The sequence below is a fragment of the Micrasema longulum genome, unplaced genomic scaffold (genome assembly GCF_059751315.1).
Source record: "Micrasema longulum isolate JH-2025_06_02 unplaced genomic scaffold, ASM5975131v1 h1tg000533l, whole genome shotgun sequence".
Taxonomy (NCBI): domain Eukaryota; kingdom Metazoa; phylum Arthropoda; class Insecta; order Trichoptera; family Brachycentridae; genus Micrasema; species Micrasema longulum.
This window is the reverse complement of record NW_028277729.1, coordinates 72,999-217,177: the sequence shown is the minus strand read 5'-3', so window position 1 is coordinate 217,177 and position 144,179 is coordinate 72,999. Positions and strand designations below refer to the sequence as shown.

The window sequence follows — 144,179 nt, the reverse complement described above, 5'->3', positions numbered from 1 at the left end:
TTAATACTGTCTTAGAACGGGGAAATAACCCTAGTTAGCCAGTCAAAGCAACTTTACATAAATTATAATTTTGTGTATGTAATATAATGATAATAAACAAATAAATATTAAATAAATTAGCAAAGTGGCGACTTTATCGAGTCTTTTTTTAAAAATCAAAAACTGTGTTCCAATAAAGGAAAGAAATTTAATGTATGAAGCCTATGTAAAAACTAAAATATGTTATATGCAACTACTATGGGGAACAGGAAATCAAAATGACATAAACAGACTACAAAGACAGCAAAATAAAATATTAAAGTTAGTATGCGACCTATCCTATCTAACAGCAACTAAAGAAGTTTTTAAACAAACTATACAATTAAATTATTTATATCACTACAGAGATGGGTAGAATTTTTGTTTCAAGATTATGGATATTCGAGCGTTTACAGGGCTTATGACCTGTCATAGGTTGGGTTCAAGTGGCCACTTTTATGTAGAATTCTACAACATTCCCCATTCCGCTTATTAGCGAATATCCATATCGGTGAAATTTTTGGTTTTAGTATATATGTTATGAAACAGAGAAAGCTTTCGCCTATGACAGGTCATAAGCCCTGTAAACGCTCGAATATCCATAATCTTGAAACAAAAATTCTACCCATCTCTGTAGTGATATAAATAATATACCTACTCCCCCTTGGGATAAAAAAACCCAGAATTGTGTGTGTATAAATATGTAAATATATATACATACCAAAATAATATTGTATACAATTAAATGTAACTAAACTCTTTAAACTAGAATCCTTAAAATTTATTCATAAATTAGCCACTGATGTAATTATAGACAAAGAATTAAAACTTTAAAAAAACTAGTTAACATGAACACAATACGAGAATATCAGAAAAATATCAAATACAACCTTTCAAAACGAGAAAAGGACAATCGAGACTAATAAACCATGGACTGAAATTATACAATAAACTACCAGACAAAACTAAACAAAAGACTCAGACAACCTTTACAAAAGATGTTAAAAATATTATTATTAACAGTAGAATGTGAATTTTAAATGTAAAAATATTTTTTTAAATGTATGTAACCCTAAGGGTTTATCAATGAAAAATTTAATGTAGATACCTATCTAGTGAAAAAAAACAAACATAAAAACGTCAATATCTCTGAATTAGGTTTTTGTAAATGTTGCCTTCTTAAACTCAGGTATCGACATATGCCTATTTCGTAAAAGATCTATTTCTGCACATTTGGGTTTTGGTCTGTTGGCTGAAAACGAACTGAGGTGACGAATTGACTACCAAATCATTTTTGTACGTTTTCACCACTTACAAGGACATATAATTGAGACATACCACCATGTCCTTATCCGGACCCTTTGGCTCATAGGGCACCACATTGGTACACCAAATGTAGCGTATATTGAGCATCTATTACATTAAGGAAAGGCGATCAGTCTTACGCTTCAGGTCCCAGTCCAGGAACAATGAAATATTGCAGTGTAAAACCACCTTTTATGTCAACTTTCCCATGAATCGAACCCGGGACCTCGAGTGTGGTAGGTGAATGTGCCAACAGCTACACTACTAGGCAGACTTCTGTCCACACGATTTAATTTTTCAGGATTTTTATCTGAGAGTAGCCATCGAGTCAAAAACGCTCGTCCGGTATTCTGATAAATTAATCCAGTAAACACTAATTAATCCAACTGACGACATGTTTGACCCCTATAAATTCTTCGACTTCCATATTCCTTTCTCTTAAATGTTCTCCATTTCTGTTGCAATATGTTAGGATGTAATTACTTTTAAATCATTGGCTTTTTAACATTATCTTTTAGATAAAATTTATTTAATATTCACGACGCGCATTCTTGTTCATTAAGACTCATTCAAATCGATTATTTAAATGGCAATCGACCATGTAAGTTCATGAGATCGCTTAATGAAATCGACCTTATATTGATACGAAAAAAACACGTAATATGTACATTTCATAAATTAAAATTAGCCACTAATTATTATTAGGAAAGATAGATAACTAACTCAACACATTCTAGGTATTTCTTCAAAATCAGATATATTATACACAATTCAATTGTGCAATCTGTGCGTTTTTCATCACGCGTTTAAAATATTTTTTAAAAACTTGCATAAAACTGGTCAAAGGGAAGACCTTCAGTTATATTTAATCATTCTTCTCAAGGGCATATCAACGGCATATTAGTTCTGCACCTGGGAATAACAAAAACTCGGTACTGTCTGCTGTCTGGCTCTAAACAGAGTTACTTAAAATTGATATTATAATTACAGCGCGAATTCATCAATAGTAAGGATGCATGTACTTGCGAACCAATATGCTAACATTGATGTCTTTCATGAGCCTTTTAAATTTTAACAAAAAATGTATATATATATATATATATATATACCTTTACCTTTATTAGCAAAAATAAACAATACATGCAGTAAAAACATGGAACACGTAAGGTCGAACTTGCCAAAAAAGAGTCTGGCTCTTGTGTTTACAAAAAAACATAAAAAAGAAACAAAAAATGCAAAACAAAATAACAAAATAAATAAAAAATTAAACAATTTAAAAAATTGATTTATAAACACTGGCACATATTAAACATACATCTTAATTTTCAAAATACAGTTAATGTTAATTATGTCAAGAAGCTTTTCTTTAATTGATCCTTAAATTTTCCGCAATTTATTTCTTGACGTAGATTTTGTGGTAAATTATTGAAAAGCTTCCGTCTTATATAAGTATAATGATGTTTGGCCGTGGTAGTTTTAATTCTCTGTAGAGCGAGGCATCCTGTTCTTAACCTTCCCGTAATCCGGTCCGATGGGAGGCTCTCCTTATGCACCTGGAGCATACCACACTTTCCGCAGATATCCTCCTATATGTTCTATATCCAAAATAAATTAATGTTCTGTTTATATTGAATTATAATATTATGTACCTCGTTGCTCTAAACTTTTAAATTGTTTTTCTTTATGTTACATACATTGGCATATTTTTTTACATTTTTATTTTACACGGCTTATCGCATTTTATTGTACACAGTAATACAAAATTAAATATACCTTACTTTTTACAAGCTTTTCGTATTTTAAATTATTGTTTACGGTTGCTGACACTACTTTACTATTTGAAGAGCACGCAAATTCCACGACCATTTCTAATGCCTTAGTATTATTATTATTGTGGATAACTTATATAGCGCCATTTTCGTAATAAAATACCTCAAGGGCGCTTTACATGGTGATTCTATTGTTAAGTTATGAAGAGTTATACTTGCGACATGTGCTGAGCAGAACTATCGAGCGGCGAGATCGCCTAATCGCATAATGATATCGATCAAAGGTTTATGGTGCTTGCTGTATATTATATAGACACGTTCGTGTGTGAGCATTCATCCATTGCATATTGGTACTTCTTGCTACCAAAGCCCGATACAATGCCGAAGCTTAAGGCGGCTCTTCACGCTGGCCAATACGCTCGCCAGTACGCTGATACGTATTGACGAACGCGTACAGAGTGGTATTTGTGGCCGGCAGGGCTCACACAAGCGCTGTCACATCCGCCGGCGCGTGCCCGATTATTGTTGGTTTTTAACACAGATCAAAGGGCGCAGACGGAACGGTGGTGAACGCGTCCATACGTTGGCCGAGCTTTTAGTACGCTACGAATACCGGAGACAACACACCTGATTTTTTGCGCGCTTTTGACGTTCACGTATTTTTATTTTTTTTATTTCACGTTTTACATTCTTTTCTCAAGTATGAATACCTCACTGGGCACAACCCGTGTGGAGGCATTCATTTACATGTATTAATATATATTTATGGCGTCTAAAAAATAAACATAAAATAATACATATTCATACTTAAATCCACACATAAATAATAGTAAGAAAAAAAAACTATACATACTTAATTACTTTGCAGACATTAGGTCAAGTAACAAGCTACTATCAGTTCCCGGTGGCCCAACATCCGCACAAATACCAAATATATATGACATACATTCATCGAGACACTGTGTGGATACAAATACAAAACATGAAATGCAAAAAAAAATAATTAAAAAAAGGCCACTGCGTTGGTGGGGTGACTATCTCATGGCAGTTCTCGAGACCCAAATCAAGCAGCCATTTTTTACAAATTATTTCAATTGCTCAAGATTTTTATCTACTTTTGTGGCAAATGGTAAATTGTTATCTATTCTTAGACCTTCTTCTTGATGGTATACTCGACTCCTTTGACCAAATGATGTTTTCATTTTAGGTGCCATGTAAAGTTGTTAGTTAACCTTAACGCTCACGGACAGATACTGAACGATTTTCTAACGTGTGGGCAATTTAGCGATGTCGTCGTTAATACGCGCGCCAGCGTACTGGTCGACGTATCGGCCAGCGTGCAGGGCCACCTATAGAGTCCCGCAAAGTGCATACTGCAACGGCTGCTCCAATCTCTCTCACTCACTCTTATTATTCACCGAATAGACGGGGTTGTCGAGAGGGAGAGAGGAGTCACGTCCTTGGGCAATGACCCTTCTTCCCTTCCCCGCCATTCTCCCCCCTTTCGTATTATTCAGTTTGTATGGAGAGTGCTCCACTCTCCGAACAACGAGACTAACCGACCGGGTATTTTGGTAACCCAATGAAAGTTTTATGATAGGAATTCGATAAAAAGTATCCCGGATTAGTTTAATATGCTAATGTGTTCGGTCATTGGTAACGTTTTACCTATGTTATTTATTGAAATTACGTTCGGATATAACACCCCACAGTTATAAACTCAATTTGTCAATAACGTTTCTACAGAGCAGCTCATGGCCGGTTAAAAACCAAACCCTTTAAATGTAGAATGTAGCAATTCCCCTCTATATTTTACATTTAAGTACTCCCTCTTCTCTTCCCTTCCTTCGCTGTCCCGTATTTGCTCCCATCCTTTCACGGCCATCCCGTTCCCTCCCCTGTGTCCCATTTTACCTCCCCAATCTACTTTACCTCCTGTTTTCCTAGGTTTTGCTCGACTATCGTGAGCTGACTAAGAAATTCTCGTACTTTAACTGCTTCACCCCTCGTCACTAAATTGTGGATGCAGAGCGAGCTTCCTCCGCGCTTTCTTTTGTGTAATGTTTAAGTAATGCGTGATGTTTCTTGGAATCAGTACGATCTTGTAAAGGACGAAACGTGTCGCCATATTCGGAACGTAATATGACGGCCACAAGTTCACGCTTGTTATTCCTGGTATTTTGGCCATAAAGCTTATGATTTCACATTCCTGAACAGCGGCACACCACGCCGTTGAACAACACGAACGGTATTTTCAGTCATTATATTATTAAAAACGATTCTCTTTTCCATAAGGCAAATCGTACCTAAATATCTGTCACTAAATTAAATATTACATTAAAAAGTTGTGGTCGGATTTAATTTAATGAACAATTCATTGTAGTTTTTCCGCTGAAATTTCTTGGTAGAACTGCTTTGTGATTGAAATCGGTTAACACTGTATTTTTAACTTTGACCACTCTTTGAATTTGATAAGTGACTTGGTATCGCGCACAAGTCTAATCTGACGATTATAATGAAAGAGGTTTCACTTGAAAACATGTTTTATCGAAACGTTTTCATTAAATTAATTGTGAACACGATTTATTGAGGCATTACTAAGTAAATATAAGATATGTACGTAATGTTTTAGTCATTCATGGTTCCCGGGCGTCTTTGTATTGTGGTGGTAACATTTTTATAATTTAATTAAATTCAAAAAAGTGCCCGACATAACCCCACCATTAAAATACCTCCCCGTGAGTTCGCAATTTCATCCCCTCTTGATATAGGTCGAGGGCGACACGAGATGGGGGGGTATTTATTGCTGCTCCCCGCTTCCGACTCGCGACACAGAAATCTCTGTCCATTAATCTCCTTGTCCTCCTAACAAACCATTTACTCTTTGCCTCCTCCAGCTACAAATTCACTGAGCAATTTTGAATGCGAGCCGAAGTCTTCCCCCTTTCATTCTGCCCGTAACGGGGTTATCGGCCTTATCCTGTTGTCATTGTTCAAAAAGCTAATTTTGACTCACCGTTATTTGCTCAAATACAAACGGAAACGTTCGAGTTCAAATATAGGTTGGCTACATATCAACAAATAGTGTCCTCATAGTTTTTTCTAGTATCTGAAATCAAGATCAAACCACAATTAAAAATTGAAGCGAATTAAAATTACTATTATATTTTGTGTTCTTAAATATATTTAATTTCGATTGTCCTAACACCTACGAGTAATAATGTGAATTTCATTTTTCAAATGAGCGTTTTCCATTTCTGGTTTATAACTGTTCCGTTTTGCTTGACTGAGTGATGCGGATTTTATGTAATGTAATGAAATTTGCGGTGTCCAATATCCATTTCCATCGTTTACCACTCATCACCGAGTACTGGGTACTAGGTACCCGTGACCTTCCAATTATACCTTGTGGAATGCTTTGAACTTCATTGTTTTCTCTTGAATGCACGGAAACTAATGCCGCCACCGGAACTGGCGTACAAAAAGTATGACAATTAATTAACGCAACAATGAGTTTGTTTTTAAATATTTGCAACGTTTGAACTGAGCTGTTCCATTCGAGATGTTTCTTGAGCCTTCGTCGGTTCATTAGCTGTAACGGTCTGATGCCTGAATCGTTCAACTTTTCGCAATACTTAACAGAGTCCGCGTTATTAATTGGTGTTTATTTTATTTTATGTTTCTGAGTAATCCGTTTTGATTTCCCTTTGTTATTGAAGAAGTTTGAAAAGTTTTTGTAAGGTACTTAGAACTTATCTTTTTTTATGATCATACTAAAATTAATTACACAAATACTAGCGATTGTATTTCTAATTAAATGCATCACCTTACCATAAATCTAAATTAACAGATTATGTTATCTGTAAATTGATTTTTGATCATGTTTCTTTGTTCATATAAGTTTTGAATAACAAAAGTGATCCGGCGAATTGAAATATGTATTTTTTTATCGTCTTACATAAATTTTACTGTTTATTTTTCTTCTTGTATGCGTGCCACGTAACACCTTTATTAAAATCTAAAGTAAAAAATACGGTTGTAAATTGTAACCTTTTTTACATAAAACTATGAATACTAAACAAAATCGTGAAGCACGAACCAGCTGATGAATTTATATTGAAACATTATTTATTCTCGTATGTACTATCTCTTATACAACGAGACTATTGTCTTATTGATTATTCAGTACTTTATTATTATAAAATTCTCCCTAGGCATTAAAGCGGAAGGAGTAGGAATATTTTTATCCTAAGGATTTGACCCTTTCTTTGTCCTAAAGTTGGATTAGGGTCACAGAAGCGGGTTTGATTAGCATAAAAATGCCGGTAGTCTGTAGGTGGCTGTGTATCCTCTATCGCACCTCATGCTATGTACAAATCATGTTCCTTTTGCATAACTTCATCTAACTCTGAGCATTTCATAATTTACTTGGTATGGCGTTCACGCTTCGCATAATTCGGCGCTTCCTTCCTCGCCGCGCCGCACACAATAGCAGTTTCTCCTTTCCTCTCACGTGCTCGCCATCCATTCTGGTCTTCCGTCTTCTTTCTTTTGGCTCTCCATCCTCCGTATCGCAGGTTCGAAGCCTTTGTTTACCGACGTCTGGCGGCTCTTTAAACTACGACGCGTGGTTGTATTTGATTTTAATAATATAATTATTCTTTTCTCAGCTGTTAGCTTTTGTACAAAGTACCCGAAAACATCAAATATAAATTAATTCTGAAAATCGATTAGTTGAATATTATTTAGCATGCAAATTAAACCTGACATAGTCTAACGCACGTTACACATTCATTGCTCTGGCTAATCTTTATAAGGAATAATTATGAATCAACTATCTAGGTATGTAATTAAAAAGGAATTCCTTCTTGATGTTTATTATATAGTATAAAAGTGATTAGACATATTGTTTGTATACTCGTATATATTACTTCATTATTATTACATCAGTTATCATGCATGCTTAATCCCCGTGCCTTACTTATAAATCTAGTACAACGTTATTCTTGGGCATAGTGGTACAAATTTCTACCACTTTGCCTAGGTATAACTTTATACCAGGTTCATAAGTATAGCCTAACTATGTATTACAGATATGGCGCCATGTTTCTGGTTTATATTTTTTCCACGCGGTTTTTAATGTGAGCAATTATATTCTTATAACATATAACAAAACTCTCAGTTTGTTTGATGAAAACCTTGTAATTCAGTTCTTCAAGTGTGTCCTAAATTCAATATGTTTTTGTTTCATTTATATTCAAACTGTTCAACGCTTCGCTACGTACTGTAAAGAATGCTACGTAATGTGAGTCTTGCTTACATTAAATTTATTTAGTAAATTATCTACCGAGACGTGAGATATAACATACATAAAGCCCAGAGGCAGCAGCTGAAATAATATGATACATATATTTTCGATTATTTATATCTGCCCAGCAGATTTACTTTTAATTTTAAAAGGTCACCTTTTTGCGAAATTCGTAAAGGCAAAAATCTCTAGCGTATTTTACAATCGCCGCATAGTTAAACCTTTTAAATTATCTTAAGTTCAAATGAAACGTATGACTCGGTGGAAATGTAAGGAACATAGAATGTTTGCGGGTTGGTGTTTTCATAATATAATAGTTTTTTTGTTATGATGATAGGCATACGGACATGCCTGATTTTTTATCCCCTTAAAAATCAAAGGTAACATCGAGAGAATGTTGAAACTGCCACGGTGAATGAGTCAAATTGTTTTTACGTCGTTGGAATAATGCGTTGCGAGTTACGAAATACAAGACATTAACGAGTCCATCATAATCTATCAAGGCGCTTATGTTAGGCGTCAGATAACGGGATTCTCGCTCCAGCACTAAATGCCAAGCCGATAAGTTGTTTCGAAAGTGGTCCGACGGCCGACGGTCGTGAATTAGACATTGCACTCGATACCATGATATTCCTTCCGAACTTTCCTTTCTTAACGTATCCACACAAATCTCATTAGCTCGCATAGTCTGCCATACTGTTGGGTCAGTCTTCTCTCTGCAGCTTTCTTCAATTACCATTCGTGAGAAACGGAGTTAATTTAATCGCGGATTTACAAGATGTCGTCGTGATCGAAGTATATCGTACCAGTTACTTGTCAGTCTTTCGTGTCGTCTTGATATTGAGTAATATGTCGAGATAATTTTCGTAGTAATATAATGTACTAACTGGTATTACGGGTAATGGTTTAGTAACTTTGACATTTACAAACAACGAACGCATTAAAAATATTTGTAAACGTGGTGGTAGGAAAATAAGCGAGAAATTCGGACTGCTATAATGAGGCCGAGCGATGCAAATATCAATTATATTTTTGTCTGATTTATTCACAGTAGTGTTAGTGTTTGTAATTTATGTATGTACATGCATACTTATCCGACACGTTGTGTAACTAACGCAGTACGTCTAAGCGCAGTTATTGACCTCCATTTCACGATATTAACGAGTGCTCGAGCTGCAAGCAGTAACGACCGACAAGAGCCGTGATCTAACAATGTATCTGTTGAAAGTTACGAGCAGTACTTGTAAAGCAACAAAGCAACCACTAACCACGTTATCACGTTACTTTACTCGATGTCAAAGAGAGCCCGAACGCCTATCTGCTTATTCTTTCCGAAGGATGACTCGGAACAGTCGGAACTCGGACCTGACAGCGCTGGAGTCGGTTGAGTAGCTGCCTAACTGGTATCTGGTATTACCGGCGAAGCTACTCTGTCGGGAACGCGAGTGACGAGTGTGGTGTGCGGTAAACGGAATACATGGCATTACGGTGACTGGATGTCAAGCGAGTTTGTGTAAGCGTTTAAATACAATATTGTGTATGTATGCCGTCTGACGCAAGTTTCTCCGCGAGAACAGAAATTTATAACTGGAGTGAGAGTACTATACATACATAGCACGCTTCGCTTACTCCAAATACACGGACGATAAGCCTGTGGTTTCTTTGGCTTGTGATTCACAGTCTGAAAGCTTAAAAAAATAATTAATCTAAAAACAGATGTATCCACGTTGAAATGTTAACGGCGTGGTAATCTTTTTGTCACGTTCCCGGATAGTAACAACCCAAAACTGTTTGTTGAAAATAAAAGACGGCCATTACTTGCACCGGTCTAGCTTCAGACTGAGTAAACCGACCAGAACGTTGTCGAATTAACTACGGTCATTCGAAGAATCATACTGAAAAACTATCTATTTTAAATTTTAGATTAGGTACCCGTCTTTTCTTTATTATATTATTGTTTTTTTACGGTCTATTGTGTATTATTTCACTGCTAAATACCAAATTCTGTCTTTTAAGCAGCTAGAATAGACGTACAAACAACCAACAACCAACACCTCGCTGGTAATTTGCGCTGACACGTTTTATGATAGCAGTTTCTAGTTCGTGATCTCACCATTGTGTAACTTGGAATGTTTTCTACTTCATATTTGCTCAATCCAATGGGAAAAACTCTCAAGATTAGGCATAATGATTCACGGACATGACTAATGGTACACACTCCACACTCGTACTTGTATAACGCCATTAATTTGTGCATGTTATTTTTCCTTCTCGACATTTTACGCTTTTTAATCACTGGGGTGTAATTTAAATAAAGATGATGCTTCATAGAACGATAAGTTCTAATTATGTTCTTAAAATGAGCGTTGTCTCGTCATGCCGCGTCTACATTGCCGTGCAAAACGCGCAGTAGAGTAAAAAAGACTAACTGTCTATGCCAGTATTGTCAGTTTACTGGGAATTCGAAGCTGTATGTCGCGCCTCTTTACGCTGCTTCACATTTACTGACTGATGCGCGTGCGCGTACAACACTATTTCCCATCAAATAAAAGATAAGTTCCGAAGCCTCAGTCGAATTACAACTCAAGAGGGTGCTTAATGCCGCATCTAGTGTAAACATAATATGTATGTACATCAGTGTTCTTAAGTTAGATTTTAATCCATCATCTTTACGAGTATGTCATTCAATAGCGTATAATTAGACACATTACAAGCGCGTAACAGGTGGCATTTCGATCCGTAGGTAGATTCTAATTCTTGTATATGGGAGTCAGTGCTAAATTAGCTCTTGACGTCACTGCTACCTGAGCAGATCTAATGTGACGGCTCCCCGTATGTTGGCTCTCGCCCCCCAACCCTAGGTCTATAAAGAGCCTGGTTGCCGAGTGTTCGTAAGTAGATTATTTTCTTCCTTGCATCTCTTGTATAAATATTTGCGTGTATATCGTAATTTGCTATCTCTTTTCTTCAAATTGTCGAGGGCTTCGCAATATTTGCTAAAACTGAAATGTATTTAGTAAGGAAATAAAGTGTCTATTTTTTATACGTCAGTCCGTCAGTGATGTAGCTATCGTATGTGGGGGAGTTTGAATTAGATTTTTTTTGTCGTTTATAAACTTATAAGCTTTTTTGAATGATTAATATTTGCGTTCTTATTGTTTACACAAATATTTAAATTACTGTTAATTTCCTATAAATCGTAAGTAATTTTTAGATGTATGTACAGGACTACCATCAATAAATTATCATTAATAAATTGTACATTTTTTTTATTTCAAATTACAAATTTTAATTATTTTATTTATTTGTAATTTTTTCTTACAACAACTTAGTGGCTGTTTTTAAAATGTCTTGGTGATAGTTTTCTATTAAAAAATATTATTCTTATTCTGTGTGTTCTCGGAACATAAATATTTATGTGTACAAAGTTTTAAAATAATTATTATACGAAATTACACATAGAGTACATTTAATTTAATCATTTAATGTACTTGAATAAAACTTTTTTATTCCTCATTCGAAATGATTGTGTTTATCTACGCGTGTTTTTAGGTAAAAGATCAAAGATTTATTTTTTAATTAATGATATAAGTTTTCCTTATTATGTTAGTATATTTATAAACGTTTCGTCGTATATCGTATACGATGTATAATTATCATAAAATCATTCGTAAGACATCATACTGTACATTTCCATAATAGGAAATAGTTTAATGACTCGCCTTTTCCTCTTCACATGCATACATAGTAAGTAGGTTCGTATGTGTTGTGTATGCTGTATGCATATTCGCCGTTTATATCATTCATTAATATTAATCACTTTTCGTCTGAATCTGTCGTTTATCCTAATCAGTATGATTTAATATTCGTATTTAAAAGTCCTCTATCAACAACGTAAACTGCCTAACATTGATAAACAATTAAATTACTTATCGCGCAATACCAATCAACGGAAAATTAACAGGTTAAGAATAATATGCATATATGCCACATACAAAATTATTAATTTATCCCGTATTCTATAAAAATCGACTTTCCCGCATAATTAGCACATTTATAAATAATATTTCGATTTATGATTTACATATTTTTTAGGAATTCGTGTAAGCAATAACATTTGATTAAACATCCATTTGCATATTTGGATTTTGCATACAATAATGCTTGCCATATTTCGTTGTTTATTAAGTGAGGTTATATTGCTACATATCGTGTACATACTGTAGGTATTCACACACCTATATGTCATTGTCGCATAATATTTATACACTTGTTCAATGAGTCGTATATCTACATAAACAAATATGTCAAACAACAATAAGAAACAAGCTAGGATAGTGTTGATTTACAGGAATTTTGCACGCAAATTGCCAGTCACTAAAAATGTATGTGTATATTTAAGTCAATGATTTTTAAATTTACCTTAGTGGTGATTGAATCTATGGTAGAAATAGAAACGGAGTATATATCGAAGCAGAACAATATAATCAATGCGTTATTTAAGATTTATATAATTAGAGAAGCCTAACAAGTTTTATATTTGGTAAGGTATCCAAAATAAAACACTTTTATTGGATTTCATTTTAATTATTTTTTAAAAATATATGTGACGCATTTGGTCTTGTAAGGACATTATCAATGATTTTTGATTACTATGATTTTTAATTATTTCATTTTTCTTGGTCTATAAAAATTCTAAATACTTGTTAAATACCCCCATGAACTATTCGCAATATTATGCACCTATTATATATTAAACAGCAATTATTGTTAGTATACAGGGTGTTTTTTAAACCCTGTCACATCCGAAACCACGATGATCAGTTTGAGCAAGAAGACATATTAGCCCATTAAAATATTTTTTTAGCACGAATAAAGTTTAAAAAAATAAAATATTTAAAAAAACAAATGGTTGCTAACTTCTGCAGGAGAGAAACGAGGAGGGGGGAGGGGGGAGTCTGACACACCATTAACCGCGCGTCCGCGCCCCCCTCGCTTCTCACCTGCAGAAGTTAGAAACCGTTTGTTCTTTTTAATATTTTTTTTTACAAATTTTCTTCGTTCTAAATATTTTTTTTAAATATGCCAATATGTCTTCTTGCCCATACTGATCATCGTGGTTTCGGATGTGACGTTTAAAGAACATCCTGTATAACCCAAACCCCTTAATTTAAGAAAATCAGTGGTATATAAACATGCTGTTGATTTATTAATTATTAAATTATAGAACAAAATATTGATAAAAATATTTTTTTAAGAAGTAAAAATTTACTAAATATCTACACTATTATATGAAAAGAGAAGAAAAGGAAAAATGTAAATATTCAGTAATAACATCAAACCATCACGCCGTTTCCCCGTAGGGGTAGGCAGAGAAGACAGAACGCCATATCACTCTGTCTTTGCATAGAGATCTCGCTTCCTCTACATACAACTTCTCATGCACGCACGCCGATTATTCCTACTCTTGACATGTCCATCTTCAAGTATTTGATGGACTTGATCGTCCCATGTCTTTCTCGCTCGTCCCCGTTTTCTGCATTAAGAAAGTATTATACATGTACATGTGACAGGTGTACAAATATCAAGATTCGTGCAGAATGCAAGACTGAAACAAGCATTATCGACAAAATAAAGGGCGGTTGCGATGGCGATGGTTTGGACATGTAGAGCGAATGGACGGAGAACGTGAGACCATAATCAAATTTAACAAATTAATTATTGATGATAGATGGCGTCAAGAGTCGGAATATTTGGCGAAGTAACGGGATTTTGTGTAAAGATAGAGTCGTGTGGCGTTCTACATTATATCATCTCTCTGCCTATCGGTTAAACTGCTGCTGACTCAAATATTTTTTTTCCTACTAAAATACAGCTTTCCTAAGGTTTTATGGGAGCCTTACTGCTTCACAACACGCTTCATTAGTTCAGTGGCCAGCGGGTTGCGCATGCGTTATTTCAATTCGTGTTGAGCTGTTCTTGTAGAGAACAAGATGGCGTTAGTATTTTTTTTATTATTACCCACCACCGCCACCGGTGCCTTATTGCGAATTGCACGACTGCTGAATTTATTTCCTTAACCTTTCCGAGCCTAATATCCGTATGCAGAGACAAAACTTAAGGTGAGGAAAGTACATTCTAATCTCAAACGCAGAGAATAACCCGAAGGTGAAGACAATATAATGTACTTTCCTCATCTTAAGTTTTGTCTCTGCATACGGGTATAAGCGTTGAAAAAATCCGCTAGTTCCTGAGGGGGGTAACTGGAATACCCCTGCTAAATATCAAAAAGGTTTCAGGTTTTTTTAAAGTTTTTTTTGTTTATTTTACAATATACAAAGGAGGTAAAACAGAGTATTCAAAAAATGAAGGATAATTACATAGCAATGAAATACATATTAATAGTAAAAATAATAATGAAAAAAAACCCTCAACGGCATGGCCTGTTCGTGGGTATACAAGAAAATGTTAATGAATTTTTGCTCCTATAATAAATAGACAGTTATAATATTTTTGTGTTACTTCACAAAAGTCAACAGATGGATGAGTTAAGGAAATGTGGATGTTCAAACATAGACAGAATGGTGAATATTACACAGTGTGAAAAGTAGCCACTTAAACCAGCCAATGGCAGGTCATAAGCCCTGTAAATGCCTAGACCTCCATATTCCTTTCTCCATTTCCTCCTCTCTGTTGTCACAAATTTAAATATGAATAGGGAGAAAATCCAGCCAGTCCGCAATTATTTGGACATACTCAAAACATTGTTAGATTATAAATACGACTTTTAAAAATAAAGTTATTATGATTGTCATGGTAAAGTTTATAAAACTGTTTCATAAGATTTCGAGTTTTCTTCGAAATTCGTACATTTTACATTCGCTGCTACACGTTGAATGACACTGATCTAAAGACGCGCAATCCGTTAGTGGGAAGGTATGAGGCGAGGAGTTGAAAGGTTGAATGCATGTAAAAACCTCACGTACGAAATTCGGGTTTTTGTGGTTATTGCTGGAAATAAGCGACCAAATAGCAAGAAGCACACGTTCGAACTGATCATCGTGTCAAAGATTATTAAACTATTGACCGAATTAATTGTAATGTTTGCCGTTTGTAGGGGGAAAAGCAAAAACAAAACTGAATTATTATTGAAAGGATTCCGCAGAAAAATATTTTTATAATTTTGATAAATTCTTAACATTATGAGCTAGGATTATGTAAAAAAAATCAATCAATATGATGATTAACAAAATAATTATTGAAAATAATATGCTCCTTGGCGACCCTAGATACCCTCCTTAGGCCCGAATGAGTTAATGTTATTTTAAGAGATTAACTTCTGACTTAGGTCAGTGACTATGGTCTGCTTTTAGAAGCAGTGAAAACTTTTTTCTTACCTAAACGATTTCTTTTACCGTAATGAATGTTTTGTTTATTATCACTTGATCGTTAGATATACTTTGACTCGTTCAGTTTTTCTTTTAAATTAACAGCAACAGCTAACATCGTGTTTTAAAATGTTTCGGATCAAAAAAAGGTAGTCGACAACGCAATTATTAGGTAACTCGTGCCCGGCAACAACTCCTTACTTCCTTATTAGCTACTCATTGGAACTTTTTTCTAAAAGTGCAATGTTACAAAAAATTAACGATGATTTTTCAAACTTTTACAAAAACCCTTTGGTGATCTAAAAAACTAACGTTTTTCTGTTATCATGGCCTTGACCGTAATTTTCTTACCAGCAAATTTGATAATAATCAACGTGTAAGTATAGGTATATTCACAAAAAAATGGCGCTATATAACTATCTAACTATGTATGTATACCTAGTGAATATTTAAAGATTTATTATTTATCCCAATTAATTGTGAAAACTTGGTGTATGTATAAAAGAGCATACCGACGTTAACATATTTGAGACATTTAATTCACGAACTACTTTCTTAATTATTATTTCTATAAAAAATCTTTTTTTGAAGATGCAAACAGATTCTCAGCTGAAGTTAAAGAGTGGCTTCTCAGAATCTGAAGCTGGATGAGGTTCTAAGAATAAGAATTTAATGCTGCCTTCAATCTTCAAAATTCAATGTCTATTTTTCATGCATTAGATTTATACAATATTTTTATATCTGTAATTTTCTTTACATATGTTTTTAGTTTTTGGAATTCGAACTGTAAGTTGCCAATTTAAAAAAAATAAATATTTTTTTAAAAAACTTTTTTGTCATATATTCTTTTATTTTTTTGTTGTCATTGTTTTAAATATTTTAACTTGTTCATAAATGTCTTTAGTATTTTTTTGTTATTTTATTTTTATTACAATGTAATACTATAATTGTTTTTATAATATATTATAGTGTATATATATTATAAACGTAGCTTTAGAACATGTATTTTTGTATCTAGTGAAGCTGCTATGATTATTTTCTTGCAATTCAATTCAATGCCAAATACTTAGTTTGTTTTATTTTGTATTGCATGTGTTTACTTTTATGTATAAAGGTTATTCATCTATTTAATTGCAGTTGATATCATATGTGTGAAGATTTTTACAAACTATTATGAATGTATTTCCTTAAAGTTGGTGGCCATTGTCTCTTTCACTATATTAATAAAATATTCGGTGTTTTAAAACCTTGAATAATTGTTTCTAAACGGATTCGCAATGCAAAACGATCAATTATGCGTTGTGTCCACGTTTACTGGTGGCATTGCATTCTGTGACCATTCTCTGGAATCAGCCGTAATGAGCGGGAGGCGTGGAATGGTTTATTATGTTGATGTGATTCACGGACGTTGGAGCATGGCTCATGCCTCACGCTGCATGCACCGCCAGATACCAGATACTGACTTTATATCGGGACTCCATATAAAGGAAACCGGTTCCCTCCATTGTCTGTGCCTGCAGCATATCGCATCATCGCATGTGAAACTCGAACGGGCATTTGATTCGAGGCTTGTTTTGAACTTTATGTCTTTTTTCTTCACCTTCGATCACGATTGTTTTTGGAGAAACCTCAGAGTTAGAGCTCTCAGACAACGTGAGGTTGTAAATAATTGATGCCTAATGATGACTCAATGATTGTGCGCTATTTATCTACTTGTAAAATATGTTCGTACCGTATCAAATCGTTCAAATAATTCTTTCCTATCACAGAAAATATTGATTAATAGATATCAATCTACTTATCTACCTGTTCTGAATTCAATAACTCTGTACCAGCGTATCTTTATTCTAAACCGTTTTACCAGAACCTTCTACATTGCTCCTATTTGCAAATTTAATTGATTTTTTTTCCTATTGATTCTTTGATATTTTTAGAGTCTGTATGAGAATTTTTGTACCTCCATAATATTTTGTTAGCCATCGTTACCATATATGCACTTTTATAAATTAATTAAATGAAAACAATGTAGGTAATCAAGCTCGACACTTGTTTTGCTTATTCAGTAATAAACGAACAATATTTTGGATTGAGGACGAGTCATCTACAGAGTTATTATTTACATATTATTTTTATTTCCGAACTAAGCAAATATAAGAATCAATGCTTGTAAATTTCTAATAAACTTTCATAGTTATCATTTTATCGATATATCCCGCACAAATGATTTAATGTTGTAATACATGGTATGTGAATGACGATTTAATCATCTCCCTACAAATTATTTGGCTTCATGCAACATGTGTACTTGTGTACACTTTCTCTCGCATTTTGAGTCAATTTGCAAAATGATTTCCTAGTTGGTTAATTTTTAATCCATCATCAAAATTGGTTGAACCATTGTAGATCCGAATAAGATACGGGTCAATGCATTAAAACCGTGATCAGATATTAAATAGATGGAAATGTCCATTATTATCTCGTCATTTGAGTATAACGATGAGATTATTCGCAGTCTACACTGTTCGCCAAGTAGTGCTGTGTAACGCCTGCCTCTGTTAATAATATGTTTTTCCTAATAATTTACCGTCTTATCAAAGGGCCTAGAAATTTCATTTGCTCGCTGAAAGCTGGTTCAGTACCCTAAGGTCATAAAGGTCGCCCATTGCAGATACCAGACAGACAGCTCATTCATCATACGGCCTACGCTCGTGGATATGTGGAAATATTACTAATACTAAACTCGCGTACATATTACCTACATAATATCTAGTATCTCCAGACTTGACGTTGGTTTGTTTCACCACACCTTTGATTCTTTACTCTCCATGGCGCTTATTGTTGGTAGCTGAGACTGTTTAGAAGCGCGTCTATTCGCTAGTACCCAATACATATACCGGTATTATTATTCCGAGAGATTTTTCTTTTACTTTCTTTAGCATTGTTACGTGGCCTGTCTCACACATTTCATTGTTTATGAAGCCCAGTGATTTATTTAACGGGAAAATAATATACGAGTGGTATAATGCGCTTCGCTAGGTGTGCATCATTTATCGTTTAACTGTTCGCGTTGAGAAATTATACATGTAGATTTATAGAGATACATTACGTATTACCGCCTACACAATCTTGTTATAACTGAGAAAAGTAGGTTGGATCGACCAAAATTGGAGTGGGGAGAATAAAAACATGCAAAAGTAATGAAGTAAGCTAAATGTACACATAAATCGTTTGCATAAATGTGTATTTACCTACGTAGGCAGATAATCTAACGGAGAAAATATGTATTTAACATTAATACTGACGTATCAGTCAAATATGATAAGCCTTAGCTAAGTAGAGTAGACCGAGGCGTGTCGAATATACACTTATACAGGCGTATTGCACCGCCTTAATATCTCTGAATACCGAGTAAAAAAAAAAATGGTGGTGGTTTCGGCCTTCACGATTAATAAACCGAGATAAAAGTTTTAAATAATTTTGGTGACACTTTATCAGTCTATTTTTTAGTTTAAGTGTTTAAATTTCTTTATGTAAAGTGGTTTAATAATAATTCAATTCTGGTTCATTGATTTGTTATAATGCTGCAAAAAAATTGTGTTTGATTTATCGGAATTTTTTAGTGGTATTTATTTATTCCTTTCCTGATTAATATGTTTTATCAAATAGGAGTTCAACTTACCGTTAAGAGATCGCTCTGTTAGCGTGTATTTAGTATGTAAATACCCGTTACAAATGCTTTTTCTACGCGCGCTTTTGCGTTCAGAATACCACCCCCAGTCTACCTTATGTTATTTATGTATCGATATCGGTAAATACTTGATAATATGTTTTTGCTGATTTGGTTTGCGATAACGACAGGCACTTAACATGGCCTGACCCAAATTCAATAATATGTTTCGTTAATAAAGCAGTCGCGCTGTAATCGTATGCATACCTACAGTGTGTTGATGTAATAGGAGCGCACGAGAAGAGAGATATAAATCGGCTCCAAGCGCACCTTCCCTGCTACCGCCATCCGCCATGCCACTACTCCGCGCCCTAACCCCGTGCCACTCTGCACTCAGGGCAATGTACCCGACGCGCTCGATATTCTCTTCCGCAACATGTGCCCCTGGTAATCACGGGGCGATTTAATAGGGAGCCGACGACTGAGGAATCTTCGTTCGCTTGCTGCGCTGTAGTCAAAAACAATAAATTGAAAAATAAACCCATGATTTGTGATTCTAGAATACGTGGTTAGGTTTATTTGAAATAACATTTAAAATGTAGACACCTTTATTTACATCTTATTTTTTGTAGTGAGTGCGTATCATATCATTCGTATCACATCATCAATAACATGTTTTATCGGTACATAATTTATTACCCTACAATCGTTATCTATGCGTGGTCATACTTTATGTGTACACGTATTTATGTGATTCTCTGTCAGGTTATAATTAATTTGATTTCACATCGAGTGGCAGATTAAATACAAATTTCACGAGTCCGATTGTTCTGCAGAGAACAATGCTCACCAGCGATTACGTGCTCATCTTGCATGTATAAATAACGCAAAATACACCATTCCCGTTGGTTGTTGTTTGCTTAGCCCGAAATACATTACCAACTGTGGATGCAATAAATACAGAGGCGTCATCGTTACATTAATGGCGTCGTAGATCGTAGCGCTTTCTACATACCCGCTATGAATTTGCTCTAGAAAATAGCGCTGATAATAAATAAGATAATTAAGTTATTCCCGCGAGCTATATTGGCAAACTGATAATGAATGGGTAAAATAAACCGTGCCTGCTGATATTATATCTTAAATAATAATTTATCCTTACGAAAGTACTATTAGTTAGGCAAACGAGGATCATTAAAATAGTAACGATCTATACACCCAGATACATGAATAGCCGAGTGATAGAATGGTGACCTAGAACTAGGAATACGCAAACTAATTGGTTGGAAACTTAATCGTCGAGTTGTTCGGTACATTAAATCAATTCCAATTTATTATTGACCCCGCGATATTTCTAAGCGATGACGTCCAGTAAGTAATGAATAAAATAAAAGTCATGACTGGAATAATTTAAGCAAAATGTTTGCCGATCTTCATTCCGGATTGACTCTCCCCCGAATGTCACAGAAGACACGCGATTCTCCCTTGTTCTCTCCCTAAACTTCGTTACTCATCAATTTTCCCCCATCGTTTTTTTTCTTTTGTCGCTGTGAAAATAATGTGGGTAGGTAAGCTGAAAGCCCATTTAATTTGCGCATTTTTAATAATGATTTATCGGCTGGAAATTACAGCTAAAATATTACATACTTTAATATTGTAGGATGTTCAGGGTACATCTTCATATCATATTCACGGAATTTAATACTTTTAATGTTGAATTTTCAATATGTTATATATCTATTACTGTTTTAAAAAACTTAACACCCCAAAAAATATGTAGATCTTTCGCTTTGTGAAAACTATTTCGTTTTGTAAAAAATCACGATATTTGAACCCGTTACAACTTCGCATTCATATCGTTTTGTTAAAGTTTTATTTAACCAATCGATTTGGCTCACATGGAAGAACCCATTTCAATAAAAAAACATATTTGTTTTTTTTTTAATAGAAATTTCACTTAGTGAAAACGGTCCTCAATTGGCCATGTATTTGCTAAATAGTAATTAGAATCCAAAGCTGTAGGGTATTTTCAATTTACGCTCTCTGAAAAGACCTGTTACCTGGCCACATAATTAGGCACTGAAACGTCTATCTATAGTCCTATAGGCAGTCTACACTTCTACACTTCTACACGGCAAAGCAGGTATACTATTACTATGCGGAACATCCGAAAGGTATACGGATGTACCGGCTGTTTTAATTTAAATAACATCAACAAAGGAATATTATTTACTGTTTGTTATTGATAAATCATCGCGTTTATTTTAAATCATTACTGATATTGAGCTAATGCAATATTATAAAAGTCGTGGGCCTTTTAATAACGCTATATTTCTATTTCTACCTGTCGTTATTTTATATCTATTTTTTTTAAAGAAATAAATTTCCCAATACCAGGATATCGTGCTTCCAAAGATCTATCTATCACTATAATGTTAGCCTTCAAATTTCCGCGTCCGTCAGAATTGTGTTCGTTTATCATTAATTAAACCATTACGTTATTTAAGTTTTTTATGTAAAGTGCTCCCAATCGCGTGAGTTAAACGAAATATATATGTATATATTTTTTTGTTTTTCGCAATAACACTTTATTACTTTTTTTATTTGCGGCAGTCTGGAGTCAACATGTGTTATTTGTGTAGGTGAATAAATCACTACATCTGAAGGAAGAAAAAAGTAAATGCTCAGAAAATGACTCAAAAAGTAGGTCTTGCAAAAAATATCGTACATATTTTACTTGTTCCGTTATTCGTGTGGTCGTTACTCGGCACGTCTCCGACTGTGTGGGAGATAAAAATAGACACATAATTATTATCGTTAGTGTAGGTACTGAAAACAGACACGTTATGCGAGTTCCACTCGCTTTCATTTTTTTAACCTAATTGGCTGTAAACCTGTTAGTTCTTTTTTAGTTACTAAAATATGCGTACATCCCTTAGAAATACTTTCTATGTTTTTATCAGTTTTACTTTAAAATTAGCTTAAAATTGTGATATAGTATTCTTTTACTTTTTCATAAATTTATTGTCGATAGCTTAAATAACACTAGTCCTTATTGTCACTGCCTTTTTACCTTGGCCGCGTAGCTCATTATTTTATAATCCTCCGCTTAATCTGGTTCTTTTCAGAAGTTTCAATTCAGCTTTACAGAAACAGGCGGCCGAATAAAACCGTTTTTACTTCAAAGTTGCTGAGAATAGCAATGTATCTCCCATTAAATTGTCGCGTGATAAATGTCTAGTCGTGAAAACACGACACGTAATTTCGGCTGAAAAATATCCAGACATTTTGGAACCGGTAAAAGTGACACAAGATCGGAAAATTCTTTTCCTCTGCTTGCTAACTTTAAAAGGTAGTAGGCACAATCGAATACGATGTAAGTAGGTGACTAGTTAACTACACAATACTATTTTAATTATTTAGTGTACAGCCGCCGATTTTCGTCTAAAATTCATAATGTTATTGCTACTCTATCTGCGAAAATCGAACGATATGTGTTCTTTCTATAATTCTCGATGTGCGAAAGTGATAAGTATGAGCCGAATAAGAATACAAAGCAATCTGTTTATAAAGAGACGAAACAAGTTCATGAGCTATTTATGTATTATACCTTCCGACGCCAACGCTCGTGTCGAGTATTAAGGTACTTCCAACGTTACAGACGTCGGCGTCGTTTTGCTCGGTATAAAAGAAAATAAACACAACCGTCTTTAACACGATCGGTTTTATTTGCGATTCTAATGCTCGTGTAAACCACCGCGTACTAAATAGAGAATAGACACACTCGGCACAATCGACTCGGATGAATACGGTCCAAAATGAACCACAAACACCGAATACCGTTTCACAAAATCCCTGTTGAAACACGCGGAAAGAATGCGAAAAGAATGCTCACGAGGATTTAGAAAGACATGGCACGTTAAAGGATTAAGACGGTACAATTAAAAGCGCTTCAGTTCCCAAGATGGTCTGGGCACATGTAAAGAGTGTTCGAGGTGAGAGAAAGTGTAAGTAACAAAAACTTATGCTACGATTGTTTAAACACGTGGAATAAATTTTAAACTTAATAGTTAGTAGATGCTTGAAATTCTCGAAGTAGAAATTATGGTAAAATCATGTATATTAAATATTTTAGATTGGACATGGGACATGGTTAATTGTCTGAAACAATAATGAATTGATATTGCTTATATGGTTTGAGTACGTGAAAATAATAAAATGGCGAATAACTAAATTCTCTCTAGAATTCGGGAATAAATAAACTATTGGGAACAAAATTAATTATTTTTCCAGTCATCTTAATTACCAGCAAGTATTACCCAATAACTTAAGCCGACTTCTAATAATGTAATGTACAATAATAATGTACATAATAATTTTGCTATTCCGGTATCGCGCATAATTTATAATACATTGTTTTCTGTATTTCGCTGCACCGTTTATTGAATAATTATTATTTCCGTTTATGTTTCACTTTGATAACCATGTGGAATAGTTCTCTGTTGACTTGTTTTAAGGCCCCGCGGCACTACGGCCAAATGGTAAATGCGAGCCTTATTTATTTACCACCTACACGTACTATTTGAAGCACGAATCCAACACAATCAATATTTCTACATCGATCAATCTCTAAATAGATAGTTACGTACGCGTCGCTTTAGAAGTTAATGTGCTGTACGTTGTGACCATAACAAAAGAAACGAAGAACCAATCTATTCCGTTTGCTTACTGTATTTTAATATCTCGCAGGTCTCATATAGCGTGAGATGTGAGAATATGAATTCGTAATATAATATACGCTTAAGTCAGTGGGAATGCATACATAATATTTTCCTTGCCAACAATCTCACCGACTCTGGCATATTGCCAAGATCGACTAAGACCTAAATAATTGTTCTCATTCAAGTATTCGTTTTGCACAGATCAATACGTAAGCTTTCTTATCAATGGTTGACCTCCAATCAAATAAGGTACAATGTAACACTATTAAATCACAATTCAAGTAGCATTTTTATAACCGAAGTTAATTTCTGAATTGGATATCAGATATCCGCTTGCAATTCGTAATTATTTAGTTGTGATTTTATTAGTAAAATGCAAAGCTCTTATAATGATCAGAACGAAATTATAATTTGCGGGTTCGATTCCCGCCAGTTGCGAGAAAAAAACTCAATATTTTTTTTTCTCAATTGACCTAGGTGTTGTGATGTATTATTCATTACTTTCTTTCATATCCTTTCTTTCCTACCTGCTGACAAGCCTCCAAGATAGAGGCTTAGCGGGTTATTCCTTAAAAAAATAAAAAGCTTAACACATGTACAATGTACATGGCGCAATCAATAGCATTTTGTTGTGTGCAATCGCAGATTTTTATTAGTACAATTTATATGCTGATTAAGTTTAATCAATTAGATTAGCGTTCATAGTTGGATATGTTTTATTATTTTTTAAAAAGTAATGATGACAGCAATAAAAAAAATACCGCTCAAAAACAATCTAAAAATATCCATGTCTTCATTTAAATCTTCAAATATGTTCTTGGAAATGAAATATAGGCCTAGTTATGTTAATGCTCCAAATAATATCGAATTCTTTGAAACTGTAAGCCTTGAAAAAAAATTTTTATCCCTATTTTTTTGCCGTTTACATGAGAATTTAAAGAATTTCACTATATCGCAACATGTGGGTAGAGCACATCAACACATTTTTTATTAAACCCCCATTTTTTTCTATAGTTTTACTCATTCTGATTACTTACGAAATTCCCACAGTAAAAGTTTTTTTCTTGTTGTAATAGTAGAAATAACGAAATGAGTGGCCAAAAGCCAAGTAGCGCCATGTTTTATTGGATGCGCGATGTGTCAACTTTTTTTGAAAAACAGAGAGTTGCGTAAGCCACGTGAAAAATTGGCACATTTGTGAGGAAAATTCCGATATGTTTACTAGAATTGAAACTAACCGAACGATCTATGTTTGTATAGCTGTTATCTTGTACGTGCCCCAATTCGCTAAGTAAATTCTTTGCACAAGTATTTAGTTTAGTCGCTGTTTGCTGAACGTTTCTGATAACACTCTCCCGCTTCGTATTACGCCCGACCTTTATTTGACCTTCAATGTTTTGTTCGAGTTCCTTTGTTTATCACGGACTCTGAGAAATATGGTATGTTTTTTCCTCCGCTACACGTAATTAATCCCGAATAAAAGTTGATATATAACGAGAATTTTGTCTAATGAAAGATTTTTCTATTTTTTGCAGGTTCGTGCATACATTTAATTTATGGCTGTGAAACAAAACATAAGTCACCAGTCGACAAAGGTTTGCTATATAATTTATTTTCTATCTACGCATCAAAAATAATGCTGAAAGAAGTTGAAATATTGCCAATAATGTATTCTATCAATTCTATCTAAATGAGCGCATTTTTCGTTGCAAATATTTACGTTTTTTTTCTGTAGAAAATAATGATTTGTTACGCTATTTTCGCACACTTGAGTATGTTTATTATATGAGTCAGCACTTCGTGTTTTTGCTGAGTGGAAAATATGTGGTTAAACGTTTAGTAATTTATTTAAATTACAACACATCGTTCTTTGTAAATTATTATTCACGCCATATTTGTGTTTGACTCTATAAAATAATTCTCTGTTCACCAATATTGCCACGCAATTTTTTTAAAATGATAATTCACTGTATTAAATAAATCACTTTTTTATTACAATTGTTTAAAGACGATGCACTCATGAACTCATTGAGTAGACATTTGACATAAAATATTTATTTATTCATATAAAGATACATATTATTATTGTTGATGAAATACTAATGATTTGTATAAATTATCGAATAGTTTCATGTATTTTGGTATTGTTGACGACGTTTTCCGTAAAAAACAAATCGCCGGTATACTTATAAAACCCTCGAAATGCATTATCGCATATACGCGTAGTAAGAAATATCTATTTGACTCAACAAAAGTCTTTTCCGGTCTTCCATATTCGTACTTTGGACAGGATACGTGTATACATGAAACCATCTTAGTTCCTTCAAATTGTTTCGATAGAATGAGATTTTCAAAAAAATCTGGAATCTGGAATTTCATGGAAAACATTTTACAAAAAAGTTCTTTTACTAGGATTTTATGGAGGGTTTACCAACAGGGACGATTTTTATAGCTCAAGGCGACCGTATTTAAATTTCCAAATTTTATATCTGCTGTCAGTTGCCATCAGTAAGGTTTGCCATTTCATGATGAATCGTTTCACGTTGCCCGAGCGTTTGTAAATTGTTCAAATATTCTATTAAAATTCGAGAAGTTTGGTTGCTACTTGAAGAGCATTTCGTGAAGGAAATGCCAATTTTCATAGAAAAATTGTCTTCTCAGAAGAGGCTCGTTTTTGTTTAAATGGCTAAAAGCAAATTGTCGCTATTGGTATGAGGCACACCCTCAAGTAATGGATGAGGCACCATTCCATCCGGATAAATTCACTGTCTGGCGTGGATTATGGTATGGTGGCATCATCGGGTCATATATTTTAAAAATGAGCAAAGACGTATAGTTACTGTGAATGGTGAGCGCTATCGTGCCATGCTGAATGCTTTTTGCTTTCCCAAAATTGAAGAAATTTATGAGGACGATATTTATTTATTTGACACTTTATATTTATATGCTATATTTATATACATATAAGGGCGGGCATATTGCCTTAAGGCAATTTCTTCCTACCTACCCAAACCGTTCAGTTTCATACCCAAAAGGACGACGCGGCGCACCTTGCCATACAGCGAGCGTTACGATATAGTTATTGCCTGAAAAATTTGGTGAATCGGTTATTTCACGAAATGGTCCTTACAACTGACCACCAAGATCTTGTGATTTAACACCACTAGACTATTTACTGTGAGACTACGTTAAATCGCAGGCTCACACTAGCAAATCCAGGACTCTTGATGAGCTCAAAGTCAATATTCGCCGCACCATAGTCGTCATACTATCCGAAATGCTGCAAAGTCATCGAAAATTGGCGTCACCGAATCAATCAGTGCAAGACTATCTGTGGTGGTCATTAAAAGATTCATTAAATCATAAATGGCATACACGCACCATCTAATGAAACCATCCCGCAACTTTTTTAATACAATTTACTGCGTTTTATTTCAATTTAAAATCCCATCATTCTTATTGGTAAACCCCATACATGCTAACTTTGAATCGAAATCCCAGAGGATTAAGAAAATTTTATCAGTTGGTAAACCTCAAAAAATGACATATTACTGCATTTTAAACTTGCTTTCTTAAATTTTGATATTTACGGGGAAATTCTCTTTGTTTTTGTCCGTCAGTTTGTCGACCTTACTAAGTCTGTACATTACATTAAAATTAAGGTGGTGTTATTATTGTACTGTTAAGTTATTACAAATCTACAACATTAAAATAATAACGTGGGTGACTGAAATTTAACGGAAGAGAAACGAAAACAGCTGACAGCGTGGAACTAAAAGCACATGGCCTCTTGACATGCACGGGTCTATTAATTTTGTACTGAATTTGTGTGTGGTTCTAAAGACTGCGCATATTAAAGCATTTATTTATAATTCAACATCTTATTTATTTATTTGACACTTTATATACATATACAATATATATATATAAAGGGCGGGCATATTGCCTTAAGGCAATTTCTTCCTACTTACCCAAACCGTTCAGTTTGAGAAAATTATAAATACATGGACATATTGAATCTTACAATTTTATACAAAAATTAAAAACAAAGATTAACAAAATAAAAATATATAAAAAAAATAACAACACTATACTATGAAGAGTGGAGAGGGGATGGGGAGGAAAGAATAAGGATAAAGAACAATTTAAATATTTAGATAGTGACATTTCAATCTTGACTTAAATGTAAATAAAGAAGGGGCGTCTTTAACATTAGTGGACAGATTATTCCACAATCGAGCGGCTACTACTGTAAAAGAGGAAACAAGAAAATTAGAGCGATGACAGGGTATTAAAAGAGTTCTCTCGTTATTAGAACGAATATATAGTCCGTGTTGTGAAAGAGGTTGGATGAGCTCTCTCAGATAAACAGGCGAAGTGGGATTATTTAAAATATTGTGAAGAAGTTATAGAATGTGAATGTTTCTTCTATGCCTGATACTGAGCCAGTGTAGTTGCGTGCGATACTCGGTTATGTGGTCGAATTTGCGAAGATCAAAGATATAACGAATACAAATATTCTGCAATCGTTCTAACTTATCAAGTAACTTATCATCTTCCCATTTTTCTTTAACAAACATATACTACCTTGTGGTACGTAGTCATTATTGCCTGATAACTAAAAGTAAAGAAAATAAAAATTACTTGTGGTTATCAGGAAAATTTAACGTTACACGGTTTAAGATATTTATTCCATACAGTCGTGTTACAATAATCGTGTGAGTATTAAAAACACCTTATGATCGGATTTTTTCGTAATTATTTTTATTATGGAAAACTTATATAACGCCATCTTCGTAATATAATACCTCAAGGGCGCTTTACAAACTAACTCTTAGAATATCAATTTAATTTTAACTTAAAATTTATAATTGAAGTAAAAATAAACATTTTGTCTTCACGTGCTACGGATTTATTTGAATGATTGAGAGAACAGGTAGGTTCTAAGTTTCTTTCGAAACACTCACTTTCACAGTTTCGCACTTCTGCTTTAAGAGCATTCCATGCCAATGGGTCTGCTACCGCAAATGCGCGTTCACCTAATTTAGTGCGCTGGTTGCGTACATGTATAATAGCTTTCTTATCGCCTTAGATGAACCTGATCTAAGCATAAGACGTCTATCGGCTACTTCACCTGGAATGGATAGTTATTTTAGATATTCCGGAGCAGATTTGTGCAGTAACATATACAAAACTCAACAGAGTTTGCATTTCACCCTCTGTGGGAAGCGTAGCCAGTGTAATTTCCGAAGCAGTAAAAGTGTTATGGCTGAACTTAGAGATTCTAAATATCATAAATTCCTTTTCGTTTCCCTAATGAGAAAGGTGACACACATAAACTACCTTTAAGCTTCTCTAAAATGATCTAGAATACGTTTTTTATTATTATGACTAAATTGAGTAAAAAATAAACATAAGCAAATACATTATTATATACCTTTTGTTTTATAGATTTGTCCTTGAAATTTTTCTCGTGAATCTTAATTTTTTAACAATTGGGCAGTGGGAAAAAGAAACGATTTTATAAATATGGTATTTTAATATATATTTTTTTTGTTTTAACCTGTTAAATATTTATTTTAAATATTCCACCCCATCCAATAAACCAATTTCATATATATATTTGAGCTATATGTACCAATAATTGTAGTTTTTGGCTTTGTTGGCTGTTGGATATAAAAAATCTAATATTTTAATAGCTATTAACACAAGCGAATAACAGTATTAATCTTTGTATCACTAAGTTTACATCACTGAATTGATTAATGTCTACAAATAAATATTTCAAAACGTTCTAGATGCAATAAATTAGGCACTATTTGAAACGTGACGGGGATTCTATATTTGGCTCTAGGCATTATTATTCCACTCCACCCGCACGATTACTAAACTCACGATTCTGTGACAGTCCTGACGATGACCTCTGATCGGAAGGTCGAAAGCTGATATAAAAACACAAATAAAACATAAACTTTAGCGGTAAATAAGTAAACTGATCTTGTAGTGATTATGGCAGAGGGAAAGTTGATGAGTTTAAAGGTTAAAAAGTTAGCAGTGTTGTCATTTAGATATAAAAACCGATGAACATGAACACTTTATTAAATCATTACAAGTTTAATGATTTATTATTGTAGCTTGTAGTTACAGAATTTTCCTCGAAGTGCATATATTATTTTTGTCTACCACATTACTGTAGAATAATCTACCTTCTTACCTGTAATTGTCGAACGGTTGACGTCGGATGATACTGATTTTAAACCGCCCAAGTTGTAAATTAGATATTTTATCATGTAAAACGAATATACACGTCTTCAACCCCATCAATGTGTACGTATTGCATTTACAAATTTATCAATGGTGTTGTTAAAGATTTTCTGTCGATATTGTAGCTTGACCACTTTTCTTGGCAGGTTTATGTCTTTCCAAAAAATATAATTTTTACTAAAATTCCGTCATTTTTTTCCGTCTATGTACATATGTATATTGCATGTTCCTCGCCCCCTGTGATTGAATTGCATAAATCTTTATTTCTACATTAGTCATTTGATTATTTGATATAATTTAATTTTTGACATTTTTAATCCCGGGACTACACCAGCTATAGGCGTTAGGTGAATTCATCATCTTCTTAATGCTCACATTGTCCGCACTACCACTATCAGATCTTTCCCGAAAACACCATATCCATACCAAAGAGCACCGAGAGTCAGTGACGTAAGCTTCGGTCTTGAATTATAATTCATAATGATATGTAATTTGCCAATCAATGGCGCAGTGGAAGAACTTCTTCCGTTGGAATCTACAGCAGTTTTCCCGCTTTGCTGAGCAGCGCTGTAGTTAGTAGTCTGTGGGCAGCTAGCTGCGATCTGGTGATCTTTATCTAAAGATGAATTATGCCGCTCTGTTGCAGTAGTTGTCCAGTTCTATCTCCGGATGTCGGCTATCTCCCTCGCCCGGGGATATTCACGCTCCCGCTCCACAAACCTTATTCGCGATCAAATCCTCTGTAATCTGGCAACGCAGGATGTTGCGGTCTCCTTTATCGGATTTCTGCCCCTCGTGTTATACGAACGCGTTTACGCCCTCAATCAATTGAACGTAGCTATGCAGAAAGCAGCCAGTTGGAATGTTTCAACAGTGAAAACATTAGTTTTTTTTAAATACGAACAAGAATCTAATTGTGTATTTGACCAGTTTTAATGATTTTAAAAGGACCGTAAGATTTTTCTAGTCCTGTGGGTGTTTTCTGCAATTTGAGAAATTCCGTTTTCGTGATCGACACTTTTTTCAGAAGGTAATTATTACAGTTTTTTGTTTGAAAGCGGTCTGACTGTTTTTAGCAAAACATAGAATTGACCTTACTGCACCTGATAACACTAATATCTATTTTTTTCAAAATTGTTTACTGGCTTCTTTCTGCATAACTACGTTCAATTCCGACTCGTTACTATGGCTATTTGTTCCGAGAGATGTGCTTTATCTCAATCAATACTCGGAATTTTTCTCATGTGGGAACTTTTATCGAAAAGTAGCACACTCGAGTGGTAATTTTTATTGTTTAATCAAAATATGTATTTATTGATACAAAGTTCCAAATTGAACGTTCAAAATATGACGTTATTTAAAAATAATTCTCACAATCATAAACAAAGTTTTTCCTCGGGTTTTTGATTATTTCTATTCTAACGTTATTGCTGTAATTATATTTCGATTGTTATGATTATGACCGCTCTATTTGTAGACTATTCCGTTGATGCATTTTAAAAAGTTTTTTTTAATGAAAAGCCCATTTTATTTTCAATGAGCGTGCTGTTGTCAAGATTAAACCTTAAAGAATCATCTTGCAACTCTCGCATAATTCGATATCGTGTTTTACTCCGCAACTTTCCAACCGTCTAGGTCTTAACTCTCAACCGGTGACCTATAGAAGCTACAACATGAATACTGATGACGTAGCACGGATTATCTTCTCCAAAACATAATCATTGTTTCCTATTTTGGTTACACAACGCACGGGCGCAAGATTGAACCTCGCTTGAGATTTCTATTTGCATTCCGCGCTTTGTCCTCTTTGGTTAAAGTTTCAAATTCCCTCAAATTTTATTTATTACGGAATCGTTCATGCGGAACTTCAAGCCATTGTTCATATTTTTCTTTTACTTGGAAAACAAATAAAAAATATCAAAACTCAAACAGAAGGTTAAGAAATATGTGTTAAATAACTTGTAAATTAAATAAATGCACATTGTTATTATTAGAGCACACATAAGAATATGTTTATGTGTGCCCTATCTCAATATTCAAAATAAATAAAATAAATACACTTTTTTTTAATTTTTTTTTATACTCCTCCACTCGTTTGCGAGTGATTTTGGCTCTTAGAAACAAGAATAAGAAATTCAAAGAATATACGCTTCAGTGAACGACAAAAAAAACCCATACCCACGAAAAAATATAATATAATGTGAGGTAGTTAAAATCAGTATGAAAGAGTTATGTGACAATAAATATTATTACCATCTAAATTAAACGTAAACATAACATGAAATTTTGGGCCAAAAGTAGAGGGACATTTAATTAGACTTATTATTTAAATTTGGCAAATAATATTAAACAAATTTAAATATTTTTATTATTTGTCCTTAAGAATTTACTCAGAAGTAAATAAGTATTCAAATCATTCTGGGCGAGTAAAAAATTTACGTTAAGAGGGAACGTATTATATTCTTCACAAATATTTTGAAGGAAAATAAATACACTTCGACACAACAAAAATGGCAACACCTTTATTACTTTGTATTTCAATAGCGCATGAATAACTTTGAGCTTTCAGTAAACATAAGGTTACTTGTTGCCTATTTAAATATCACTCGTATAAAGTTTTTTTTTTTTATATAATCTAATCAACGCTCGGCTATGTTTTGTTGTTTATTGACTCTCAGATCACTGCACAATCAGTTGTTGATCGTTATACTTATAACAGTTTCTGTAAACAGACACAGTCATACATTATTAGGTATACGTACTACGCACACAAAATTGTATGCATGTACAATTGTACAATGTAGAATAAAGAATACAGATACATCAACCAACACTCACAATTTATAAGGATGTGGCACAAAGTTACACGCTAATTGTTGACATCACGCTACGATGCATAATAATGTAATTACAAAATTATTCATTTTTGTTCATCATCAAGTTAATTTTACTGTTGCAATTTCTACTGCATTTATAGCACGATTTTGCTCGATTGTTTTGATTACATCTACATAATTAAAATTTAAGATTCAGCCGTCTTTTTGTCGAACTGTGGTTTTGTTGTTACCAAATGAAAAAATAGCGCAAAATCTCCCGACCTCCCTTTCTTGCACTCCGATCCGAACTTTCATACACACTCTAAATGTTAACTCCCACTTATTTACCCAACGTCCTCCGAATGTCCCAAGTTTTGGACGAAAGCCAAGTTTTTTCATTGTTCAACTGTATGAAGTTTCATTTAATATGATTTATTCGCCGGTAAACACTCGCACTTGTCTGTGTTGGAATTTATTCACCTTTTAACAACAGACCGCTGCGAGCTGCGACTCACACCTGTCCCAATAATGGCGTATTATAGCAATTGGTCGATAATTTATTATGCCGCATAGTTAAAAATAAATAACGCGTTTGTACTTTTTGCAAAAACGTTATTTTCTGCAGAAATGGAGTCTTTTTTAAAAAAGCATTTCTATAGGGGTGGCTAAAGCGGTACCTACTGCTGTCAACATCTAATAAAATTATGAAGAACCGTCTCGTTTTGTTGCGAATTCTGATCAACACTTCATATTAACCTAGGATCTGCTGCACGCTGCACAAACTCTTACAATTTCCAATATATACGTTTTATTATCATGCATCGTGAATTAAATAAACAAGATACGTTCGGTCGTTATTTCTGGGCCATTTCCTCCCGCGGCGCGCCAACTAATATTTATAGCCGCTGGGCGGCTTCATTTTATCGCCCTCAGAATACAAAGACATTGTGCAACATCACACTTTACCGCCAGCATGATGGAACTCTGGGGTGACTGGTGATTGGTGATGTTTGCCATTCCTATCCTCCGAAATGGCGGTCGTAAGATCCTAAAACTTGTGAGGTCACCCTAGACAAAAATGTCGGTAGCACCCATTTTTCTTATGTATTACGCGTATTTTTAATTCCAAGCCCCCGCGACTGCGTAAATGTTTACTGAATGAAATATTTACGCGCTTCGTTTCATTCATATTGAAATATTCCGCTGTATTTCTTCTTGGTTTTCTTCTAATAATTCGTCAAAAGTTTTTGCGTCTATAAATTCCAAGTTCTGGGATCAAATATGTAGAAAAACTATTTTTTAAGTATTTTTACAATGCTGCCATAAGTATGTAGATACGTAGTCCACATATTGGATAATTTTCTTAACAATATCACATACAATTTTGCTTTCGTATTAGTGAAATTTTCAAATATCAAAACACGCGTTAACTGGGATCATTTTAGAATTCTTATATTTTATTTCCCCAATTAAGCTTCTTTGAATTCTTCAAGCTTCTGAGAAGAATGGCCGATTCCAGACTCGCTCTCCGACAACACGTGTATACAGATGAACATATTTTTACCCAGCCACTTTCTGAAAGACAGATCCCAGATGTTAAAAAGCTAGCGAGAAATTCGAACGAACTAAAAATATCAGTCGTGTTTATTTATGTTTAGGTAAATAATTTGTGCCGGCCTTTCTTCGTATTAGAAATTATTTTCATTATTACAAATGTTTTTCGAGCGTCGATGGTTTCACAAAATGATAGTTCATTCATTATTTATACATTTATACTTTCATAATATGCAAGTAAAATTTCCCTTTTTTTTCTAATTTAATTTGCTGTTTTATTATTTCGTTAAAACTATTCGTGAACTTGAAATTTATAATTACACTTAATTTCGGTATCGCATTAATTATCAAAAAGTGTTTGCATGCCATAATATTAGCGCTTGTTATAACACCGATAAATTATGATGATTTGGTATGGAACATAATATATACGCACAAGCGACATTGATCTTCGTATAAAGCAATTTCTCAATCACAAGTTATAGGAGTCCACAGCGTCCATTTTATTAATAGAGAGAAACCACTTCTAACTAATTTGGCATTCGGTGAAACGAGTTCTGAACATGTATTATAAATTATACACAAGATATGCACATATATAATGTGTATTACGTTCTGTATTATTTTGTCCAAGGCAGTTATCGAGTATGAAATACATAAACATATAGAATATATAATTAAATGTTATGTATATAATTGATACAATGATGACTATTGCGCAATTTTTTATTACATTCCTCGGTTTTTGCCATTGTTCATTTTTATTCGTACATGATTACATGACGACTTTTATTTTGATCGAAGGACGTTAAAAAACACTACAATCAGTTGTGTAGTTCTCGGTTAAAATAATGGAATTTCTGTACGAACTATCGTCAATAAACCTATTCGTAAGATATTCTGTATCTTTTTCTAAAAAATTTTCTAACTTCATTATGTTGCAAATAACGTATAGTTTTGTGTGCCCTCTAAGCAATTTATAATAATATGCACTCGAGAAGTTCAACGCATTTATGTAGATTTACTGAAGGTTATTTTGATTAATCGCGTGCGATTTTGTCAACTGCTATAAATTGCCGCGCGACGCTTGCAAGGGAAATGGTAGATGGCTTAATTACTTTAATGGTTTAAGAAAATGTACACAATAATGTGATATGAAGATCTTGATAATACATTGTAGACGTTCGTCTTCAAGTTGATGTTATTATAATCGTATTACGTATATAATGCTACACTGTACCCAAACATCTTATGGCAAACGGCCATGACCCAATAAATCTCTTCCTTGTACTAAATAAATTGTGATAATCTCTCGAAAACAAACAAAAACAAAATAATAATGATTACAGAATATGAATAATCCCACGTTGTTATCATTTTTATTGCGCAGTACATGTTTCCTTTTCTCGGAAGGAATTTTAAGCGGATCTTAAACAATAGGTCTTATGTAAATGTTTCTCAGAGGATATATTTTACGAATTCCTCCCTCTTGACAATCTGGGCTATAAATCGGAGACAAAGTGTGGGCGAGCACGAAAACAACTTTTATATTATAAACTCAAGGCTTCGCAATCAATATTTGGATGGGAATCGTAACTTAAATTGCCATTCTAGTAATATGTGATACATTATGATTCATCTCAATCAATAATAGCGTCTGTCGGAAGAAATAACGAGGCTTATAAGAATCACGTTCGGTTGCCAACACTCACCACGAATGCTTGATTTATTTCTTAATCATGGCGAGAGTAAATGGTAAGGTAGGACGAGGACGACCAAGAAAAACGTAGCATGATCGAATAAGAAAAATATTAAATCTGTTCATTTCAAAAGCAGACACAACCGACGAGCAAGAAGCTAAGGATGCGTGACAGAATACGCATGTGTGGCGGTCCATCCTCTCTTCTTACGGAGAAATAGCGTGATGGTAGTAGGTGGTGGTAGTAGTATGTATTATATCATTAATTTTATTATGTAAAATTACAGTTATACCCATAAGAAGCTTCTATGTAGGCATGTAAAGTTGCTCGTTCAAAAGGAAGAAAGCCTGCTTTTCTAACTTATAAACGCGTTAAAATTGGGAATATTTTGCTAGCTAAAATTCTCAACATTAAGCTGCAAGTTACCTACCTAGATATGCTGAATGCCCATGATTGTTTTCCTTCTTCGCTCTATCGTTCGTTCATTTAAAATCATTTAACGACTGTTTTTGTGTAATGTTTTCGTAATTAGAATTAGCAAATAAACATTTTCTCGTACGTTATTTTCTTGTATGTATTTATTCTCATTTAAATTCAATTCATACACCTGAGCAATACCACCTTGACATCTTCTTTACCTTGCACGCGAGTATTATTTGTTTGTCTGTAAGCTCATTGCATTAATTGCCTTTTTACTGAGTACTATTTATCTGCAAGTCCTTCGCTATTTGTTATATAAGTGCCTTTAACAAGATATTTATAATATATTAAATATAATTTAACTAAGGTCAAACTACTCTAATCGACCCGGATTGGCCGATGCCATACTGCTAGTTTGTAAAGTAATTTGTTATTTGAATGAATACATTTATGTAATGGTTATGTAGTATGTAGTTAAGTAGTAACTTTTTTATCACTTGATAAAATTTTTGTTAGTGTCACCAACTGTCTCGGTAACTTTCTGAAGTTTAAAAAAAAAAGTAAACCGTATGTACATTAGTTATACATACATATGTTACATTTATTCCCGCGAAAGTAAAAGACGAAATATATTTTTTATTTGCGTGTTGAGGATCAACATTATAAACATGTATTCGTTATTACAAAGCATTTTCCCTTTTATCGATTGAAAACCTCTTAAGAGAATATTTGAAAATTTCAAAATAAATTTCTGCAATAATGATTTCCTGTACTTAAATATAATATGTAATTTGATAGTGATATAACATAGTAATTTTTATTTAACTCTAAGTAAGCGTATACTTTTGCACTGTCGGGTTTATTGTCAAATTAATGGAAATTTCTTCCAACCAACCAATAAAATATGAGTTGTTATTTATTTAATTTTAGATTCAAAACATTTCAAACATTTCTATATATACTCTACTAAATGAATAATCGTTAATTGATAAACATTGTATTTAATTACGATTCAGTGCATTTATATATAATCAGAATTTTATCTAGTAAAATGGCAAATGACGCAAAGCAGCACTTATTTTTGTTTACTAGTTAATAGATGAGGCAAATTAAGTTGATTCTTTCTCGATTACCGAGAAGCCTTGAATGGTGTTAAAAGTAAGTTAGTAAAAAATGTTACATTCGCTAATAATTTATTGTGTAGATGTGTCTATGAGTCATGAAACTGACCTTATAATGATTATGATTACTGTAACGTAACATGAAGTAGAAGTTTTCAATATAATCCACTATAATTATTCTTCCTGCTGTTCGTAAGTCCGTTGTTAATGACTTTAATTTACTGAATACTCTCGACCTCACTACTAAACTGTGTCTAGAGAAATACGCCTCATGTTGCGTGACGCGTGACGCGTTGTTCTTGTTTCTCGCTTGTCTCTTTTCGTGCTCTTGTTTGTAAATGCAGTTTTTTGTATACCCAGACTCTAGCCTCTAGCCTAGGTCGGCCACAGGTCTTAGTTCTTTACTATCTCCATGTTCAATGGCTTTGTTTGGTCGAATAAGTTACGACCGGTCTCGGGAACACGCTAATACAACTCGAATAACTTGTAATATAAACTCTAGACCCGTTGAATGATCTGCTCTGCCAGCGATCAAACGACTTTTATCAATTTAATCAGTTCGAAAAACGTAAAAGGCTCTTAGTTAACTGTTTTATTAGCCTCATAAAGTATTACGATATATTGATGTTAAAATCAACTGCATCTTGCTTTCTTTGTCTTCTACTATCACATCATTTTATTATTCGATACGCTCTGAAGTAATTATTGTTTCATAGTATGGCAAATCCTCTATGGAAGAAACTATATAAATAATAAGAACTATTTTATCCGTTTTGCTGCTAATTTCCGCTTGTACATATCTTAGGAGTTTCTCTCCAGCGCCCAACAATGACCGGCTAGCATATATTGGCTCCATTTTCCTCGGTATCGTTTCTCCATAACCGCAATATCCCGATGAGAGCGCTCCCCATGCTCCCCGCTAATATCGCCCAAATTTTCCGGGTAGAAATCTAGATCAAATTCACCAAACATTTTATCTCACCTGAACCGCTCTTAGCCATTTCTTCATACGCGCTTAGTAAAATAACTCATATTATATTTTGCTATGAATTATGTTGTGTTTATTTTACAACGATGCAGTAATTTCGATCAATGCATTATTTCATTCGCAATTCAGTGCTGCAAGCATGTTGCGTCAGATAGCCACATTCATTTGTTTAATTTATAACATGCACATATTGAAAATGCATTAACATTTTAATGGTGTCAACTTCGGTATCAGGTTCCCATATGGGCAAAAAGCACCCGGACAGACTGACAAGAACACTGCTCACTGATGCATATGTGCATGTATTATGTCCTTGAGTTGTAGGCTGTAGGCAGATGCAGATCCTATCCGTATCGCTTTCTGCGTTATGGTATGCAGTATGTACAATACATTCACTGCGTCTGCGTCTGTATTTTAGTAGGTAATGTACGTCCCTCCGATGCATGTTGCGCCAAGCCCGGTTCGTTTTGTACTTTTTGTTTGAGTAACGAGTAAAGACGCCACAGGTCTGTGCAGCGGTTTTTTTTAAACCGGTAGCGCTGTCCTATTGAACCTCGTGCCTCTTACCTTTGCTGCACTGCATCTCGCATCTCGCATCTTGTCATCATAATTCAAGAGCATCAGTGGAGGAAAATTTACTGAATCATTAAACGGTACATGGTACCTGTACAGTGTACAGTCTATACCGTGCCTGAAGTAGATGAATATACTGCGTATTGTGCATGTTTTAATAGATTTATTATGCATTCTTAAACAGTTAATCGGGTGAACTTTAATGGAGTCGACGCGTCATATTTTTTAGCTAATACTATTACTTCAGGTTATTTCTCCGAAGGTGTACGCAGAAAGGATTGAACGCCGTATATTCTTCGATCGTATTTTGTTTACGTTACTATTCTATCACGCAATGTATATTTGATTGATTTATTTATTTATTAATATACACGGCACGCGGTGCCTTTTACTTTGAAAAGATACTAATTGAAAATAATATTAACGCTTGAATATAATGTGAAAAACTTCAAAATTAAATTGAAAAGTATTATGTAACATAAATACTATATATAACACAGCAGTATTGTATAAAGAACATATTTAGATTTTTGTAAATAATTAAACAATGAGTGCAGATAAATTTTTTAAAAGAAAAGAATTTATACATTTTTTTATTTAAGATGTACAAAATATAAGTATATTAAATACAATAAAATTATTTTGTCTCAAAAAAAAAATAGTAATAATAATAACAATTTAAAAAAATTAATAAATAAGTATACACGTAAATATGGTACACTTACGTATGATTTGATTTATTTTTTGATTTGATTTATTTTTGCACCACAATAGGCAATTACAGTGGTGAATTACATCACAAAACACCCAGGCTTGAGAAAAATCACATTGTAATTTTTGTGTTCTCACCGGGAATCGAACCCGGAACCTTCCATACGTGAGTCAAGCGTCTTGACCACTACACTACGGAGGCCGCCAACATACATCTATCCATACATCTGTTTTACCATCATTTCGTCACCCATTCGTTCCACATGACCAAACTATCTTATTGATTTACATAAATATTCGTTGCAATCGTTTTTTATCGAATTGTGGCTTAATTCTTCTTCAGTTGCTTTGCCGAGGTTCTTTCTTGCCCTTCCTAATACTTTCATTGCGAATTGGATTTGTATATACATATATCGTCCTACGAATACAAGCGTGAAACGTTCATTTTGAAATTACATGTAATATTAACAATATTTTATTCGACCGACAACCGCTTTCTACTATTTTATTGAGGATTTGAACATGATAAAAATAGCACTGTATTATTATGGACTGTATTCTATTCGTTATTCTTAAAGACGCGGTATAATCGATGTTTCGTATATTATATTTACCCTCTGTAATCATTCAAGTAATCAATTATTGACCCAGGTGGAAGATGGCAATTGACCAGCTTTACACTCGTAATACCTATGCACATTCATTAATATACTTGAAAAATTAGTAAGTCCAATTGATAAAACATTCACATGATTAATGATTCATCTAAATCAGAAACTAATCTACGTTCTTTTGTTTAAGAAAGCTTTGATTACATACTGATAATCAAGATACTTGTATAGCAGTTTGTCTATTCATTTTTCACCTATACAAGTTCTAAGTTCAAAACATACATTTATTTGTTATAACAGCGATGTCAAAACTAGAACATTTTAATACCAAATTATTAATTAAATAAATAATCACTCTTTTTTCTGTCACTTAAGTGACATGTTGTTTAAGTGTTTGTGAATCATTATCAATAGGAGAATGGTCTCCTAATTATAATATTCATATAACGCGGATTGAATCGGTGCAACAATTTTTTTTTTTTAATCGTTAATATTTAGAATCGGTTCAAATACTTTCATAATCAACTATTATGATCGTCTCGAGTCTTCATATCTTTAGTTTAGAATTCAGAAGGATTTTGGCTGGTTTGATATTCTTGCACAAATTAATATCTAACTGTATAGATGCCCATGATATCCTTGCTCAGATAAACCTTAATGTACTTCGCCGTACGCCTTAATGTACCGCAAGGACAAGCATTTAAGAAGCAAGCGGTATTGTCCTCTTGACTCGCTATGTCACACTTGTCATTTCCGCCTAGATTATGCTATATACATACCTTTTGTTAATTATACACTTTGTTAATTTAAGTAGATTTTAAGAATGTTTAGATTAAGTATTACTCATTTATACCAATCTATTAGGGCTTAGTTAAGCCTGTTGATTGGCTTTAAAAAAAAGGAGAACAAAATATAAGGTATATATATACACGTATTAATTAAGCACATATTATGCTCGTATATGCACATTATCTGTATAATATAACCTATGAGTCAAAGGTACATATTTTGTCATTATCTTCGAATGATTATGCGATAAAAAATACAATTATTTGTAATAATTTCAAAATACAGTTATTATCGCCCATTTAAAAATGAACGCCGTTTCTTTTAATTTTGATTTACCTTTGATAGATAAAATTATATTACCTCTTAGTAAATGGTATTTCATCACCTACCTTCTCGATTAAATTTCAGAATGTATTTATCAAATGTTGAAAGTAAAATACATAATATTATACCTGGCTCTCGCACTCACCGGCGCAGTTTCTCGGAATTACGAACAACCGGATAGCGGTCGAATGCTGAATTTAAATTGATATGTTAATGACTGGACAGGTACGTTAAAACTGGTCAAAACATGATATCCCGTACTTATCTCTTCGCAAATGGTTCCTTGTGTTTGATGATCACACCTTTGCGAATTTTCTGTGCATAACCACCAGTATCTAGAGGCATAATTTACATTTCCTGGAGTGTTTTAAGGTACTAGGTAAAAGCTTTAAAGGGATCATATTATATTACTCTAAAAGTTTGGCCTTCAATCGAACCCAGCAAAAAATTTTTTTTAGTTCTAAATTGATGTTTCCTGTCTTCAGTTGTTTATTTGTTTTTTAAAACATAATTTGAATAGCGTTGTAAATTTAATTCAACCGCTGTAATTTTGTTTTAATTTGACGCTTGTTTCGTTTGCTTTTTATGTCAAACGATAACAGAAAGCCAGATTTACAGAAGTACTAATTCCAACTTTCTGAGCTTTGTATTTCTATGAAAATTGTTTATTCCTTAATTTAGTTAACTTTTTTCTTGAATTTTCCATTCAATCATTAAAATTTTAAGCGGTGAATTAAAATGTGTCAAATAAATGCGTTTATTGTCATATTTCTCCGCAGATAGTTAGATAATCCGTTTTCAGCATTCTTCATTTATCACATTATTTAGATTTATCGCAGTTATAATATATATTCGTTCAAAAGTTGTGCATAATAATACATTGTGTTCAGTTGTCAGTCGGCTGCAGTGTAGTCGATTGTTATACCGACGACCGACTTGTACTCTGAGTAGGTACCGAGTAGTTAATCGTCGGGAGAGGAAACGACGATAAATTGTCTTAGGCCAGTGACCTATTCGTGCAGTGTGCGTCAGGTCTAGTTAATAGCATTACTGAAAATATTATTTTAAAGGTCGGTAGGGACTTCTTTCTGTTTTTATATTTATGATTTTAAAAAATAAACATAGGTGTATCATTTTAAGGTGTAAGCTTTTCTATTTTGCTATTTAGTACAAATAAATATTTCAAATCGATAATCACATTTACATTTACAATGATGATACAAACAAAAACGGTTTCTTGAATGAAAAAATACTGTCTTGCGCATGAATATTGTCTTGGGAAAGCAGCGATTTCCAGATATACAGCTATACAAGATGTTCATAAATCTGTTTTCAGACAACACAATAATAATAATAATAATAATAATAATAATAATAATAATAATAATAATAATAATAATAATAATAATAATAATAATAATAATAATCATAATAATAATAATAATAATAATAATAATAATAATAATAATAATAATAATAATAATAATAATAATCATAATAATAATAATAATAATAATAATAATAATAATAATAATAATGGTTTATTAACAAAAAAATACAATTTCTTTATAGATTAGATTTCTCTGGATTGTGTCTAGTCTGCCTAACTAGGTACACCCTGTTTTAAGGCAGACATTTTTATGCAAAAAAAAAACAATAACATGACTAAAACAACAAACAAACCATCACGCCGTTTCCCCGTAAGGGTAGGCAGAGAGGATAGAACGCCACAACACTCTATCTTTGCATACAGATCTCGCTTCCTCTACATTCATACATCTTCTCATGCACGCGCGCCGATTATTCCGACTTTTGACATGTCCATCTTTAAGTATTTGTTGGATTTGGTCATGCCATGTCTTTCTCGGTCTTCCTCTATTTCTGCATCCATCAACATTCGCATTGTAAATATTCTTAGCCGTTCTCTCGCTGTCCATTCGTTCTACATGTCCAAACCAGCGCAGAGCTCCTTTCTTGATTTTGTCGATAATGCTTGTCTCAGCCTTACATAATGTACGGATCTCAACATTTGTGCATCTATCGTACATAGTTTTACCACACATTCGCCTGAGAGATCGCATTTCGACAGCATTCAGCTTACTTTCATCCCTGTTTTTCCAAGTTCATACTTCGCTCCCATACATCAGGGATGGGACCAGGACTCCGTTGTGAACTGCCAATTTTGCCTCTTGTGACAACCATTTATTTGCCAAGGTCGATTTAAGTGCACTCCTTTCAATATCTTTCTCAGTCATTCCATCCCTAGTGAACATACTTCCCAGATACACAAATTCCTCTACTTGTTTTAGTATAACTCCATTCACAGTGATTTCACATTTAGTCATACTTTCATTTCTTTCAAAAACCATCACATTCGATTTATCGACATTCATCAGCAAATCGCTTCTCTTGCATACATCGTAGACCTTTGTTACCAAGAATTGCAGTTCCTCTTTGTTATTAGCAAGGAGTACAGCATCGTCAGCATACAAAAGACAATTGACTTTTAAATCACCCATTTTTGCTCCCATTCTTAAGCCTTTCAGTTCTTTCATGCAGTTATCGATATACACGTTGAACAGCCATGGTGACATAACACATCCCTGCTTCACTCCTTTATGAATGTCAAACCACGATGTGTATGATCCATTTACCCTAACACATGCTGTGCTGTCTTTATACAGAGAAGCAATAGCACGTGTTAGATTTACGCTTACTCCGTACTCCGCGATAACACCTTCCATAATTTTTCTCTGTCAACTCTATCAAACGCTTTTTGCAGATCGACAAATGCGCAGAAAAGCTTTTGGTTTTTAGCAAGAAATTTTTCTGTCATGTCAATAACATGACTACCTACTAGTTAATTTATTAAATAGTCATACAATATTTAAATATACTTTTTATTATCTTAGAATATTTTTGAGTAAGTTTTCAGTTTTTCTTTACTTAAATCCAGCAACCATTTTTTAAATTGAATTAGGGTCACGATTTTGTAATGTTCGGGTAACATATTGAATATTTTGGGGCCCCGAAACCTGTAATTTCTTTGCCTAAATTCAGAGTTTGTGATAGACCCCATGACCCATCCTTTAGTTTGACTTCTGGTAGTGTGGGAGTGTTCCTTTCGAGATTTTTCAATAGGTGCGTGTTTGTATTTTTTTCAACTTCGCAATAAATTCCAAACAGAAAACCCAATTTTTATAAATGTATGCAGTGCAAATATTAACCCGTCAATTAAAAAACAACGAAAGGACGGATAAAAATACATCCGATGAGAAGTTGCTAAAAGCTGACATACCTAAGAAAGGTATGAAAGAATCGAGTGTAACAAAACATTGACCTTCAGTCTATTTGATTATTTATTTATTTTCAATTCACAAACAGTAAAAGATATCACAATATAAATAAAATTTATAAAATAAAAAATATTAACACTAAACATCTTTCACCAATTATATTATGTGAACACCAAAAGTCACAAAAGAAAAATTAAAAATTGTACATAGACCAAAATTTAGTTTTCATTATATGTTTAAACAGCAGTTTATTAGAATTTATATAAGATTAATTTTAATAAAATTTAATTTAAGATATGCAATTTATACAATCGAAAATAATTTTACTAGATTATTAATAAAGTCTCGTAGTAGTAATATTTTTTTAAATGTATATCACAAATTATAGTAATAATAGTCACTATAAAATAACATAAATAAAAAACAATGCATACTCTTATTTAGTGTATCCGTTTTATTATTCTTGTACATGTTAGTTAGGGTGAGTATATATATTTAGGGTGTGTGTATGTGTATGGGTGTTTGAGTATTGTGTGCATGCGAGTGTGTAGTGAATATAAGTGGACTTATTGATCAATGATTATAAAAAAAAATATCTGTTTTTTTTTTAAACCTTAATGAGGAAACGAAGAAAAAAACTTAATAAGTAAGTCGAATGAACAAACGGGTGTAATGCATATTAACTTCAAATTATTTAAATAACAGACCCTTTTAGCCACTTAAAATTTGTAATTGTCTTTTTCTCTTATTTTATTTTTTTTGTTTTAAATTATTCAGTAACTAATATAACAGCAAATATTACAATGTTTACAAAATTCACATTTAAACGGACGTATTTTTATTATTGTTTTTTATAGTTTTTTTTTTTAATTTTGTGGATGTAACCACTCCAATTAACCATGTAACCACGCCCTTATAGTGTATTCTTTTTTTAATAAAATGTTGAATATTTGCTGAATTAATATGTCTGGACGGGTTTGTGACTTTAGTTGCGGCTAAATAGTTCACTCAACGATAATTAATTCGAATTCATCACTGCAGAATAACCATTCATCAGAAACGCTAGCTGTAACATCCGCTATAAAAAGTGCTTGGCTTTCCAAACATCAGATAACAAATACATAATATTTCAAATATCTGCCTTCTAATACAAAATGATAAATCAAACCGCTCATACACGCGTTTGTGTTATATTCATGTAAAAAAGTGAATTGAACAGGAATGTTGCGTCTCATAAAACGAAATAATACGGACCAAAATGGACACCAAGTCGTTGGAACAAAAGGCATAATAGTACTACACACGTGCGTTTCCAGAAATAATCTAGCAGCCAATGGGCCACATGGCGACGGTATCTACCTACTGTCTACAAAAGCTTCTCTTCGGACATCTATCTCCCTTTGTTAACCATGGAGTTGAAACAGTGTTTGATTTATTTAGTTTTTCATTGCTTACATTTTGGCATGAACCCTTGACAAACTTACTACTATGCTCTATTTTTAATAAACTTATTGATATTGTTTTAACTTTGCTGGAATTCCACTCGTCCATGCGCTTTGTAGCTGCACGATGATTGGTTATCTAGCTTTCATATATCAACTTTAAAATACCTAAATTTTGTAAATGGGGTCTAGAATTCCAATCGTCTATGCGCTTAGTAGCTTCAAGACGTGTTGTTATCTTACTCCTTTTTATTATTCATATTTTTATTTTTTTAAATATCATTAATACACTAAATTTATTTGTCAATTTTTAAAATGTGTAAATGGGGGCTAAATTTCTAACTGTCTATGCGCTCTGTAGCTGCAAGACGTCCTGTAATCTAGCTCCTATCTGTTATAATTTTTGATTGATCTTAATTGAAAACGAGGAACTAGAATCCCAACCGTCCATGCTCTCTGTAGCTGCAAGACGTACTGGGATATTTATTTATTGTACAGCGCCCTTGAGGTGATTTTCACAAAAATGGCGCTAAATAAATTATCCAACTATATATATATTCAGAGCTAGTTTCGAGTTTCGAGAAAACTCACGACCCATAGATTGTTTATTATGCTAGCTACCTAGTACCTACGTAAACTTAGAGTATACACAGATGTATATGCTCTAAGTACGTAAAGATATCCCGGTCGCCATTATATTGGTATTGGTATGGTTCCAATGTTTCTTACTGGGTACGGAATTCCAAATTAAAATCGTCGTGCCCGATTCGTGATGTCAAGGCCAGTCTATGGATTAGGTACCTACCTACCTCCCTTTTTTCATTATGTTATTCCTTGTCCTCTAAATGTGTAGGGAAGTTTTTTTGCCAATATTCTGCCAATGGGTAATGGGTTCACTTGGCGCGTGTTTACGTGAGTATTTCGGTACTAAACACTACCAAAAATACGTATTGCTTTATGAAACGTGATTCAAAATCGTACGGTCGTGCATTATATTGCGATTTATTGGGCGTTACATGTGCATGCGCTAAAAACTTTTGTACAGGTTTATTTTTAGTATTAAATTAAAAGTTTACACGCCAACAGTTCAAGTTAGTTGCTATATTTTTTAAAGAATTTATAAATTCATTGCATATTCATATACATGGCATACATGTTTATTTCAAGAGAATCTATCAAACAATAGAGCATTTATATGGAGTACACTCTAGGTCCGTGATCTAATGGTTAGTTAAAATTTATCTTTAATTTTATCAACAAAGTGAAATTAAGTTTTCTGTATGAAAAATATCATATGTTTACATTTTTTTCTAAACCTGTTCAATTACAGGTTACTGACGAAGATACTTTGAATTTATACACAAATATACACACTTTCGTACATAAATATCGATGCTAATTTATACCGTCTCGACGTGTACCGAAAAAGATTGCGTTCATAATTGCGGCTCTGCTGGTTAGGTTAGGTTAGCTTTTATCTAACATGACTTGTTATTATCTAACTCCTATTATGATAACAAAAAAATCGTTTTATATAAGGTCTAAAACACTAAGCTTCATTGTCAAATTAAAACATAATGTAAATGAGAGCTAGATTGTTTACCTTCCATGCGCTCTGTAGCTGCGAGACGTGCTGTAATCTAGCTCCTACCTTTTATAATAAAAATATATCATAATTGGAAACGAGTAACTAGAATCCCAATCGTCCATGCGGTCTGTAGCTGCAAGACGTACTGGGATATTTATTTACTGTACAGCGCCGTTGAGATGATTTTCACAAAAATGGCGCTTTATAAATTATCCCTTTATAATAATAATAATAATGGCACGCTCAGCCTGTTTTAAGACAGAGAGTTTTAGTGAAATAATAATGTCTCGTTAATGTATATCTGCAAACAGTAGGTAGCCATATTATATCAACAAGAAATTAAATCAGAAACAACACGCCCACGTTAAATGCTAAACAGTTAAAATAAGAATTTGCAAATTTGAACTCATCAAATATGTATACAATTAAATTATATTTTAAATGTTGTTTTAAACCAATGCCCAAAATTTACAATAATCGACTAAAGTTTATTACAAATCGTTATGTATATTGTCTGTGTCTGGGTTGAAATTCTAGAATCCTGGAAGAGTGTCTTCGACTCGATGGCTACTCTCAGGTAAAAATCCTGAAAAGGGAAATCGAGAGGAGAAATGTCCGCCTCGTAGTATATTGGTCGGCGCGTTCGCCTTTCATGCTTAAGGTCCCGGGTTTGATTCCTGGAATGTTTGACCTGAAATATTTGTTTTTAAATATGATTACACTGAAATATTTCACTGTCCCTGCGCCGGCACCCGAAGGACTGATCAACTTACCTCCATGCTCCGTGTATGATTGAGATGCACAAGATTTATTTCAAAGTTGCAGTGACCTATGCACCATCAAGTGCGGATAAGGGTTCATGGTAATTATGTATTCAGATCTGTTTACAATTAAATTACACTAGGTGCATTTTCGCGTGTGCGTACTCTTATCTTGGGTCGATAACTGTAATGTAGATAAAACTCTATATCTTATCGCGCGACGAAAGCACACATTACGATGTTAGTAATATAATTTCCTACATTTAATATTTACATTCACGTGTAAATAATAAATATCTTGGCACAGTTCCCAGAGTGAGTTTTATCCTGTTTCTACGCATTCAAACTTCTAGAAAATTTGATGTATTTATACTGCTCGGAAGCTTTTTTATTTGTTTATTGTTTTTTAACGTGGTTATTAATTTGTTTCGCAAATTTTTAAGGGCTACCCAATACTTGCATTTTATTTTTCATTTAACCCTAATGTTTTGTGTAGAATATATATTATTAATGTTTATTTTATTAAATATTTATTTGCTTTTTTATGATTTAATTACCGAGATATTAAAAAATTACGTATATTTTCTGATGTTTATATTTTTTGTAGACCTTTTGATAACATTTTATAATTTTGGTAAAATTTTGATTCGAGCTTGTTTGCTTGACGAAAGCGCTTGATGGTGAATGAATCACTTATGAATTAATGAAAAATAACCAAGAAGATTAATTTATTATTTGTTATGAAAATAAAACTAGGGTTTAATTATCCGAACCATTTGATCTGAAAAAAATACATGGTAAATGTGAGCATATTGTAGTTATTAAGAGTATTAATTTTAAAAATGAATATCAACTTATTACATGATTACATTCTCAAAGTGCATATGTTATTTAATGTAAAACTTGAATAAATAACAATACCTTGAGGGGCAATCAAAATATGTTCCTACTCAATGATTTCTTTTTTACTTTAATCACTCACACATTTCAGCATCAAGAATCTGAAACATTTTTTATCCAACATTCATTTTCATCAATAATTTTATATGATGATGATTTTGTCAACGTATGAAGGTAAATTTGTTGGAAATGATTTAATTGAATTCCGAAGAAAGAGTAGAATTTTATCGTTTTTTTTATGAAAGTATGTTTCAACTTTGATCTTTGTAATTCGTAATAAAAAAAATTCCGTTTTTTCTTTCAGCAACTTATTTGTAACTCTGTACCTATAATATCTATTTATATCCTTATGATGCGAACTTTAACCTTAACGTGTTATTGAATAATTCTTTGTGAGACAAATATAAAAATAGTGTTGGTTGTGATAACCTCTTTGATAAAATTAATGTATGTCTTGCTAAATGTTTTAATAAATAATATGATTATGCTTCGGTATCAAAATAAAATTGATTCTGGCCTTCTACTAAACCTACATTTCATTGATTATTTTTTTCACGCCATCAAATAAATGTCGATTCATAAATAATTATTTTTAGTGGAAGTAATACGCCTGCATGACTAATGATTACATAAATATAAATATGTATTATCATTATAATCCGAGTAGAATTTCTACCTATACTTTCTTTATTCTTTAATTTATTGGACATTGTTTATAAACTTTTGTATTACGAAATTAATTATGATTTCTAAATGATACTGCTTGTTTTAGCAGACTATCGTGCTGTATTTTTTTACCTCTATATCTTATTGAAACTCGCGCAGATATGTCGCCTGAGGTGGTATTCTGAATGCAAAAGCGCTCGTAGAAAACGCATTTTTAACGTGTAGTTACGTACTAAATACACGCTAACAGAGCGATCTCTTCGCGTACAATTCCGTTCAGAATCGTATTTTGTATGTAAATACGCGAGATAAAAGTGTTTTCTACGGCCGCGAGCGCGGTTCAGAATAGCACCGCTGGTCGAGGGTGCCCAGAGCAGCGAGGCGCCTGTCCAGTGTTCGGCAGGTCGCTGACAGGATCGCCAGAAAATATATACAATTTGTCCATATTCTATACGGATAAAGCGCCAAAACTCGGAACTATAAAGTCAGATAAATGTATTTTCATATCTGTTTTATAATCTTCGATCAATTTTATTCACCTTTAAGACCCAGTCCATTTTTATAACATATAATTACTTAATTAATATGATAAATTGACGTGGAAAGCTTATTTTGCTTATCCAAGGTGAGCTAGTAAATTTACTGTGGAACAAAGCGAATATTGCATGTTAGTTACCTAGGTATTTGTTATTAATCATTAAAATATTATGTAGAATATTTTAATGAATTCTGGGAGTAGTTGCTTCCTGTTTTGTTATATAATGAATAGAACAACACAGTATAGGCACCGTGACGATGTTTTTTATTGTTACAATCAGATCGATATCAACATTATTAGTAACTTTGAAACTCAGTATGTACCTATCGGTTATCAGTAGGTTTCAATTCGGAACAATTAAACATTCGTAGAAAACCAAATATTAACACTTTCATATTATGGATATTGTATAATGTATTTGGTCAATCGTTTTATGTGAATTTGATTATGAATCAACGATAGAATGCCGCTTTTATGAAATAAACGTACCTGCAGGAAAATATAAAACTAATTTTTGATTTACTATGTATTTTCCAACGTTGCAAAACCTTCACATGTTTAGTAAACCAACCGATAGTGTTTTTTTCCGACGGATTGAATTAGAAGGATTTTGCATAATATGATTATTATTGGTAATGTCGGAGAGAGTGTTCTCGACCCGATCCATGTATCAGACCGAGCATGACATCATCAATAAACAAGTAGTGTAATGTACAAGACCGCCTATTCTCCATTTAGTGCTGCAAAAAACTCGTTTCTCGGTGTTTTGAATGCGTCAGATTATTTTCCATTTTCCGTTTCTTCAATGGGTTTATTATTCTGATTCCGATCAGTAGTTAACTTTTTACACGTCAGCATCGTGGAAGTCTGCTCCGCGGCCGGGCGGAGCCGAACCGTTCCGACCGCTGCCGATGCGAAACATTCACTTGTTGCTAGTTTAGTCCCCGACCCCTCCGCACTCCGCTCCCGCTTCAGTCTTTTGTGCGCAGCTGTCGGGGAGGCATCTTGTCGCATTTTACGACGATCATACAGTTATATACTTAGTCAAAACTCCCGCGACGCCATCTTATCGTTTGCTTTTTGTGTGCAGGTGGACCGGTCTTTATAGAGATTCAAGGACATCTTTATATTCTTATCGAAAAAAGTTTTCGTACTTTATTTTAATTGAAGTGAATTTACCACTGGTGCTCTTGATTGGTATATTTTGTGTTTGCAATTCTGGGATACGGTGGAAAAAATATTGTGTTTCGCAACTTCATGGATATCACGATTACTCGGCATATTTATTATATTCATCCTGTGACCTTTCCTCGTGCAGTGTTACGTACTGCGGAAACTCGACATATCTATATTTAGGGTAAGTGCAATGATCACGTAACTTAATACTGCGGACGTTTCTGTTCTCTCACTTGCAGCCATAATAAAAGTTGTGCACATTTTACAAAGGTTTAAACTTTCTAACTGGTTTAGCCTGTTTGTTTCAACGTTCGATTAAACTTTTGCATTTCTACGGCTTCGTGGAAGGGCTACGTATATATATACATTCTTTATAAGAGCCTTGTGTACTATAAGTATTTATTATTCGTTATTTGTAGTTTATTGTTTTTGGACACAGTTTCTATTGTAACTTTTGCCAACTCTCAAAAAGTAACCTTTTTGCTCGAACCCATTAGCCTATCTTTATGTATCTCGAGCTTAAACCATTACAAATAACTAATGTCGTGACTGTAAAAATCATCATAATACGCAATATTATGACGATGAATAATGTGGCCGTGGAAATGAAAGTGGCTGGATTATGGGTCGATTTCTCTCTGTAATAATTTGTTCTATTGCTGAGTAGCGGTTACGCTTCGTATAATAACGACTATGCACAACCATCGTGACTGTAATATTGTAAATGTCTATTTAGCACCGAACGATATTAGAACCTCAAGTTCGAGTTTTAGCCATTTCTGCTGACCACGAGATGCTTTATCTATCCAAGATGGCGATGGCGCCTAAAAAACGACGGTTTCCGCTTCAATAATTCTAGAAATTCTGGGATGCATTGACTTAGTAACAGGGTCATTTAAAGTTGCGATGTATCTATCTAATCTCGAGAAGGAGAAAATCATACGAGCTTTTATATACTTAGTACCGAATTGTTATTAAAAATTCTTTATCTTTTCGTAAGTGTTCGGCTGTATTAAACATTCGGCGGAAGTGGGTACCTAACTTCGGTTTCAAAAACGTTTGATAAAGGACCAATATTGCGTATATACTTTCATACGTATGTATACGCTTACCCAGATATGAATACAAGGGAGCGTGTGTATTCGGTACTGGTTACTGGTACCAGATGCACCTGCTCCTTCGGGGAAGGGTCGACCCCTGCTTTCTGTTCCATCCACATTCCATCCGCTATGCGAGGGGGGCATCCATCATAATGATCTACGCCATATTGCTTGCCTAGTCATTTCATTACTGCGGGAATTCTGAGGGAATTATATTATACTATATCGACAGTGAGTGTAATACATTATGCTAATGTGAAATACTGCGGACGAATACAGGAACTATTGCCGCGTCATATATTATCATACCTACGTAAAGCGAGATTTAGCCAACGAAGCGATTAACTGGATTTAATTATGACTCAACCATATTAAATATGGATATTATTCTTACTGATTTACATAAACCATATTTTTATCATTTACCGAAAACAATGTTTCGCGTGAAGTAATCATTCTTAGTAATTTTGATGAACCAGTATAAATGAATTTATTATTCGAATTTAACCTAATTTGAACAGGGTTCACGCCTACTTAATTATAAAAGAGAATAGCTAATACAATAAATAATAGCATAGACGACTTTATAATACACAATGGAAACCGGCCGTGCTATATATATATATTTATTACAAATGTATTTTACATAAATTTTCGTAGAATACAGACTAGATCAAATATTCCAAATTTAGTATAGGTAAAACGTTAAAGTTAAAAACAACGACAAACCTGTCGACACGAGGTCATCGTTCAAGGATAAACAAACAAATAAGTTGGATTTATTTTTAAATTGCTAAATAGAACTATAAATTTACTAACAAAATCAATGCTGATTCAACTCCTGATTGAAATTAACACGTTTGATTAAGCGTGTCATAGAAATATGTAATATACACCTGGGAATGCGTGTTTTCTTGCTTATGTGTACTTACTTACTATCAGATTTCACAGACACACGAATTTAATAGTAAATTCCAGACGCATCAAATAAATTATATTATTTCAAAAACAGCAGATCCATGTTTGCATTTTTCTTCGTTTTCTTATTCTTCGTAAGAAGATTCACACCCATTTTTAACCTCCGAGCATATTTGTACTGAACCGTTGTTAAACATATTACTCACAAATAAGAATATTCCAAATATATCCTAAAAGTTTAAAGCGCTCGAGACATTTTAAATGTAAAATTAATTTCCGAATGAAGGTTGAATTTTAAACTTTAAACATTCGTATCTCGCTGGAACTCGAGTGCCTATCACGCTTCCGTGAGTAATAATGCTGGCTTTTATTAGTCTCGATTTAAAAAAATATAAGTACCTAAGTAAATAATATTTCATGGCCTTAACTTAACAGCTCTGTGATGCGATCATTACCTACGATCATGTTCTCGGAGATAAAACTTTGGTACTCCTTTCCTCAAATAAAATGAATCATCAATTTCGCCGTGTTGGGATTCTTGGACACACGGATATAAAATCCTTATAATTTCTGTACTGCGGATCTAGGTAATTAGACTTACCAATAACTGATTGTTCCAATTTCTTTGTTGCGAGAGATAAGACTGCTTTGTGATGATTATTCATTAATCCAACACGTATCTGACAGTCATTTTTAGCTAGTGTATCATGTCGTGACTGTACCCACATGTTTCTCGTATTATTAAAATAGCTATCGTATATTTCGGGATTGGTCTATATTCACGTCAGTACACGCATGCTAAATGTAAAACACCGGTGAATTTCCTCAGTGGACACCATGCTTACAAACCGATTTTAATATATTTTATTGTTCTCATGATTATTTATGGAAGACAATGTACACTATTGTACACAGATAAAAAATATTTAACATCGATGCGATGAAGAACTCCGTTCAATGATAATAATTACTTTAATTGTTACGAACAATGAAATGACATCAGTGCCTCTATCCAATTCTCATTACCATTAATTGCCGAAACATCAATACCAGTCGACAGCTTTATACCTGGTTTCCTTGACCCCAAAAAGGTCTCGGCTTCTGGCGTCAAATCCTAATAATTTATATTTTTTACTGTCGGTATTCCGTTGCGCCTTTATTACGGGTGCCTAGTGCCCACATGGCAACCTTTTTTTATACGTTATCTGTCTGCTATTTTGTACTATAAGATAGCCTTGACTAAGGTTATTTTTTTATCTTTGTTCAGGTATATTTCCTTTGTATTTATGTTAGCATAGATTATCTTTTAAATCGTAGTGATTTTTTCACACAGGCAGTTATTTATTGTTGCTAAAAATAACGTTTGAATTGCCCAGTTGAAATGTTAGTTAAACGATAATTTTTATAATGTGAAATGCCTTTCATTAGTATAACGAAGATACTGGTTCATATAGATACAGAATAAAACAATTTGTGTCGTTTACATTTCATTGAGCTGCTTTTATTTTCCGGTCGCGGTTGGAAGCGACTACAGTTAGTTCCTGCGCCGTATGACACCGCGACGCGAACTGCCGACAATTCTTCGCGCCATTAATTAATAACTTCCCTGGCCACCCTAAATGCCACTATATTTTTCCCAGAAGGTCGCCACCTAAATACTGACTTATTCCTCTGAACGGGCGCGCTAGGTGCGGGGCAGTTGTAGATATGAGATCGTCTAGTTAACAGAAGGTCGCGTATTAGCTGGCTATCGGGCGAGGGCGTCTCACCGCGCTAACGGAATGCGCCGGTCAGACTGACGTGAATGCTGAACGCCACCGTGATATTATGTATAACTCCATACCAGAACCAGACGGAGGCTCGAGACGAATAAGCCGAGAACGTAGCGTGGGAAATCTGATAACAATGAACGATTTGAGTGTTTATTTGATTTCTCACAGTCTGATTTCCCATGTTGTTTTTGCATCTTGTGCTTCCGCGTACATTCGCCATGTTCGCTGTTCGCTGCTCACCATTATTTTCCTATTCTGGCGACTTGGCGCGCTGCTTCTCCCTGTAGCCATTCTGTCAGTGTTGCCCGTAAGAGGCACGGAGAAATTCCTACATAATTGAGATCGTGCGCTAAAACGAGCTTTTCCCATTTCTGTTCACAGAAAATACGAAACATTACACACATGCGCACACAGACATGTCAAGCAAACAATCATTTACTTTAATTATGTACTGCGCAGGCTGTGTATATATACAAAAATATATATTTAGTTAGCATCCTTTTTTAATATTCAAAAAAATAATCTAACAGAAATATCTACGGTTTCAAAAAAGTAATTTTGTCATCTTAATGTGTGATATAACTAACCTAACTCGACCATTTACTTATCCATTTCTTACCTTACACCGAAAGTTTACTACTTTTACCTTAGGTATTACTAAACATGTACAAAGTGTACTACTTACAATTAATAATAATAATGTATGGATAATTTATATAGCGCCATTTTTGTGAAAATCACCTCAAGGGCGCTGTACAATTAATAAATATCCCAGTACGTCTTGCAGCTACAGAGCGCATAGACAATAAGAAATCTAACCCCTATTTACATTTTTATTAAAAAAAAAAAATTGTCAGTGAAGTTTAGAGTTTAAGTGATATTTAAAAAAAACTAAATAAAGAGCAAAATTATAAAATTAGAAGTTAGATAACAGCAAGTCTTGCAGTTACTGAGCGCACGGACGGTTGAAATTCTAGACCCCATTTACTAAATTTAAATATTTGATAGTTGATAGCTAACATCACAAAAAGTCTCGCAGCTACAAAACGCATCGACGAATGGAATTCCAACAACATAAGAATGATTTTAAAAAGTTAACAATAAAAAATAATTAAAAAAACAATAATAATACATTGAGCAAAGAACTAGTAAGTATGGCAATTAAGTGAACATGTAACAGCACAAAAAGTAAAATATAAAAAAACTAAACAAAGATAGCATTCCTTAATTGATTAGTATTATAATAAAACTTCCTATAGCGTCCATATAATTAAGTAAAATAGTCGTATAGTGCCCGCAGTGGTAATTACTTTATATTGATCCCTAGCATCTCGGTATGATGAGTTAATCAGTCATAAGACACACATAAATATTAATATACGAACTAATGTTCGCGTATTCTATGTAAATACGTTCAATCGATTCGAGCCTGTAGTGCTAATGTCAATGCATTTATTCAGCTTGTAACGAGATGTGTCCTGTGTTCCTCCATTGTGTGTGTTTACCTTGAATTATCCTCTATGCGGATTATGTTCTCACTGCTGTATATTTGTAGGCTGAAAACGTAATATTACAAATTGATTACATTTTCATTAAAGTATTCATTCATTTCATTATTCCATGTCCGCTCCCTAGTTGGAGCATATGGTGTCCACAAAGATCCTCCAAGCATCTCTGTCGGCTGCCAGCTCCTGCGCATCCTCCCGAGTCAGGTTCGTGTCCCGCAGTTCTGACTCGAACTGCCGACGAACAGTCGGCAGTAGACGTCCAGGACGTTGAGAACCTGATGCCTTGTAAAGTAGGCAAGCGTGGGTATAGCTCTCAGGAGGCATCCGCAGTACATGGCCAAGCCAACCGTATCGCCTCCGCTTAGTGACAGTTGTCACCTGCTTGCTGCGTCCGTTCTCTTATTACTTCATTCCTCACAAAGTCAAACCACCGCACAGGCGCACACCCAAGATTCTTCTGAGACACCTATTCTAAAAATTTTCTATTTTGGGCCCTAGTGAGGTACCGCGATTCGCATCCGTAGAGGAGAATAGGTGTTTTGCAGGTTTTATATAGGCGGCATTTGGTTTTCATTGAGTAAATATCCGATCTCCAGACAGCTTTCATACTGTTGAATGTGGCGCCTGCTATTCCTTAGCCGTACTCCCAGTTATTTTTGAAAGCTGCCATTTTCCGTACTCCCAGGTATTTGAAACTCTCGACTTTTTCGATGACTTGGTTTGGCTGAGTCAGGAGATTTTGGGCATCAAGACATGAAGTGTTACACAGTACATGGGTTTTTGAAATATTGAAGTGTACCTACCTTAAAATGACAGTTAATTTTGTCAGTGTAATTTTTAAAATAGCATTAAAAATAATCTAAAATATAATTACCTATACCTTCCAATTAATTTGAATGATAATTCCTGTTTTTTTTCGTTTCAAATTCCCACTATTTGATCTAACGAGCATCTCATCATCTATTAATTCCCCCTTTGAAATGTTTTCACAATCCATTTTTCATGTTTGTTTATTGTATTATCCTCTATTCGAATAAATTAATACCCGATAGCAAAATTATTATACCCTAGCTTCTTTGGTTCAATTATAAAATTAATTTTGTTTTTATTACATGATCTAATTTGTAAGTAAGCGTTTTGTTGTTGGCCACTGGTTTCGAGTAATACACACAGGCGCCACAGCTGTAGGCCGCCGATACATACCAAAATCCTTCAGGGATTATCAATCACGAAGTTAACCATATTTTTCATCAGTAAAACAATGGGCCGTAGGTACTCAGGTCGAGAATCGCAAGCGTAAACCGACCCCGTTCGTTACACGTTTGTTGTTGAACCAAAAACCCAACCAAAAATTTGCAACGCTTTTGTTCTATCAATATTAATAAATTATAGAGCGAAATGCCGTCTCTACAGCTGTGGCGCCTTATTACACTGAGGTTGTACCAGGGCTGGTATTCTGTTAAGCTAGGGTTTCCTAGGACAGCGGTGCCCGTATTTTAACGGCCGTAGTGAACGGTGATGCAGTGGACAGCCGTCGTAACGTCGACTAGAGAGTGGTTTCCTAGGTAAACGGTGTTAAATGGTGTTGATAACACCGTTTTCCTAGGAAACCACACTCTAGTCACCGTTACGACGGCTGTCCACTGCATCACCGTTCACTACGGCCGTTAAAATACGGGCACCGCTGTCCTAGGAAACCCTAGCTTTAGTAAGTAATAACGCGCTATACCGTGCTTTAAATCCGTTCGGAATAATCGAAATACCAGGACCGCGATTATGAACGGCTCGGTATATACTGAGACGGTATAAAGTAATATCGATATTTATGTACGAAAGTGTGTAAATTTGTATGAAAATTCAAAGTATCTTCATCGGTAATCGGTAATTGAACATGTTAAGAAAAAAAAACTAAACATTTTATATTTTTCATACAGAGAACTTAATTTTACTTTGTAGATAAATTTGAAGATAAATTTTATCTTCCCATCATTATCGAGGCCCTGCCCAGTATTCGATAAATCCAGTATTGTCATAATAAATACCCTCACACTCTTTATAGGAAACTTGGTTACTCTTGATTTTGAAATTGTCAAATGTAGTACCGAAAGAAAGTAGTAGAGTTAAATTTAATTAAAATCGCGATATAGGAAATTGAACATATTAAAAGAGTAACTCGTGTATTGACAAAAAAGCATTGCTTTTTTTGTATGAGTAAAACCGATAGAAAGACTCACGGTCTTTAAAACGATTTCGGGTATGTGGAAGAATATACTTTTACTCTTTATAGGACAACTACTAATAACTAACATTTTAGTTGTTTTTGTAAAAACTTGCTTGCATAATAAGTATGTACTTATGGTAGATGATGTGTTCCGCCGTCGACAGTTACGACAGTGTTATTATCTACGACAATCTACATTATAATGTAGTACATTACGTACTCTATAGAGTAATTTATTAATTTTCTATACCGAACATACTGAAACTTGTGTTAATTTGAACGTAAATTATAAATAGACACGCCTTTAAAACGTATGTAATGCTACAACGAATAATATGAACCACAGATTTTTTTGGGATTGCGAGACGGAAACCAGCCAGACTTGGATCGTATTCCTTGACCGTGTAGCTTGTTCGGATACTACACAGATACCAGGAACCGGGACCCACGTGTCACCGTGGGTGTAGAGGAGATGATGTACGGTGACACGTATTTGAATTATGCCAATTCCACGTCTCTGCGAACGTTGCCCCCTCCACTCCACGGTCCACGCGAACATCTTCACCTCTCACCTTCATAACGGTCTCCTTTGAATATTATTCACTTCAACCATTTAAATATGTATTTTTTCACGTTTTCTGCGAATGTTATTATTATGCGAACCTCGTATCACCCGTAGCTTTAGGTAACAGGTGAGAACATTGGTATGCTAGTAGATATCGTGTATTGTGTGTACGAATATTCGTTCAATTTGTGACTTTCGTAACCGCGAATCGCATTTATGTATACACATTTTTTTTGTATTTTATTATATCTTTTACTGTTGCTTCTCATCTGTTCTTCTTTTAATTCCTTTCGAAAATGTTTTTTTTTTTCATTTCAGGATGTTTCTTATTTATTTAAATGCTTACTTTTTAATTACTTTTAGTGAGTTTTTTTTTTAAATTTTAATATTATTTCATCTTATGCAAATACCGTTTAGGTCCTTCAACCAAAACTATTTTTTACTTGATTTAAAATTTCATTTTTAACAACTTTCAGTTATGTTTTTTTCCCCTTATAATATTATTGTTCTCGAAAAAATAATAGTTAATTGATAACCATATCATGTACCTAATATAATATGGAAACTTCACTGGTCGATTAGAGTTAAGTCTAATTTTGTATACTTAAAAACTATCTAATAAATTGTATTGTATGTTTCTCGAATAAAAGAAAATAAAAAAGGCATACCTACCTAAATAAGTATTCATTTTTACAATAGTAATTAAAATCTTTATTTTCCGTGTTCTTGTCCAATGATGAGGCTTGTGTTCTCGTGGAGGTTCAAACGAGGAACGATAATTGATTATGGAACCAGTTTATCTGGTACCAACGGTTGGCACTAGGTACGTAGAAATATTGTAATCTAGATCACAAAACCTGACAAATCCACTAAGGGTAGGGATTATATACAAAATATGTTCTCATTGCATTTCATCTTAATTTCCTCTGTTTAGTCCTCAGAGTAATATTTGGTGTAAGGTTTAGTCCGACATTATCGCTAAAGAATAGTAATGAATCGCCCCGAATTCCCTTCGCTATTACGTAATAATTTGGTTGATAACGTAAACTTACAGCGGCCATCAGCCTTCCCGACTCGACAGACGACAGCCTGTTCACCGGGTGGCGGGTGGAGTCGTCCGATGATGGGAAGTCATAAATGATGTATTTATACGATGTCGGACTCGCTCATTCCGGTTCGTGACTTGTACAAGCTATTTTCGTGACCGGCGAGTTATCGAGTTCTGTGCGATCGTTAGGTAATGACCGCCTCGGGAGATTTCCCCTATTACTGGCAACTGGCGTGGCGGTTATGCTGCGAGGACATGTCCGTGTCCAGTGTTCGCTCTCTCGCCATCTTGTGCAATGTGCATCCTCCTCGCTACTTACCATTTACAATCCGCATCCACCCAAGCAACGCAGACCTAAAGCGAATCTCGTATTGACCGCGTTTGGCATGTTTACCGCTTACTGCTAAGGCCCGGTTGTTTGATCGTTAGTAAAAGCAGAGTTTTACCATAGTTTAATTTACCAACGATTTCGGTTTTACTATCGTTCTACTATCAGTGCGTTGTTTAACCCACGTTTTTACTTTAGAAAATGTAACCACTGGCTTTTCGATTCCAAAGCTTCAATAATGGAATAATTTACTTAGTTCACTTTTTACACATGGTTCCACGTGAGATGTGACTTCAAAACATGCTAACGTCAAAACAGCGAACAAATTCACCAACAAGCTACAGAAAGTGGCTTGGTGGGATTTTAGGTTTAGTAAAAATATAACAAGTGATTATTTTTTTTAAATTGTAAAAATATATAATTATACTATTAAAATAAAAAATTAAACCCCGAGACAACATGGCATGGGTTAAACGCAACAAAATAACACCGGTAAACGGAATCTTATAATAATATAAAAAAATACGATGTAATAAAATAAAAACCAAGTTACGATAACAATATTTATAATATTTTATTTGAAAACAAGAATGATAAGAAAAATTAAATGACAACTAAAATACTGTAAATCCAACAAGTTAGCAAATTTTAGCTCTGGAATATTATAATGTAGGTATATAATATTTATTATATTCTTTGTTTATGCCATTATTTATAATTAATAAAAATATCCAAAACATTAACCGAATTATTTTGAAAAAGAAGACATAATTTGACTGCCACAAAATCCGTCCGAGGTTTGGTGGAATAATACCGCCAAATCGTTTTCACAATGTTTTCGTTTTCTTGACCATAAGTATAAAATGTCATTATCGAAAGAACCCTCCGATTTATATTGATCATACCTAAGATGTGTAATCCATTCCGTATTCGTAAATAAAAGCAATAATGAGAGACGTAAGCAAATAACGACAACTGGTAAACTTTAAAATTATTAAATTACGCCATCTTGATTATTCTACTATAGTAAAACATTTTACTCGTCGGCATTTGCGGGATAAATTTTTAACTAATGGTTAAAGACTTTTGTTACTATAGATGGAACAACCCACTTTGTCCATTTTTAACTATTACTACAGATTTTTTACTATTACTAATGATCAAACAACCGGGCCTAAGTAAGTAGATTATTTATTACGGATTAACTGTCAGCGTCTTTATTTTTCCAAAAACTAAAACATAGAAGTCAGCTTTGCGTAATAGAATTAGAATACGGTGAGAACGTTTGTAAAATAAACTTCGCTTATAAAAAAAAGTTCTTCACCAAGTTGTTTGTTTGAACTTTAAAAAATACATTGAAATTAATAATAATTGCGTAGAGTTGATAAGTTGATGGGTATGTCTTAGACATATTAAACAGTTCTAATTTTAGAGTAATAACACGCCACTGGCTAGAGTCGCCCATACGAAGAAAAACCACTATATTATTTTTAACTAGAAGTTAGCTACAGATTACAGCAATGCAACGGGCCGGGGTACTCGCGTCGAAAATTGCAAGCGCGAACCGAAACCGTTCGTTACACGTTTGTTGTTAAACTAAAAATAGAACCAAAATTTGTAACGCTTTTTTTCTGTGCAATAGTGCTTAAGGGCTTCTCTAATGAATTATTACTCCGAGGTTCTAATAGTATACAGTTAAATAATGCATATACCTAACCGTCTTATGCGGGTTTAATAATATGGATTTCTGTACGGCATTAAGATTGAATTAATGGCATGCCGATTCACCAGTTCGTGAGCATCGTGACAATGTAAATACAATAATATTATAAAAGTTACTGTTATACTCCACAACCATTCTTTCCTTATCACGAATTCCTTTGTTTTGAAGCGATTTTTACAGAATTTGTGATAAATCCGCGCTATCGCGGAGGACAGTGATAATGATTAAAGTGTATACATATATAATATGATATGATATGATACAAGTAAACAGTCGCGTGATAAGAGTTGGAATAACAACACAAATAGTTGATATTATTCTTCTGTAGGTCGCTAGACTTCAGTAATGTGTAATGCCGCGTAGCATGACGGGGTCATTGCGCAATCGTGTGCTGTGCATTCTTTACGATCGACATTTACGGTGTACTTGTACATTACTATAATAATCGCAAATCTTATGTTATAAACCCTCACGATATTTTTATTGTGAAATGGGATTAAACATTTAATAATATAAATATATGCATTTTTAAAAAATTCGTTTAGTCTAAAGCTACTTATTTAAATTTACGCGTTGCGAAAATTCCGCTCATTTATTTACTCATCAAATTTAAAAGAATATCGCCATAAATCATTCCTAGGGATAATATTGACGTGCCTTACGTAAAGTACTCTTAACTGCTTTGTTGACGATTTAGAGATATTTCATTATTATGTTAGTATTATGATCTCTATATGTAAACAACGAATACGCAAAAAAGTATATTAAATAAAATCACACAATTTACATACGTATATAATTCAGATACAAAGGTCAATAAAAAAAATTACAAGCTTTCTCCTGCAAATGAGGAAGTTCAGTGCTTTTTAATTTTTTTTAAAATTTGTTAATAGACTATTAAATCAAGTTTTAAAAAAAAATTATAAATCGTATTATCAGCGCTACGATTTTTTAAAGTTTTGTATTTCTGAAATAACTCCGCGTTTAACGTCAGAGGTTTATTCAGTTCTTCCCATTGGTCCAGAAGCGACAAGCAGACCGGAAATCTTCCATAGCTCTCAGATCATAGGTTGATTCACATGAACCAGTGACGTCATTCAAAGTAGTGCGTTTTTATCAATATATTTTTAATTATTTTTTCCGTACATTTTCAAGAAACTTTGGCCATACAATTTAATGCTCTAATTTTTACCCCGCGCAAGAAAACATTTTTTGTATCCAATTTCTCGTAGGGCTGAAGTTCCTCATTATGTAATAGATTTGTAGATATGGCACTTGACGTAGGACACGTCGATAATATATGCGTGTGTGAAGTTACTCGCATGTATTATAATTGGGGCCTTATAACCCTAGTATAAAGTTATGCCTAAGCATAGTGGTAGACATTTCGACCTCTATGGCTAGGCATAACTTTTTGCCAGGTTTTTATAAGTTAGGCCCTTAATATTCAAATACACAACTATCCGAAAGATTTATAAAAAATTTCGTATTTTTAAGGAACTTTGTTCCTTTGCACAAGACAGGTGGGTGTTTGTCAACCGTCGCCTTCGGGCATTGTATATCGTATCGTGTAACGTATTGCGTATATAATGCGGAATATAAAGCATTCTAGGAAATAGCAAACCAACAACCAACTACCCATTTGCGGGTGGCTTACCAGTTACAATACACCTTTTTAGGTATTTATGTAACGAAACATTCCTATTCTTTATGAGAATGCTCTATGTCCATTTTTATAATAGTATGAAAGGATGACTTCAGATATGTTAATAATTGACGATGAACATTGACGAAACAATCATTTATACAAAGAGAGCATGGCAGTAAAAAAATATAATAAGCTTCTCAAAAAAAAAAAAATATATAAAAATTGTTTCAAGAGTGTTAAAAGTTCTTCTAATAAATAAATGTTTCCATAGTATAAATGAATATTTGGAAGATGCAATTGAATAAATTAAAATGTATTAAATGTAAATAACGTAAGCAATAGACACCACTGTTTGTTTTTTACTGTTTGTATTTTCTTATTTTTTTATCTATTTACTTTATTTAATTTTTATTTATTGTTTTTTTTAATTTTTTAAAAATTATTGTGTTTTTTTTAGTTTCTGGTCAGACTGTAAGACTGTAAGAAATTGCTAGCGGCAACAAGTCCGCCATTTAACCGTGCATACCTTTGTTTTATTTAAGAACACGCGCTGTTCAGTCAAGCACACGGTCACATAAGTATTTTACTTTTGTTTTTTAATTGTTTTGTGTTGCCTGTGGTATCTTTAACTATCTTAATCATATGATTTCGTGTGTACTCTTAACCTGTTACTGTTAAACAAATAAGTTAATACCTGCACTTCTGTGCCTCGAGTTACGAGATCGTGCACTATACGGATACGGAACGATAAGTTAGCTCGAACATGGCGTATATTAGGATTCAGTTCACACGATCTCCTTTCCCTCTTTGCCCCTTAACGTTCCCTCGACTTCACGTCGGATGCACGTACGGAGTACAGAGATTCGTCACAACCCTCCTTTCTAGATTTGGACTACACATTTACGTTTAACGTCCCCTGTAACATTCGCGTACCCACACTATTTTGTCATTCGTCGTATTTTGATCAAAACACCCCTTTCAAATACAATACGGGTGGTTACCAGGAGCGGAATACAGTAACTAACATCGCTGTTCAAATAGTTCAATATATTGGCAACAATGCCAAATATATTTATCCCCTTTGTAGAATTCAACCATTATCGTCGCTTAGCCAACAACGCGTAAGTCATTTTTGTTATTTTTCTCGGAATAAGAAAAAAATGCCTTTTTTAAAAAAATTGAACACGTATTAGACTTTTAACAGACTACAGTTTATAGATAGACATTTTATTTCAGTACTTTTAAAGTCGTAATTTAGTTGAGCTTTCAAAAAAATAAGCCGTTTTTTCGTCGTCATGTAAAATGAAAAAATATTACGTACGGGGGATGTTAGGTAAAGAACGATATTGATTAATTTATAAACGCCTTATTTACATGGATAATATATTATAACAGACATAAAATAATACAGCTATATGTAAATATAAATACAAATGCAAAACCCTATAAAACTGGTTTCTTATTTTTGTACCAGTTTTGCATTTGTATCAAATCAAAGTATGCATAAAATTCTTAATTGTTTTTTTTTTTTTAAATATTTTTTTTATTTAGGAAAATGCACACGAGTACATGAGCAAAAAATAGAAAAGGAAAGATAATGAAACCCACTAAATCACAAAACCGGCTTTTCATCAGGCTTATTTTTTTCCCTTTACAAAGAAAAATGTTAAAGAAATAATATGAATTTAAAAAGTAGTATAAACATTATTAAGAACTAAAGGATAATTTATTAGGATTATCTTTTTTTTTAAATTCTAAAATTGATTTTCAACGGGTATAAAATATATCGAAATTTACACTATTAATGTTTATTTGTTTATTTGTTTAAATTTAATGTTGTGCACACAGTGCTATGTTAATATAAATCTAGACAATATTACAAACAAAAACTAAACCTAACACAGCACCAATTACGTACACAACACAATATATGAAATAACTATCTAACAATACAACAAGATGTAAGAAGAATTTGTGTAACTTTAAACTTTGAAGTAGGGCACACATAAGCAAATTCCCTTATGTGCTCCAATAATAACAATAATAATATTAGTGATACTAAACATTAAAGTCTATAAGACTCAGTTTCCGTTTGTAGCAGAGAGCTGAGTCGTTAAAGATGTCTAAATTGTACATCTTCTCAATTTTAGAAAAATTACAAACTGCTCTTCCTAAGAGCGAATTTTGAGCTGCTCTGGTGTTACATTTGCTGTAGCTCAGTAATACAGTATGTCGAGTGCGACGAATAGGAGTATTAAAGTTTATTTCAGACAGCAAATCGGCACAATCAATCCGATTATTTAGCAAATTATAAATAAATAATTGATCCGCAATCATACGCCGTTTATGAAGACAAGGTAACTTTAAATTACTGACATTAGGGAATTTACATTGGATGTACTTATGAAATTTATTTTGTACTTTGTCTATTAAATTTATATAAATGTTGTATTGGGGATTCCAAATGCAGGAAGCGTATTCTAAGTGACTTCTGACTAATGAGGTGTATAGTACCAAGGTCGTGCTTGGATTTTTGAATGGTTTACAAACTCTCATTAGGAAGCCTAACATTTTATATGATTTAGATAGAATAGCCTCTATATGAGTATTAAAATTAAGTTTTGTGTCCAAAATTACTCCCAAATCCCTGCAGCTGTTTTTTTTTTGGATATTAATATTGTTAAAATTATAGGGAAAAGTTATTGTTTTTTTGTTTCTAGTAAATGTCATTTTATGGCATTTCGAAACGTTTAAAGCTAGGTCGTTCTCTTGGCAGTAAGTTGAAAACCGGTTTAAATCGTTTTGCATGGCATCACAATCAGAAATAGAATTAATAGAACAGTATATTTTCATATCATCGGCATATACACTAAATTTACAGTGAAGAAAGCATTTGGAAATATCATTGATATAATAAATAAACAGTAAAGGGCCCAGATGGGATCCTTGTGGCACTCCTGAAATTACCTCGACAGGGTTAGACTTAACACCATTTACAATAGTAATTTGGTTGCGGTTACTTATGTAAGATTTTATCCATCTTTTCAAGTCACCGTGTATTCCCAACGAAGAAAGTTTATTGATCAGGATGTTATGATTAACGCGGTCAAATGCTTTTGAATAATCAGTGTAAATTGTGTCGATTTGCTGTCTTTTATCCATATTTTTATGCAGGAAGTCAGTAAATACTGCAAGATTTGATGTTGTTGATCTACAACGAACAAAACCGTGCTGGTAAGGGACAATTAGTGAACTTGTAACTGAGTATAATTGGTCGTAGACGATGTGCGATAACTAGCGAATTTAATAATTATGAAATTTTATGAAACCTAATTTATTAAATTATTTGCGAAGGAACGGCATGTCATTTATCGTTCTCACTTATACGTTATGCTAGCTCATTTTTTTTCCATAAATCAGCTCGTTTTTTTTGTTAGTCATAAATGTTGTGTGAATGTGATAATAAACATTTTTTTTCTTTTTCAGAACCTAAGAAAACACCGAGAAAACGGAAAACAGGAGAGAAAGTTTTAGCAAAGTTAAAAAATAAAGTGAAAAAAGTGTTCGATCGTGATCCTCCTAAAGAGGATATCGAAAATATAAGCAAGAAAAAAAGTGACGGAAGTTTTAGCAAGAAGAAAATATTAGAGGAAGTGAATAATAGTAAGTTACGGGAGCCGGAAGAGCTACCCCGTCATTCCGAGCCTGGTGAAAGTGGAGTGTCCGTGTCCGCGCCCGTGTCCGTGCCCGCGTGCCCGCCCGCGTGCGTGCCGGTGTCCGCGCCCGCGTCCGACGAGCGCGCGTGCGAGGACAGCGCCGCGCCAGCACCGCCGCCGGAGCAGCCGCCACCCGCCGCCACGGGAGCGCTGGACGATGCGGCCAGGATGGACGAGGGGGGCCGCTTCCCGGACGACCGCAGCGACTCGGGCGTGAGCAGCCTGCGCTCCGCCTCCGGGGACGAGCGCTCGGGCTCGCGCTCCAGCGCCAGCGCGCTGTCCGTGCCTGAGGAGCACGAGCTGCCCGCGCGCGGCATGGCGCAGCCCGCCGCGCCCGCGCCCGCCACCCCGCGCGCGCCCCCGCTGTTGCCGCACGCCCCCCACGGCCCGCACGCGCTGCAGCTCCTGCACTACCCGCCCCCGCTTCACCACCTGCCACCGCCCGAGATATACCCGCCCACGGACCTGCTGTGGCCCAAGCGCTACCCCGACGACTACGAGCACCACGAACGTCTGATCAGGTATGGAAACGGGTCGTTGTTATTATGATCATGGATAACTAATATAATTTTCGTAATGTAAATACCTCGAGGGCGCTTTACAAACTGATTTAATTTATAATTTAAGTAAAATAATTTACTTTGTTCTCACATGCTACGGATTTATTCAAATGATTTAAAGAACAAGTGGGATTTACGCCCGTAGCACACCTCCGCTGCGAAATACGAGTAGCGAAACCGCTGGATGAATTCCGCTGCGATCAAGTGTAGTTCGAGTAGCGGAACTGGGCGTCGGAACATCACGCGAGTCAGTTGAGTTGAGGCAATCGGAGCGAAATGTCGTCGTTATCAGAGCCAGAGGAGAAAGCAATATTATGTGGACTTTAACTTTGAAAAGGCGTAAAACTCGTAGAATTGGGTGCACGAGATTAACGAAAAAATGAAGAAATTAGGAGAAAACCGATTATGTAAAGAACTGAAGTCACATGAAGATCGTTTCTATACATATTTTCGAATGAGCCCAGAGAGTTTTGTAAGAGTAATAGTAACAGTGGTAGGATTCAATGATGTGTTCCACCATTTTTACGATAACGTTATCTTAATTAAGTACAAATAAATAATTAAACATAATACATGAAATACAGTCCATTATTATTATAAAAAGACTACATACCATCCTCATTTAATTTCCTCTGGATTTCTCTCCATGCCTGCAATTTTTCATATTATTTTTATAGTCTGGATGATTTAATCAACAGAGAATAGGTCTATTTCTAACCTCTTGAATTAATTTTTCTGTAAAATTGACGTCCATTTTATGAAAAAAAAAATGTAGTTTCGCTTTTTATTTTTGTCGGCTTCCACAAACACGTGCGAAAACAACGCTGCACCACAACAAAGTGGCGGAGAAACCGCGCGGGGAAAGAGATATAATTATAGTCAAATCTATGCGTTAGAACAGGCAGTTTCGCTAGTTTTCCGCTTCTCCTACATACGGACAAAACATGGCGAAATTACTGCGGTTCCGCTGTTATGGTTTCGCAGCGGAGGGTGCTACGGGTAATAAGATTTTTCCGAAATATCGCTTCACTCTTTCAGTTCCGCACTTTTACTGGGAGAGAATTCCATGCCATAGGGCCTGCGATCGCGGATGCGCGTTCAAATGCGCGGTCACTGCTAATGACATATAATAGAGACACGTTACTCACATAGAAAATTAATATTGCGTTTTCTTAACAATTTGAAAAAAAAGAGATCGCAAATTACGATACACACGTATCATTCATGTAAGAGATAGATGTACATATTTCTTTAGTTTTATTTAGTTCTGTGTAACTCGTTACGATTGAAACGACGCTAGCTAGCAGCTGTCAAAATGTGCTAAAGAAAACTAATAATCTACTTATTCCATAAAATTAGATTGTATGTACGAATTAATAAAACGGTGTATCTTTTGTTTTTCACAGTTCCAGTTCAATTTAAGCATTTTTCAATCAAACACGACGGCATGTTTCTGCGCAGATTCCACGTCCTGATTGTGATGCAAGTCCGTTAAGAAAATGAAGTCACTGAATGCCATTTTCTTTACGCTTGTAACGTGTCTATTTAATTATACGTCATTGGTCTCTGCAGATTGAACCATTTCCTATCTCGTCAGTAATGTTAACATTGTGGTATCAATATTCTTCGTCTACGTTCACTTTTCGTAGTTCGAATGTCGACATAATAAAGTGATTTTTAAATTATTATATGTTATAAATCGTACGAATGTCTTTGTAAATTACATATTTTACTTACCTTCTAACCGGAAACCTGCCTGTCCTCCCAACACGGTTTTTACCACAAAACAGAGTGTCTTTTTTACCACGCAAATTCTAGTCAAACAGTCATATTAATGTTATCTTTGGAAATCATACAATATAATATCGTGGGTATACTGGCAAAAAACTTTAACTCTCAAATCTTAAATTTTACTCTTTTATATCTTATTTAAATATAGTAAGATGTTTTTAATGTTACCGTTTCTTAATTTTATATTAAATAAATATTAAGTTATCTAAAGCTTTTAGCCTGAATAAAATACCCGGAATACGACTTAAGCTTAAATTTATTTTGAAAACTACAGATGTATGAGTTTAATATGACTTAGTGTATTTTGCCAGTTTGTAGAGCGTTAAAAACTTTTCAAAACCGCGTCATTAAGTCAAATCCGCATATTTTCGAGTCCACGTTTTTTTGCCAGTATACCCACGATATAACACTTTGCGTTTGAAATTTGCGACTATCGAAATTAAGTATACAGCGGCATGGTCTCTTGACCCGACTGACTTTGCTTCTTGCCTGTACCGACAGGAGCCAGCAGTTCCTGCAGGGAGCTCCCTATACCGAGGCGGAGCTGGCCTTGGCCACGGGCCAACCTTCGCAGAGGCTCCTCGCATTCTATAGGTATGTCCAACACTTCTCTCTTCCTCTTCCGCCCACATCCTACATGCCCTCCCCACCCTTCGCCCATTCCCGCATGTTACAACAGAATACATCTCCACATTTGGCAGCTAGTCGACCCTACAGAGGGCGCCCTTTATTTACCCGCAGAAGTAAAAGCTTCGTGTTGCACAGTGATAAATGTTTCGGCCGAAAAATCATGTCAAATTCCGTACAAATAATGCCTTATTTCGTACAAATAATGCCTAATTCCAACAATCTATACATCGATGCCTCTGCACATGGGTTTTCTCGCCATTAATGTATCATTGTTTACTTAGTTGTTTAATCCGTGTCCGGTCCCTAGATGGAGCATATGGTATCCACAAAATCTCAAGTCCTCGCAGGTATTCAACACTCCCAACCCTTTCGATATTTTGACCTGAAAAGATCGAGAGATTTTTGGGATCTAGGCACAAAATGTTACATATCAAATTGGTTTTTCTAACATTTATTTTCAAACGAACGCTTACCTGTTATTAATAATGACTCGAGGGCCCCCTGACTAATTTGTCAAAAATAACCGCGTCATCAGCATACTCTAGGCCAAAGTTTTTGGAAGAAGGAATTATTGTTCTTCTATTTAATGATATTGACATTCTTAATATGAAACCCATGAGAATAATGAATAGGAGGAGTGGTATAAATATTTCCTTTAACGTTTGCCTCGATGTATATATTTTGTCCTAGTTTTGTTCGTTTGAATTTCGATTTATCAGGACAATCTTTTGGTTTCCTCATTCGTTTTCCCAGTGCTCAATATTTATTATATATACGATCTAAGCATATTACAACCGTTACAATGCACGAAGAAACATAAATATACAAGAAACATAAATATACAAGAAACTTGTCAAAAATAAATATTATCTCATTTCTAACTTTGTCTGCATATCGTATTATTTTTTATTGTTATGAATCTTGGAAAACTTCGTTGCATATCACCATCTATTTTATTTATGTATATATCTGTTTTCTTGCGTGTATAATTATTCCGACACCCCTTTTTAACAATTCTGCGTACCAGACAAGTCAAAAAATCCGACACGGTAAAATTAGGGTGGATTGACATTTATTATGTTCTTTTGTATTTAATTAAATTTATTCAGCTGCTATTCTCAGGTGAAAATTCTGCAAAACAAAATCGATTAGGTAAATTATTATTCAAATTCATTTATTTTTCCAAAATAACATTGCAAATAACAAAATATAAGGCGTCACATTGGGATAATATATCAAACCAGGAACCCTTGACCAACGGTTCGTCATTTTTTATGGTATAATACTCTTCAGTAGCAAGAGTATTTGCCTCATAAACATATTTTCATTGCCTGCCTGCCTGACTGCTCCGATCGGCACAACCAGAGGCAGGTTGCTTCTGGAAGCCAGGAGGTAAAGCAGTCTGTGCTGACGCTGTCGGAGATAACCATCGGTAACATGAAAATTGATACTCTCTAAAATGAAATTAATAAAAAAAATGGCTCAGTGTGAACCCATGTCTTTATGCCCATTGTCGAAATAAAAAATCGACTGCGGTTATTTTATTTATATCCAAAATTGCAAACATTGGAAGCGTAGTACTTTAAAAAGCCATCTATCTCTCATACAATAAGATTGATGACGAGAAATAATTGTGTTGTGTCTGTGTATAAATTCGTGATTCGCTTCGGAGGTATTTGCGGCACATGTTATTTATAATGCATGATCAATGCCAGCTTTGTTTTGTCCGCTCCCAAAGTATTTTCGTTTTTAATTTTATCCACGATGTTTACTTTAATTTCTTCGTGTTTCGGCGTATGCGGTTCTTGGCTCACCAGTCAAATAGGTCATGACCCGCCATAAACATTTCTTATTTATTACGCTTAAAAAACAACTTATACTTTCATTTTGTACAGCTATTATCTGTTGCGTTTTCATTCTTATCATTTTTTACTGATTAACGTCAATTCGGGTTGGAATATTCCGCTGTAAGTCGCAACTCGCAACCCAAAGGTTTCCATAATTATTATCGATGACACACGCTGAGATCGCGGTCGTGTCGCCGACTTACACTTACAGCTACAATAACGATAATATTGATTCGTCGCTAAGCACGGGCGTGATCGATCCATCAAATTTGATGGTATTGAAGAGGACAGGAGCGGGCGCTTCGTGAGTGAAAATGCAGTCGTGACAATGATCTCTCGACGTGATTACGAAGACCGTTCCGCTATTCGATACCAGCAACCGGCCTTATAGTATACAATACTATGTGTACCAATGTACCATACGATATACCCGTCTAACCGGTCGCGGCCGTCCGCGGTTTGTGCGCGATATTGTAATCAATATTTTATTGTGAAAACGAAATGTTTCGTTAATCGATTCGCTATTATCTAACGCCCCGAGGCCACGTCCATGAACCGGCTTGGAATAAATAGCCCCGAGTAATTTATTCAGAATCGATTAGGTGTAACAATAATAGTCTTAAAAAAACTTTAGCAGTCGATTATAAATAGTACAGCGCGTTTTTCTTATCACATTGTTCTACCGTGAGTGGCGGAAAAGGACGCCTTGTCTTTTTTTAAGTCACATGATTTGTTTAACTTTAATTTCGCAGTTTTTTTTCCTTTTATATTTTGTTATTTGTTATAATTATTATAGAGTTGATATCAACAACGGAATATTGACTTGTTTTTATTACCTCTTACTCGAATGATCAAGATACGCTGTAAATTGTATACCAATGTATAAATTACCTTTATTTTGCACCACATCATGCCGAGAGGCCCCATTGGAGTGTTAAATGTTAACACACCGAGACTCGAGAAGAAATAAACGCATAGTTTAAAGCGGTTAAGGATAAGAGGAAAAATATATACTAAAATTTATTTATTTTTTGTAAAAACTATGATTTCAAAATTTACATAATAAATTTTCCAAGCAAAAAAAAGCCGTGTGTATGTTGCCACCATTTATTTATAATTATATTATTTTTTATTTATTTATTTAAGCTCATGCACACTTCTCACCGCGATCGCGAATCAGTTATTTTTGCGATTAATAATTCGTTTAATCCATTGTGTCGTGTAATAAGCATGACCACAGGATCTGATCTGATCCTGACTGCCGCGAGACAAGTTCCAAACAATAAGGTACAGAACCCAGTAGGCAGCAAATAAATCCAACAAAGTAAATAAATGAATATTTAATAATTATTATTTATTATGAATTGTTTTAATTTCTTTGTTTTATTTACTTGCGTGCTATCTTATTTTCGGTTTTATGTACATATGATTACTTGTTACCATATTATTATTATTACCATGCTTTTATGTAAACATTATTCTGTCCCAAAATGAGTTTGTTGTAACTCCTGGGCTGGTATTCCGGACGCGTTTAAAGCGCGCTATAATGCGTATTTAGTAAGTAAAAACGCGCTATACCGCACTATAATTTCGTTTGGAATCCAGCCCTGGGAGTACAAAACAAAATTGTATGATTTGTTAAAAATAAATAATTTATTTAAATGTGGCGTATCTATGAGGCCAAGAGCTCTGCGTTGAGTTGGGATACAACAAAATAGAAAGTGGAAGGATGCATATTATTAAAGAATACTACAAATAAAAATGATTACATAAACATAAATTTCAATAAACATCTGGACAGCATGCTCAGTAGTACTATATTATACATATAAATCGATGCTATGTCTCGCAACAGTTTCCTGCGATGGTCTCTTCCCTTAGATAAAATCCAAACTCGTACACTTCCACCGAAAATGGATTTCGTTTTGGAGAACTTAATATGTTCATCCAGGACATTGAACACTCTTGGGGCCACAAAAGAGAAATTTATCGGAGTGAAAGTCGTACGTGTTTTTGAGGTACATATCACATTGAGATTAAAGATAGTACATTACTATTACTTCTACCATTACGTCATTTTCCCTTGGGATAGACAGAGATAATGGAACGCCACACGTGCCTTTATCGTCATAGTATCCTAGCTTTTTCTATTGCCATGCATCTTGTCATTCACACTCTTTGGTATTCGCATATTTGTATTGTATGAGAAGTGTTGGAACGGAACGCAATTTTACCCAAGTCGATCGATCGTATTACCATGGAATGAACGATGGCGAACTTGCGAACCTGCGAACTCAATTCTCTCCTCGTCGTTCCCCCTACACGGCCTACCCCGTCGTGACAGTTTTCTCTGCAGCGCATAAAGCATGCAGGTTCACGATCTCATGTCCTCGCTGCGACTCCAGTACTTACTATACCACCATAGTGATAATAATAATTACACTTCGTGACTTGAGCACATCGGCTTTTGAGATTAAGTTAACCTCGAACCACTCTACTCGAGACCTTTTCTGTTTCCTAAAAGTAATTATTGACATTACGTTACGTAATAAAGCTACAGATATTTTATTATGATGCTGATTCATTGTACGTCATCAAAATAGAATGGAACTGCAATTATTATGAATGGCTATTAAGTCAAATTGAATTTCCTACAAGAAAATTGGAATACTTTTGTAAAATTCCGACGGACAAAATTTCATATCGTCGCGCGTCGTGATGGTAGAACAATGACTTGTGATTTTCAACTTTACGTGAGGGCGGTTTAAATTTTTTTGACACTATGTCACAACTTGTAATTAAGTGCAAAAGTATATTTATTTATATAAAGATACAATAGGGATGGAGAATACCTTAATGAAGGGAATATGGAAGTCTAGGCATTTACAGGGGTTATGACCCGTCATTGTCTGGTTTAAGTGGCCACCTTCTTAATGTATTTAATTCTAATCTTTATTCTCCCGAGAGGGTGAAATCCTGTCTTTTGTCTACAAACATTTGGACAAACTCAAATATTGTAATATAAAGATACATTTACAAAAAATAGAATAACGTTCCCCTTACTCTGAGGCCAAGAGCCCCGTGTTGTGTTGGGATACGAAATAATAAAAGTATACATATTATTAAAGAATACTACAAATAAAAATTATTACGAAAACATAAATTTTAATAAACATTTGGACAACACGCATATAATTTGATACTAAGGTTAGCTATATATATATTTCTTTATTTTCAAACCTAGAATATAAAGACCTTTTGTTATCTTTTCAAGATCAAATATAAAAGAAAGTCAATGTCCCATTTATCGCACATCCGTCGTTATTCTACGATCACGACAATATGTCTACATTTTCCAATTTTCTTACGAATATTTGGCTATATCGAGTCACCTATCCAATACCCGTTAGTTATTGCACGGTAAATAATAATGTATCTTAAAGTACTCAAGCATTCCTGTAGTTAATTTTCTGAACAAATGAATCTGTATTTTCGTTGCAAAAAAAGTAAATTTTAATAAAAATAAACAGTAATATTTGAATACATCCATTGTTGGTTAATTCTAATTCATCAACCTTTTACGTACTAATCTCGATAGCATCTGTCGAAATACGAACGGTAAACAATATTACGAGATTTGTGCTGAATGCAAGCCTGGGATAAATATTACCAACTTGAAACATTTCATCAAAACACGAAGATAGAACAATTGATTTCGCACCCCCTACCCCCCTTTATGATAGCAGATCAATATAAAACAATTAACTTAATATAATTATACTGTTATGCACATTATTAATCATATTACAAAACAAAGCCTTAAGATATTTTTTTTTAATATCGAAGGCAACTAGAACATCATATTACCAGAGATAAGATAAAAAATAGACTCCCATTTATAAAAAAGCGAAGTCACATAATTCACAGTTTATCAAATATATATGATGCATATTTAATTTAATTATTAGAGCACATATGAGAATATGAATATGTGTGGCTTTACTTCAAAATTAAAAAAAAAAAATAGTACAGCTCTGGGTGCATATTACAATGGGAAGTTAACTGAATTTTTAAATTTATTTCAACAGAGAGGAAAAATATTTTTTAGAACTCCCTAGGGAGGAAATCCAGCCAGTCTGTAAGCATTTTTCAACAGAGAGGAAAAATATTTTTTAGAACTCCCTAGGGAGGAAATCCAGCCAGTCTGTAAGCATTTGGACATACTCAAACATTGTTGAATTAACTGAATTTTATTTAATTGTCTATAAAGTATGATCAAATGGTCTGTATGATTTTATTTTATAGACAATTGAATATAACTCTGTTCACTTCCCATTGTAATTTGTAATCGGGCCCCCTGTTTTGAGGGTATAAGGAAATAGCCCGACGATAATTTTTAAAACTATGTTTACTGTTCGAATGTTTTTAGATGTAGAAGCCGAGGAAGTCCGAGTAGAACATGCTATGATTACGTTACGTAAACACTGGAATACTTCGCTCCCATACATCAGGGTCGGGACCAGGATTCCATTGTGAACGGCTAATTTTGCCTCTTTCCACAAACAAATTGTTTAGTTAAATGCAGTGGGAAGGTGAACATGCAGTTAAATATTAATTTAATTATGACGAACATCATGAAATAATAAAATTTTATGTGATTACTGTTCACTACACCGGCTTCGTGAAAAAATAGGCGACCCGGATTCTTTGTCATTTTCTCTTATCTAGTTACAATTTTTATATTCCTATTTACATTCCTCCACATACCCGAAACCGTTTTATAGACTTTGGGTCTTCATATCGACTAAAGCGGATTATAGTCATACCGATTATCTCAGTTATCATGCATCTGCTTTGTATTCTTAATATAATAATGTATATTTTTACATGCCCCGTTCGTTGCGCCAAATATCAAAAAGTTCTCCCCTAGAGTGTTCCTTAAAAAAATACAAATAAACATAGCAAGTTCACGCAATTTCTTCTACGATTTTTAGAAACTATGTTTTTCTATAAATTGTGTGAAATGCTTTTCAATTCTGCTTAAAATAAGTAGTTAAAAAAACGCGGTCGGAAAACACGATCTTTTAAAAAATCGATTAATTACAGTAGGCACGACAATCTAGCACTATATATTTAATAGGATTAATTTAGGTGCATTAATGTAGGTTCAAAATATTTACACAAATAAAAAAATATATGATGCTTACAATAGACACAAATTACGACTAAACGTTTGCAAATTCATTATTTCAACTTACTCATGTTTGACGAGTCCTCATTAATTGTCAGGTTTACTTATCCATTATCCATGAATGGTAATTAGCTATATTATCTATTTATATTCAGTACTACTATTTATATTTAGACTTTTTAGCAGACATAAAGGCTTCCTGGCTTAATGCTGCGTGCTGATTTGTTGTTTAGGTATTCGTGTTTCAAAAAACTGAAAAAAGGCATTTTTATACATAACTACTGTTATTTTGAACTGTACTTTTTTTTTCAATTTAATTTCTACACATCTGTGTACTATCTAGTAATAATACTTATTTATCAATGCATCCGCTTTCTTTTCAATCTCGTTCCGAACTCAAGTGGCTTAATTTTTTATAAACGCATAAACTTTCAATCTCTCACTTCTTTATAATATTCTTCACAATCCTTGCGTTCCAAAATATCTTGTTGAGAATTTCATTAGCCTTTCTGATCATTGTCTTTCGCTTCACTCTTCTCAGGATAGAACACTGTGCATTCCTCGACATAGTACATCATTTTTCAGCTATTTCTTTTTCGTCCAAGCTGCTAGACTTTGGAATGAGCTACCTCTTCATATAAAAAATGCACCTTCTCTAGCCACCTTCAAGAAACGCCTGAAACATTACTATATATCCCCAGAATCCTGAACTCCTTGAGTTTTTACTGCTTTTTTTCTCAAATATTTTTTTTATCCCTCTTTCTTTCCTCGATTTCTCTTTCTCTCTCCTTCCAAACTAACTATCTGGTCCCACATTCCTCGTCATTTAATACGTATAACATAATGTACTTGAAAAAAAAATGTCTACATGTGCAAGCATGATCTCCCAATTAAAAAACAGCTGTTATTTTTAATGAATTCGGTTTTTTAAATATTTTATTTCAACATATGTATGTATCTTTTTATAAATATGAATGCTTTTTTGTACAAAATATTGACCAATCTCTTCTTTTGACCAGTCTGTTTTTTGGTTGTCTGGAAGATATTGCTTGTAGCAATAAGTCTGCCAAAGTACTTATTCTTTGTACATAAAGTTTTAAATAAATAAATATGCGTTTTACAAAATAATAGCTTAATCATATATATACGAACATGCAATTCAAAGCGTTATGTTTTTAAAATATAGGGAAACGTCACTTGTTTGTACTTGCAAAAGTTGATTTCCGCATTATCGAGACGGCACCTCTTCAAACATCACGGGGATCTGTACTAGTTACTTATAATTAATTGATTACTTATATATATACTTATATGTTTGGACCCCTGTATTACTAAGTAGCCTTACGTGTCATGTACAAGGCTAAGGTACTCGGAAAAGTTCGTTATTGTTTATCTTGGAAATGGGATGTTTAATAACCGATTTTTGTTTATTACCTTATGAGTCCAATCACCATTATTGCAAAGTTTAGAACAATGGCGCATGATAACTACTTTTAACGACAATGTGAATATCTGTTAAGGATATTCCTTCTTTCCTGCATTCTGCTTCAATATTATGGCGTTATTAACTGAAAAATAGGCACTGAAATAACAGATGTTCGATACTCTGAAGAAATATCATCGCATGGACATCATTCCTTAATTTAATTATATGCAAGTAACTTCTCATAGCTCCGTGTCCGGTAAAGATTTGTTTTGCTGCATCAGCCAGCGTTGGGAAAAACATTTCAACTACTCGTTACTGGCAGACCTTATTTTAGTTTTCCTAGATTAGCATCTCAAGTCTGACCATCTTGTCTGCATGTATTTTAGAATGATAGACAAATACATACGTTGTGATTTGGATACCGACGCAGAGATAAAAACGATAGACATGAAACTATTTAATATATTTATCTATTTTTTTCCCAGTCGAGAACAAACCCAGAAACTGGTACACTCTGAAAATAAAATATCTACAAGTATGCGTCGACTTTGAAATAACATGTTTTAATTATTACTACCGACCTCGTGAAGGAGGCATGTAGGATCCATTTGCTTTATTGATGATTATGACTTAATCATGTTTGTATACACCGATTTATTTGATCCGATGAACATCATTTATGTATTCTGAAACTACACACAACACACACACGCACTATTCCTGTACTGTAATACGTCTGTAGACGCGGTCAATGTCCTCCCACGTCTTGATGTAAGTTTATTTGGCCTCATTTAATTTTACGAGCCCAACGGCCTTTGGTTTGCACGCCAAACACAAAACTTCGCTAAATCCTCAATTTTTCCCAGCAATGGCAGTTCGCGCACAAAGCGCTCATAGTTGTAAATAATATTATTACGAGACTTTTACCCAAATACCAACCTTTCTTCGCGGATTTATGAGCCCTTCTTTAATTTAATTTTCACTATTAAAATTATTGTATAAATATATCGTCACTCGAAGCTAATAAATATTTTAGAATTATGTTCTCATTTTTTTTATATTTTACATTATACTCGTATTTTATTTATCATAATCGTCTTTAAAAGAGCATTGAATAATACTGAAATTCTGTTCCATTAGTTAATAAATATGTCTGTCTAGTACGTTATTTTTCTGTTTTAATGTAAGTAAAAAACAAGTAATCCTTTACTATATTTTATTATGTATTCGTTTTAACGTAAATGTGCATTATGTCAACTTTTTTTTTTCTGTACATTTTTTAAATCAGTTTTTTTTTTGCTGGTGGTTCATCTAAACTGTCTAACTAGAGATAGCTTCCCCGTTCTAAGGCAGTAAATAATATATTTTATAATAATATAAAAAAATAATAACAATTTTATTAAATTTCGTTAATAATATTTTTAACATAAAACAAACAAACCATCACGCCGTTTCCCCGTAAGGGTAGGCAGAGAGGATAGAACGCCACAACACTCTAGCTTTGCATACAGATCTCGCTTCCTCTACATTCGTACATCTTCTCATGCACGCGCGCCGATTATTCCGACTTTTGACATGTCCATCTTTAAGTATTTGTTGGTTGTTAACATAATTTGCATATTCGCAATTTTTGCTACTTAATTGTTTTCATGTAGCAAATTCAACTGATTTTTTACTGCTCATTGATAATCCAAAATAACATTATTATGATTTCTAGGTACAAATAGTGGTGGCGGTTCTCGGACAGAATAACATAAATAATAATTATTGCTGATAACATAACTCACTGCGGTTTCACATCACATATTTAATTGAAGATAATATATTTTATTATGGACACCATGTTTCATGTGTCACGATAACGAATACGCGGTATGTTAAATAATGCGTCCCGTTCGATGAATTATTTTAATTACGCTTACTAATGGGTAATAGGTCTCCTGCCAAATTATACTTTTTCGAACTATTTACCTACATATCGACAACGAAGGGTGGCCATAATTAAACTGTTTGAAGGTAATGTGAGCCCATTGTAGGTAAATTGAACTATCTGGCATTTTAAAGGTGAAGTAATTATATTAGGGGAGCGCGGGGTAATGAGAGCGGGCGGGTAATCGGAGCGATGGCGATTGTACGGAACCTATGCACGATCGAGTGACCTTAAGCAGTCGGCCGTTTCTGTCAACCATCGAGAAAGTTCGTCTGATGCACATGAGCCGTTATTATTATTATTATGGATAATTTATATAGCGCCATTTTCGTAACAAAATACCTCAAGGGCCTCAACCTCAAATACCGTTAGTGCCCTGCGTTGAGTCACGAGAGACATTTGTTAGTTTTTCGGTCCGCGTTTATAAAAAAACAGCCAATTGCCAGCGTTCAGGTAAGGATGAAGAAATATTTATATTGTATCATGTTTACGCTCATTACATACCTTGTCATTCGTCTTCTTTCAAGCGCCGTTCGTCAAATTGTGATTGAAAGTCGAATAAGATATTTGTGTTATTACTTTTAAAGTTAGTAGTCAGCGGGTAATGGGAGCCTATTGAGTCCATCGTAAGCCCAATGCCACAACCGTACATCAATAAAAACAAGGTGTTGAAGATCAAACTTCATTCTGAAATCTTAGCAAACACACAACTAAGACTTCCTTTTTTAATAAGTTGAGCTTTTTTTTTTTAGAGAAGTAAAAATTATGGCTCCCATTTCCCATGTGAGCGTTAAATGGGCTCTCATTACCAGCATGTAAGGGGTAATGGGAGCGATTGACTTTTTAAAATTAAATCTTTATTGTGCTTAAATGCATGGTTGTAGTTGATTTAAACTGTGATGAACAGATAGTCAAATAAACGAGGTTTAAGTTATTAATAAAACATATAACAAAGTAAACAAATGTGGTTTTTATCAACATTTTCCCTTAGTAGGCTCCAATTCTCCCGCTCTCCCCTATATGTCTGAAATCAGTATAGTCAAAAACCTTCTTTCCTGGTTTTTGTACGAAACATCCACCTTAATTAAAAATATTACAAAACTTTCGTTTGAATACAAAAGGTTTACCTTTTTATCAGTTAGTTGGCATAAAAAAGTTAGAAAAAAACAGTAATATTTATTGTCTTTGTAATGATCAACAATGCGCGTAACTTCCTGTAGTATTTATTATTTTATATTCACAATAATAACACATTGGTATGTGGTTTGCATTCCGAGAATTTAAAACATACCCACTCTCGTATAAGTATTATCGTGACAGAACAATATGGAGTTAGTGATAAAACTATTCAACCAATAAAAGTCAGACTTTCGTAATGACTTAAGTACCTATAATGCTAGTGTGCTTGTTACATACACGCGCATAATACAATATATAATAATATAATCGGAAAGAAAACATTGCATCGGAAAACCGGTTATTCTGGTCTCGCTTGCAACCGGAGTTTCTCCGAACATTGTTGGCCTTTATTTTCATCTTATTTCAATACTCGCCGACATAATGTTCTCGCAATAACTATGGAGTACGTTTGATGCTCATTGCTTACCGCCAATTTGGTTTCGAGTTTCGAGGGCGATTTCGTCAATTCATTATCGATAAAAAATGCCTACCATTGAATTGTTCTCAGTTCTCACCTCTTGCAGTAAGCTGTAACGCTTCACGCTTCGTAGTGCTGACGCTTTTTGTACTCTCCGAGAGTATTATAATGACAAATCCCATCAAGGTCAGGCTTGCAGCTCATTAGTAACAACTTTTTTCTGTATTCGTTTTTTTCCTAATCAATGGAATTATTTATTTGTAATGAATTGTTGTTAATGTCATTTCTAATATGAATGTTTTGTGCTTACGTATGAGGCGCCGAGAGCCAGAGAAACTTAAGCGACAATCATATTTTGTATAGATGGCCAAGACTTTTTTTTTGTTTCTATGTCAAAATTGTTTTTGAAACTTTAATTAAGCCTACATATTTTTTGTTCGTTTCCAGTTTTAATATGGGCGCTTGAGTTAGAGTGCCTTAAATCGATTTTTTTTTCTCAGCGCCTCATATATTGTCACATTTGTTTATCGCGCAATAGACTCTTTATCGACTACTGCGAGTCGCCAACACTATTGACCTTGCGTTATCGTTACTCGCTACCGAATTCTTCGGGAGCGTATTTGATTGGGAAATTCCTGTGTTGAGTTGAGAATGAGTTCACGCGCCAGTAGTCGCAAGTCGCAAGTCGCAATCCTTCTCTGTTGTAATTTATTGGCTCTGATTTAGAGCTGATACGTTCGCCGTGAAATCGGATCGCGTGTTCGGATTTCTGCCTGTTCTCCTGTCACAGATGCAGCTGTGCCGTTATATGCTTTAACACGCCATTCTTGGAATTCTCAACGCCCACGTGTTTGTTATATTATTTACGGACTAACCCTTTATTTGCGCCACAATAGGCCAAGAGGCCCAATTACAGTGGTGAATTATAGCACAGACCACCCAGGCTTGAGAAAAATCACATTTAATTTTTGTGTTCTCACTGGGAATCGATCCCGGAACCTTCCATGCGCGAATCAGGCGTCTCAACCACTCCACCATTTTCTATGCATACAGTTAAAACTAACCTTAATAGTACCGAAGTTCTGTTAAATGGAAAAACTTCGTATCATTTATTTATTTTTATTCAATAGATAAAAATAAATATTAGCGTAATAAACCCAAATATTTAAATCTCAACCTTAGCCACGGGACCACAACCCGATTCAAATTTAACTTTCATTGTTTGTTTATTTACTAATTATTCGTTCCAACTCAACGTATGACTTTTGGTCCCACGGAGTTGGAACTTGTGTCTCTAAAAATGTGCACTATACTGTTTATGATTAACTAAATAAAATAAATATAAATTGTTGTTCCGAAGTTCTTTGTAAAAAAAGTTAGATTATAATTAAAAATTTAATCTCAAATTCGAAAGTTTTGTCTAAGCAAAACAAAAACTTTCTGGTGTCAAAAAGTTATCAATTATGTTACGATAACGTTATCCAGTAACAGCAACTGTAACGCCACGTTCATCTTAAAAAAAATAAGGGGCAACGATTACCCCAGACCACAAGCGCGCACCATGCGGTCACTTTTTTAATGGATGCAAAGGTGACTGATGAATAATTCGAGGATTCTCTGTCGACCAGAACTGACTATTTTGTTTATGAACGTATCTTGTGTATATCCTCCACGACTGCCAAATACGAAATTCATGTTTACCAACATGGCAAGATATTTTTGAATACCGCCTTTTTTTACACTCCTCCACCATTTATTTAGTCAGTCATTTTGGTATGAATTAATATTATGTATGACATGAAGTCGATTCTTTCAGCAAAAATTCTCTGAAATGAATATGACAAAGTTTACGATATTATGTGTGTCGATCGATGTAGTTAATATGTATATAGGTAAACGTCGTTTTACGCTGGGGTTCCGTTCCGAGACACCGGCGTAAAATGAACACGAATATAATGGAAGATATATTATGGTTAGGTTCCGTGTCAAAATTCTAAGAACAATCTAACATGTTTTTTTAATACATATTCCATATAGGTTGTTCTTAAAACCCTGTCACATCCGAATCCACGATGATCAGTACAGGCAAGAAGACATATTAGCATATTTAAAAAAATATTTAGAACAAAGAAAAGTTACAAAAATAAAATATTTAAAAATAAATGGTTGCTTACTTCTGCAGGGGAGAAGTGAGGGGAGCGTGGCGCAGTATCAGACTCCCCCCTTCTCCCTCCTCGTTTCACCCCTGCAGAAACAAGCAACCAGTTGCTTTTTTTATATTTTATTCGTTCTAAAAAAATATTTTAATGTGCCAATATGTCTTCTTGCTCATACTGATCATCGTGGTCTCGGATGTGACAGAGTTTAATGAACACCCTGTATATATACAAAATCAATTATAAATGTATTTAATAAATACTAACTCACCAGTTCGTCGGTACTAAATTAAATTCTCACACTTTTTTGAAAAAAGCATCCAATTTCATTTGCTTTGATTGTTGCTTCCTTTCTTGCATAATCGTAGCATAAACTTACAAATATTTTAATTTGAATAAAAGTAAAATAAAAAATATAATCATGCCTTTTTATTTTTCTTAATAACAAAACGAAAACTAACTCGGAAACAATTTCACACACAAAATAAGCTGCTCGCGTATACGGTAATAGAATAAAACAACGTGTAAAAGTGTGTCTGCTATTAGAATCGCGGCGCCTACTGTCGTCTGGTGTCGGCTGAACCGGGGAATCCCACGCCGGCGTAATTGTAAATCGGCGTAAATCGAACCAGCGCAAAACGTACGTGTATTTGTTTAAATGTAAATGGTTTTATTATACCTTTTTGCTTTTACATTTGAAATTCGGGTAGGCCATAGAATTATTTACAATGATCGATACAGTGGTTGATTGGTTTCCTTTTAAAGGTTTAAGAAAATCAGATAATCATTGATTATCACTATTTAATAAGTCAGTCCACTACACATTGTGATCTGAAACACTAACATACTCATTTTGCACATTCACATAATTGATATATTATTTTGCTATCTTACCTCATAAAAATATGGCGTTCGATTTACGTAAACTTATAAATAAAAAAATATGTTTGGTTTTTTTATGGGAAAAATATAAATTTAAAATAAAATATCGATTAGTGTGTAAACTGTTCCAGGAATTTATACGGTTTTTAAAATGTAATTTCCACACTGGTAATAATACTCGTAATATAATGTGGCGGTAATGCAAATGCATCACTGGCATAGTCGCTTTCTCCGCGCGTGTCCCGCTCCCGCTGAGCGTAACTCCATTTTACTTACAAACTACGAGTATAAACGGTCACATTTTCGATCTCTCTCCAATTGCATCATCATTATTACTTCTCATTCATTACGGTTCATTTATACACATTTCGAATGACTTCTCGCTGCCATTTCGTAATCATACATAATATATTATTTTTATAAAAGTATAAATATTTTTTGCATTCTGTAAGAATAATCTATAGTTATCAATTACAATAAAATAATTTCACTTTTCTTTCTATTTTATCATCGTCGTCATCATCATTCATGGCGTAATGGTCAGCGCGTTTGCCTACCATGCAACAGGTCTCGGGTTCGATTCCTGACATGGTTGAAATAAAATATTTATTTAAACGGTTGTTTTCACATCATAATTTTTCATAGTCCCTGGACTGGTACCTGAAGCATAAGACTGATCATTTTACCTTAATGATCAAGATACGCTGCGATTGGTGTGCCAATGCAATGCCCGATGCACCATCAGGTGCGGAAAGGGAATATGATGATAATGTCTGGAATCGAACCAGAGACCTCTTGCATGGTAGGCTAATGCGCTGACCATTACACCACGTTTACCTTACTTTAAATAGAAGATTTCTATTGCTGAATAATATTTGAGCATATAATTTTTTTTAAATGTTAATTTTCCGGAATTACTAATACTTAGAAAATCTCTCCATAATTGAATGTGTGAAAGCACACAATCATAGAATTAAGAATAGTCCAGAAGGAGCGTAGATTCATATTTGAATACATCGGACCAATAATTCCCGCACTCCGGCTTACTTTCGCGCGCGTATTCGTGAAGTCGCCGGGTAATGTTGCTTGATGGGAAAAAAAAAATCATAACACAAATGTTATGAAAAAAAAAAGTAATATGTTCATTTCTCTAAAATTTTATTCTGCACGCGGAAACATTGATTGACACAACAGAGTAGATAAGTAAAGGATCATTTAATAAGAGTAATTGAATGAATGAACTTTGAACTTAAAATATAAAACGAATTTTATTTGACATAAAACGGATATTTTTATATCATGTTAAATAATATTTGATGTTTTGAAGATATTGCCGTTCAAATGTCTCCCACGGCGTTGTTTAATCCGAGGTCTAATTTTCATTAGTTCTTTTATAAGTTGATCAAAGTAGGGTAAAAAAAATTCTAACCTAACAACACTAACAAAATTTCCATTTTGTTTCTTCGAAAATCTGACAGATGGAAAAATAATTCAATTTTTAAGTAATGCATTTGTTATATACACATTCATTTGCAAATTACAGATGAAATGTGATTGCATCCTGTTTCTTTAAGATCCTAACAGTATTTCTAAACTTTAAAAGGACACAACACGGCAGAGTTGAATTCAAATCAGGAGTTGCGTACTGAGGGACGTCTACAATGATACCAATTGGTCAGAACGTAAACCTACTCATTTATAAGTAGTTGAGTCGCCTTCTGTTTGATGTGCATATGCGGTTTCTTGACTATTCTTAATTCTGTGCACACAAAATTGGTCCCCTTTTCTATTCTATTATTTTTTATCCCACCCTTCCATTTTCATCAGTTACAAAATATAGTTAAGTTTTGTTTGGTGTGATTTTCAAATAATTTCAGTTGAATTTCCAAATATTTGAAATATATAATAGAATATATAATTAAGACTTGAATATGCCATACCGCTGGAATAAGAATCGAACATTCAAATGATCTAAAAGGCCATGTAGACAAAATAAAACTTTTGTGTACTGTAAAACTAAAAAACTAAGTGATGGACATATCATCACTTGGGTGGTAGTTGTAAACTTTCAACCCATGAAAATATAATATATAAGGAGAAAACGTAATTTAATTTACAATACAAATCTACTGACAGGAATTTAATTTTTTTTTAATGTTTTATATTACATGTAGGTACATTTATAACCATTTAATTATATTATTCCATTTTATTTATTTTTTTAAAATTGAACCAAAACATTCTCGCATACCTATTTATGGTTTCGATGTAGCATTCTGGACTCACGAATCAAAGGTCTGATGTTCAAATCACTCTACCACTACCCGATTCTCACTTCCAGCACTAGTTTTTTTAGTAGGAAATGTTCTGAAAATTTAAATATTTTGTTAAATAATAACTCAAATATTTTTCTTTTTGTTAAATAAACCCCAACAGTGTACTACTACTACTGTCACGCCATTTTACTGTAGAGGTAGGCAGAAAGGATGAACTGCCGCACACGACTTTCCCAGCATACATTCCTAGCTTCTTTCACATTCATACACTTGGTCATACGTTTTGTCTGCTTTTAACATGACCAGGCTTAAGATTTGGATTTATATGATCATGTCATGTCTTGGTCACCCTCGTCCTATGTTACCATTGATTCTCTCCATATAGTGTAAATAAAATAAATTATTTAGAAATCTATTTAAATACCTTAATATAAACTTGTTGGCTTTAAAAATAAAACTTGAAATATATTAATACTTTATTGAGTTAAAGAAAAGTGTTTAGTTTTAGAATGAAATGGTATTACAGATGATACAGATGGTCAAAAAATGACAAATTAATCTTAACCAGTCCCATACATATGATGTTCAAAAACATTTCAAATTTTAAATATTTTAATTTAATGTGTACTAGGAAATATGAATTATCAAAAGCTGGGATTGATTTTTTTTTTTTACCTATTTCTTGACATCTGCACTTGGTGTCAATGTAATCAATGGAATTTTATCTTAAAATATAAGCAAAAACATTATAATACCTTGAATTTGTATCATTGTATTTTTTTTTATATAGTAAAATGTTCATACCATAAGTTGTGTTATACTTGCTTTGGCTACTTGAAAAAATGCATATTATAAATAATATTATGTATAGAATAAAGTTTTATTATATTTTGCTTAATGGTTTTACTTTGAACGGAGTAGTAGTGTGAATCCAAAAAAATAAATATCAGCTTTAAATGGTGCATAGGAAGCGTCGAAAGGTACTCCGATTGTTGTTTGTATATTTGTCACAGTAAAATATTTTTTGTTATTAGCAGGGAAAAGCGAGAACAAGAACACCAACATCAGGAGATACAAAACCAACACATGAAAGAGCGGGAAAGATTGGACAAGGAGAGAGAAAGGGAGAGGGCGGAGAGAGATCAGCAGGAGAAAGAGAGACAAGAAATGGCTGTTCATAAACACTTTGAAGACTCCCTGAGACTTGCGAAGCAAAAGGTATATTAATATTTTATACATACAAAACATAAAAATAATTTATATTAAAATGTGTTTCAAAAATAATAAAATCTATTGTAAATTATCAAAAAGGTTAACATGCATAGTTATATCTAGTAATAGAAATTAAAGGAACATGGTAAGATTAGTATAGTATACATAAGTAAACGGGATTAACCTAGTAATTATATATGCAGCAAATTACACAATAAACCTTACTATATTTACTAGTAAGTACATTAAATTTAATAATATTGTACAAATTATATATCAACAAAGTTGATTTTCTATTTTTAAGTGTCAATGAAATACAGTGAATTTGTTGTATTCATTTTTATAGAAACTTACACTACTAGATATTATTATAGAGCAGTGTTATTCAACCTGTGGGTCGCGGTCGCAAGCGAGGGTTTTAGGACATACACTACAGTAAAACTACAATCATTTTAGTGAGAAGACCATGCTTGTTTATTTTTTTAACAATTCTTCAAATTGTGGTTCTATTTTTGAGACACAACTTATTATTAGTCTATTTCTGTTTTTAGTTTTTTTGTCTACCATTAACGAGAACCTTATGTCACATAAGTAAGATGTGGCAAATGGCCCTAATAATTTCTAAGCTTCCCGTACCAGCTCTAGAATTCCAATTGTCTCTATGTCCAGAATTGCTAATCTTAAGGCCGTTTTACATTGGGCATAAAATGGTACAATTTCTTGTGCAAGTTCTTGCGCAGTTTTTTCAACAATATTTATTGTGCCAAATCTTAAGCCATTAATTCACGGTTTTAAAATTTGAAAAGAAGTGCTTCTTTAAGATTAACCTTTTTTTAAATTTCACTAAATAATATTATCTCATTAGCTTAGGTTATAATATCTCTAAATAAATATCAAAATTCTAGAAAACATACAAAAAAAGTTTATGTACTTATATCTTTCTACTTATTTATTTAGTTTTTTCAATAAATAAATCGTTGATTTGTTCTTTGTTAGTTTTTTCTCAATCTGTGTATTGATAAAAACATGACACAAGCAACAACAAATAATTCAATGGGCCTTGAAAATTGAAGTTGACAGATGACAAAATGATTTTTTTTGGGTGATACCCTGTGTGTTGGATTAGTTCCGTCCGAGTAGCCGAAACGTCGGAACAAATCCAACACACACGGTACCACCCAAAAAAGAAACATACTGATAACAGTGACCGTGAAAACCTTCCCACCTATTTGACAGAAGATGACAGTTAACAATATAACAGTGGGATTCGCGGGCAGATATTAGCTGAAATATTGTATGAAAAATAGGACGTGTTCTAATTTGACCACATATTTCATCCAATTTGTGTATTTACCCCACAATATTTATTGGTATGATATCTTCTTCAACTGCCTTTGAAATAAAACGCATTCAAACATAAATGTCGTGTACTTTTATTTGTATTTTAATTAATAGATTTGTATGAATTAATATTTTAATTAATAGATTTGTATGAATTAATAACATCAATTCAGTTCGGCAGTTCAAGTGAGAACTACGAGACGCGAACCTAATTTGGGAGATGACAGAAATGCCCGTAGGCTCTTTATGGACACCATATGATCCAACTAGGGATCAGATATGGAATGATGATGAATAGTTTTATTTGGCACAGCATTTTTAGATTACTGTTTTAAAAAATCAAAAGGAATGCTTCATTATTAATCCCCTTTTTACAATTTTCGCTAATTGTTCTCTCACTAGCATTGATTTATATTCATATCTAGAAAATAATACAATTCATGAAAACATAAAAAACATTATGTAGGTACTCGTAGATTAACAACTTGTTTTGTTTTTTCAATAAATAAATCATTGATTTTATAATAATCTTTCTTAGTTTCCATTCAAATTAAATAAATAAAATTACACAAGCAACAACAAATAATTTAACACGCCTTGAAAATGGAAGTTGACAGATGACAGTTAACAACATTATAGTGGGATGCGCGTGCAGATATTGGCCCAAATATTGTTTGAAAAATAGGACGTGTTTTATGTTTTTGGAATTTGACCACATATTTCATCCAATTTGTGTGTTTAGGACACTATTTATTGGACCAAATTCTGCACAAGATCCTCTGCCATTTACTAACCAATATAAAACGGGCTTTATGCGACTTAATTGTCGTTTTAAGCATGCTCTTGCTCTCGGCAGCAACATATATAAGATTTATTATTGTTATTTATACCTTGCTGCTGACAGCCCCCTGCACACTTTATTACTTTCCACTTGATTTTTCAATGAATAATAATACTGTCACAATAGAAAGAAAATTAAATACTTTGTTGAAATCTCTGACATATGAGTAGTATGATCAAATTAAGGTCCCGAGGGTCGGCGGTTTTGCATTTTACCCCCCCAAAGAGTAATGTAAATTAAAATAGATATAAGTTTGTTTAAGTATGCTTAATAAGCCTGAGGAAGTTCAGTGGTTTTTAATTTATTTTTTAATAGACTATTAAACTAAGCCAAAAAGTATTTTTGTGTATCGTTATTATCAGCGCCATGAAGTTTTGTCATTTTAAAATTACTCTGCGGGTGATGACACAAGTTCTCTTCGGCGAGTTATGCTGATTGGTCAGTTGGCTTACCGCAAACCGAAACTTTATCACAACACTATCATTGGTTGATTCAAAGTAGTTAAATTTTATCAAAATATATATTTTTATGTTTTTCATACATTTTCAAGAAACTTCACAGTGCAATTGAATGCTCTAATGTTCACTGCGCGTAAGAAAACACTTTTCATATCCAATTTCCCGTAGAAATGAACTTCCTCATCTACATATAAATATTTATACTTACAGAGTAACAGAGAATCCGTTGTATTCTCTGTGTTATTTCTCCACCTTGTGTTTATTTTTTATTTGCATCACAACATTGCCAGGAGGCCCAATAACAGTGGTGAATTATAGCACAGAACACCCAGACTTGAGAAAAGTCACATAGATTTTTTTTGTTCTCACCGGGAATCGAACCCAGAACCTTCCGTGTGTGAGTTAATTGTCTTAACCACTACACCACAGAGGTCGTCGTAATAATATTAAAATAATAAATATTACTTGATCTCAATTTCGTTCTATTAAATGAATAATCTTTCCTAACATAAAAATGAACTGTTTTGCAAACTACATAAATGTGGTCTGTCCCTAAATAAAATAATTACTTGCGTCTGTGTTCTAATGGGAAGATAAAATTTATTTTAAATTTTGCCTACAGAGTAAAATTAAGTTTTCCATATGAAAAACAGAGTATACTCGTATTATGTTTTTATGAAAAACAGAGTATACAATTTTTTTTTCTACACATGTTCAATTACAGGTAACCGACGAAGATACTTAGAATTTTTATACAAATATCCACATTTTCGTACATTAATATCGATGTTACTTTATACTTTCTTAATATGTACCGATGAAGACAGTGTTTATAATTGCGGCTTTGATATTGTCTTCCAAAAACCTTGTAAAAAATAGCATAAAAGTTGAAACAAAGTAAAACTTAACCCAGAAATTTTACTGGTGAAAGTATTTTTTTAAAATTCATTACCTATGGAGTTTTAACAAGAAATTTTCAACCAAACAGTTTGAATCAGTTTTGTCTACCTTCAGATAGTGGCCTCGAAGTCGACGACTAGTGATGTTTCATTATCTTATATGAACTTGTCATGTCTCTCCTTCCTCCTCTTTAATGTAGTGAGATGAAGAGTTTCTAATCTATGTCTTAAGTCACAATTCTATTTTCCCTTTTCAGAATACGTGGAGTTTATTTAACAGTTTGGTGCCCCCACCAGGTAGGGGGCCTCCCCCACCTCCCCACCCCCCACCACCCCCCACCACACGGGACCCGCACAACCGGGACCCGAAGATCACCGCGGAAGTCACAATAATGACCGCCTTCGCCGAGGACAGGATATGCGGGAAAGAAATTACTATTCGCAAGCTCCTGTAAGTTATCAGCGATCTCCGTTGTTATTATTTACCTTGTTAAATAAAATACCTTATCACAGTTTACTAATGTTGACAAATTTTTACAGGTTCAAAGACCACCCAGTGTTCCTAGTAAAAATGATTACCCCCCTCCAGCACATAATAGACTCTCACTAAACCCAAAACCCGCAGAAAAACCCCAAGTGCACGTGAGCCTCCCCAAAGGAGAACCTAACTTTAATATTTATAATTTTAAGGGGTACCACCATCCCTCTGGTTTTATTAATCACGATAGTAAACAAAAGTCAGAACATTTAAAACAAGTTCAAACTCACGGAAATATATCAGTGACTAAAGGCCCCAGTATTCATCAAGATAGGGACAGAGACAACCATTTACCCACCCCCCCTCCCTTGATGAGTGAAATGAAGAACTCAGTTATAGTGAAAAATGACGGAAAATTACCTCAACATCATTTAGAAGTTAAGGTGCATCCCTCGCACTCCCCCAAGCTGCGCGGCGGAGACCCCATGGGGCATTACCCGCCATCCCAGGCCGGGGCCTACCGAGGCATGCCGTCGCCGCGCCGCACGCCTCCCGCGCCTACCCGCGCTCCCGTTTACTTCCAGCCCGCGCCCGCTCCAGCGCCGCCGCTCTGCAAGCCCAAGGTTTCCAGCCCCGCGCCCCCGCACATCTACGGCAAGCCCAACGCCGGCATCACCAGCGGGATACCCGTGTGTCGCTCTCAGGAGCCCCCGCCCGCGGTGGAACCCGTCCCTCTCACGGCCAAGGGTGGCTACGCCGCCCTGCGCCACCCTCCGCCCGCGCACTCCCGCGGCGAGTCCCGCCTGCCCCTTCCCGCGGCCCACCCCGTCCCTCCCTCCCTCCTGTACCAGTCCCAGCCCCTCGACCTCGGTATCTCCTCGGATCGAGACGACGGGGATCGATCCCCCAAAAGAAGAGGTACGCCGGTTCATGTTCTGGTGGATGGAGTCGGCCCGGATAACAAGAAAAGAAGACTCGAGCACCCTGGACCTCCGTTTCCTATGGAAACCATCCAGCAGTACCCTCCGGCTTCCGCCTCACCTATGCTCTCCCGCGTCAGCGAGCCGACCCCCCTCATTGCCAGCGCTGCTACTACCATCACCACCATGGTCAACACGGCGGCCTATTGCACATCTCCCGCCCCGCGCACCCAAACGGATTCTCCGGTTCGAATACCTTCGGCGGATGGAGCGGTTCGCCCTCCCAGTGCCCCCCGACCCCCGGAGAGAATGGAAGTGGAGGCGCAACCCTCGGGAGCGCCTTGCCCTTCTCCCGTCCCACCCGTCACCCCCGCCAAGGCTCCCACGCCACCCGCGGCCGGAAGCCCCAAAGAGAGTGGGGCACCGGTGCGCCACCTCAAGAAGGCGTGGCTGCAGCGCCACGAGACTGCACCCGAGCCGGAGAAGGAGGCAGCTCCGCTTCCTGCGGCCTCTGCCCCGGCGCCCGCCCCCGCCCCCGCCTCCCCCACGCTGCCGTATAGCGTGGGTTCCTCTATGGCTGTAAATAGTATTATTAGAACCAAACCGCCTAAAGTAGCTAGAAAGTCTTTAAAGGAAACTAACGGCCATGCGGATGATTCCCGCAAAGGCGAGGATAGCTCCAGTTCCGACCAGGAGAGTGGACCTAAGAGTCCGCCTAAAAGAAAACCCCCAAAAGTAAAGAGAAAAAAGGGAGGGATTGTCCGTAAGACTGTCGTCGAGGAAGCGAAAAAGAAGAAAAATTCCATCGTGGAGAGTGCTAGTGATAGTGAAAAGGAGAAAGATACCAATAGTGACAAAGACTCTGATTCTGGTGCCAGTTTGAACCACTCGATCCCCGCTAAGCGGGCCGCTAATGGCGGGAATGGAGCTGCTAAGGAGACCAAGGAAAAAGAGCCAAGAAAGAGAGGAAGAAGACCCAAATCATCCAAAAGTGATAAAAATACGGATGATGAGCCCATTAAAAATAAAAAATCTAAAGATGAACCCCCGAACCCGCCCTTTCGTAAACCTCCCGTAAGTCAACTCAAAAAGACGGGAGAGTCGTTCTTGCAAGACGGAGCTTGCTGCGAGGTTGCCCCCAAGTTAGCCAAGTGTCGAGAGTGTCGCTGGACTCCTCACCAGAGATCCAAGAATATGCCCAACATCTTCTGTCGCTTTTATGCCTTTCGTCGCCTGCGGTACACCAAGAACGGTCAACTGGCCATCGCAGGATTCTCAGACCCGAACAAGGATCCCACTGAGGTGATTTTTCTTTTTTTTTTTTTTCTATATTTTTGTAATTGTCAGAATTTTTGTTACTTTGAAATTGTCTGGGACAGTTAATGCAATTTTTAAAAAAAGCAATTAAAATCAAATAAATCTGATGTTTATTAAATGTTTATGGATTCACCACCGATCCTAATTATTGTATCCAGTTTTACTGGAAAATTGATGTTGAAATATTATTGAATATACAGTCGAACTTGGTTAATACGAGGAAGATGGGACCACTTGAATTTACTCGTTATAAGCGTTACTCGTTATAACAGAGAAAGGTTTTTTTTTATTCAATCGCTATTGCACATTGTCACTATGTAAATACATATGTGTACATATAATTCATACAGATTTTTTTAACAGGGGTTAGGTTTTAACTGATCTGGTCTAGAATTCATTTAATATCACCCTCTTGCAATGTTTATTGTGTATTTAAATAAGCATAGAACATTAAAAAAAATAATAAAACCCGGCAAAACTTCCGAAACAAGCATGTCATTCATAAACTACAAAAGCAGCTGTGAATTGTAACAATGTGTAAATTATCCAACTATAATGTGCCGAACCGGATTTTTAAAAAACCATGTGTGTTCATTTTTCAATATTGTCTGTGAAAAATCCAATTAGGTACTTAGACACTTACATAGCTATCATAAACATAATCCGATCCCAACGCCCAGCAATATTTATCTTTTACGTTAGCCGACCGTTTAGATTTAATTACTTAGATTCTTTTTTCGAGAATGATTTTTTTAACAGTGAATAATTGTATGGAGAAAACCATGAACTAAAATGTCAACTATTGTTTCCTCGTTACATCCGAGATCTCACTATTTCCGTGATCGTTATAACCGAGTTCGACTGTATTCTCCACTTACATCCTTATTGAATACATTGTTTTTTTTTCAAAAATCATCTTGTACCACGATAATCGAAAATAATAAAATATAATTAATCTCGAAATTATTTTTCTAGGAGGACAGAAAGCTATGGCTACAAGCATCTGGTGAAAATGAATTAGACATTGAAATGAGTTGTTTTTTACTGCGGCAAGTTGGAGACCAGTTCTGTGATCTGTTGCAGCAAGAAAACGAAGCCAAAAGCCACAATTTAAATGAAGGTATTAATTACTTATAATCTTTCACACTAATTTAATGGTCTATTAGACATGAGACTGAGGAACGCCCATAACATGTGTATTGGGGTAATAATACTATAAGTTGTTTGTTTTTTTCCAAATTTAAAAATGAGCATCAAAAGTAAAACAAAATGGTAAAGGTTATAATACGTCATTCCAAAGAAAATTTTCTGCTCTACAAGATACATTTATATTATTTATTTATTTATTATATATACGTCCTAAGCCCATTACAGCAGATACACGAAGAAACATACAAGAAACTGAATAAGAAGAACATAAAAATATGTTGCAAAGGCAAACAAGGGCAATAAAATAATGGTATACAATTTATTCATAAACACGATAAATATATAAGACTTCGAGCCAAACCATGCCAATTAATCTTCATCCCACACTGTTTTAGTGGGGAAGAGATCTACGAAAAGCCGGAAGATCTATCCCAAAGAATTCCAAGTTATGTGAGGAATTGAAATATATATATATTTATATTTTAAATCTTGAAGTAGCACATACATAAACATATTTTTATGTGTGCTCTAATAACAACATTGTATCTATATTTAATTTATACATTTGAATTTTGATAAAAAAATCTTCATAAATGTTAATTGATTTAGAAAAAATTGACCTTTAAATGTTTACTTAAACCTGTATTTTTTTATTTAAGAATATAATGTGAACATGTATATTTTCAATATATGTTTATAATTAGTATAAATAATTAATAGCAGCTTAGTAAATATTCAAAAATATGAAAAAAAAAATGTATTTAAAGAAACTTATTTAAATCAATTATTATTGTGAAAAAAGTCCCCCTAAACATGAGCATTCTGCCCTCTCCATTAGAGAGGCAGCAATATTATGATCATTATTGCAAATGTGTAAGTGTAAACCTTAATAACGAAATGCAGGTAAAATTAATTTTCCTGCTATTATTGTATTATAGGCAAAGCGGCCTTTGCTGGTGTACTTAAATCTAGTACCCTTTATTTACTCTATTTGATATAAGAATGAAGGAAAGGGCAGACTAATAAAGACATACTAAATCCTAAACAGTCAGGATGATTGCGAGGGATGTATAAATTTAAACACCTGTTAGTGGTAAAGGTGATTATATTCTCCTGAAACAATTCCACGAAGAAAAATAAAACTGTTTTAAAACAATGAGAAACTATAGCGTCAAGCGCAGAAGTAATATTTTTATAATCCGTTCGCTTCGCGTGAAAAAATGAATTCACTGGCGCGCTCTGGAAGCAGCGTAAATACGAATTATGCATTAACTTCATATCCCTATAATACATACCTACTCGTATTATTATATCCCCAAGGACACAAGTATTGAAATACAAAACCCCAGTTGATAATGAAATTCTAAACTGCAATGAAGCAGTTGCCATTATAAACTAAATGAGCAACACTAAAAACTGAAGCTGTTTAGCGATAATGGAGTAGCCGATTGAACTGTAATCATAACTAAGTTACAACCAAAGACATTAAAAATAAAACTGCAAAACAATACTTTTTTCTTTTTGTTGGCAAACTGGCACAAATCAACAAAATTAGATTTTTGGTGACCGCTCAAAAAGTTTTTTCTCTTTCTAAACTTGTAATTTGGAGAAGTCTGGCTAAATGCAATCCCTTTTTCAAATTTATTGGATTTTCTCTATATGTGAAGTAATAAATGTGTTTTTTTGTTCCAGATAAAACAATAGCATGGAAGAGAGTGGTACAAGGCGTTCGAGAAATGTGTGATGTCTGTGAAACAACATTATTCAACTTTCACTGGGCTTGTGGCAAGTGTGGCTTCGTGGTGTGTCTAGATTGTTATAAGGTAATTATAATTACTTCCATACAGGTTGCAAGGTCGACATCATGTTTTACAAGTACCCACGTACCATCGACAGTGGACTGGCTGAAATCTATTTATTAAGAAATTCTGTAGAATGGAATATAGTAGGGTATTTATTTAATTATGCTGCGGAACAGTCAATTCTTCCTGTGTTTGAACATTCACATTTTTAAACATATATATTATTGAAAATGGATTTATTTTTAAAAAAATATTCTCCACGATGATTAATACACTTTTGCATCCGTTTGAACCAATTTTCGAAGCGCTTTTGCCACTTAGACTGAGGTACCTCTGAAACATGCATTTTGAACTAATCAACCGCTTCTTCAGGTGCCCAAAAACGTTGACGTCGCAAATTATTTTTGATGTTTGGGACTAAAAAGAAGTCATTGGTGGCCAAATCAGGACTATACGGCGGATTAGTCATTAATTCAATGTTTTGACCAGTTAAATATGAATTGTTTGTGCCGACGAATGAGAGCTCGCATTGTCGATGTCGAGATGTTGAGAATGATCTTTCGTCGGCGGTTGGTTTTTCTTATTTCTGCCAAGACTTCTGGCAAACAGATGGTTGTGTACCATTCAGAATTGACTGTTTTACGTTGCACCAAAGGTACGGTTGCGACATGTTCAATTTTTCCAAAAAAACAGCCAACCTTTTGTTTTGAAGCGCTTTACCAGTGGACAACTTTTGTTGGATTTCGCTCATCTTGAAACATCCATACCATGGACTGCGGTTTTGTTTTGGGCTCATACGAATATATTCAAGATTCGTCACCTGTCGCTATGTTATAGACATGTTTTGAAGCACCGCGGTCCGAGCCTTTTTTGAGCGATTGTCAAATTATGTGGAATCCAATGTGAACAATTCTTTTTGACACCCAAAAGTTTATGTAATATTGAATGTATGCTGGTCCAACTAATGCCCAAGGATGCTTAAATCTCACAGTAAGTCAAATGATGATCTTCCATTATCAGTTGATGCGCAGCATCAATGTTTTTCGGAACAACAACTGATTTTGGACGACCTTCCCTATACCATCGATAAATACTGGTCCTTGATGGTGCTTCGTCGTCAAAAGTCGAATTAAGTTCATCACTGCACTATTGTTGAGTCAAACCACTTTGAAAATTGTAAAAAAGAATCGCACAAAAAAATTTCACATTTTAATTCCATTTTTGCACTAGTACAAAATTTTTAAATAACTCTGGAATTGCTAGCAATTAATAATGGCGACCGTATAAAAAAAACTTTCTTTCTTAGTGAATATAGCTTCTTAAATGTCAGTCTACGATGAGGTGTCAGTTCCCAGATGGCAGGACCAGTGTTGCCAAATCTCGAAATATAAAAGGCAACCCTTATAATTAGAGGTTCTGGTCTATTTTTAAAAAACTTTTTATCATCGAAAACATTTCTACTGTCAAGCCACTTAAATTGGGGTAAAATCAATGAATTTATATATTGTTTGTTTGTTTTCAGTCCCGCACAGCCGGCTCCTCCCCTCCCCCGATGGCGAGCGGTTCAGCACGCGAACGCGACGCGCACGGCTGGCTGGCGTGCACGTCGCGCGCGCCGCACGAGCCCGCGCGCTTGTTGCTTACGCAGATCGCGGCCGGGGATTCGCTCGCACGTGCGGCCGCTCGCCTTCACGCGCAGCGCGCGCTGTGGGCCGTGCCAAGCGCTTGCGCCTGCGCGCCGCCCGCGCCGCACGCGCCCGCGCTGCTGCGCGCCTGTCGCCGCATGCTCCGGGATGTGGTGCTCAATAACATCAAGGTAAGAAATAAATTTCGATTGGCAAGACAATTTTGCAGAGGTAACTATAAAAAAACTCTCTTTGATAGATACTACAGAAATGGAGATAATTTCTGAGAATATGAAAATGTAAATCTAGGCATTAACAGGACATGACCTGTTACTGACTTATTTATGTAATCACTGTATAACATTCATCATCATGATCGAGTATCCGAACGAAGAAGTACTGAATATAATGGAATAAGTTAGAGAACTGATAAAACCACTGTGAAATGATGAAAGGCCGCATTCTCAGTCCCCATTTTCCGTGGGGATAAATACGCCCTTCTGCAGCTCCCAGTGGAAGGGATTTCAGAGGGTAGACAGGGTATGGGACATGAAAGAACATCATATATCATGGCTTAGAAATCTTTGGCAGTTGTTTGGAATACCAGATGCATCAATGCTCATCAGAATGGCCAAGGATCAAGAAGAGTTTCGAGTGATTCTTTAATTTTTTTATTTTTTTTTACAATATACATAAAAGGTAAAACAGAGTATTAAAAAAATTAAAGGATAATTACATAACAATGAAATACATATTAACAGTAAAAATAGTAAACAAAAAAATCCCACAAAGGCATGGCCTGTTCGTGGGTATACAAGAAATGTTTATGAATTTTTGCTCCTATAATAAATAGACAGTTATAATATTTTTGTCTAACATAAGTTAACATAAGATGGTCACCAACTTCCTACACGAGCGACATAATAAGAAAACAACAACATTCGATAACAAACAATGGACGATGCTGGTTTCACGCTGGTTTGATTGATGAAATCAAAATAATTAAGACCAAAATCAAAACGTTTTTTTGATAATTATCTTTATTTTTGTATTTTCATTTGTGCGTTGCTATGTGTCGTTTCCAGTTTATTGTTTATTTTCATTTTTCCCCTTTGTCTTACAGAAAGTAACTGAGGAAGGAAAGCAAGCAACGGAGGCTTTGTCCAATGGATCTCCGAAGAATGGAAACACAGCCGTCAGCTGGTTAGCGGACGTCGCTCTAAAGAAAGAGGAGAAAGGAGCTGACGACACCTCCAGCTCTGACTCCGAGGCCGAGGAAAACTTCTCCACACTCCGAGAGCTGCTCATTCGTCCGAGTGGCAATACGTCTCCGGCTTCCACTAATGGATCCAGACCGAAAAAGTCTCGCCTGGACATTCTCGATGACCTCATTTCCAATGTCATCACCGATCAAAAACTTGAAGACAAGGATGAAATAGATGACAAGCCATTTGAGCTAAAACACTTTGTTCGGCGCTATCACCGCAGTAATGCCTCAGGACGAGATCAGCTTCCCATCCGCATCATGACACACACCGAGTCCAGCTCTCTATACCCTGATACTCCGCACTCCTGGCTCTGCGACGGAAAGCTCCTTCGCCTCCTTGATCCTGTTCATCCTGGGAATTACAAAATTTTCCAGGTTTGTTAAATATGTTACTTTCATGTTGCTTATTTTATTTTGCCTATGTTAGAATTAAGTTTGTATTTCCCTCTGCACGGGACACCCCCCCAGTGAGGGAACATTATTCTGTATAAAAAAAAGAATACAAACAATGTAAAAGTATAAATAAATAAATCTTTAATTATTATCATTTTTATACATGGTTAGTGAAGTAATTTAGTTTAAAAAGAGAGTCATATTGTATAATACATCGTATTTCTTCTATTGCAGGATCAGTGGAAGCGAGGTCAACCCGTAATAGTATCAGATGTGCTGAAACAAATGGACAAGGATCTCTGGACTCCGGAAAGTTTTTCTCGCGATTTTGGAGAAGATAAAAATGATCTCATCAACTGCATGACTGGTAACGTCGTACCCAACCAACCCATGAAGAAATTCTGGGATGGCTTCGAGCAAACTACCAAACGACTGAAAGACGAGCACGGGGAACCCATGCTGCTTAAACTGAAGGACTGGCCGCCCGGAGAGGACTTTGCCGAAATGATGCCGACTCGCTTCTCCGACCTCACCCGCGCTCTCCCCCTCCAGGAATACACCCAGCGCGGAGGGCGGCTTAATCTTGCATCCCGCCTTCCCGACTGCTTCGTGCGCCCCGATTTGGGCCCCAAAATGTACACCGCATATGGTTCCGCCCTCCACCCGGGACACGGAACTACCAACCTTCACCTGGACGTGAGCGACGCGGTTAACGTAATGGTGTACGTGAGCGGGCCCAAGGACGCGGGCGAACGGGCCATGCGAGAGGCGTTCCGCGCCATCGACGAGGCCGGCTGCGACATCCTCACACGGCGTCGAGTGCGCGAGCGCGGTGAGCTGCCGGGCGCGCTGTGGCACATCTACAGCCCACGCGATGCGGACAAAATCCGCGACCTGCTCAACGAGGCGGCCATCGAGCGTGGCGCGCACCCACCTCCGCACCACGACCCCATCCACGACCAGAGCTGCTACCTGGACGCGACGCTGCGTGAGCGCCTGTACAAGGAGTATAAGGTGGAGGGCTATGCCGTGGTGCAGTGCCGGGGGGACGCCGTGTTCGTGCCAGCGGGCGCCCCGCACCAGGTACGCAATCTGCACGACTGCATCAAGGTGGCGGAGGACTTCGTGTCTCCAGAGAACGTGTCGCACTGCTTCCAGCTCACGCAGGAGTTCCGCGATTTGACGGACACGCACACTAACCACGAGGACAAGCTGCAGATAAAGAACATCATCTACCACGCCGTCAAGGACTCCCTGGACTGCCTGCGGAAGGCGGCCGCGGCGGCTTCCTCTCTCGAGTGAAACTAAACTGTCTTATCCGCTTGTGATATTCCTTTAACGTTGATAATTGTTAAGATACTAGTTTGTAGGTTTAGTAAAGAGAACTCTCGGTGTTTTTTTTTTGTTTGGCACATTCTATCACGGAACTAAGTTCCTCGAAGTAATGTTTATTTTGCGCTATATATTTGGCGACGACTCGTGTCTTAATTGTGATACCGTCATTACTATGTAGTGAGCGACCGTAACCGCGATATCCTATGTAAATATTTGGATAGTGTAAATTGGTGTAGTATTCCTGATGATGTACATTAAGTGTCGGGACACAATGAATGCACGGTTCATCTTCCTGTCACTGTAGGATAGTCCCACTAGCCGGTTGTTGTAGTTCACTAACTATAACATATTGCTCACGCTCACGCTCCCGCTCCCGGGATGCAGCGGATGTTGTACATATTCACCTAGACTTGTAAGTTTATGATTGCGCGTGTGTGTGTGACGCTGTATTGTTCCATGGATGATTTAGCGCTAGGAACCCTTTACGATAATTGGCAACTGGTACAAGATGACTGTGCGATGTAAATTGGTTTTGCAGTATTCTCGATGTTAAAATATTAACTGTCCACTTTAATACTCTTTGGATATAAGTGCTATTTCATTGAAAGTGCCAATTGTTTTTTGTTTTTTTTTTTATAATTTCCACGAGAGGAGAGCGTGTGTACATAGCACGCTAGTCTGTTTGTTATTCGCTTGTTGATACGATAATTTGCGGATTGAAACGAGTCATCGTGAATGGAACTGTGATTTGTTTAATTTTCCATTTTACTTCTCTTGATCTCAGAAGGTGAAATAACAACGATTTGTAAAACGTTATGTGTAATTATTTTGCCCACCTTGTAATTTGCATTGGGAGGTGCATTTATTTTATTGTTTAATGTGGCCACTCTAGTTATAGTCCCACAAGACTTGTTATACCATTTACTACATTCTTCTTACCGACTACCTTTTGTAGATATTACTTTCTTCCTTCTGCATTAATAATATGACTATTCATACTTCTTGCCTCCTTTCATTGGGCAAGACAATTTTTTGTACTGTGTATATGTAAGAATATAAGTTGAAATAAAAAATGTTTATATTAAATTCTCTTGGCTTTCATTCCTTTGACACAAATATCACCCCAAAATATTATTTATATGTTGTTACCTAACAAAACGTTATATTTTTATTTCATTATTCTTTGAAACAATGGAATGCAGGTTTGCACGGTCACTCTTATCTATATGTTTCTTTTTTGGGTGATACTGTGTGTGCTGGATTTGTTCCGACGTTTCGGCTACCATTGCGGGAATAATAAAAGAGGCAATTGAAATATACAGACACCCAAATAACACAAACAAAGACGACAGGCTTAATTTAACTCAACATGGTTCCCAGCACTACATACTAAAAAATGAATAGAAATGTGCCTACTGCCGACTGCGACATGGTACAAATTACTAGTACCTAAACGCATATTTTTTTCTACCAAACACTTAGTTTACCCTGAAGATGGCTCCTGCAATAGTAGCCGAAACGTTGGAACAAATACAACACACACAGTATCACCCAAAAAAGAATCATATTGAGTGCAAACATATATATTTCGATGGTTCTACAATGACATAATTTTTATTATTTTTATTTCAACCTTTTCTGTGCTGCTAGGTATTTCTATGTGCAGCATCGGCTTAATGCTGCTTGGTATACCTGTATATTTATTTATTTATTGACACTTTATATACATATACAATAAATATACATATAAGGGCGGGCATATTGCCTTAAGGCAATTTCTTCCTACCTACCCAAACCGTTCAGTTTGAGAAAATTATAAATACATGGACATATTGAATCTTACAATTTTATACAAAAATTAAAAGCAAAGATTAACAAAAATAAATATATGTATAAAAAAAAAAAAAAAAACACTTTACTATGAAGAGAGGAGAGGGGATGGGAAGGAAAGAAGAAGGATAAAGGAACAATTCAAATATTTAGATAGTGACATTTCAATCTCGACTTAAATGTAAATAAAGAAGGGGCGTCTCTAACATTAGTTGGTAGATTATTCCACAATCGAGCGGCTACTACTGTGAAAGAGGAGGCAAAAAAATTAGAGCGATGACAGGGTATTAAAAGGGTTCTCTCGTTACTAGAACGAAGAGATAGTCCGTGTTGTGAAAGAGGTTGGATGAGCTGTCTCAGATAAACAGGCGAAGTGGGATTATTTAGAATATTGTGAAGAAGTGATAGAATGTGAATGTTTCTTCTATGCCTGATACTGAGCCAGTGTAGTTGCGTGCGATACTCGGTTATGTGGTCAAATTTGCGAAGATTAAAGATATAACGAATACAAATATTCTGCAATCGTTCTAACTTATCAAGCAATTCAGAGTAATTATTTTATGACAATTTTTTTTACTGTTGTCTTTTTCATACTTTGTATACCAAAATTAATAAAAATACAATGTAAATATGAACACAAATTAAAAATATTCTAAGCTAATTAACTTACACCCGACCATAACACCTAGGTGTACAGATGTAAAATTACCAAAACACCTGGTAACATAAGAGATAATTTATATGAGTGACAGTAATTTTATCCAGGACAACACACAGTGTTGGTGTTATTCCAACAAATTTCGCAGTCGAAGTGCAAACAGACGTTAATTATCATTTTTTAAATTACGAGCTAAGATACTGTGTTTTTTATTTTTATTTTACCCATTATTATTTTTTTTCATAATTACATTCCAATATTTAGATCTTTTGTGCAATAAAATTGACTAACTTGAAAAAGTTACAATTATAACAGCAGTGGCGCGTGGCACTAACATACCTAATACATAAAAAGTTGAGGGATTATAGTTTGGCAGTATTGGTCGACTCGGTGGCCTTTAGTAAGTCTACAAGTTTGTGACCTTGAAATACTTATCACCCGCATCACCATCATAAAAAATAAGCGCTTAATCGCTTATAGGGAATCTGAGAATTTTGATGAATTGGTATTTGAAAATTGTTTTCCTGTCGCTCTCTTACAAATGCCTCCCCCATACTGTATGAAAAAGAATGTCAGACTAATTTTGTCTTGATTTTGATGGACGTTTCGTTGTTCCATTTCTTTTATGAAAAAATATCGAAATTTAATTTTCTGTGTAAGTTAGTTTTCAGTTTTTCAAAATTATTTGTCTTATTTGTATACCGTACGTCCGAAGACGGCAGATAAAACTGGGCACTTTCTTGGGCTTTTGAGTGGTCCTTGCTCCCATAAGAAACAATTTATGCCAATGGCAAACATCTATAGTGTGCAAAAAAGTCGCTCTAATCCAGGGAGAAAATATGGGAATACAAAGAAGAATAAAGACAAATCAGACGGCGTTTCCTCTTAGAATCTATGAGTTCCTTCTGTTGTGGTTTTAAAACTTACCCTTACTCAACTAAACTTTCGTACAATTTGCTATGTTTTTCTGTCATATATTTCGAAATACAGGTCTGAAAAGTAAAATGAATAGTTAGATGAATTGATCATAATCAGGTTGTGGTCCCGTGGCTAGTGTTACGGACTCACGGATCAGAGGTCGAGGTTCAAACTCCACTCTACCCCAACTTGATTTCCATTTTCTTTTTTAGTTATTTACAACTCGATGAAAATGGCCACCAAAATTGAAATATTTGGGTAAATTATAAAAATGCTTATATTATTTTTCGTTTTAAAAAAAAAAAATGAAATTTGAAAGCTATATTTTTACAAATTATTATCTGACAATCGACCTACCTTAGTAAGTATATCTAGTTTTGTAGTTTTTTAAATATTTTTTATATTCCATTTCCTTTCCATACAGACATTTCATTAATAAATTCAGTATACAATCCTAATTTGAAATAATGTAATTTTTATTTCCAATATTTATAATGTTATATATTCATATTAATATTTAATAATTAATAATATTAGTAACTACGAGATAATTTGAGATTTGCGCCGTCGGCGTCGTTATAATTCTGAGGTTCGAATCATTGCCAAAAGTTAGTGGTATGGCAGAGCAGCGACGCTGTATTTGGCGCCAAAATGCTCAGATAAATGTACTACCGATGAAAGTAGTTGAATGAAAGTAGTCGACTACATTCGATGGGTAAATGTAGTCGACTGAAAGCCCGAATGCAGTAATGTAGTCGAATGAATTCACTCAGAATATTGGGTAGCCTCCTCCCAAGCCAAGGGTAAACATCTTTTCCAACTGAAACTAAATGTAACAGAAAAGCCTTGGTTTTTCAAAGTGATTCTGAACAAGTTTGAGACATCCTCCATATGCAGAATGCGCATTGGGCACTGCTGCAATGGTTTTCACCTGTTCAGAATCCATGTCCGGGACTCTGCCATTTGCGAATGTCAGCTAGATGAGGAAGATTTAAACCATATTTTTTTTGGATGCCCCATAAATGATTGTTATCCTGATTTCCTATCCGACCTCTCTGATATTGATATCCCATTCCCTATTTATATTCTTACTCTCCTGTCCTCACCCAATAAACGTGTATTTAAAATCCTATCTAAATATCTAGTTGTAAATGGTGTTAAGCTGTAAATATGTTTCATTATTATATGTATATATATTATATTAAATACTAACATACTAATTTGTACATATTATATTACTAACACATGTGTATATATGTAAAAAAAAACAAAAATACTCGACACTGGCCAGAACACCCAAGTTGAGATGTGAAAAGGCCATGAAAATACGAAGAAGAAGAAAAAGAAGAATGAATTCACTCGACTACAAATAGACCAATGGGTGAGCTTTAAGCCGACTATCGAATGAATTAGTAATTTCCAAACTAATGAATTCACTCGACTACAAATAGACCAAAAGGCGTGCGTTATATTCATTCGACTACAAATGGACCAATGGGCGAGCTTTACGCCGACTACTTTCATCGACTACTTTCATCGCCAACTAATTCGTTATTACGTAATGGGCGCTGGAATCTGGCGGACGTGATAGTTGAAATAAAATGCTTTTGTTTTTTTTAGATATGTCAGCACAGATAAAATAAAAACGTATATTAATATGATTAATATATAAAGTGCATCATTTTACAATAACAATAAAATAAAGTGCGTTTGTTTATAGGTCTGCTGCTAGCCTATTTGTGTACTTAATAATAATAAAATTTATATCAAATCCATCCTATCTGAAATATCAATACAATAACAGCTGATTGTAGTTTTACATGCGTGACCTAAAGTATATACTCTTAGGACCTAAACAATAAATATGAAACAAAAATATTTTAATTTTCATCCTTTCTTTGGCAGATAAATATTAGGTTATGTCAAGTAATGATAACCACAGACTATAATTATACCCATGTAAATATTCAAAATACCATAAAGTAGGATGATGGTTTACAATATTATTATTGCCATAGTTAAAAAAAAAAACAAACTGACGTACCTAATGTTTGGGTAATTTATATAGCGCCATTTTTGTGAAAATCACCTCCTATGTAGGTTTATAATTTGTTGCTCTACGGGTGGTATTTTTTAATTTTCAAACCATGTCTCCATTTTCCCATTTGTTTGTTTGAAAATCAGTATTGATTTGTTTTAAAAAATAATAATAATTTTTAATTACTTTTTTATTAGGGTTACATATCATAAACACACGACTTTTTTATATTCACGTCCCGGATTTCTAGAAATAAAAACCGCATTAGAACGTGACTTCTGTTTTTCATATAATATTATTATTTTAAGTAAAATAAAAATTCAAAACATTTTAAAATATTCTAGAATGTAACCAACTCTTTTCATACAATGCAGGTATCGTTTTTTGCTTGTGTTCATATTGTTATTCCTTTATATTTGCGTTGTTTTTAATTTTTATTGGTAAATCTATGTCACTTGTTTTTGGCCGATGTTATCACATTTTGGTAGAAGGCTCTTTTTCTTATAAAGGAAAAAAAGTACCTAACATTCCCAAAGCATGGATATTTCTCCCGAAAAACGGAGTTTGTCTTCGAATAAATTTTTGTGTCTATTGTCTATGGTATACCGGAAATAAATGATTCATTCGAATGATCAATTCGATTATTTCCTTCATTCGATTAGTAAATTTAGTCGATTATTTTCATCTCTAAAATGTACCGAGTTTTTAATCTATTTCGGTATAGATGATCTTTTGTCTGTGGTGCTCAACCATAGATTTGATATGTTTCTTGCGTCTAACTTCACGTATGTCATATTTTGTGTGTTCTAATGTCATAATAAAATTTATATCAAAAATCTAAACGTTTCATGTGAATGATTACAACGCTGGAGTTGGAGCTGTTTTTAGTTAAATCAATCGTTGCAGTATTCAAAAATGTTCTGATCTTATAATAATGACGAGATATTTTTTCTGAGAAATAATGCACACTACATGAACTATGCCAGGATTCATTGCCGTCCACTGTGGTAAGATTTTTTATTATCAATGATTTATTTATAATTTATAAGTCAGCTTCGTGGTGTAGTGTTCAGCGCGTTCGCCTTCCATGCAACAGGTCTCGGGTTCGATTATCAACATGGTTGACATGAAATATTTATTCAATTAATATGTTTTTACACTAGATTTTTTTCTTAGTCCCTGGACTGGTATCTGTAGCGTAATACTGATCATCTTACCTTCATGTACAAAAAAATGAGCGAGATACGCTGCGGTACCAATACTGTTTCCTCTAAAAGGGAATGATGATGGTTCATTAAAAAGAAAGCATTTAATACAAAGATTTTATATCAAAATTACATTGCTCTATGATTCATCACATCTGCATAGTATTCAGTTCTTCCTTTTTATGGTAAGTAATATTATAACATTTCAGGAGCTGGATACCATAGTGAAAAGCTTAAAAAAGAATATCAGAAATTATGCCATTTAGCTTGTAGAAAAGCAGAAAGAGTATTGAAGAGAAATGGAAGCTCCATGGATGCTGTTGAAGCAGCTTTGATTGGTAAGCACTTTTCGAAATCAGTTTACACACTTAATCTTGCTGAGATAACATTATACTCAATAGTTAAAAATACAAAATAATTATCAAGATTTAAGGCTTCATTACAATATTGCATCATCATTTTGAACAGTTTTAGAAGACAGCGGGTTAACAAATGCTGGATATGGATCCAACTTGAGCTGGCAGGGTGCTGTAGAATGTGACGCCTCAGTTATGAACGGAACAACTTTGCATTTTGGCGCTTGCGGAGCCGTTTCCAATGTTAAGAACCCGATATCTTTAGCCAAACAGTTGTGCAACAAGCAGATGGAGAACCTGTCGTTGGGCCGCGTCGCGCCCTGCATCCTCACCGGGGCGGGGGCCCGCTCGTGGGCGCAGAGGCTCGGCCTAGAGACGGTAGAAGACAGCAAGATGGTGTCCGCAAAAGCTTTCAGAAATTTCAAGCACTGCAGAAGAAAGTTGAAGAGGTATTCGGAGCAGAATTTATTGAGCTTTAGTCCTCTGGATACTGTGGGAGCTGTTTGCGTCGATTCTGACGGGTCGGCGGCAGCGGCAGCGAGCTCAGGGGGGGTGGCTTTAAAACACGAAGGTCGTGTCGGTCAAGCTGCATCCTTCGCAAGCGGAGTCTGGGCGGCCGCTGGCTCGGACGGGCGACCTACAGTAGCCGCATGCACCTCGGGCTGCGGGGAACACATCATCCGAACGCAACTAGCAAAAAACATAGCGGAAAGTTTGATGGATTCCTGCCCGACAACGTCCATGGCCAAATGCCTTAAAGAGCAGTTCTCCGAATCTCCCTTTCTGTGGGATGTTCCTGTTAAGCTTGGTGGGGCTATAGGAATTCGATTTGACAATGACGGAAATGGAGAATTCCTCTGGGGTCACACTACGCCTTCCATGTGTATTGGATACATGACAGCGGATGGAATGAACCGGCCAAAGGTAATTTATTTTGTTTTCAATATTTCAAATCTTCTCTTAATTATGTCTGGTATAATTGAATAATTGAAATATCATGTGTATCAGGGGCGAATCGTCTGTTTACCATTGTTTTTGACTACCGATAATAATGTTTTACGGTAGTTATATTTATTGGAAAAAAATGTTATTTATTACAAATTGCTGTCACCGTTTATAAAAAGGAGGTTAGGTTCTATAAAAGTAAATATCATTACTAATAATATATTCATAAGAGCGTCCAGCTCGTTACCAGCTAATGAAGAAATGAGCAGGTTACTTTATAGAAATAAGTACACCGTATTTAAATTCGTAAAACACAGTTGCTATTATTTCCTCCTTAAGTAAGCTTGCAGATTACAGATATTATTTGAAGATTGTCTATTTGAAAAATAATATTTCGAACATGATTTCCTAAGGTCTATTTTTCTTTAATATACATTTATATATTATGACATAGGACACGTGGCGCTTGACGTGGCCCTTTTTGGCATTATTTATTTCTAAAAGGAGTCGGCACAGAGCTTCGTGTTGGCAATATTGATATGTCAATCATAATGAAAATAATATCTATTGAATGTCATTGTGGTATTTTAAAATTAACTTTTGCACAAATGTTGTATTCAAATAGTGTAGAATATAGCTTGCGAAGTTAATAATAATTGCTAGATTAATAATTTGATCGATGATTGATAATAATCTTCTGTTGTCAACAGCTGAAGCATAGATGATGTTTACAAAACATTTATCATCATTTTTTGTTGATTAAATATTTAAAAAATGACAATCCGCCACTGATGTACATGTAAAATATATTTAAATCTGATAGTGTATTTCTAGATCGATAATTTAATGTAATTTTTTTTAGTGTGTTATGTCTCATCTTCCACAAAACATCGAAACTGGATCCAAATCCGTTGTTGGAGGAATTCCGTTTACCGTGGCTAAGAAAACTCAACAAGTGATCAAATGGGAACTGGCTACTGAAATAACTTAAATTTATGGTTTTCACACTACATCCATTGATTGTTGTTGTGGATGCCCATTAAAAATGTATAAATTCATTGCAACAGAGAAGGAAAACATTTTTGAGAATGGAATATGGAAGTCTAGGCATTTACCTGTCAATAGAAGTTATGTAGATGTTAGATGTTTAAACGTCCGCATTTCCTCAACTCTCCCATCTGTTAACGTTCATGAAGTATGTGTGTAATTTTTTCCCTCTGTTGCAACAAATTTAGATCTTAACAACTTCCTAGAGAGGAAATCCAGCTTGTCTGGAAACATTTAAACACACTCAAAACATTGTTGAATAAACATTTGTTTACTTCAAAAAATTCTTAGTGCTTGATATAAATTCTCAAGACTAAAAAACAGTTATATTCTCTTGTGTGAAAGAGATTTGGAGAAGAATAATATAATGATTACCTGTACCGGAGAGGCATCTGGATGTAAGTCCAAAATTAGGAATGTTCAGGACAGTCAAAAAACTTTTTTCTGGGATTCGAGTCTCATAACTTCTATAAATATTTATGCAGAATTATCTTAATTTTTACATAATTCAATTAGTCAATTTTGATTTAGAAGAATTAAAATAAATTTAATTTATTTTACATCTAATATCTGAAAAAATTATTAAAAAAAAACCACATGGACGTCGGTCTGTATACTTCAAAATGAAATAGAATGTTTACTAGTGCAATGTATTATTATTTAACGATCAATGTGTGAAAATTGAAATAGAAAGTAAAATAATAATAATTGGTTATAAAATTCAAATTTCAATTTTATTTATTTCCATTTTTTTAAAAAATAATATCGAGTTGATTATTTGGTTATACTCAGTATTTTATTTATTTATTGTTTGTATTTTCCGTATCCTACTCGTCTGACAAAGGATAGAGTGGCATACTAGCCCTATGAAATATTTTTTTAAATAAAATAATCATTATTGATTATGGTACCCTGTTATATTTTAGCTAAGAGTAATATTTCTCTTGAAAATTTCAACCAAAGTACTTATGGCCCGTTGTATTGCTGTAATCTGTAGCTAACTTCGTGGTCAATAATCATAGAATGGTTTTTCTGCATATGGGCGACTATTAGATTATTACTCTAAGTATTTTAGGGTATTTCATTGCATTGCAATGGTCCTGATATTTGTTTATGGCAGTAAATACCTCCAGAGAATGGTCAAAGTGCATTTTCTTGACGTCTAATTTTTCTAATGAGCTTGCAGGAACTCATTTTTGCATAAGAGGATTCCCAGCATAACAAAAAGACTGCTTTTGATTGTAAAAAATCACCACATTTTTAAAAATTTATTTTCTTCTTTATCATCAAACCCTCATTTGCATTCGGTGGTGCACAGGGCACTGCATTTTAAAATAAAATGGAGTGTATCTTGTTAATCTGTTGAAGGAAGGTAATATAAGTCTTACACTTCAGGCGTTACTCCATGCCCAATTAATTCAGTAGAAAACAACATTTGAAAACAAATATTTCATGATGACCTTACCGGGAATCGAACCTGGAACCTCAAGCGTGGTAGGCGAACGCATCAAATACTACACTTACAAGATTTTTACCTGAGAGCATCCGAGCAGTCAAAAACACTCTTCCAGGATTCTAATTCTATTTTACACACAGAACTGTTTTCTTTATTATTCGCACACAAGACGTTTTTCTTGCGTTGCACAAAAGGTGATGGAGGATTGAATTGTTTATTGAAGGCTTTTAATGGATCCATCTGTTGTCATGTTTTTATTTACATTTTTTTATTTATTATTATTTTGTAATAGGACTTGAATCTGTCTGCTTATAAAAATATATGTTTATTGAATCCATATACATTTTTAAAATCCTTTATAAGATAAGACGAGTTTTATCTCTGTCACTAAAAAAAATGGCTATTTACTCCATGTTTTCATCAATAACTTATTTTTACAAATTTCGGACTTGCATCCGGATACATCTCTGGTACAGATATATTCAATCTAATATTGAATTGAACGCACATTGAAAAAAATAGTCTGCTAATTTTATGTTACCATTAATTTGAACAGCTAAAATTGTGATTTTGACCATTTACTTTTATCATCATCATTTCCTTTCCTTTCCATAGGGCACCCCATTGGTACACTAATTGCAGCATATCTTGATATTTTTTGTTACACATAGGTAAGATGATCGGTCTTTTATAATCTAGTATATTTACTGATGATGTTATAACTTATATTTACATATAAGTTACTAATTAAAAATACTTGGTACATTTCCACTTATTTGTTCGACCAGTTAACACTTTCCTAATGGGCATCTTCAGGCTGGTAAATATTATACAGTGTAAGGATAGGTACATTTAAAAATAAGTTAAAAGAGACACTCACTCAAAGCTAGCTCAAAGAAACTACCTTCCTGGCTCCGAAATTTTTTAATCAACTTCCGGCAGCCATAAAGAACCCCACAAGTGCCAACGTATTTAAGAAAAATGTTTGCAATTGGTTGCTGCACATCGATAGGGACGAGGTTATCAATTCTTTTAAAGTTCGAGGTTAGCAATTAGCTAAAATTGACAAATCTGCTTTCTATATTGCATCACATGTCATTTTATTTGAATCTAATTAATTTGACTACAAACAAACCATCACGCCGTTTCCCCGTAAGGGCAGGCAGAGAGGATAAAACGCCACAACACTCTATCTTTGCATACAGATCTCGCTTCCTCTACATTCATACATCTTCTCATGCATGTGCGCCGGTTATTCTGACTTTTGACATGTCCATCTTCAAGTATTTGTTGGATTTGGTCATGCCATGTCTTTCTTGGTCTTCCTCTATTTCTGCATTAATTTTACTATTTATTTTTTATTGTTATTTATGATGGCTTGACACGGGCACAGCCTAAAAAGCCTCAATAAGTTCACTTAGATTTAAACGAGTGTAATTTTGAATGAATAAATAAATAAAAATAAATACAATACGTAATTTATAATTAACGACATCGAGTTGATTGAGTCTCGAACATGTCGCGAAAGCGATGAAACCGGTCACTGGATATTCCAAATTTGTGGATTAAAGCATCACTCGTCTTTTATTTATATAATAAATTACAATGAACGAATTCAATAATTTTCACTTACAAACTTAAATGTTTTACAATACGTAATATTTCAATGAACAGAGTGGAACAAATTATAGAAACATGTGTTGGCGGTGTACTGTAGGAGAGGATTCTATTCTATGAAAATATTAATTGTTTTATTCTGTACAGGGTCCAATAAGGGTGAGTTTTTGAATTCTATGTGCTGATGAGTTAGTGTACCAAGTATTTTTAATTAGTACCTTATATGTAAATATAAGATATTACATCATTGCAATGGAATTCCATCAAGAATTGTCAAAAAATAATTTTAATCAAATATGTAGTATATTTACATATCTGTGAATATTGTTTTATTGCATTTTTTATTAACCATCAAATAAATTAAAGCAAAGTAATAAGTGAAATACCTGCAACAGTTTGAATTGAAATTTTGGATCTCAGCTGCATTGAAGTTTAACATAACATGTCCTACTTTTAGATTTTAGTTTGTTATTGTTACATGGCGGGTGATATGATTTCAGAAAACGTCATAGATTAAGCCATACTTTTATATGTTTGTCAAACTTTGATATATATGTATTCACTAGATGCAGCACTAAGCACCCGTCTTGTGTTCCATTCAACCTAAGTTCCGGAACCCAACTTGTAGCCAGTAAACGTGAATCAATGTAAAAAGGCGCGACATACAGCTTTGAATTCACAGTAAACTGGCATAGACACTATTTTTTACTTTACTATGCGTTTTGCGCGGCAATGTTTACGCAACAACACTCATTTTTTAGAACATAATTTTAAATTATCGTTCTATGAAGCATAGAGATTTAATAAATTATTGACATATTAATACATAGACGACATATTAATACATGGACAGCATTGACATATTAATACATAGACGCATAGACATAAACAATATTTTTTATAGGGTAAAATATTTTAAAAAGTAGTGGCTTGAAAACGTATGCATAGTTACTAAGTTTGTTTATTTTCACCAAAGCTTTCAATAATCATGCATATGCTCCCAAAAATCGGAGGATGCTCATATTTGGTGTATGCAAAAGTTTGTATTTTAACGTTAACAATCAACATTCGTTTTTGGTGGATCCCAATCAGATTTTTTTCTTAAATTTCTTGTAATTTCTACCCATTTATTTCTTTTCACTCGATTTTGGAAAATGAAAAAATAATATTTACTCACAATGAGGAACATTTTTTTTTTTTTTTTTGCAACTCTTGGTAACAAAAGTCTACGATGCATGCAAGGGAAGCGATTTGCTGATGAATGTCGATAAATCGAATGTCATGGTTTTTGAAAGAAATGAAAGTATGACTAAATGTGAAATCACTGTGAATGGAGTTATACTAAAACAAGTAGAGGAATTTGTGTATCTGGAAAGTATGTTTACTAAGGATGGAATGACTGAGAAAGATATTGAAAGGAGGGTGAGTGCCGGGAACAGAGTGAACGGTGCACTAAAATCAACCTTGGAAAATAATGTTTGTCGCAAGAGGCAAAATTAGCAGTTCACAATGGAGTCCTGGTCTCGACCCTGATGTATGGGAGCGAAGTATGGACTTGGAAAAATAGGGATGAAAGTAGGCTGAATGCTGTCGAAATAAGTGCAGCCCTGTAAGTAAGAAGAGCTTCGCAATTGCGTCGCTATGCGTAGTTTGACGTTTACAAAAAATAAATGTTTGGTTGAATATTTATTGTTTTAAGCTTTGTTAATCACTCATGAACAATGAAAAGTTACACAATCCTTTTTACAATGTTCATCCGAAAGGTTTTACACGTTTTCATGACACAAGTAGGCATTTTGGTTTTGATTCTGAATGTCGCGCCTGGCTGGCGGTCGAAGAACGACTAATTATGCGTTGGGCATGAGTTGAGTATCATTGTTTTTTGAGGGCTCAGGGCATGTCTATGTGTATTAATATGTCAATGAAATCAAGTCGTAGTTTTGAATTAAATACATTGATACAGCGACTGCAACTCATGAAAACATTAGCTGTTGTCATTAGGCGTGGGTAAGACCCTGTCAACGAGAAGATACGTGTCATTGATCTGCATCACCAAAGTGACCGAATCTTTTAAGTAGTTCAATTGAACGAATGTGTCTTTTGCTCATTCGGCTCATTTAGCTCATCATCTCTCCGCATCTTTCGTATCATTTGTGTCTCCATATCTTTTGTGTCATCTCAACGTAAATAATAATTCATAAAATAGCATTTTTATCAGGACATTTCATAATAAGTGTCAATTAAATTTCAAGTGGGACGCGCAGGAGATAAAGGAGAACAATGAACAAAGCAGCCAGTTTAGGCATTTAGGTACCTACTATGGATACAGAGTGTATATGTAGGTATCTAATCTACCTACTAACTACAGAGATAAGGACACAATCTCGTTCAATGAATGAACGAAATGAGCTAGAGATCCATAAGACATGAAGATATGAAAGATCCAAATGACACAAAGAGCCATTTAGTTCGCGAACTAACTGACCAAGATGAAAGAAACATGTCTCTAGTTCAATGGGTTGTTCGCGAACTACACACCTCTAGTTGTCATGGTTCGTATCTATGTTTTTCATACAGGACCATTAAATTGTTGTTTGAGCTAACTATATATTTATAATAATTGATGGCCTCGTGGTGTAATAGTCAGCGCGTTTGCCTACCATGCAACATGTCTTGGATTCGATTCCCAACACAGTTGAAATATTTATATAAAAGGGTGTTTTTGTACCAGAATATTTCATAGTCCCTGGGGCTGGTACCTGAAGCGTAAGGCTGATCATCTTACCTTCATGTAACAAAAACAATGCAGTGCCCATTAGGTACAGAAAGTGAATGATGATATTATATTTATTTTACAAAAAAAGTTTTTATGGTCTCTGGCAATAACAATGATTTTAATGAAATAAAAGCAGAAACCAAATTCACTTTAATGTAGTCCCAGGCCCTGATTTCAATGAAAAGTTAACAGAGTTATCTTCAACTGTCTTTAGAGTAAAATCAAAATGAATGTACAAAATCATGTACATTTGTGTGAAAAATTTTGATATCTTCATCGGTAACATGTAATTTTTAGCTTAGGAAAAATAAATATTTGCACATTCTATTTTTCACACAGAAAACTTAATTTTACTTAGACAGGCGCCATGGCTCAGTTGGTTAGACTGCCAACTGTGAAACTGGCGTCGCGGGTTCGATTCCAAGAAAGATTTTTTCTCAATTGGTCTGGGTGTTGTGGTGTATTTTCTATTACATCCTTCCAAATCCCCTCAATCCCACTTGCTGATAAGCCTCAAACTGGAGACTTATACCCGTATGCAGAGACAAACCTTAAGGTGAGGAGAGTACATTCTATTGTCTTCACCTTCGGGTTATTCTCTGCATTTGAAATTAGAATGTACTTTCCTCACCTTAAGTTTTGTCTCTGCATACGGGTATTAGCGGGTTATTCCTTTAAAATAAAAAGATAAAATTGAAGAGAACTGTAACTTCCCATTTTAATCGGGGCCCAGATCTAGACTAACCTAAACAGAAGACACTACATATTTATGTCAAAATGCTAAAGTGTTAAATACTCACAGATTCCCTGGTAATAAATGTGTACAAGCAATATATTCATAAATAAATCAATAAACATAGTTATCAAAATTTGAATTTTTGATGAATTACCAGTTCCAATGAGATTGCTGTGACCAGATGACAAACTTTATACCATACTTTCATTTATCCACACCTAGTGGTGCATAGGGCATTCATTGAAACATTAACTCTGACATCCTCAGTAAATCACATATGGCCTCAATGCAATGTTAGCCATAAAATAATACTACAATCACGTCATTCCTCAGAGTAGGCAGAGAGGATGGACTGCCACTCACGTCTATCCTGACATACATTCTTAGCTTCTTCCATACATCTTGTCGTATTTGCCCCTCGGTTGTGTCTGTTTTTGACATGACCAGACTAATTATGTGAATTATTTTTATGTTATTTTGTAATGTAACAATAAATTAATATTATTTACAATCTAATAATTAAATTAAATTATTTATGTTTTTTTCTACACTATCCATAAATAAAAACAAAATATTGAATATTACTGCACTTTATTCAAGATAAATAAAAATATGAGAATCATAATAAACATAATCATAAAGAGCCAAAGAGAATTTCATTTTATACATACAAGAAATTACTATAAAATAAATGAAATACTGAACAATTATAAGTCTTTGATTTACATAGTATAAAATTGTGCGTTTATTAGTGGTATAAGACTAATATAAAATTAATAAAGAGAGGAGTTAATTTTTTTTATAAGGATATAATATTGTCATGAACCCCAACTTAATAATAAAATTTGGAGAATTTTGAAATTACAATTTTGGTATTTCAAACACTAAAATATTAATACAAAATGAAAAGCTCGCTCAAAAGAATTGGAGGGATTCAATATATAACAAAATAGGAATCAACATTTAAAATTAATGTGATACATTGATGTTATGTATCCTAGAAGAGGGTTGAGGCCCTGTCACCGAGAGGGTGCGTATCACTTGATCTGCATCACCCAAGTGATGAGGTCTTTTAAGTAGTTCAATTGAACTAAATGTATATCACTAGCTCATTTAGGTCTCCGTATCTTTCACATCTCTAGTTCATTGAGTTTGCTTGAGCGGAAAGTGTACGTGTGAGGGAAATTATGTTTGAAACAAATAATTAAAATAATATTCGACAATTGCTAAATGATAAAATATATACAAGTTGATTTCGAAGGCTGGTTTATTAACACGATTTTATTTTATTTGTAAAAATGACACTAATTCAATTAGACTAATTTTTATGGGACAAATCGGTACATAAGTTAGATTTTAAAACAAGATAATTTTGCAATGTTTTGAGAACATCTAAATGTTTGTAGTCAGGCTGGTCCAACAGATAGAAAAGTTGGAGAAATATGGATGTTTAAACATAGACAAAATTGTGAATGTTAGTGTGTAAAGTGGCCACTCACACCAGCCAATGACAGGTCATAAGCCCTGTAAATGCCTAGACGTTCACATTACCTTCTAAAAAGTGTTTTCCCTCTCTGTTGCAACAAATTTACAAGATTAATTTACTTAGGACAAGCTTTTTACTTTTATAATTAACATTATCTAATAAAAACTCAGCGAACAAACTAACCACTTACATTTGTGGGCATCAATAATGTTTACATCTCAGTTTAAATAACATTTCTTTCACTTTTTATAATTAGTGTTGAATCAGTTTCAAGTGTCATTTCCTCAAACTATTTAACAACACCACCCGGGGCGACTTAGATGTGGGCAATGACAGATTTACAGAAACCCAAAGGAATAAAGGAGCCAATATAAGGTAGTAGGTACCCACCTTCTAATAACATCCAGGGTAAGGACACAAGGACAATTATAGCCAATTAATGAACTAGAGCTACAAAAGACGCGAAATATACAAAGATACATTTAGGTCGGCACTCTTCTCCTTAGAGAACTAAATGACCGAAGGTTCAATGTTTGCGATCTTGACAGTAAGACCGGGTCGATTGCGAACTACACTCCTCTATAATATGTAATAAATAAAAATTTCCTTAAAACAAAATGATGTGAGTATGTAATTTCTCAATATGTATCTTTTTTGGGTGATCCTGTGTAAGTTGGATTCGTTCTGATGTTTCGGCTACCATTGCAGGAACCATCTTCAGGGTAAACTGTGTGCTTTGTAGCATTTTTGTAGTGTGTAGTGCCGGGAACCACGGATTTTAATTTCAGCCTGTCGTCTTTGCTATTTTTTAATTCCTAGTACATAATCACATATTTTTTCTACAAAACACGCAGTTTACTCTGAAGAAGGCCCCTGCAATGGTAGCAGAAACGTCGGAACGAATCCAACTTATACGGGATTACCCAAAAAAACATACATATTGATAACAGTGACCGTAAAAACCTACGCACTTATGTAATTTATTATTTTTTTAAATAAAAATTTCAAATCAAGCCACAACAATTTTTTTTTTCATAAGATTGTATTTCCAATAATTGTTATGCAAAAATGAATATTAAACTTTTATTGACAAATTTCATAAGTACAAATTTAGGAACAATAAAAATAAGATAAGTGTTAATCTCAATAAAGTTACAAGGAATTTCCTATAATCTAGAAACCAAGTTAAATGAAGGTATTAATTGCAAACAAAAATATGTATTAAGAATATTGCTAATTAAAAATGACTTTGTTTACTCCAATATTGATTATTACAGTCAACAGTTTTAGGGTTAATAAGGATCACTGTACCATTGGGACAAATATAAATGACTTAAAATTATAGGTTACAATATGAATTTCAAACACGACAAAGTGAAGGAAAATACTCATTATCATGGAAACAGTTTCTACAGTGATGTAAACAAAGGCATTAACAATAATAAATAATATTGAAATATTGATAGTTTTATCAGTTTAATGAATGCTCAAAATATCCAAAAGATCAAATACATATTGTGCATTACTAAGTACAAAAAGAATTCAAAATTGATTTTACAAAAACGAGTAGTTAAATATAAACGTATCTTAACTATGCAACCAAAACTAACTGGTTTATACAATATAAATCTTTCGAGTTGTTTGTATATGAATGAAAAGGTTTTTGTGAAAAATAACATTTAAAAAATATAATTATAAAATGCATACTTTTATGAAATATCTGTTTCCTGTAAAATAGCCCAGTTAAAAAAAAAGAGTACTTACAATTTTATCAGGCTTGAAATTTTCAGAGAAACTAATAAATTATGTTTACCATATTAAAATTAAAACGATTTTTTGTAACATGCAAATGTTTCTGAGCAAAAACATTTGAAATGAAAAAAAGTTATTTAATAAAAGAAAAACAGTGAACGGTGTTAAATGTTTGATATTCAGATTTTTTATGGGAATAACTTTTAAATCTCACCTACTTAAGCTCTTTTAAGTTCACAAAACTGGAAAAATGGAAAATAGTTAAACAAAGGCAGAATGGTGAATGTCACAAGTGGATAAAATGATCACAAACCAGTTAGTCAGTCATAGGATTGATAGACCTATAGACTTATATATATATATTCTCTTCTGAAATAAATTTTTGTGGATAACATTTTATTAGTCATAAAATTGTTTTTTTATATGTATACTAAATGATTTTTACATTTTGAATAAAACAAACCAACTTCAAAAAATCAAGATCCATACTGCGCCTACCTAACTAGTAAAGTTCAGTTGGCACAAAGAACTGGACACTTTCTTACAAGGAAGGGGAGAATAATGTGCTCATAATCCTTCACAAACGTGTGTATTCCCATACTTTTACAGTAAAAGATGAGGCACTAGATCCCGCGTTGATCGAGAAACAATTTTATTTTTGCTGATGAAAATTGGAATTTTGGAAAGACGAATCCTTATGTTATATAATTTTACTTTAAAACAACACTTATTTGTATAAAACATTCAAAAGTTTAAATAATACAACAAAGCCTATCTAATTGACCCTGTTAAAATGCATGGTTTCTAGTATTTGTTATTGGAATGGTATTTTATATTTTAAGTTTCGATACATCTATAAAAGTCTGTAAAATTGTAAGCGTTTTTTAATAATCTACGGTTTTGTTTCCATCAAGAAAAATTTGTATCTTTCAGGATAAATCAAATGTATAAAATATCTATCTATATTATGTCATGTGATTAGAAGATCAATTCAGTAAATGTCAATCTATTATGATTTAAGTTGCAGTATATGGTTTATTTGAACACAATCATTATTTTACCACTATAAATTTATTGGGTGGGGTTATATTCTAAAATATAATAAGTACTATTACAGCTAATCGTAAGTAGTGGAGTTATTATTGAATAAAGCATAATTATTGGAAATATTACTGTATCAAGTATGAGATTAAAAGCTGCTAATGCGTATTTTGTCATAGGTAAGAGGGGACATCGTCTTAAGAAAAAAAATAGTACAATTACATAGAAGATATGTAATGACCTATAAAAAATATCATAATATACGTAATAATATATTAAGTCTTATGTGATGAAAAAAGCGGAAGAATTGATATAAATTGATCACATCTTCTAATAAGGCAAAACATTTATCTTATGCTATACTAAAATTATTATGTATGTATTATAGAAATGCTCTCTTCTTAATGACAACACTAAATTACTGATGTCACTGGTATAAAATTTTAAAACATAAATAGCAAAATATGGTACTAATGCAAAAGCACTTATCACTGATGTATCCTCTACTAAACCTAACAATATTACTGGGCTAGTTCTTAGCTTAAACATTTGGTTGTCACACAAAGGGTATTTGCCTTTGAAAAAATAAAGAAAATAAATTAATAGAGAAATTTTCCGTTGTACAAGATTAAATTAGACAGGTCTTAAGAAATCAATGGCAAGATTTTGAGGGATAAGAAAAGTTGAGGAAGCGTTCGAGCGGGTAACTTTTAAGTTTCAAGTGGCAAGAGAAGGAAGTCTTAGTATGGAAATAAAGCGCCATTGTTATAATATAGATTGCTAGAAATATTCATTAATAAGGAATAAATGTCGGTTGTTATTTAAAAAAATAAAAATTATAATATTCAGTTACAATAATATTAAATAAATAATTTGAACACGGATTCAGAAATACAATCTCTGTTTACATAGTAGAAAATAATTTCAATAGTTTGGACAATAAATACTATTTTCCCTGTAGTGCTTATTTATATTACACGATATTTGTACACGATATAATAACTGTGGCAACGTATCTCCGCACCGAAAGTGGAACATTCCGAACTTCCATTGCTCATATTCTTATTCAAAAGGATCTTAAATTTAATGTGCACCTACTACGAGAATTCAGGAAATAGCACTAATCTAATATAATTATTACTTTAAATACAAGTCAAAATAATTTGACATTCTAAATCTAGAATATCACGCGTTTTTACCTCCAATAATGCATAAAGGCACAAATTAAATCACCCAACAGCTAATTCGATCTAATTAAGTACAAATCTTAAGTCATAATTTACTTATTAATTAATAATTGCAAGACCAAAATTTAATTTAGCCAAGATTCATACGCACCCATACTCGTACCAAATGGCTGTTTCTTTTGAATTAGGTTTAACGCTTTTAGGTTCTTCCTGCTTCGCGTTTATTTCGAGTTGGGTGGTAATTTTATTGTCAACATTTTTAACTTCCTGCGTCTGTAGGGTCTGCCCTGCTCCATCTCCGATAACAGTGGAAATCCGGTTGTAGACGAGGAATGTCTTGGAAGTTTGCGGTTTCTCTGGCGAATCCTTTTTCGGTTCCGGTTCTGCATCCATAGGGGTGGATATGCTGGCTTGAGGATTGTCCTCTGCTAAGTACACAGCTCTCCGAGAGCCGGCGCGACACAATGCGGCTGTGACATTAGTGTGAGAAGATTCTGGAGACTCGAAGCCTTGGAAGCTATTTCTGTGTCCACTAAGTAGAGTGCTGTTGAATTTATGGTTCTGCTGCTTCCTTCTCAGGGAGGCTCTGATGAGAGCGTCATCCCCGCCTCCGAGGGATCCGTGAAACGAACTGTGGGATAATTTTCTAGCAAAACTGTCGGAACTCTGTCTCGGTAATTCTAAACTGGATACTGACGGTGCCGCAGTCACGGTGTTGACATGATCATTGGCGGCTTTGGAAATGCTAAGTGCGTCAGAATTAGCGGAAGCCTCTTCGGAATTTCCGGGATCAGATTCTCCGGATTCCGACCCTTGGAGCGTAGGCTGAGATTGGCTTAGTTTAGAACTCTCATCCACACTCCACGAGCGGCGCCCGTGACGACTTGGAACTTTGTTGATTAAATCGGACCCGGCTTTGCGGACTCTCTTTACTAAATTAGATCCGAAGCTTTTCTTCTTCGGAGTACAGTTGTCCAACTTTCTGTAATGCTCCATAATTTTTTCTTCGAGTTTTTCTTTTTGGCGGCACAAGTTGTTTAACTTGTCAGCAAACATTTTCTCTTCCTGGTGGTAATGTTGTTTGTCTTCCCTAGAATGTGCTAGAAGTTCATGGTATTGGGTAAGAAGACAAGATACATGGTCCATTAGAGATCGACGATCGGCATCCAAGGTAACATTCATATGCATTAGCATCTGAAAAATAAGCATATAACTATATATAAAGTTATAACTTCATTAAAAAATTAACAAGATGATTTTTTTTTAAACGAGTGATTGCTTCGATATGTTTTTATACAAATTGAAATAAATGTGTTAAAATAATGTTTACCTCACACCGTTGAGTGATTTTATTTAGCTCCAACTCCAATCCATTGGTTACATCTGTTCTAGTACTCAATTCACCGGACATTTCAGTATTCCTCAGCTTTAGTTGACTCGCTTCAGTTCTAATGTTTCTATATTCTTCTTGAAGATGTCTGAACTCATTCTTCATCCTTTCGTTGGCGGAGAAAAGATTCCTAAAATCTTCCTTCAGCTTAGAATGTTCCTTCCTAAGATTTGTCAAGTTTCTGGATTCTATTTTCAAAGAGTCCACTTCTTCAGTCTGATCTTTCATTTTCTTTTGAAGAGTTGTATTTTCTTCCTTGAGTTCTCTGTTTTCAAGTTTGAAGTCTTTAACTGACGATTTGAGGACTTCTCTCTCCTTGATAAGAGATTCGTATTCGGAATTCAACTGTTCGTGAAGAGATTGTAACGAATCTTGATCTTTGAGTAAGCTTTCGTACAATGTTTTTATAGATTCGAGTTGTTTAACTAAGTCTTCCTTTTCAGCTGCAAGTTGACTATTGGCCAGCTGGAGAGTTATTTGTTGCGAGGACAGAGAAGTGTTTTGGGAACTCAGAGTCGACGTAAGTACTTGAAGTTTAGCATTTTCTTCTTGGCATAGTTGGTATGAAGTTTGCAAGTTAGAGAGTTCGGAAGATATTTGTTCATATTGAGAATGGATGTTAGATTTCACATCACTTTGCTGTAACTTATTACTGTCGCATACATTATTCTGACAAACACAATGGCCGGATCTACTCAATGGATCTTTATTAAGTTTACCACTAACATCGTCTATAACATTTTGAATATCAACATTTTTCAAGATAATTTCTATGATGTCTTCTAAAACTACTTCACTGCGGACTATATCATTTGTGTTTAGTCCGAGTTTTTCAACACACGTTTTAACCTTTTCAGAGTGAACTTTTTGCTCTACAAGATCCTTTTGCAAAGCTTGAATAGTTTCCATGTCCATCATCCTTTGCGAAAGAAGTTCCTGAGATTTCTTTTCCACTTCTTGGATTTTTACAACTTGGGTTTTCATAGTATCCATTGTCTTTTGCAACAATTTGATTTCCTTACAAGCTGCCTCCTTATCTAGACTGAATGTATCCAGTGCGATATCTTTATTTTCCACAGTTTCCCGAAGTTTGACAATATCTTTAGTCATTGAATTATTATCTTTTTCTAAATGTGTAATTTTATTTTGAAAATCCGTTACTTTAGTTTCTAGGACTTGAGATTTCTCGGCTTCTGGTTTCAAAATTTCAATTTCCTTAGTTTTGGCTTCAACGGATCTTTCCAGATCTTCGGCTCTTCTTTGTATGGAGTCACAGAGCATTCTAATTTTTTGTTTATCATTAGTGACCGATTCTATGTGTTTATCTAATTCTTGAATTTTGTTTCTATCGGAATCCTTATCTATGTTTAATCTATCGATGTTATTTTTCTGGCTATCAATAGTATCCTGAAGCTTCCTGTTTTCTTCCAAAGCATTTTTGAAAATATTTTCTAGTTCTCCATTTTGGAGATTGAGTCGATTGCAGTTTTCTTGGAGCTGTTCACATTTAAGGCCGAGCTTTTTCTTTTCTTTTTCCAAATCCAGAAACTTGTCACTCGATTCATGGAAGGATTGCTCCTTTAAACTTTCTATAGTTGACATCAACCTTTTATTTTCAAGCTCCAATTTCAAAGCTCTGGCTTGAGCATTGCTAGTTAACTGTTCGGAGAGACTATTATCCCCAGATTCAGAGCCCTGGAAACTTGAATCAAACTCTTCCTCCTGATTTTGATTACTAATATTTGAAGTGTTTAATGTTGTTTTAATGATGTACTGCAAATGAGTATTTTCCTCTACGAGTTCCTGGATCTTCTGTTGATTCATATCCCTTTCCTGTAATTTAAATTAAATTGGTCAAACAAGGTAAAGTCAACGACCTATTGCAACATATAACATACAGGAAGAGCTGAACTCACAAGTGCGACATCATTTTCTCTCTGCTTCATCTTCATGATCTCGTGCTGTAGGTCCATGCCCTTGTCAGCCCGACGCCGCGCCTGTAGGAGTTGTTCCTCCAGCATTTCTCTAGTCTCCAACAGGACCCGATTGTCCTCACGCAGCTCTGTTTCCCTGGCCTTGTAGAACTCCATGTCTACCAGCTTTTCTCGGTACTTTTGTATTTCCATTTCCAGTCTGTATGCAAAGAAAGTAAAAAAAAAAAATGTATACATTTTTTTATTATTTATACTAAAAGATTTTGTGGGATAGGAATCTTTTTAAAATAAGGATCTGTATGAAAAACAAATTTATAATGAGAAAAAACAATTAGATACTGTAAGTAAGGTATTTTTATTATTATTTTGTCCCAATTTAACAATGGACCCATGTCCCATGGAGTTGAAACCGTTGATTTTTTAAGAGTTATAATTGTAAAATGCAAAATAAGTCAATTCATGTAAATAAAATGTTAAATTATATCCTTAAGCCTAGAGACTCCAAAACCATGAAACTTTTTTTTAAAATGGGAATTACCATTATGCAATTAGACATTTTCTGACCTTACCAAATAAAAATGTGCTAAATCAATTTACAAAAAACCCCAATTCTTAGAAAAGCATTGACAAATTAATAATTACATCCCATTAGCAATACAAGTAATGGAATTTAAATACACAAAAATGGTTAATTCATAGGCTTAATGAATTTTTAAATTTCGTTTCCATAAAATTTATACTTACATTCGAGAAGAAAATGCGTATTGATTATTTAAATACATTTTTTTAATTGAGCTAAGATTGGAGCTTTTCCTTTTAAAAAATCAATAGATGGAAGAATTGAAGAAATATGGATGTTCAAACATATAATGGCGAAGAGAGTGTAAATTAATAACTTGAGCCAATGACATGGCATGAGCCAAGTAAATACTTAGACTTCTGTATTTCCTTTTCAAATAGGTCTTCCATATATAAAGTATTCTCAAAATTTTGAGCATGTCCTAATCTTAATAAAAGTACTTTATTTAACTATGGAGTTGATAGACATTACAATAGGGATAGATATATATCTGTGACTATATAGATATATATATAGTCACAGAAATTTTTTATTTAAAAACCTGTCACCGAAAAAAAATATTTTAGATGTTTCCTAGTAGGAAAAATGATTCGGTAGAATCTCAGCCACATTCTCGAAGTCTCGATTCTTTTACTTCACGAAAATATGGATTTCAAAATACCGGCAGAATGGTGAATGTAACACAGTTTGTAAAGCGATCGCTCAAACCAGCTAATGACAGGTCGTAAGACCTGTAGATACCTAGACATCCTAGTTTCAGGTATACAAACAACAAAAGAAACATACCTAACGCCATTCACCTACCGGCAATATTATATATTTTCATACTTTACATAATTGTGATTTGGAGTATGTACTGTAATTGTTTGGGCTTGACAGATAAAAAGTAATATTATAGACAATTGACAAAAAACAGAAATTACTACCAAAATTTGAATTTTGATTGAAATACTTACCGGTGACTGTCAATCAAAAAAATTGGTTGATAAAACACACAATTGTCAGTTATCGTTACAAATGGTTGAAGGTTTGTGGCGCTGAGGGAAAATTTATAGATTGTTTATAAAACTGCCGCTTAGAAAATATTCATTCCCATCCAAATTCTAAATAAATATATTGTAAATTACGATACACACGCAAACATTTGTGTGAGAAAGAGATATACATATCGTAAGGTAATTACTACAGCTAGGTAACTTCAAAATCAGTATTTGCGAGTTACCCACTAAAAACATATTTTTATGCTCCTCCATGAACGCTACAAATATACAAGTCACGCTTTCCAGTCATCATAATATGATTTTAATAAATCATGACATACCTATTTGTACTATTAATGGAGGAAAATATGTGTTTAAGTGGGTAACTCAAAAATGCTGATTTTGAAGTTACCTAGTTGTAACCCACGATATATCCTCAGTTCTTATTTCTGCGTTACTTTACCAGAGTTTCGACACTGGCCACCGGTGTTATTATTTATGAGCTTTGAAATAGTGAAAAACGTACTGAAAAATATAACTAATTATTTTCTTTTTTAATAAATTGGACTTAGTTTGACCGACGACAATAAAATAAATAAATAATTTTATTGAATAAAACCATCTATTACTATACACCACCGACACATTTATTTCATAACATCGTTTCTTTCTTTTGCGTATAAACATTTTTGAATCATTTTTTAATTTTTTTAAATGTACATAATATAATATTATGTTTTGTGTAAATGCTTTTAACTTCATATGTTTACCAGTCAGAAGATGCACGTTAGAGGGTGCATGCGCTAATCGGTCAAATAAATTAGCGGAAGTGTACGGAGGATTTTCATACAAGTTATTGCTTATAACAATGGAATTCCATCAAGAATTGTCAATAAATAATATAAATCGAAATTGCATAGTATTTATGATGGAAATGATTATATCATTTTTCTAAATAGAGTCATGTCCGATCACGAAACCAGAGAGCATTAGAGAACGAAGAAAGGGAGAATGGACCCACATATTGAATTATCATTGACTTCAAGTTTGTAATGTGTTTATTTCATTGTATATTATAGGGTGTGATGATTATTGCCAAAGTATCTTTACCTGTCTGCTCTATCAGCCCTCTCCCTGAGAGCGTCCACTTCATCCCTATAAGTGGCAGTTTTGCGCGCCTCACTGCACCACACTTGGCTCTCGTTTCTTAGTTTGGTAAGGGCCAACTTCGTGTGCTCCAGTTCTTCTTTGGACTCAGCCAACTGCTCGGACTTCTCTTCCCTGAAAAAATATTTTATCAAAAAATTACATACTGACAAAAAGATGATGCATAAAGGATTGTAATCAAGTAGGTGAAATAACAGTACGAGAGAGAGAGAGAGAGAGAACTCTTCTTACCAACAGGAATTACAAAACTAATTATTTTTCTTTCCCGAAACTACACAGTGTATAAAGTGCCACCTAAACCAGCTAATGACAAGTTCTAAGCCTATCTTTCTCAAAGATGTTCCTCACCTTTGTTTATAGTTGTGTTCTAAAAATACAATAAAAGTTAGTTACATGGATAACTAAGGTTTTATATCATAATTATCATAAAGTTTTGCAAAGGGAACATCGATTCAATCAATAAAATGGCTTCATATTACTAAACCAAATACAGTAAAACCTTGTTTTTATATTCCGGAATTTTACATTTTCCCGCTTTTAATGCTGAAATATTCAGGTCCCATAGGTGCAGTGCAATCGGGTTGTGGTCCTGTGGCTAGTGTCTCGGACTCACGGACCAAAGGTCTGTGGTTCGAATCCCACTCTACCCCAACTCTATTCCATTTTCTAATAGTGAGTTATTTACGAGTTGTAAATAACTCACTATAAATCACACTAGTAAAAATGTTTAATAATGTTGGTAAAAAAAAAAGCCGAATCAGAATTAATGATGTTGTCATAGACAGGTTTGAGGTCACCACCAGAGTTCGTAGAGGTTGCGTTCTTGCACCATTCATTTTTATAATCCTTATGAACTTCACCCTAAAGAAGTCAATTACACTGGATTGAGGAATATCACAGAGTTTTGGGAGGAGTATGGGTGAAATACTCTAGTGTAAAAACACCTTTTTAAATAAATATTCCATGTCAATCATGACGGGAATCGAACCTGAGACCTCTTGCATGGTAGTCAAACGCGTTGACCACTACACCACGAGGTCCACGAATACTGACTAGCTACAAGTTAACACCATACGATATTTATCTATGCCACCCTTTGTTTTTTTTTTCAAATGCCACTTTTAAATGTTTCCATTTAGAATAAAAGATAATGAAAATAAGTGTAAATAAATTATCATCATCATTCCCCTTTCCGCTCCCAGTGGTGCATAGGGCACTGCATTTGTAATCCAAATGTAGCGTATTTTGATAATCTTTTACATGAAGGTAAGATGATCAGTCTTACGATTCAGGTGGCAGTCTAAAAAACAATGAATTATTGACGTTTAAAAATCCTTTAAAATTACTATTTCATGTCATGGGGTTAAATCCAGTACTTGTCTAAAAAGATTTGGACATATTCAAAATATTGTTCCTTATAAGTTTGAATCCAGAAATATATAGTTTGTTTTATTTTATTAATGTTGTGATAATAAATCATTCGCATTTTATACTTAAAAACATTAATTTAACAAGTACAACCATTATGCTTTTTCTCTATAGAGGTAGACAGTGAATTAGAAAACACAATACGAAAAAAGAAACATTAACATTTTTTAAGATAGTAAATGTAAATTTCATATATTTTTAGTTATTTCTTAGGAGAAACAAAACTGTCATAGAAAATAAGAGTGATGCAGAGTGATGATCGACCATCAGACCTCTGATCCCCAAAAAATACCACATGACCATAATGCAATTCGCATATTAAAAAACAAATTGCATAAAAAATACAAAAATCATAAATATTAAAACATACTTTTAATTAGATACCAATGAACTACCAAACTGAATTAATAAATATAGAAAACCCCTTTAATATTTATACGGCAATATATTTAAAAGTCAACATTAACCTGAATAAAATAACATTCATCGGATGTTTTAATAACATGGCGCGATCAAGTTCAGATCATTTTCTTTTTGTATGCAAAAAGTGTTTTGATTGTAATTGGCTATGAAAACAATAGGCTGGTGGGAAAGGTAAGCTCTTGTCTGCGGCTAACAATACTCTCTTTCCTGCATTTCTTTGGGCCTCAGTCGACTAGTTCACATACTAAACCATTCATTGAATGAGAAATATGGGAAACTATGAACGTAAAACTCTACTGGGCACTCATCCTATTATTCAACTCGGTCTTAAATACAAAATAGAAAATTATATGGCATTATTTGGTAGATTCAAAAGCAAATTTGCTATAATTATTATGTTAGATGTATTTGCTATAACTTTATCAAACTTCAAGAGCCCACAATTCTTAATTTTTTTTTATAATAATGAGGAACTTCAGCCCTACAGGAAATTGGATACAAAAAATATTTTCTTGCGTGCGGTAAAAATTAGAGCATTAAATTGAACGGCAAAGTTTCTAGAAAATGTATGAAAAAATATTTAAATAAAAACTAACTACTTTGAACGACGTCACTGGTGTCACGACACGACGTCACAAGTATCAACCAATGATAAGAGAGATGAGAAAGATATCCGGTTTGCTTACCGTAAACGGAGCAATCGGCAGAACTGACCGAGAATAAGCGGAAGAGAACCTCTGACATGATACATAAAAATTGTAAAAAAAATTTTTAGCCTTAGTTTAAGTCTTTTAACATATAAAAAAATATTTAAAAACCACTGGACTTCCTCATTGAGTTACTAGTATATTAATTAGTTTGTCATTTATTTTTATTTTTGACTTTAAATTGTATTTTTATCTTTGTAAATAGTTTATAACCTCTGTATATGTAATATATTTCATGGGTTATCAATACAGGTATACTAATGTTGATTGTTTGTTTTTACTAAGTCGATGTAGTGATTTTATTACATCTGATTAAAAACATTGTTTACATCAACAATATTTTGAGTTTGTCCTAATGTTTGTAGACAAAGACTGGATTGCACCCCCTAGGGAGTTATTAAGATTATCACATTACAACAGAAATGGAGAACATTTTAGAGGAGGAAATATGGTAGTCTAGGCACTAGCGTGAAATCCAGTATTTGTCTACAATTATTTGGACAAGCTGAAAATACAGTCGATGAAACTAACTGGTTCAAGATATTTAAAAAATGTTTTCAGGCATTGCCTAGATGGTGAAATTATTCAGTTAGATAAATCTCACCTACATTAATAAAGGTTTCAGCTTTTTAACATCACAAAAATCAACAGATGGAAAAATTAAAGAAATACGGGTTTTCAAATGGAGGCAAGAATGTTACAGAGTGTGTAAATTGGACACTTAAACCAGCCGATGACGGGTCATAATAATAATAATAAACATGGTTTATTAACAAAAATGACAATTTCATTATCTACTACATACACACATAGGTAATAGATTTCTCTGGATCATGTCTAGTCTGCCTAACTAGGTACAAACTGTTTTGAGGCAGACATTTTTATGCAAAATAAACAATAACATTAATTACTACCTACTAGTTGATTTAATATACAGTTAAAAGTCCTGTAAACGCCTTCAATATTTATATAGGCTTCCATATTTCCTTGGCAATATGGAATGCAAGGCTGAGTTAAGCATTATCGACAAAATTAAGAAAGGTCTTTTGCGATGGTTCGGTCATGTGGAGCGAATGAATGATGAAAGAATGGCTAAAAAGATTTATGATGCGAATGTGTCTGGTTGTAGAAGTCGAGGAAGGCCGAGAAAGACATGGCATGATCAAGTACAACAAATTCTTGAAAGTGGTCATGTGAAAAGTCGGAATAATCGACGTGCGTGCATGAGAAGATGTATGAATGTGAAGGAAGCAAAGGAAGTGTGCCAGGACAGAGTGGAGTGGCGTTCTATCCTCTCTGCCTACCCCTCCGGAGAAATGGCGTGATGGTTAGTTAGTTAGTTAGTTATATTTCCTTCTCTAAAATATTCTCCATTTCTGTTGTAATATGTAAATTATTAACATCTTTTTTACATAAATTAATTTGTCCATACATAATTTGTGAGAGAGAAGAGTATTTAAAAAAATAAATAATGACAAGTCGATACTTTAGTTGAGTATATTGCATTGAAATATATTAAAAGAAACTAATGTATTCTCAAGGTTGGCAGTACTTTGGCATATAATTTTAATATGATACGGCTTTTGCATACTGAATAGGGAACTATTGCATAATGTATGAAGCGCTTTAATGGGAAAAGGATGGAGTGCGACTATTAATAGTACTAGTTAGTAACACTCACAGTTCCTGACGCTGCTTCCTCAGCCTGGCCTTCCAATCGGCTAGTTCCACAGCCAGGTGATTGCTGTCCGTAATGTTGGGTGTGGAGGTGTTGTAGACGTTGGAATTTAGGCGGGTGGCGTTTTGTTTATTGGTTCGTCGGATACTTTCATCAACCGAAGGACTGTCGCTGACTGTTAGGTTGGCCCAGCGACTGAGATAATGATCTCGCTCCTTGGCCAGCCTGCGGATGTGGTTGTACATCGCCGCGGATTGGAAGAAATCCATGGAGTCCGGGGTCAATACTACACTTTGATTGTCAGTCACCTTCAAATAAATACATGATAATTTTCTTTTGTTTTCAAAACAAAGAAAAATAAACTTGCTTTACTTAGAATTTTAGTTTAACAAAAATGCAATGATTTTCTCATGTTATTCAGTACTTTGGTGTGAGATTTGGGTACTCTCTTTTGAGGCTAAATTTTCTTTACTCAAATTCATCAAATTTTTTATATTTTCTATTTATTATAATGGTTTCTTTGCATTTTACAATAGGTATACCGTATAAGTTACAAATATAAAAAAAAAACTATTACATTAACACAAAAAACATGGCCTGTGTGTAAATATATACATTTACATTGTGCCATACATTTTATTTTTAATTGAAATAAAGGATACTGGAAGAAAATAGATATTAAAAAGTTAAAAATGAGTGCTAATATTTTATTTTTTTTTTATACGCGTCCACTCGTATTATTAGAACACATTTTTTTGTCACTAAAAATGAGAAAATTATAATGAAAGTATATTCTATTCATTAAAAAAACAAGCTATTTAAATTAGCTTTTTTATCCATAATTTCAACAAAAAATTAATTAAAAGAATATTTAAGTATCATATAAATTCAAAATAAAATTTTGCCATTTAGAATATCTATTAAGACAATAATTACATCAATGTACAAGTACAAACAATATTCATAAAATCATTTAAAAATCATATTTAAGCTATATATAACATACCTAAATAATAATATTTGCCTGATTTATATAGTGCCATTTTGTGAAAAATCACCTCAAGGGAGCTTTACAATTTTATAAGTAAACTTACATACTAACCAAGCTAATATTACATGCTATGTTTTCTGATTTAAAAATTGAGGGTATGAAAAACGAAAGGAGTAAGATTTCAGTTGAGATCTAAACTGACTGGGACTGTCGATGTAGTGTGAAGGTGATTAGTTCCAGGCAGAAGGCCGGCAAACAGCAAAAGCACGATCTCCGAACCTAGTGTTTGGGCAGTGCCGGATTTCAATAAGTTTTTCTCTGCCTGAATCAAATGCTGACTTAGGAGTAGATTTTCTTTGGCGTGTATTTTCCATAACATTTGATATAGGTACTGTGTGTTTGAATGTTAAATAAGTTTGTGTTCATTTGTTAGTGCCTGTCAGTGAACCAAATTTTTGCTTGTGTAAGAACGCACATTTGAATGGAATGTATTTATGTATTCAGTATAAAATACATTAAATATATTACTTACGAAAAATATATAATATGTAAAGATATAATATAATTGAATATTGAAATACTAATATATTTTTTTGCAAAGGCAAATAGAAAAAAAAAGTTCTAGTTTTAATAATGAATAAAAGTACTACTGTAGACAGTAAATTTGTTAACATATTACAACAGAGATGAAGAACATTTAAGAAAAGGTAATATAGAAGTCTAGGCATCTACAGGGCTTATGACCTGTCAATGGCTGGTTTAAGTGGCCACTTTACACACTGTGTAACATTCACCATTCTGCCTATATTTGAACATCTATATTCCTTCAATTCTTCCATCTGTTGATGTTTGTGAAGTTAAAGAGCTGAAACCTTTATTTATGCAGGTGAGATTCATCTAATTGAATTATTTCACCTACATACTAGGCAACGCCTGAAAATGTTATTTTTTCAATTTCTATACTTCTTCATGGACCAGGTAATTTATCTAAAATAATAGGTTAATATATACAGCTCCCCGGGGAGTTGAATCCAGTCCTTGTCTACAAAAATTTTGACAAACTCAAAATATTGTTAGTAAATTTGTTATTTAAAATACAAAGGATTGCTCAAAAACTGATGAGGTATTTTAATGTTATTTTTTGTTTTCATGACATGGAAGACTAATAAATGAAGGTATAGATTAAAAAACTAAACATTTGAGAATAATATTTATTTGAATATGATTATTTTTAGGGGATAATAACGCCCGCATTACTACCGCTTCATAATTATTATAAGGGCACATAAGAGGATTAGTGACTCCCTTGACATAATTCTAGGTACACGATAAACTAAATTATGAAACACAATTAAAAAAAGATTTATGTTATAATAAACCATAATTTATACTGCTACAAATATATTTTTAATATGTGACCTTAGAGTGAGAGAGTTTATGAGTTTTAAATCATCGTTTGAAGAGTGAAAGTAAAATTAAAGAACGGGGGTCGGATTCCAATGTCAACACAATAATAAAGGTTTTTATGCTACAAATGAAATTAATAAATCCGTTCATTGTTAGGAATGGGTAAACAGAAAGGGTGAGGTTCACATTTAGCAAGTAGCTGAAACGATGAATCATGGCAGCTCATGCGTGAAGCCAGCATTGATACATTTGCATATCTTAGCAGTGTTAAATTACACTGTCAGGTGACCGGCGAAATAGGAAATGATGAGTCTGGGAAAAATGTTATAAGGAAGGAACTCAGTATAACAAACCTGTTTGATGCATTCCACAATCCCGTGCTGTATTACGACATCGAGCTCTTTAATCCGAGTAATAAATATCTCTTTATTCGGACACTGAACAGCGGCCCCTAAGAGCAGCAGAATCAAGAGTTTCATATTTTCCAGTCCTTCTTTTGTTTCCGGGGTCTTCCCGAGACTTATGCATTCGGGAATGATCAACAACGTTTGGCCGAGCTCTTCCTCGAACAACGCTTTAATATTTTTCACTATACAATCGAAGTTCTTCACTCTTCCCACGATCAACGACCGGCCTTCTAGTCCTTCGAGACTGGCGATTTGGTGAGGAGGTTCCGGATCTATCTGAAGTACGACTTCGTTGAACAGATGTCCATTCCATAATGAAGAATAGTCTGATAAGCGTTCCGGTTGTGGGAGACAAGAGGCGAGCTAAAAAAGGGTTATTATTTTACAAATATATTCAATTTTTTTTCCGCCAGATTTAAGTTTGTAATAACAGACTATGGTAAAACGTTCAATGTTTACTTTCGTTAAAATATCAACACGACTGCAAAGTTGAGTAAATAAACAATATGGAAAATGATTGGGAAATGTAATGATACGTAAGATCGCTTGCAAAACAAATAACTAATGCGCGAACACCTGCTGATAAAAATGTCACTCAGAACGAACGAGTTAACAAGTAACTATAAACCACAGGTCGATGGTAAATTTTGCTGCTAAACATACTTGGAAGCATCCACCCATGACGGCTTGTAGTCAGTTACACTGTTTGTTACTAATATAGGTGCAGAATTAAACTTACCCATGACACCAGAGGCCCACCCAAGAACTCTTCGATGTCAGCACCCGAAGCAGCCATAATTGAAATAGTAGATATCACATTTATCTTATTTAGAAAACTTAAAACTACGCAACTGTTCTTCCGTCGCCACTATCAACCATACTCGAAAACTAAATCACACAAATTTACGGACAACATCTGCGAACTGAAAGAAACCGCAACAACAAAAAGTAATAAAGACGAAAGTGTGGCAGTACTAAAATAACAGTGAATGTTTACCGTATACAAAAAAGTTGCACGGTAAAAACGGGGCAACTTGTAACGATTAGAAATTAATATTTTTCATCGGGAGCTAATAGTAGTAGGTAAAGTGATCTCATGTTGATTTCAAGTCGAATTATTACGAAATATAAAAATATTACTAGTAAATAAGTATTTAATATTATTTTAATACATATACGTATATTTTTCAAAACTTCCTTCCATATCCTATTCCTACCTGCTGATAAACCTTTAAAGAAAAGACTGAGCGAATTATTCCTTTATATAAAAAAATAAAATAAAAATCTTGTAATACGAATAAGCTCTATCTGTCCACTAAAAAAACGGATGTAATTCGAACATAAAAATATTTATGTTTTATTTTTAACCCCTAGACTGCTAAACAACGATATATCGTCGTTGTTAATCTGGGCAGTAAAAGTCCAACCAGATTGTTTTTGACATCATAATCCCCTAAAACGCAAATAAATTTAGAAACTTGCTGTTGCACTTTCCCGTAAGTGGTATGAAACATGTTAAGAAAAATGAAAATAAATTATTACAAAATTGATTTGATTTCACTAGCAACTGTTTTTTAAAGTAGTGGAATTATTAATTTATATCTTCCTTGTAAAATAGTGCATGCTGCGCAGGCTACCACAACAAAAGCCATTGAAAAAAAAATGTTCACAAATAAACTGAAATAATTATAAGACCAATTACAGTTTTTTACATCATTTGGAAAACAATGTCAAAAAAGCACTTGCTGTGGCTACTCCGCATCACTCCACTTGCAAAAAATATTAAATTAAACATGTAAAAACAAAAATATTATTGACAACTAGGTACGGTATTAAAAAATAAAATTATTGCTAATGGATTTACATAGAGCAACTCCGTGTTAGTTTTATAAATCAAAGAAAATAAAATATTTACTAAAAAAGTTCAAAGTTATTCAAAAGTAAATACCCACGTCAGTAACAAAAACAAACTACAAAGAAAAATTAAAACAGAATGCTAAAAATCAAAAAAACTTTCGTTGCTGTTTTTAAAGAGGAATTTGCAATATAGGTTTCAGGATTTTTATTGATGTTCAATGTTTGAATTAATAATTAACAAAAAACTAATATGATAAAGTGGATTTTAAAAAATTGTTCAAACTAATGCTCCTCGCTGTGCGAGGGTCATTTTAAAAAGGTTTTCCTCAATTTACAAATAGGAATTTTTATATTTTACTTTGTATATTTATTTATTATTAACATACATTTTAGTTATTTTTAAAACATTTTTAAATTTATGTATTTTTTTACAGGACTCACCAAGCCAATGAATATGGCTTGTCGGTAAAGATCCTTTACAATTTATAATATGATAGTCCTACATAGCTGTATAATAATATTTACTACTAACTTAAACATAAGGAGCGAAAAAAGTACATGCAATTTATGCTTTCAAAAAAATATTTAGAAAGATGTAAAAAAAGCAAGGAAAGCAAAAAAAGAAAGGGTTTACAACCACTGCATGATAATGTGATGGGTGATCGAAATTTCGGCAGGTATTGTCTATCTTGTCTACTCCGCTGTACGTGAAGTAGCGATAAATGTAACGAAATTCTTAGAATTAGTTATAAAATCTTGAAAACAGTAGTGTGTTTGGAAAACAACGTATTCCTTACAATTTTAAAAATTAATATCAATTAAAGCATTTCTAATTAGATTCTCAAAAAACTGCTTAGCAGCCAAAGGGTTTTAAAGTACAAAGTATAAATTTGGACGAGTCCCTTTTTTGGTTGGCTGGAAGATATTGCTTTGAGCAACAGGTCTGCCAAAGTGCATATATTTTTTTGAAGTTAAAGTTAAATAAATAAATATATCCATAAATTTCAAATTCGTGGATTTATGTATGACTCATCTCTTATTCCTGTAATAAATTACAATGAACCAAGAATTATTTGCACCAATAAACCTTGAACTTTTAAAGTTAAATTAATAAAGGTTTTATTTATCTAACACGAAGTTTCTTTCCAAAACGATTCTTGTTAGATTCTGTGTTAAATGTTACCACGTTCGCTCTATAGATGTCGTTAACGTCGCGTACCTATAGTAGCGCTATCTAGTTGGAATCTAGTGAAATACTTTGATTCATGGTGGTATGTGTTATTCGACGTATACATATACAAGTATACATCCTTTTCTGAGCAAGTACTTCTTTCAGTAGATTTTGAGATTTATCGCGTACGGGTGTCGTGTACGCTTCGCTCAATTTGTTCTCGCATACTGCTGGAAATCGTGTAAATATCCCGATATTCAAATGTCATTTTGATTTAAAAAAACAAAAAGGAAGTCTTCTTCGATTCGTGAGTTTATTGTGGTGAGAAAAAGAGTCTAAACAGTGTTCAAGATTGGTAATATTATTGTGAAACTTCTTATGTTGTGGTTCACAGTAACTAAATAAGGAAGTGTGTGTTGGTTGTATCTGTAGTACACAAAACGCCGCCGGGAGATTTCCATCAGCTGCGAAAAAAAACAAGTAAGGAACATTGCTTTAAATTAATGCAATGAGAGAATATAAAATAATAAATACGTAAAACAAACCTGTGCGAGAATTAATGTCATTTTATTATTAAATTAAGATGATTCACGTCTCTGTATTCCGCCATTTGATTAAAATATTGCAATAAAATTATGTATCCCGATAATAATAAATTTAAAATACCCATGGGTAAGAAAAACCATTTCTAAGTGAACAGAATATGTATATCAAACACCAGAATTCATAAAATAAAATAAAAAAACAATAAAAATAATGATTTACTTACACAAAATAAGATAATTTACATATATTTGCATTTTAAATTTATTGAAAATATGAGATGAGAAATTATAACAGGAAAGTGAATATTTAAAAAGAATTTTATAATATTATGTTTCTGTATTATTATGAATATCAGCAAAATGAAAAATATGTTTAATTTTTATAAATCAAGTTGTCTGACGCGTTCGCCTACTATTCTTGAAGTCCTGGATTCAATTCCTGACAAAGGGGACATGAAATATTGATTTTAAAGGCTGTTCAAACTGCAACATTTCATCATTCCTGGACTGGTGCCTGAAGCGTAAGACTGATCCCCGTACCTTCATGTGACAGATGATCGAAATACGCTGCATTTGGTTCACCAATGCGGTGACCTATGCACCACTGGGTGCGGAAAGACGGATGATAATGATAAATAAATATGTTTATAATTCGGTTTTTAGCCAGCTCAGTCTGTACCTACCTAACATCAATAATTATATTTTTTTCAGCATAAATTTTATTTATATCAAGTATTCGGTTGTAAAATGCACATTGATATAAAACCTACCTACGTCAGATGCAAAACCTTTTTTTTCTATTTAGTAAAATAGATTTTTTTAAAGAAAGTGTTTTAATATTTCTAGTTGATGTGTTAGGAATCTAATTTAAAAAAAAAAAACGTTTGCCAATAAAACCATAATCGACGTCAATACGATTTCGCTATTAGGGTATTTAGTAACCCAATAAAATCTAATGCTGTTATTATAGACTACAAGACTTCCAACATAATACTTAAGCACGTATTTTTTATTATAAATATCTACTCTCTGTGTCCAGGCGGGTGAAGAATACAGTTTTGTGTCTAGATTAGAACCAGAACCCTGGTCGCTATTATAAACGGCTATCTTCATCGGTATATGTGAGGTCAAAAAAACCTAACAAAATATAAACACTCGTTCAGCAACACAAATTAACTGTATTGTTCCATTTACATCGACCGCCTTTGGTAAAAAGCAATATAATGTAATTGCTCCAAAAATATTTCATGATTTAATGCCAAATATGAAAGACAAAATGTAAAAAAAAAATTACAATAAAAATAACTGCACAAATAAATAGTGTAGCGAGAGGTTTTTAAAAAAAAATATTAGTAGATTAATAAACACAGTAGGTACTTTATATAAATGGTACACATATTATTTATATTTTTATGTATTTCATTACTTTAAATTTGTTTTTTATTATATATTATACTATATTATTTATGTCTAAGTAACATATATTCTTGGCACATATATATACGTTATATTTGTATAATACCGATTATTAATTTCTTTCATTTGATTAGCTAGGCATTCAAAATTAAGTAGTTTTAGTTATTTTTCGTTATTGTTTTATTAGTATAGAACTACTTATGCTTTAAAAAATAAAAAAATGTCCATCTTAGAATAGGATGAGCCATGTTAGATGGAGACTATCCTAAACAGAGAACACTCTGTTTTCATTTTCAATTCAGTAGTTTTATATATATTCCTTGTTATTGAATATGTATATTTATTTTATGCAATAAATTTATAAAATAAATAAATATATTGACACGGTATAAACTAATATCGATATTTGTGTACGAAAGTGGATGTATTTGTTTGAAAATTTAAAGTATTTTTGTCGGTAACCGGTAATTGAACTTATTTAGAGAAAAAATTGTAAAGATATTATATTTTTCATACAGAAAACTTAATTTTACTTTGTAGATAAAATTGAAGATAAATTTTGACTTCCATCAGAATACGTACCCTGGACGAGTGTTTTCGACTCGATAGCTGCTCCCAGTTAATCTCATGAATAAATAAATTTTATTTTATTTTATTTATTTTATTAGGTAATTCAACAAAGATACTTACTAGAAAACATACAATTTGAAAGCATTCGTCGACACAATTTTACATGCATATATATCTTCAATTATAGAATTACAGA

The 144,179-nt window shown here is 34.1% G+C and overlaps 3 protein-coding genes and 2 long non-coding RNA genes across 7 annotated transcripts; 2 read left to right on the top strand and 3 right to left on the bottom strand.

The window, feature by feature from the left end:
- Window positions 1-52,211: 52,211 nt before the first annotated feature.
- Kdm3 (Lysine demethylase 3) lies at window positions 52,212-105,370 on the top strand. Of its 3 annotated transcripts, none has more exons than XM_088227738.1 (11): window positions 52,212-52,595; window positions 68,732-69,482; window positions 71,814-71,906; window positions 90,285-90,465; window positions 94,256-94,449; window positions 94,539-96,698; window positions 97,689-97,833; window positions 99,555-99,685; window positions 101,187-101,480; window positions 102,413-102,931; window positions 103,184-105,370. In XM_088227738.1, exons 5-11 carry the CDS (start codon window positions 94,417-94,419, stop codon window positions 104,249-104,251), a joined length of 4,350 nt encoding a protein of 1,449 aa, XP_088083864.1. In that variant the 5' UTR covers window positions 52,212-52,595; window positions 68,732-69,482; window positions 71,814-71,906; window positions 90,285-90,465; window positions 94,256-94,416; the 3' UTR covers window positions 104,252-105,370. The 3 variants fall into 3 exon arrangements, with proteins under 3 accessions (XP_088083864.1, XP_088083863.1, XP_088083865.1); XM_088227737.1 differs by having other exon boundaries at window positions 90,282-90,465; XM_088227739.1 differs by lacking the exon at window positions 71,814-71,906 and having other exon boundaries at window positions 90,282-90,465.
- LOC148280812 (uncharacterized) lies at window positions 54,600-57,408 on the bottom strand. The gene is made up of 2 exons (XR_015822502.1): window positions 56,605-57,408; window positions 54,600-56,429 (listed from the first exon to the last, which is right to left on the bottom strand). It is a non-coding gene; the product is annotated as an uncharacterized LOC148280812 (long non-coding RNA).
- Window positions 70,566-73,420, bottom strand: LOC148280811 (uncharacterized). The gene is made up of 2 exons (XR_015822501.1): window positions 71,713-73,420; window positions 70,566-71,335 (listed from the first exon to the last, which is right to left on the bottom strand). It is a non-coding gene; the product is annotated as an uncharacterized LOC148280811 (long non-coding RNA).
- Window positions 105,371-110,481: 5,111 nt separating the features above from the next.
- Window positions 110,482-113,905, top strand: Tasp1 (Taspase 1). The gene is made up of 4 exons (XM_088227736.1): window positions 110,482-110,735; window positions 111,143-111,271; window positions 111,402-112,213; window positions 113,097-113,905. The coding sequence occupies exons 1-4, from the start codon at window positions 110,708-110,710 to the stop codon at window positions 113,223-113,225; spliced, it is 1,098 nt and encodes a 365-aa protein (XP_088083862.1). The 5' UTR covers window positions 110,482-110,707; the 3' UTR covers window positions 113,226-113,905.
- Window positions 113,906-125,339: 11,434 nt separating this feature from the next.
- Girdin (protein girdin) lies at window positions 125,340-139,415 on the bottom strand. The gene is made up of 7 exons (XM_088227734.1): window positions 139,164-139,415; window positions 138,371-138,787; window positions 135,623-135,927; window positions 131,327-131,497; window positions 128,639-128,855; window positions 126,663-128,555; window positions 125,340-126,526 (listed from the first exon to the last, which is right to left on the bottom strand). Exons 1-7 carry the CDS (start codon window positions 139,218-139,220, stop codon window positions 125,474-125,476), a joined length of 4,113 nt encoding a protein of 1,370 aa, XP_088083860.1. The 5' UTR covers window positions 139,221-139,415; the 3' UTR covers window positions 125,340-125,473.
- Between the last annotated feature and the right edge of the window lie 4,764 nt (window positions 139,416-144,179).

What these genes read in the sequence shown, in the direction of transcription:
- Kdm3 (XM_088227739.1), top strand. Translation starts at nt 94,417, where the DNA reads ATGCGGGAAAGAAATTACTATTCGCAAGCTCCT. An exon ending in ATTACTATTCGCAAGCTCCT is followed by an intron (nt 94,450 to 94,538) that starts GTAAGTTATCAG and finishes AAATTTTTACAG; the next exon opens with GTTCAAAGACCACCCAGTGT. An exon ending in GGAATTACAAAATTTTCCAG is followed by an intron (nt 102,932 to 103,183) that starts GTTTGTTAAATA and finishes CTTCTATTGCAG; the next exon opens with GATCAGTGGAAGCGAGGTCA.
- Tasp1 (XM_088227736.1), top strand. Translation starts at nt 110,708, where the DNA reads ATGCCAGGATTCATTGCCGTCCACTGTG. An exon ending in TGTTGAAGCAGCTTTGATTG is followed by an intron (nt 111,272 to 111,401) that starts GTAAGCACTTTT and finishes CATTTTGAACAG; the next exon opens with TTTTAGAAGACAGCGGGTTA. An exon ending in ATGGAATGAACCGGCCAAAG is followed by an intron (nt 112,214 to 113,096) that starts GTAATTTATTTT and finishes AATTTTTTTTAG; the next exon opens with TGTGTTATGTCTCATCTTCC.
- Girdin (XM_088227734.1), bottom strand. Translation starts at nt 139,220, where the DNA reads ATGGCTGCTTCGGGTGCTGACATCGAAGAGTTCTTGGGTGGGCCTCTG. An exon ending in AGGAAGCAGCGTCAGGAACT is followed by an intron (nt 131,498 to 135,622) that starts GTGAGTGTTACT and finishes ATATTTTTTCAG; the next exon opens with GGAAGAGAAGTCCGAGCAGT. An exon ending in AGGGCTGATAGAGCAGACAG is followed by an intron (nt 128,856 to 131,326) that starts GTAAAGATACTT and finishes CTTTGCATACAG; the next exon opens with ACTGGAAATGGAAATACAAA.